Source organism: Phocoena sinus, chromosome 11 (genome assembly GCF_008692025.1).
Source record: "Phocoena sinus isolate mPhoSin1 chromosome 11, mPhoSin1.pri, whole genome shotgun sequence".
NCBI lineage: Eukaryota > Metazoa > Chordata > Mammalia > Artiodactyla > Phocoenidae > Phocoena > Phocoena sinus.
Window position 1 is genome coordinate 63,440,789 of NC_045773.1, and position 132,074 is coordinate 63,572,862.

At 47.5% G+C, this 132,074-nt stretch overlaps 10 protein-coding genes, 2 long non-coding RNA genes and 1 pseudogene across 40 annotated transcripts; 4 read left to right on the top strand and 9 right to left on the bottom strand.

Annotated features, from left to right (window-relative positions):
- Window positions 1-2,320: 2,320 nt before the first annotated feature.
- Window positions 2,321-23,251, bottom strand: VPS52 (VPS52 subunit of GARP complex). Of its 4 annotated transcripts, XM_032648705.1 has the most exons (20): window positions 22,926-23,251; window positions 22,003-22,087; window positions 21,793-21,845; window positions 21,537-21,612; window positions 21,279-21,346; window positions 20,831-21,006; window positions 20,301-20,451; window positions 19,918-20,018; window positions 19,674-19,806; window positions 19,470-19,527; window positions 18,969-19,102; window positions 18,370-18,525; window positions 17,793-17,911; window positions 17,392-17,515; window positions 17,006-17,101; window positions 16,788-16,895; window positions 16,496-16,561; window positions 3,573-3,684; window positions 3,237-3,355; window positions 2,321-3,033 (listed from the first exon to the last, which is right to left on the bottom strand). In XM_032648705.1, exons 1-20 carry the CDS (start codon window positions 23,013-23,015, stop codon window positions 2,887-2,889), a joined length of 2,172 nt encoding a protein of 723 aa, XP_032504596.1. In that variant the 5' UTR covers window positions 23,016-23,251; the 3' UTR covers window positions 2,321-2,886. The 4 variants fall into 4 exon arrangements, with proteins under 4 accessions (XP_032504596.1, XP_032504597.1, XP_032504599.1 ...); XM_032648707.1 differs by lacking the exons at window positions 2,321-3,033; window positions 3,237-3,355 and adding an exon at window positions 15,134-15,196 and having other exon boundaries at window positions 22,926-23,233; XM_032648706.1 differs by lacking the exons at window positions 18,969-19,102; window positions 19,470-19,527 and having other exon boundaries at window positions 22,926-23,246.
- A 77-nt stretch (window positions 23,252-23,328) lies between these two features.
- On the top strand, window positions 23,329-28,231 carry RPS18 (ribosomal protein S18). Its single transcript, XM_032648709.1, has 6 exons — window positions 23,329-23,435; window positions 23,905-24,003; window positions 27,519-27,605; window positions 27,694-27,795; window positions 27,903-27,994; window positions 28,115-28,231. The coding sequence occupies exons 1-6, from the start codon at window positions 23,433-23,435 to the stop codon at window positions 28,188-28,190; spliced, it is 459 nt and encodes a 152-aa protein (XP_032504600.1). The 5' UTR covers window positions 23,329-23,432; the 3' UTR covers window positions 28,191-28,231.
- Window positions 28,232-28,927: 696 nt separating this feature from the next.
- Window positions 28,928-30,638, top strand: B3GALT4 (beta-1,3-galactosyltransferase 4). The gene is made up of 2 exons (XM_032649983.1): window positions 28,928-28,995; window positions 29,175-30,638. Exon 2 carries the CDS (start codon window positions 29,198-29,200, stop codon window positions 30,332-30,334), a length of 1,137 nt encoding a protein of 378 aa, XP_032505874.1. The 5' UTR covers window positions 28,928-28,995; window positions 29,175-29,197; the 3' UTR covers window positions 30,335-30,638.
- Window positions 30,639-30,907: 269 nt separating this feature from the next.
- WDR46 (WD repeat domain 46) lies at window positions 30,908-37,897 on the bottom strand. 2 transcript variants are annotated; one of them, XM_032649985.1, is made up of 15 exons: window positions 37,735-37,897; window positions 37,423-37,635; window positions 37,234-37,314; window positions 36,978-37,090; window positions 36,766-36,853; window positions 36,582-36,643; window positions 36,256-36,360; window positions 36,000-36,150; window positions 35,739-35,874; window positions 35,303-35,402; window positions 31,996-32,309; window positions 31,755-31,849; window positions 31,518-31,613; window positions 31,277-31,390; window positions 30,908-31,189 (listed from the first exon to the last, which is right to left on the bottom strand). In XM_032649985.1, the coding sequence occupies exons 1-15, from the start codon at window positions 37,801-37,803 to the stop codon at window positions 31,091-31,093; spliced, it is 1,836 nt and encodes a 611-aa protein (XP_032505876.1). In that variant the 5' UTR covers window positions 37,804-37,897; the 3' UTR covers window positions 30,908-31,090. The 2 variants fall into 2 exon arrangements, with proteins under 2 accessions (XP_032505876.1, XP_032505875.1); XM_032649984.1 differs by having other exon boundaries at window positions 30,908-31,390.
- Window positions 37,898-38,205: 308 nt separating this feature from the next.
- Window positions 38,206-39,547, top strand: PFDN6 (prefoldin subunit 6). The gene is made up of 5 exons (XM_032649927.1): window positions 38,206-38,248; window positions 38,462-38,540; window positions 38,810-38,880; window positions 38,962-39,086; window positions 39,334-39,547. Exons 2-5 carry the CDS (start codon window positions 38,477-38,479, stop codon window positions 39,461-39,463), a joined length of 390 nt encoding a protein of 129 aa, XP_032505818.1. The 5' UTR covers window positions 38,206-38,248; window positions 38,462-38,476; the 3' UTR covers window positions 39,464-39,547.
- Window positions 39,548-39,809: 262 nt separating this feature from the next.
- Window positions 39,810-47,760, bottom strand: RGL2 (ral guanine nucleotide dissociation stimulator like 2). 8 transcript variants are annotated; one of them, XM_032649900.1, is made up of 18 exons: window positions 47,602-47,760; window positions 47,168-47,376; window positions 45,817-45,900; window positions 45,383-45,561; window positions 45,202-45,252; window positions 44,815-45,112; window positions 44,293-44,544; window positions 44,107-44,210; window positions 43,929-44,013; window positions 43,781-43,849; window positions 43,540-43,614; window positions 42,935-42,967; window positions 42,693-42,814; window positions 42,501-42,596; window positions 42,307-42,418; window positions 41,908-42,198; window positions 41,158-41,272; window positions 39,810-41,049 (listed from the first exon to the last, which is right to left on the bottom strand). In XM_032649900.1, the coding sequence occupies exons 2-18, from the start codon at window positions 47,333-47,335 to the stop codon at window positions 40,838-40,840; spliced, it is 2,346 nt and encodes a 781-aa protein (XP_032505791.1). In that variant the 5' UTR covers window positions 47,336-47,376; window positions 47,602-47,760; the 3' UTR covers window positions 39,810-40,837. The 8 variants fall into 8 exon arrangements, with proteins under 8 accessions (XP_032505791.1, XP_032505790.1, XP_032505798.1 ...); XM_032649903.1 differs by having other exon boundaries at window positions 40,880-41,049; window positions 41,121-41,272; XM_032649899.1 differs by having other exon boundaries at window positions 39,810-41,272.
- Window positions 47,761-48,464: 704 nt separating this feature from the next.
- TAPBP (TAP binding protein) lies at window positions 48,465-58,975 on the bottom strand. Of its 11 annotated transcripts, XM_032649926.1 has the most exons (9): window positions 58,714-58,791; window positions 58,411-58,581; window positions 57,917-58,177; window positions 55,519-55,609; window positions 51,353-51,751; window positions 50,608-50,949; window positions 50,428-50,517; window positions 50,257-50,294; window positions 48,465-49,571 (listed from the first exon to the last, which is right to left on the bottom strand). In XM_032649926.1, exons 3-9 carry the CDS (start codon window positions 58,025-58,027, stop codon window positions 49,560-49,562), a joined length of 1,083 nt encoding a protein of 360 aa, XP_032505817.1. In that variant the 5' UTR covers window positions 58,028-58,177; window positions 58,411-58,581; window positions 58,714-58,791; the 3' UTR covers window positions 48,465-49,559. The 11 variants fall into 11 exon arrangements, 8 of the variants coding, with proteins under 8 accessions (XP_032505817.1, XP_032505813.1, XP_032505816.1 ...); XR_004352313.1 differs by lacking the exon at window positions 55,519-55,609 and having other exon boundaries at window positions 50,422-50,517; window positions 50,627-50,949; window positions 58,714-58,975; XM_032649922.1 differs by lacking the exon at window positions 55,519-55,609 and having other exon boundaries at window positions 50,422-50,517; window positions 58,714-58,975.
- Window positions 58,976-59,117: 142 nt separating this feature from the next.
- ZBTB22 (zinc finger and BTB domain containing 22) lies at window positions 59,118-62,987 on the bottom strand. Of its 2 annotated transcripts, none has more exons than XM_032649916.1 (2): window positions 62,593-62,987; window positions 59,118-61,706 (listed from the first exon to the last, which is right to left on the bottom strand). In XM_032649916.1, exons 1-2 carry the CDS (start codon window positions 62,655-62,657, stop codon window positions 59,726-59,728), a joined length of 2,046 nt encoding a protein of 681 aa, XP_032505807.1. In that variant the 5' UTR covers window positions 62,658-62,987; the 3' UTR covers window positions 59,118-59,725. The 2 variants fall into 2 exon arrangements, with proteins under 2 accessions (XP_032505807.1, XP_032505808.1); XM_032649917.1 differs by lacking the exon at window positions 62,593-62,987 and adding an exon at window positions 62,369-62,453.
- A 126-nt stretch (window positions 62,988-63,113) lies between these two features.
- On the bottom strand, window positions 63,114-67,887 carry DAXX (death domain associated protein). Of its 7 annotated transcripts, none has more exons than XM_032649910.1 (8): window positions 67,401-67,880; window positions 66,246-66,501; window positions 65,260-66,091; window positions 64,920-65,134; window positions 64,532-64,760; window positions 63,895-64,369; window positions 63,525-63,735; window positions 63,114-63,359 (listed from the first exon to the last, which is right to left on the bottom strand). In XM_032649910.1, the coding sequence occupies exons 2-8, from the start codon at window positions 66,450-66,452 to the stop codon at window positions 63,300-63,302; spliced, it is 2,229 nt and encodes a 742-aa protein (XP_032505801.1). In that variant the 5' UTR covers window positions 66,453-66,501; window positions 67,401-67,880; the 3' UTR covers window positions 63,114-63,299. The 7 variants fall into 7 exon arrangements, with proteins under 7 accessions (XP_032505801.1, XP_032505803.1, XP_032505800.1 ...); XM_032649912.1 differs by having other exon boundaries at window positions 64,580-64,760; window positions 66,246-66,504; XM_032649909.1 differs by having other exon boundaries at window positions 66,246-66,504; window positions 67,401-67,504.
- Window positions 67,888-69,202: 1,315 nt separating this feature from the next.
- On the bottom strand, window positions 69,203-70,498 carry SMIM40 (small integral membrane protein 40). The gene is made up of 2 exons (XM_032649897.1): window positions 69,960-70,498; window positions 69,203-69,325 (listed from the first exon to the last, which is right to left on the bottom strand). Exon 1 carries the CDS (start codon window positions 70,239-70,241, stop codon window positions 69,999-70,001), a length of 243 nt encoding a protein of 80 aa, XP_032505788.1. The 5' UTR covers window positions 70,242-70,498; the 3' UTR covers window positions 69,203-69,325; window positions 69,960-69,998.
- A 15,278-nt stretch (window positions 70,499-85,776) lies between these two features.
- Window positions 85,777-87,552, bottom strand: LOC116762658. Its single transcript, XR_004352309.1, has 3 exons — window positions 87,212-87,552; window positions 86,437-86,542; window positions 85,777-86,322 (listed from the first exon to the last, which is right to left on the bottom strand). It is a non-coding gene; the product is annotated as an uncharacterized LOC116762658 (long non-coding RNA).
- Window positions 87,343-90,643, top strand: LOC116762656 (annotated as a pseudogene).
- Window positions 87,800-93,624, bottom strand: LOC116762659. Its single transcript, XR_004352310.1, has 3 exons — window positions 92,451-93,624; window positions 90,354-90,447; window positions 87,800-87,925 (listed from the first exon to the last, which is right to left on the bottom strand). It is a non-coding gene; the product is annotated as an uncharacterized LOC116762659 (long non-coding RNA).
- Window positions 93,625-132,074: the final 38,450 nt, after the last annotated feature.

The following is a 132,074-nucleotide window of genomic DNA, read 5'->3' on the forward strand; positions in this document are numbered from 1 at the left end:
TAACTCAGGACAAGCTGAGGGCACAGAGGTGTAAAAATAGAGGGAAATGATATTTCTTTAAAGGACAGAGATCCCTTAGCATTGGGGCGCTATTACAATCCATAAGGACACCTCCAAGTCCTTCCTATATGACACTAGGTAAAGACAGGGACCGATGTACCAGATACAGACACGAGTCTTACAGGTTAGCAAAGGGAAGGAGGATATTGACACAGTCCCGTCCTAAGGAGTGATCCCTGATGCTTCTGGGTCTGTGAGGCCAGTGTGTCTGTCATCAGCAAAAGGAAAAAAGTGAAGAAGCTTGAGGGGCGGTGATGTTAGCCAGAAGTTATGAGTTTCAGCCCGGGGATCACAAGGACCCATCTAAGCCACAGGACTGAATGTTGTCAGACTGAAGGAAACGTCCCTCAGTTGCTTCAGCTTGAAGGGAGCATGAAGGGGGCGCTTCAGCAGTCGGCCAAGTTTGAGCGGATGAAGAACTCCATCCCCTGGTCGATGCTGCCCCCTGGAGGTCTATATAGGTATCGCGGCTCCCTTTCACGCGATTCTGTCGCCTTTTCATGCCCTCCTGAGACCGTTGGGTCAGAGGGCTCCTGTGGATTCCTGGAGCAGTTCAGTGTCCCCGAAAACTGTGTGCTCCAATGTAACTTTAATGCCTCCAGGCTCCAGAATATGAGCCTCCTCATATTCCAGCAATGCTCCTCAGTGAGGCCTGCAAGAAACCGTGCTTATCAGTCCAGCGTATATACTTGGGTTCAGGGATGGACAGGAGAAGGGAAGGGCAGAACTTCGAAAACCAAGATGCCAGCATGCACAGCCCTTTTCCCATCGGAGTATTAGTTGACTTTCGATGAAGACACCTGTCTCGGGAATCTCCCTCGTGGGATATCCAGAGAACCCCTTCTCAGAAACCGCTCTGTCAAAGCAGCTTATGTCTCCCTAGTCCCAAGTCCCAAATCCTGGGCCCTTCTGGGGGCAGGAATCAGGTCAAATGTGAGAATATCTGGATTCCCCTGGTGGTGGTGGGGTTGGGGGGTAGTAACGGGACAGGAAGGTGGAGGCGCCCAGCGGTGAGCTCGCGGTCCCCCAGAGCCCAGCACACCACCGCCCAGCACTGGGCAGGCCTCAGGGAATGTCTGGGGCGAAGAGTCAGGCAGGGTAAACCTGGAAGGACGCCGAGTGGAGGGGGAAAGTGGTGGTGACACCGGGTGAGGTCAGTTAAGGACACTGTCCTGGTTCTGCCCTGGAGGCGTCTGAGACAGTCAGAAGCCGCCCTCAGTCCCCACCATCTCTGCACCCTCCCCGGCTCTTCAGTCCTTGAGACTGAAGCTCAGAGATATGGGTCCCAAAGCCAATCAGAGCGCTGCTCTCAGAGATGGGGCGGAACCCCAAAACGGCGGGAGCCGGAGAAAGCGGCTCCAGCGATCCTGCCACCCCACTCCCCCACCCCCCCTACCCCCACCCCCACCCCCCCCCGGCGGCAGCCAACGGCAGAGCCCGCCGTTAGAAACCGGTCCAGCTCTGCCTGGCTATGCGCGGTCCTCGCTTTCAGCCACCCGCGCTCAGGCCACACGCGGGACCCCTTTGTACTCTTATTCTCTCTGCCTCCGCGGGCGGGCTGGGCCTGCATCCAGACTGCCGAAGCGGGGCCTGGGAGGGAATGATTAGGCCATAGGGGCGGAGGAAGCGTCGCCAAATTACCATTTTCCCCTGACTGCCCAGGCCTTCCCCCTTAGGACTTAAGGCGCCCCCATGTCTCCCCAGTCTAGAGTCTCAGTTCAAACGAGGTGTACAGGCAGCGGCAGCAGGCAGGCGCCGAGTCATAGAAATGGATGAGATGGTCACATTGCAAACCTGGCCTACTAATGCCCCAGTGGTGTGGGTACCGCAGCCCTCTAGCAAGTGGCTGTGACAACCACATCAGAGGAGCTAGGGAGCTGACACTGAAGGAGAGGAGGCAATCCCAGGGTCAGCCTGAGGAGGCAGGAGGCAAAGAGAGCTGGTGTTGGTGTCAGGGAGCCAAGGCAGACCTTGGACAGTGCCCAAGGTGGCACAGCCCTTGATGCATCTGCCATCTTAACCAGGGCCATTTCCTCCACCAGGCTGGTTACTCATGAAACAGTCTCCACCCTAAAAGCACTACAGCCACTCTTTTGGCCTGAGGTAGCTAGGGGTGAGAGGTAACCATGTACCCCTACTTTCTGGACACCCACCAGAAGGGATGTAGGCCCAGGAGGTAGTCAGAGAGCAAAGATGACCCTGGAGCAGAGATGGGGCTACTTGAAGGCCCCAGGAGGAAGGAGAAAAGAAATGGGAAAAGAGTGTTATGTTAAATATTTATTGTTTTCTGCAGACTGACCTTGGTGTAACTCTCAAGCCAGGAGGGGACTGGTTAGTGTTCAAGTTGCTGAGATCTTAGGTCAAAAAGCTACAGAAAAGAACTCAGTTTAAGGGAAAAAAAAAAAAAATCAACCATTATGAGGCAGTCTCCCCTTGCCACACCAATTCGAAGAGTCGAGGCTTCACACCTCATAACATGGTGACAAGAGCTCAGTGAACCAGAAGGTTTTACTGGGAGAAGAAAAAAGCCCTGGGGGTGGGGCAGTGGAGGGAAAGAGGAATGACAAAACTGGAAAAATAATAAAGGTCATTTTGGAAGCCCAGGAGGAAGTGGTCCTGAGAAACCTGAAGACATGGGAGATTCTGAAAGCCAAAGGGATTCAGCTTATCCTGATGAGGAGGGTCCTGGGAATGAAGGAAGGGTGAGACATGTCAAGGACCTGGGAGGCAAGGGAAGAACTGGAAGGGGGCCCCCAGGTGAAGAAGGGTATGGGATGGGGCACAGAAGTCCATGGAGAGGGCTGGCGGCTCCCAGGGTCCGGCGCATCAGAAGTTGGGCTTGTGCTTCTTGAGCTCCACCATGAGGTGGTGGATGTTGATGAGCTCGGCCCGGGCAGGCAGGGCTCGGAGCTGCGGCTGAGACAACACCCGGTGGAAGCGATGATAGAGCTGGATCAGCTGGGTCAGCGCTCCCTGCTCAGAGAAAGTCACAGAGATGAGAGTTGGGGTGGTGCTAAGGATGATGATAGGAGTCAGGTTAGGGCTTATCCAGAACTTTGGGCACAGCTAGTAGTTGAAGATCAAGGGTCATTTGTATGATTCTGAGCCCAGAGAAAAGAGGGGGGGAAATCAGTGATGGGGTGGGGTGGGAGCGGGGACTGGGAACTGCAGGTCACCTGGATGATACTGGTTCCATTTTTGAAGTTGGTGAAACTCCGCATTACATCCTGACTCAGAGACTCCACTGATGATTTCCAGGAACTACCAAAGCCACGGATTAGCTGAGTAACCCGGGCTGAGAGTAGGAGGAAAGAGATCACAGCTAAGTGATATTTGATCCCTCTACGTCTTCCCCAAGGCATAGCCATCCTCACCATGCAAGCCCTGTTTCCTAGTGTTCTCCCAACCCACTCTTTCCTGCTCGACACCCTCCCCATGTAATCTGCATCCTTGAATTTTTCTTTTCCATTCACCTTTCCACTAACCCCATCACAAGCACCCCATTCTCAGACCTTCTTCCCCTCGAAGTCGTTCAGCTTGTCCACGCTCAATCAAAGCCTCAGCTTCCTTCACAAATGCCACCAGACCCCCAAAGGGGGGAGACAGCAATTCTTCAATGAATTCCTGTAGAAACATACACACGTACAGAGTTGAGTTTACTGGTGTTGGCAGATTTTCCCCAATTCTGGCACATGCCCAACTTGGTCCTTAGAAAACTCCCATAACAGAACAGCTAAACTCTGCAAAGGTCATATACTTTAAGACACTGCCAGACTCACAAGAAGTAGGGGAAATCTCCAAGGATTACCCTCCTCAAAAAAAAATTTTTTTTTAATTACATTTGAAAAAAATTGAGCTGGGAGCAGAGGGCTGGAACCAGAGAAGTGGACAACTGGGAGAGACAGGGCTACCAGAAGGCGAGTGGCCATGGCAACTCTGCTATCGGGAAGCTGAGCCTGACGCTAGCCTTGAGTGGGGATGCTGAGCCTGGTCTCTCACAAGAGCCTCAAAGAGGTGCCAATGTAGACCCAGGTGGACGGCATCTTTCAGCTATTGCAAAAGGAGAGGTAAATCTTCTCTGAAATCTCCTCGATCCCAATTTAGGCCCCTATGACTGCTTAAGACCAAGAAAAGAACTCAAAGATCACCAGTCACAGAAGAAAGCAAGCTACCACGAGAGTCAGCACAGACAATAAGCAATGGACTTAGACCTCCAAAGACTGCCAATGTTAGAACTGTCAGATACAGAGCAGCTGTACATTCTATAAAAACTGTTCAAAGAAGTTAAAGGTACAGACACAAACATGACCAATTAACAAGATTAGGAATGGAAGGACTTGAAACAAAATGGAATTTTAAAGAAATGATTTAAAAATTTTTAAAAAGTTAACTGGCTAAATCGCAGATTAGAAATACCTGGAAGCATGATAGAGCAAATTGGAATTTATAATTAAAGAACTGACTCAGAAGGCAGCCCAGACAGATAAGGAGATGGAAATTTTTGAGACACTGATAAGTACAGAAATCTAATGGTCTAGGCAGTGATCATTGATGCTACTGGCAAAAAGAGAGCCAAGACGACATTATGTGCCCCTGATAGAAGTACACACCACTACCTCTCAAATAGCCTTGTAAGAAAAATCTAATTGGAACCTGATCAAATCTTTCCATCGAATTACACATTTATGGGGAAAAAAGAACAGTTTAGGCATGCCACGGAATGCAGTCAGCAAAATCCAGACTGTACATCATTCTACATGACAAATGACTCCATTTCTTCCACAAATAAATTGCAGAGCGGGGCAGGGGGGTAAGATGGAAGGGAAATCTGTAGATTAAAAAGAGACATGTGAAAAAAAAGAGAGACATGTATGGACGCATGTGGATCCTGACTTGAACCACTGTTTATGAGATAACTGGGGATACCCGAATACTGGCTATTTTGAGAGTGTTTTTTTTGGCTGCACCACACGGCTGATCTCAGTTCCTCGACCAGGGATTGACCCTGGGCCACTGTAGTGAAAGCGCCAAATCCTAACTACTAGACCACCAGGGAACTCCCTGAAAGTGATAATTTTTTTTAAGTGTGATAAAGTATTGTGTTTTTTAAAACACATCCTGATACAGATGAAGTGATAGGGATGTATAGGATTTAATTCAGGGACTTCCTTGGTAGTACAGTGGGTAAGAATCTGCCTGCCAATGCAGGGGACATGGGTTCGATCCCTGGTCTGGGAAGATTCCACAGGCCGTGAAGCAACTAAGCGCGTGTGCCACAACTACTGAGCCTGAGCGCCACAACTACTGAAGCCCGTGTGCCTAGAGCCCATGCTTAGCAACAAGAGAAGCCATCACAATGAGAAGCCCACATACCACAATGAAGAGTAGCCCCGCTCACCACAATTAGAAAAAGCCCACGCGCAGCAACAAAGACCCAATGCAGACAAAAAAAAAAACTTTTTAAATTCAAAATCACTGTGGGTAGCGGGGACAGGTGGGAGAAGGATGAACAGTGAGTGTTGATACAGATGAAACAAAACTGTCTGTGAGTTGTTATTGGTTGAAGATCTGTGATGGCCCCTGGGAGTTCACCATGCTATCCTCTATATAGCATGTACATTTGAAATTTCCCAAAACACAGAGTTAAAATGAAAAAACAAACAAGTAAAAAACAATGCAAGGGAGGAATTAAAATAGGAAAAGAAAAAAGAAAAAAAAACAAAAAACCCAACCCAAATAGTAAGATCTGGTAAGGTGAAAATGAAACTTTTATTCCATTTAAAAATAAACTACTTCCACTTAAAAATCTTTTGTGGAATCTAATATGGTACAAATGAACTTGTCTACAAAACAGAAATAGAGTAGAAGCAAGAAGAACTACAATCCTGCAGCAGGTGGAACAAAGACCACATTCACAGAAAGACAAACAAGATGAAAAGGCACAGGGCTATGTACCAGATGAAGGAACAAGATAAAACCCCAGAAAAACAACTAAATGAAGTGGAGATAGGCAACCTTCCAGAAAAAGGATTCAGAATAATGATAGTGAAGATGATCCAGGACCTCGGAAAAGAATGGAGGCAAAAATCGAGAAGATGCAAGAAATGTTTAACAAAGACATAGAAAAATAAAGGAACAAACAGAGATGAACAATACAATAACTGAAACGAAAAATACACTAGAAGGAATCAATACCAGAATAACTGATGCAGAAGAAGGGATAAGTGACCTGGAAGACAGAATGGTGGAATTCACTGCTGTGGAACAGAATAAAGAAAAAAGAATGAAAAGAAATGAAGACAGCCTAAGAGACATCAGGGACAAAATTAAACGCAACAACATTCACATTATAGGGGTCCCAGAAGGAGAAGAGAGACAGAAAGGACCAGGGAAAATATTTGAAGAGATTATAGTCGAAAACTTCCCTAACATGGGAAAGGAAATAGCCACCCAAGTCCAGGAAGTGCAGAGAGTCCCATACAGGATAAACCCAAGGAGAAACACGCCGACACACATAATAATCAAATAGGCAAAAATTAAAGACAAAGAAAAATTATTGAAAGCAGCAAGGGAAAAATGGCAAATATCATATAATGGAACTCCCATAAGGTTAACAGCTGATTTCTCAGCAGAAACTCTACAAGCCAGAAGGGAGTGGCATGACATACTTAAAGTGATGAAAGGGAAGAACCGACAACCAAGATTACTCCACCCAGCAAGGATCTCATTCAGATTCGATGGAGAAATCAAAAGCTTTACAGACAAGCAAAAGCTAAGAGAATTCAGCACCACCAAACCAGCTCTAAAACAAATGCTAAAGGAACTTCTCTAAGTGGGAAACACAAAAAAAGAAAAGGACCTACAAAAACAAACCCAAAACAATTAAGAAAATGGTAATAGGAACATACATATTGATAATTACCTTAAACATGAATGGATTAAATGCTCCAACCAAAAGATATAGGCTTGCTGAATGGATACAAAAACAAGACCCATATATACGCTGCCTACAAGAGACCCACTTCAGACCTAGGGACACATACAGACTGAGAGTGAGGGGATGGAAAAAGATATTCCATGCCAATGGAAATCAAAAGAAAGCTGGAGTAGCAACACTCATATCAGATAAAATAGACTTTAAAGATTGTTACAAGAGACAAGGAAGGACACTACATAATGATCAAGGGATCAATCCAAGAAGAAGATATAACAATTATAAATATATATGCACCCAACATAGGAGCACCTCAATACATAAGGCAACTAACTGCTAACAGCTATAAAAAAAGGAAATCAACAGTAACACAACAATAGCGGGGGACTTTAACACCTCACTTACACCAATGGACAGATCATCCAAACAGAAAATTAATAAGGAAACACAAGCTTTAAATGACACAACAGACCAGATAGATTTAATTGATATTTATAGGACATTCCATCCAAAAACAGCAGATTACACTTTCTTTTCAAGTGCGCACAGAACATTCTCCAGGATAGATCACATCTTGGGTCACAAATCAAGCCTCAGTAAATTTAAGAAAACTGAAATCATATCAAGCATCTTTTCTGACCACAACGCTATGAGATTAGAAATCAATTACAGGGGAAAAAAACGTAAAAAGCACAAACACATGGAGGCTAAACAATACGTTACTAAATAACCAAGAGATCATTGAAGAAATCAAAGAGGAAATCAAAAAATACCTAGAGACAAATGACAATGAAAACACGATGATCCAAAACCTATGGGATGCAGCAAAAGCAGTTCTAAGAGGGAAGTTTATAGCAATACAATCCTACCTCAAGAAACAACAAACATCTCAAATAAACAATCTAACCTTACACCTAAAGGAACTAGAGAAAGAAGAACAAACAAAACCCAAAGATAGTAGAAGGAAAGAAATCATAAAGATCAGAAACAAATGAAATAGAAACAAAGAAAATAATCGAAAGATCAAGAAAACTAAAAGCTGGTTCTTTGAGAAGATAAAATTGATAAACCATTAGCCAGACTCATCAAGAAAATGAGGGAGAAGACTCAAATCAATAAAATTAGAAATGAAAAAGGAGAAGTTACAACAGACACCACAGAAATACAAAGCATCCTAAGAGACTACTACAATCAACTCTATGCCAGTAAAATGGACAACCTGGAAGAAATGGACAAATTCTTAGAAAGGTATAAGCTTCCATAACTGAACCAGGAAGAAATAGAAAATATGAACAGACCAATCACAAGTAATGACATTGAAACTGTGATTAAAAATCTTCCAACAAACAAAAGTCCAGGACCAGGTGGCTTCACAGGTGAATTCTATCAAACATTTAGAGAAGAGTTAACACCCATCCTTCTCAAACTCTTCCAAAAAATTGCACAGGAAGGAACACTCCCAAATTCATTCTATAAGGCCACCATCACCCTAATACCAAAACCAGACAAAGATACTACAAAAAAAGAAAATTACAGGCCAACATCACTCATGAATATAGATGCAAAAACCCGCAAAAAATACTAGCAAATAGAATCCAACAACACATTAAAAGGATCATACACCATGATCAAGTGGGATTTATCCCAGGGATGCAAGGATTCTTCAATATATGCAAATCAATCAATGTGATAAACCATATTAACAAACTGAAGAAGAAAAACCACATGATCATCTCAATAGATGCAGAAAAAGCTTTTGACAAAATTCAACACCAATTTATAATAAAAACTCTCTAGAAAGTGGGCATAGAGGGAACCTACCTCAACATAATAAAGGCCATATATGACAAACCCACAGCAAACATCATTCTCAATGGTGAAAAACTGAAAGCATTTCCTCTAAGATCAGGAACAAGACAAGGATGTCCACTCTCACCACTATTATTCAACATAGTTTTGGAAGTCCTAGCCATGGTAATCAGAGAAGAAAAAGAAATAAAAGGAATACAAACTGGAAAAGAAGTAAAACTGTCACTGTTTGCAGATGACATCATACTATACATAGAGAATCCTAAAGATGCCACCAGAAAACTACTAGAGCTAATCAATGAATTTGGTAAAGTTGCAGGATGCAAAATTAATGCACAGAAATTGTTTGCATTCCTATACACTAATGATGAAAAATCTGAAAGAGAAATTAAGGAAACACTCCCATTTACCATTGTAACAAAAAGAATAAAATACCTAGGAATAAACCTACCTAGGGAGACAAAAGACCTGTATGCAGAAAACTATAAGACACTGATGAAAGAAATTAAAGACATACAAACAGATGGAGAGATATACCATGTTCTCGGATTGGAAGAATCAATATTGTGAAAATGTCTATACTACCCAAAGCAATCTACAGATTCAATGCAATCAAGATCAAATTACCAATGGCATTTTTTACAGAACTAGAACAAAAAATCTTAAAATTTGTTTGGAGACACAAAAGACCCCGAATAGCCAAAGCAGTCTTGAGGGAAAAAAACAGAGCTGGAGGAATCAGACTGCCTGACTTCAGACTATACTACAAAGCTACAGTAATCAAGACAATATGGTACTGGCACAAAAACAGAAATATAGATAAATAACAGGATAGAAAGCCAGAGATAAACCCATGTACCTATGGTCAACTAATCTATGACAAAGGAGGCAAGGATATACAGTGGAGAAAAGACAGCCGCTTCAATAAGTGGTGTTGGGAAAACTGAACAGCTACATGTAAAAGAATGAAATCAGAACACTCCCTAACACCATACACAAAAATAAACTCAAAATGATTAAAGACCTAAATGTAAGGCCAGACACTATAAAACTCTTAGAGGAAAACATAGGCAGAACACTCTATGACATAAATCACAGCAAGATCCTTTTTGACCCACCTCCTAGAGAAATGGAAATAAAAACAAAAATAAACAAATGGGACCTAATGAAACTTCAAAGCTTTTGCACAGCAAAGGAAACCATAAACAAGACAAAAAGACAACCCTCAGAATGGGAGAAAATATTTGCAAATGAAGCAACTGACAAAGGATTAATCTCCAAAATTTACAAGCAGCTCATGCAGCTCAATATCAAAAAAACAAACAACCCAATCCAAAAATGGGCAGAAGACCTAAATAGACATTTCTCCAAAGAAGATACACAGAATGCCAACAAACACATGAAAGAATGCTCAACATCATTAATCATTAGAGTAATGAAAATCAAAATCAAAACAATGAGATATCATCTCACACCAGTCAGAATGGCCATCATCAAAAAATCTACAAACAGTAAATGCTGCAGAGGGTGTGCAGCAAAGGGAACCCTCTTGCACTGTTGGTGGGAATGTAAATTGATACAACCACTATGGAGAACAGTATGGAGGTTCCTTAAAAAACTAAAACTAGAACTACCATATGACCCAGCAATCCCACTACTGGGCATATACCCTGAGCAAACCATAATTCAAAAAGAATCGTACCACAACGTTCACTGCAGCTTTGTTTACAATAGCCAGGACATGGAAGCAACCTAAGTGTCCATCGACAGATGAATGGATAAAGAAACTGTGGCACATATATACAATGGAATATTACTCAGCCATAAAAAGAAACGAAATAGAGTTATTTGTAGTGAGGTGGATGGACCTAGAGTCTGTTATACAGAGTGAAGTAAGTCAGAAAGAAAAACAAATACCGTATGCTAACACATATATATGGAATCTAAAAAAAAAAAAAAAAGGTCACGAAGAACCTAGGGGCAGGATGGGAATAAAGACACAGACCTACAAGAGAATGGACTTGAGGACACAGGGATGGGGAAGGGTAAGCTGGGACAAAGTGAGAAAGTGGCATGGACATATATACACTACCAAATGTAAAACCGATAGCTAGTGGGAAGCAGCAGCATAGCACAGGGAGATCAGCTCAGTGCTTTGTGACCACCTAGAGGGGTGGGTTAGGGAGGATGGGAGGGAGGGAGATGCAAGAGGGAAGAGATATGGGGATATAGGTATATGTATAGCTGATTCACTTTGTTATAAAGCAGAAACTAACACACCATTGTAAAGCAATTATACTCCATTAAAGATGTTAAAAAAAAACTGCAGTGAAAAACTGATAAACTTATGAATTTCAAAACCTCTCTCTCAACTACTGATAAGTAGACCAAAAAAAATCAGTAAAGATATAGGTGATGTGAACATCAGAATTAAAGAGCTTGATTTCCACACCTGACAATCAAAGAATACACAATCTTCTCAAACATACATGGGGGACTTTCCTGGTGGTCCAGTGGCTAAGACTCTGTGCTCCCAATGCATGGGCCCTGGGTTCGACCCCTGGTCAGGGAACTAGATCCCACATGCCGCAACTAAGAATCGGTACGGCCAAATAAATTTTTAAAAATTAAAAAATTTATAAAAACATTGGACATTTACAAAAGTTGATCGTGTCCTAGGCCAAAGCAAATATAAATAAATTTCAAAAAATTTTCAAATTTCAAATATTCAGTACCAAAAGGCCACATTCTCCATCCACAATGCAATTAAGTTAGACGTTAATAACAAAAAGATAAAAAACTACTTTTGGAAATTTAAAAACACTCCTCTAAAAAATCTCATGGATTGAAGAAGAAATGACTGAAATATAAAAATTCTTAGAACTGAATAATAAAAATGCTACATATTCAAACCTACAGAACTCAATAAAAGGAGTACTTAGAGGGAATTTCATAGTATTTTTTTTTAAATGGCAGTGCCACAGTTTTTTTTTTAATTAATTTATTTTTGGCTGTGTTGGGTCTTCATTGCTGTGCGCGGGCTTTCTCTAGTTGCGGCGAGCAGGGGCTGCTCTTCGTTGCGATGCGTGGGCTTCTAATTGCGGTGGCTTCTCTTGTTGCGGGGCACAGGATGTAGGGCACAGAAGTTGTGGCGCGGGGGCTTAGTTGCTCCGCGGCATGTGGGATCTTCCCGGACCAGGGCTCGAACCCATGTCCCCTGCATTGGCAGGCGGACTCTTAACCATTGTGCCACCAGGGAAGCCCAGGAATTTCATAGTTTTAAATCTTCCTGGATGTGTGTGCTGGCAAGTTCTAAGATACTTCCAAGGAAGAGATCATTTCAATCTCAAACTCTTTCAGAATAAAAAGAATGAAGAAATACTTCCTTCCCACCTTCCTCTACAAATCCAGTATGACTTTGGTACCAAAACCACACAAGTACAAGTACAAGAAAAGAACATCACAGGCCAATCTCACTTCTGCACAGAGAAGCAAAAATTCCATATGAATTAGACCAAATCCAGAATGGTTTAACATTCTAAAATCTACAAATGTAATATACCACACAGTAGATTTTTTTTTAATTGAAGTATAGTTGATTTACAACATTGTGATACTTTCAGGTGTATAGCAAAGTGATTCAGATATAGATATATATATGGATAGATATATACATTCTTTTTCATATTCTTGTCCATTATAGGTTATTACAAGATACTGAATATAGTTCCCTGTGCTATACAGTAGGTCCTTGCTGTTTATTTTATATATAGTTGTGTGTATCTTAATCCCAAAGTCCTAATTTATCCCACCCATGACATAATAGATTTTTTAAAACTTAAATATATGATTACCTCAATGTATGCAGAAAAAGCACACATTCTTGATTAAAAGTTCAATACCCATTCATGATTTTTTAAAAATTAATAACTTTTGGCATACTAGGGATCGAAAGGAATTTTCTTCACCTGATAAAGGATATCTATAAAAAACCTACAACAACAGTACTCTTAATGCGGAAATGATGAAAGCACTCCTTTTAAAATTAGGAAGAGATAAGCATTCTCACTATCACCACTTCTATTCAACCATTCAGCTTTGTACTGGAGGTACTAGCCAATGCAGTAAGAGAATAAAGACATAGAGAAATTAAATACACAGGGATCAGAAAAGAAGAAATAAAACTGTCACAATTCAGAGATGATGAACGCCTACAAAGAAACATACACACATCTCCAAAAATATTATTAGAAATAATTTAGGGGACTTCCCTGCTGGCGAAGTGGTTAAGAATCCGCCTGCCAACGTAGGGAACACGGGTTTGATCCCTCGTCCAGTAAGATCCCACATGCCGCAGAGTAACTAAGCCCATGAGCCACAACTATGGAGCCCGAGTGCCACAACTACTGAAGCCCGCGCGACTAGAGACCATGCTCCACAACAAGAGAAGCCAACGCAGTGAGAAGCCTGCGCGCCGCAATGAAGAGTAGCCCCTGATTGCCGCAACCAGAGAAAGACACGAAAGCCTCCACGCAGCGATGTAGACCCAGCACAGCCAAATATAAATAAATAAGTTAAAAAAATAAAAATAAAGTTAAAATGATACTTAAAAAAAAGAATTTTGGAAGGTGGCTGGCTATATATATAATCCATGTACAAAAATCAACAGCATTTCTACACACCACTTCAAACAAGTAAATTTCTTTTTTAAAACACAATATTTAAGGAACAACAGTTTATTTAAAGGACAAATCCTAAAAGAATAAAGTCCAAACAGAGAGAAAAAAAATGTAGTTATTATTTCTAGTAATTCCTAGTATTATTCTTAGTAATTATCCCTAAATAAATGTAGATTTACTTCTAGTAGGAAAAACTATGATTAAAAACTCTTAGCGCAAGAGTGATTAAAAGGAATTTTCTTAACCTGATAAAGGGCATCTACAAAAAAACCTACATCTACATTACTCTTAATGAGAAAATGATAAAAGCATTTCTTTTAAACTCAGGAACAGGATATTATTCAACTATTAAACTGTCATAGAGGTCCTGGCCAGAAGAGTAAAAGATCAAAGACATAAGAAATTAAAGGTAAAGAATTGGGAAGGATTTATGTATTCCTAGTAGGACTAAAGCTACATATTACACCTACCTAGGAGCAATTCTAACAAAAGGTTTGCAATATCTTTGTGCTGAAGACTATAAAAGGTTATCAAAAGACAATAAAGAATATATTTAAAAATGTAGAGAGGGGCCATGTTCCTGGATGGGAAGTTTCAATATCAAAAAGTATCAATTCTTCTAAACTGATCAATGCAACTACATTCAAAATCATTAATGAGCTTTTCTGAAAACTTATAAGCTGATCATAAAATTTACATGAAAAATCAAAAGGCCAATAATACTCAAGATAATGATGAAAAAGAAGGTAGGAGAGGGAAGTCCCTGGCAGTCCAGTGGTTAGGACTCCGCATTTCCATTGCAGGGGCATGGGTTCAATCCCTGGTTGCAGAACTAAGATCCCACAAGCTGCATGGTGCCACCAAAAACAAAACAAAACAAACAAAAAAGAAGGTAGGAGAATTTGTCCTAAAAGCATGATAATTAAAACTGTTTTGCAGGTAGACAAATTGATCAGTGGAATAGACTAGAGGCAAGAGGCACATGTTTGTGGAGTTTTGCTGTGTGACAGAGACAGGACTACAGATCAAATGGGGAAAGAAAGGGACTTCCTATAAATGGTTCTAGGCCAATCATTTTTCCAAACAGAAAATAGTTTCCTACCTCACATCATACACAAAAATCAATTCTAGGTAAATTTAGGGCTTAAAAGTAAAAAGCAAAATTCTACAATATTAAGAAGAAAATGAAGTATAATATTTTTCTGGCTTTGGGGTAATTAGGGATTCCTTAAACAAGACACAAAAATAAGGATCATTAAATTCATCAAGTTACAATTAGAAATTTCTGTTCATCATAAGACAACATAGAAAAAGTACAAAGGGGAATTCCCTGGCAGTCCAGAGGTTAGGACTCTGCACTTTCACTGCAGAGGGCCTGGGTTTGATCCCTGGTCAGAGAACTAAGATCCCACAAGGCTCGCAGAGTGGGCAAAAAAATTTCTTTAAATAAAATTAAATAAAAAAAAAAAAGTTAAAAGATAAAACACCTCCTGAAAGGTATCTGCAACCTATACAATCAACAAAAGATTAGTAGGTAAATGTATTAAGAACTCTTATAAATCAATAAGAAAAACACAAACAGCCCAAGTTTTAAAAGGTCAAATGCTGACAGACATTTTACAGAAAAGAAAAATTTGTATGGTTACTTAACATTTGAAATGATGCTCAATCTCATTAGTCATCAAGAAAATGCAAATCAAGCTCCCAGTGACACCTACCAGAAAGGCAAAGATAGTCTGATCTATCATATGTTGGAGAAAATATGACTCATTGAAAATTCTTATACATTTCAGGTAAGGAATAAACTGGTCCCATCACTTAGGAAAACAATTTGGCATTGTCTCATAAAGTTGAATACTAGCGTTCTCTAGATGCAGCAAGCCTACTCCTACCTCCAAGAGAGATTCTTTTTTTTTTTTTTGCGATATGTGGGCCTCTCACTGTTGTGGCCTCTCCCGCTGTGGAGCACAGGCTCCGGACGCGCAGGCTCAGCAGCCATGACTCACGGGCCCAGCCGCTCCGCGGCATGTGGGATCTTCCCAGACCAGGGCACGAACCCGTGTCCCCTGCATCGGCAGGCGGACTCTCAACCACTGCACCACCAGGGAAGCCCCAAGAGAGATTCTTGATAAAACTTTTGATATATCTATGTGTGCTAAAAGATATAATTGTTCATAAAACAATGCTCACAGGAGCAAGAAACTGGAAATAATCCAAATGTCCTCTGTTATATTCACACAATGTAACATTATATTGGTGAAAAAGAACGAGCTACAGCCATATGTCATAACAGGACAATACTAGAAAAATTATGCATGAAATAATCCTGTGATTCTTGCTTTTATGGCACTCAAACCCAAAACCAAATAGTTAGTTTTTGCATGCCTATAGCTCTTTATTTATTTATTTATTTTTTGGCCACACCATGCGGTATGTGGAATCTTAGTTCCCTAACCAGGGATCAAACCCATGCCCCCTGCAGTGGAAGCACAGAGTCCTAACCACTGGACCACCAGGGAAGTCCCTATGGCTGTATTTTTAAAAGCCAGGGCATGATAAAGACAACATTTAGGTCAAGAGGTGCCTCTATGTGAGACGCAGGGTGATGAGGTGGGGTTTATTGCCAAGGTGTGTGGTAGGTATATCATTAAAAAAGTACAAAAGAAGGGCTTCCCTGGTGGCGCAGTGGTTGAGAGTCCACCTGCCGATGCAGGGGACACAGGTTTATGCTGCGGAGCGGCTAGGCCCGTGAGCCATAGCCGCTGAGCCTGCACGTCCAGAGCCTGTGCTCTGCAACGGGAGGGGCCACAACAGTGAGAGGCCCACGTAGCTAACGGCCCCTACACACACACACACACACACACACACACACACACACACACTGTCTCTCTCTCTCTCTCCCTCTCTCTCTCTTTCTCTCTCTCTCCCTCTCTCCCTCCCTCTCTCTCTCTCTCTCTCTCTCTGAACTAAACAGCACATGGGACTATCCGTTTCCTCTTCCCCATACCCCTACCTGTGTCCGAGCATTGAGCAGCTGTTGGAAACTTTCAACCTCTTTGCTGTCATCCGCAGCCCGCTCCTAAGGGAAGACAGATGGAAATCTCAAGTTTGGGGAGAAGCTGCCCTTCACGTCAGAATATCCCCTTCTCCCCACATTTACTGTACATAGCCAGACGCTGTGCCAGTCTGCAAGAATAAAATACCAAACAAAGCCAGAATGATCTTTGCCCTCGTGGAGGTAACGGAGCAGTGGGGGGAACCCAAATTCTCCAGGGAGGGAGACAAGGAGAAAGGGCTTCAGGTACCATCAGCACCCCGAGCATCATGTCGTAGTTGTTGATCAGAAACACAAGCTGCTCCTTCCTTGAGGAGAACTCGGCTGCCACTCGGAGGACAAAATTCTCCACCTCCACCTGAAAAAATGAGAGGAGGAGGTGACAGGAGCAGGCAAGGGCCCCCACCTCACACTCCAGCCCCCTGCAGCAGCGCTGTGGCTCGGAAACCTCTCCCAGCCGCCCCTCACCTGTAGCTGGCCTAGCAGCTGCATCGTCCGTTCATTGGGAATCGTCTGATTGATGCTGACAAGAGCCGAGGAGAACTCTGCATAGCGGCGTGTGATCTGGGAGAAAGAAGGTAGGAAGAAAAATCAAGCCAACCCCCTGGCCCAACCCATGAAACCCCCAACTCCCTTGAAGCTGGCCAACCGGTCTCTGGGTGACTCCCACCTCCAATCCCTCCCACCACAGTGCCCAACCCACCCTGAGTCTGACCACACTCCCAGACTGCCCCTCACGCAGCGTGGCTAGCTGTCCAGCCAGGCCCATGGACACAACCATGAACCTGGGTGACCCCTGCAGCGAGGCTTCGAGCCCTGCCTTTGAACGGCCCGTTACCCCTGCCCGCCCTCACGTAGTGAGGCCGAGTGTCCAGCCCCCCGAGGCGCTGAGGGTCAGTGCTGCGGACACTCTGGACGTTCATCTCCAGGATCAGTTCAAACCGTGGCCACAGCAAGGTAAGCACTTGTTCCCAGTACCTGTGGGCTTGATCAGAATCAGAGATCTGGCAAGGAACATCAGGGGTGGGGGCCAGGGGGAGGGTGTGTGTGCAGGAACCCTGATCGACAGGTGATAGCTGGTGGAGGCTGGAGTGGGTGTGAAAGGTGCGTCTGGAAGCAGCAGTACTGCCTCTAGACAGACAAATGGGAACAGGGTCAATGGTTCAGGTCAGGAGGAGCCCACGGGTCAGGGCAGGCTGGTGCAAGACCAAAGGTTTCAAGGCCAGTGGGACATCAAGGACCAGAACTCAGCGACCTGTCCAGGGCAGGAACATCCCTCTTGGCTGCAATGTTGCGGAATCGGAGGACAATATGGATACAGAGAAAAACAGCAATGGCGTCATAGCAGTCAGTGAGGTAAGACTCCAGGTGTTTCTGTGATTTAGGAACAGGCAGGGGATTGGAAGAGAGCATCTGTTACTTTGCTTTTCCCAGTGGCCACGGACAGATGCTTGTGCTCCCCTGGGGACGTGGCACTGGGGAGGGGATCTAAATGGGAAATGCTCCCTCCTTCCCTGCCCACTGGCCACTCGGGTGGTCCTGCAGCCTTGCTCCCCAGATCTAAGATCACAAGCCCATCATAGCAGAATTCAGGGCTGAGCACCAAGGTTTAGGGGCCCCTGAGTTTTCAGGTGCTGTCACCTGTGTGTCCCCAGGAGCCTCTGGGACCCCAAGCTTTGATGGTTTCATGGGGAATCACACAGCAAGGACGTGGCTCATGCATTTTAGAATGAAGGGATCCTGGTTTCAGTAACCCCAGGGCTGTGACCTCACTGTGGTGCTGACAAGAACTGGGGACAGAGTTTTAAGAGCCCGGGAGCGAGGGAGCCTACCAGGGTCATGTTGAGCGTGCGGCCCATGACTGCGTGGAAGAGATCGTGTGCAGCCGAGCCAGACACAACAAAGAATTCACAGATGAAAAGGTATTCACGGCAGGAGTTGTCGAGGAGGGCGTAGTGCTGGCTGCGGAAGAGGGCCTCGAAAGGATACTAGGATGGAAGGGGTAAGAAAAGAGACAGACGGGATGGACCCCAGTACCAGCAGTCCATGGACACAGCTGGGAAATCAGCAAACCTGGGTAATGGGAGCTCAGGAGACCCTCCCCATCTACCCCTAGTCCAGGCTGTGAGAGAGCATCCTGAACGGGTACTGGAGAGGTAGGGGGAGGGGGGGCACGAGAAGACGCCGCCTCCACCTGCTGTTGCTGCTCCCATATCCCCCTTCACACCTGCCTCATGACACATCACCCACCTCTCCCCTCTCTACACCCTAAGTCAACGGTCCCAACCCTCTTATCACAGAACACTGGGGTGACTGGAGAAGGGGACTCCCACGGGCCTGCAGTGGGGGAAGCTTTGCCCTGAGGTCTGTACTCGGAGTTCTCCCGCCCCCCACCCCCACCCCGTCGGCTAAGGCTTGCTCCTCCTCCTACCCTCTGTTCTCCCCGCTGGGCGGTGTGGGGCACAAGGATGGGAGCTTCCAGTTCAGTGGGGGAGATGACAGAGCCCCGGGTCCCCAGGGTGAAGATGGTGTTCCTGCTGCGGAGGGATGGCTTTGAGAAGAATCGTGGCGAGTCAGAGTCAAGGAAAACAGTCACATCACAACTGTGATGGAAGGTCAAAGACTCAGGACCTCCAGGGGCCCCCAGCAGCCAGACACAGCCCCAGGGTCCCTCTTTCCCAGTTCTGGGGCCCCACTTCACCTCACATCGGTGAATGTGCCCTAAGGAGCCTCTACAACACCTAACATCATATGCAAAACTCTGTGTCAAGATGATTTGTGCATTTTTCTGGGGAGGGAGGCCACAGCCTTGATCACATTCTCAAAGGTTTTGGTCCCACAGAAAAAGGTAAGCAGCAGTGCCTTGGAGGCTGGAGCCCGAAGCCCCCTCACTCTCCAGACCCAGCATGAGGGCCCCTCAGCTCCAGGATATCTTTCTTGGCTGTATCTTCTACACCCATTAGATCATCCTTCTCAGCGACCTCCTCATACTAGAGAAAAGAGCAGAGGGAACTGGGAACCATCGCTTCCCAAAGTGCAAGAAAAAACTGTCTTTTTATCCTGTCCCCCATTGCCCCGTAGCTGCCCCTCCCCGCAGCCCAGGGGCCCAGGACTGCCTCTCCCTCCGTGGCCTCACCTGCACCTTCATGAGCCGCCCCAGGTAAGAGCGGTAGTAGGACAGGTAGATCTTGCTCAGTGTCTCCACGTACTCGTCCCTGATCTCCTTTGCGGTGGCCCGTTCGTTGCCCAGCAGGAACTGATAGAAAAACCTGGAGATGCCAGGGACCAGTCAGTCTCCCTGACGGCCCAAGATGCCCAGCATCACGCTGGGCTGCTCAAGGGCTCCGAGGCCACCCCCAGCCCTTCGCTTGGGCGACAACCTGTACTTCAGCAGGGCTGTCTGGGGGATCTGATAGTTGGTCATTGGTTTTCTGAAGGAATAGATCTTCTGAAGGATGAACTCTCGGATCTTCGTCACTGCCTAGACGTGGGGGACCAAACACAGGGCATGAAGCTGCAACCTCACTGTTTGGAAATTACTGAGGGAAGGAACAAATGTTGGATATGGAAGAAGGAAGAGTAGAGAATATCTCTTTGATATTTCTTAAGACTTTCAGGGGAACCCAGAGATGTGCTCTGCTAGGTAAAGGCAAGGTGAAGCTCTTGGGCACAGGCTACAATGAGCTTTGCCAGGGCAATTCAGGGTGGACTTCTCAGGGAGGCTGGTTTGAGTAGTCTCTAGGGTATCCACCCCCCTCCCCACCTTGATCCGGAGCCGGTCGAGCACGCCTCGGACGTCTGCACAGGCCGCTGTGCCCCTAGCCTCCTGCTCTCGGACTGCAGCTGCCTTGGCATCCAGCTCCTGCAGCTGCTCCAGGAACCGGGGCTCTGTGACTGGTGCCTCCAGAATTGCCCTGGGGAGCAAGGAGGGGTGGGATGGGGGAGGAGGGAGACCCAGACACCCCTAGACTCTAAACCATACCCCTGGCATCCAGCCTCTGTCTCCTCTCCCTTCTTACACTGCATCATAGAGTCAGGACACACAAAGTTTTCTGTTCCTAGAGACACACACCTCCACCACCCACATAAGCCTTGGACCCCCTTCTCTACGCCCAACCCTGGATGATTCCTAATCTTTGATGCCTAAAGCCTGCATCAAGGTTAGGAAGAGCTGTCAACCCACTCATCAGTTTCTGGAAGTGACGTGATGGAGACCCATGTGGTAAGTAGGGTAGGTCGCTCCAGCCCATCTACTTGGTACAGACATTATGCCCCTTCAAACTGATGACTCACGTGACCAGAGCAGAGGGCACCACCAGACCATCGACAAGCTCCCCGAGTTTCCCCCGGACAGCCTGGCGGTTTCGAAGCCGAATGTTCATGGCTCCTGACTGTTCCTGCAGTGTCCGGATCTCAGAGCTGATGGAGCTGAGATCACTCTGAAAAGCTCCCAGCATCTGCTCCATGCGCTGGGGGAAGGTGGAAGGGTTGGTAGGGGACGAGGGGGCCACCCAAGTTTCTTGGTAAAATCTCCAGTATCTATCAGTCCGAGGGTAGTGGATGATAAGGGAAGAGGTACCTGAAAGGTCACTGGCAAATAACACCAGTCATAGCGGCAACAACAAAAATGGCTGCTGAGGTCACCCTGAAAGTGACTCTAACTGTCCCCGCCGGAGGCTGATGATGTAAAGAAAGGTCCCAGAGACCATGATCTGGGCTCAGGATTATGAGGGTTACTAACCTCAAGGACAGCATCACAGGCTGTGATCTGGTTGTGCAGAGATGCTATGTTTTCACTCTCTTGGATATCTGACTCACAAAAAGTCAAGGGGCCTCACTGTGGAAATGGAGATCCTCAGACCCGCAGGACCCCTCCAATTTCTCCCTGAGATGACATAAACCTCAGAGAGAAGATGGCAGCCCCAGCTGGGCTGTCAGCACCATCCCCCCCAAAATGCCCATTTTAATAACACCACCCTTTTTCTCTGCTGGAGGATACAATCCCGAATGGATTTCTGCTCAATCTGCTGTAGCTCCAGCTCAACCTGCTTTGAATAGTGACGGAGATCCACACCCTGGGAGGACAGAAACATGACAGGTCAGGAGGGAGTCAGTGAAGGGATGCTGGAACAGAGTCAACGAAGGACTAGAGAGTAAGATACCAAGGTGGTATTAGAAGAGCAAGAGATTGTTTTCTTCTTTTCTCTGAGGGGAGGGTAAGTGGAGGGACAGATTAGTATAGTGGAAAACCTCACCGTTTTAAGAGCTTCCTTTACTAACTCATCCTCCAGATTCGCCTGAATGTGAACTGCAAATAGAAGTTCATCATAAGGGTCCATCCAGCTCCTCCACAGCTCCATCCCCACATTGAATATCCGCACACTAACCCCTGCCCTAGTACTTCCAGCCCCCATGCCTCTCAGGTTATAGGAACTGCATCCCCCCACCCCCGTGCCATCACTTACCATCCACTTCATCCAGGATGAATTCATCAGAGGTGATGTCCAACTCTCCAAGCTGCAATGGCTCCTGAAGACCCGGACCACCCTCCTGGAGAGGGACAGGTTAATGGGAAAGCAAGGGGGAGAACAAAATACAATGGGATAATCACCAACCCTTCAAGTGGGGGAGAAGGACTTTCACTGGGGAGCCATAGGTAAATACTAAGTCCAAAAATTCCAAAAGCCTCATATTGTCTCAGTCTTACTGATTGGGGCTGATGGGCAGGGAATATGACCAGCAGACAGGCAACCCAGAAAGGGCGGAGGTGACCAAATGAGGAAAATTAGGAGATGCAGAGGACAGAGCAGAACCTGCAGTTGAATTTAAGATCTCTAGACTCCTGCTATCTTAGGTGTTCTATCACCATCCCTCTCGGGAGCCCCAGCCTTTCTAGAAATGCCAACTAACCTATAGTGTTTACCTACATGCCAGGTGCCATCTTATTTGTATTCATTTGCCTAATCCTAACCGACAACCTATACAGGTCTTATTTTCTTCACCTCATAGGTGTGGAAAGTGATGGCACAGAGGGACTAGTTAACTTGCCCAAAGACACACAGTGCAAGTGGCAGAAATGGAATTAGAACCCAAGCAATCTAACTCCAGAGGCCATGTTCCTAGCCGTTACTCTACACTGCTTCTCTATTCTGCCCAAACATCTGGAGATTAACTGAAATTGTGGCCCCAGAACCTGAGTCTCGGCCATTCTGGTCCCCGCTCAGGTTCAGGTCCGATTGCAGGAAGGTGTATGGAGAGCCAAACCGGGTAGCATCACCGGTAGCAGCCGAGCTCCCAACCTTGTGCCTAAACCCAGCCTAAACCTTTGAGAATGTGACGTGAGGAGATCGGACGAGACTCTGGAGGAGAAACAGCCCTGCGTTCTCACCAGCGGGCCCTCTTCCTCCTCCATATCTGAGGCTCCGGCCCGCAACACCAGCTCCCGGGCGGCTGCAGCCATGGTCGCAGCGGCGGCCATTCCGCGCAGCCTCACTTCCGGCAGCTGTCAGGCGAGTCTGTTCCCCGGAGTGGAACTACAAGTCCTGGAGTGTCTTGCACTGCGCGAAATCGCTCCCAGATATTTGAGTTAAATTGTTTGCCTCCAGCCTTTCCCTTTCAGCTCTAACCGCTTCACCCAAGTGCAAATGGGAATCGGAAGTCTTAAGCACGATCTCAATCCGGAACCCTCGTTGCTCTCACACCCAAGAACTTTACGAACACGTAAAGAAAAACCGCACCGGAAGTCTTGGCTCCCAATTCAGACTCTTGCACAGTTTCCGGAAACTCCTCATCAAGATCGCTCCGCCCCTTCCGACGGGTCGTGATATAGTGCTGGTACGTCACTTCTGCTCTCTCTTCCACTGGAGGCCTACACGCCGCCGCTGGGGCCGCCGCCATGGTAAGACTGGAATCGGGACGGGGATCTGGCGACATCGGAACCGGGGCAAGGAAGGTCTGCTGTCAGGGGGCCGAAAATGTCCTACTCTGGGGGCCTGCAACTTTCTGTGTGGAGCCTTGGATCGCACCCCTGGAAAAGGACGACTAAAGACAGCCAGTTCTGGGGAGTGGGGCCGGAGGAAGTCATTCCGCGGGCGCTGGAAAGGCTTGGGCGTGAGTGGGGCCCTCCGGCTTCCGCCACTCAGAGTGTACTTTGGGAACGGGCAGGAGACGTGCTTCCTTCCGGAGGTTGCGTTTTTCCAAGCCTGAACACTTGATGCTCCTGCTGTCTGCAGGACTGAGGAGTTTGTTGTGTCGTGAAAACCTGACGGGGGCTTCTTGCTCTCTGTGTGACAAGCTTAACGCTCGTGTTTGAGGTTACAGTTTAATAGTAGTTCACGGTGTCTAATTTCTCCCCGAATCTCTGTCAGTCTCTAGTAATCCCCGAGAAGTTCCAGCACATTTTGCGAGTACTCAACACCAACATCGATGGGCGGCGGAAAATTGCCTTTGCCATCACTGCAATTAAGGTAAAGTAGGGTAAGGACTACTTGGGTTGTAAGTGAAACTTGGGTTGTTAACAATTGAGCTTTCGTTAAGGCAAGGTGGAGGAAGTCCCAACCAGATCACCACATCTGCTGGGTAAAAAAAGAATAGTTAAGAGTGCAACTAGTCCCCTTATCCCCGTAACAATAGTTGCCCCAAAAGGTAAGTGATAAAAGCCAAAGAACAGTCTCAGGTCAACCCAATGTATTTCACCTAGGGGATGGGGAATGGGTTTGGTTGTCTACCTGAATTCACTAAAAACTTCCTGGACTATCAGCCATCAATCAGCTTGTAAGGTCCGTGCTAGATTTGGTTTCTGCCACTCTCCCCCAGTGCATCATAACAGCAACTCTTCCTGGGAAATGTGTATATCCTAGGAATTGGGTTATTGTACATTTTGAAGGGTGAGTAGAAAAGCTGAGAGATTCTAAGTTGGGAGATGGGAGGTGTCACTATGTCATGACAGGACACCATTATAAGTATTTTATAGATAGGTTGTTAATTTAAAACAGTATATCATAAGCTTTTCTTTGTAAGATCCATCGCATTTACTTTTTCATTCTGTAATTCAAGGAGCACAGCTTTCATACTTAAATGGTACATATGAAGATTGCTTCCTTCTGTTCTGTGAAATTAGTAAGGCAGTGTGGAATACAGTACAGGCTTACCTCGTTTTATCGTGCTTAGCAATAACGTGTTTTTTGTGGCAGCCCTGTCTCAAGGAAGTCAGTTTTCAATAGCATTTGCTCACTTGGTGTCTCTGTCACATTTTGGTAATTCTTGCAAGATTTCAAACGTTTTCATTACTGTGTTTGTTAATGGTGATCTGTGATCAGCGGCCTTTGGTGTTACTATTGCAAAAATATTTAGACTTGATGAAGACTCGGGTGATGGTTACCACTTTATAGTAATAAAGTATCTTTTAACTAAGTTATGTATGGGGTTTTTTGAGACATAAATTTATTGCTCCCTTAATAGATTACATAACTTTTACATGCGTTGGGAAACCAAAATATAATGTGTAGCTCCCTTTATTGCAATATTCACTGTTTGGCATGGTCTGGAACTGAGCCCACTATCTGTGAGGTTGCCTGTTGCCTTTTAAAGGCTGTAGGTGAGATAGTGAAAATAAAAGATGAGCATGGTTAGTAGGATACTTCTGTTAAACCCTTCCTCTGCCTCTTTGAAATTAATTAGTTTGTTATCTGTTACCCTAAGTGTGTGTCAACCTCTGTAGTCAGCTTAAAACAGTTTAACCAAAGCAGTTTCCGATACTTAATGAGTATTTTGATAAATCTTTTTATTAACTTGATGCCCTACTTATCACTGGGAAAGATTAGATATAGACAGGTACTAGGGCCGTTGCTACTTGTGTGGAAAGTCAGCCTTTGCTGACTCTTCCTCTGGTGAGACAACCGAAGCTTGCAGGTGGCCTTTTTGGGGGGTGGGGAGTTTTTAGCTATTACATATAGTGCTATTACATATGTTCTAGTACATGTACATATACATTCTTAAAGAACATCCATCTACATTTCTGGTAGGTATATAATATGTTTAGCTTTAGTAAATACTGCTAAACAGTTTTCCAAAGTGGTCGTATCAATTTACACTTTCTACCAGAAGTGTATGGGAGCCCTGTTGCTCCACCACCTTTGCAGGTGGTCTTTTGTTAATGATCTGGAATGTAGGGTGGGGTAATACTTAGAAACTGGAAGAAAGTTGCCGGGGGAGGTTGAGTATAAGGAGGGGTTCCTCAAGAAAATGTAGTTAGAGGAGCAAGGTTAATTGGCCAGGGAAAGGTGAAGTATTGAAGTTGGCACAAGCAGAAGAGGGTATTTGCTGAGAGGTAATACACACCTGCAAGGTTATTCTGTGCCATGATCCCTTTGTTTTGTTTCCATTTGTCCACTTTTGCTATGAATATTTCTTAAGGCTGGTTGTTCTGCTCTTTCTCTAAATCAGGATGATAACTGTTGTCTGTGGATTGTTTGGAAACATGGAGGGGGTTGGAATTGGTCACAATGACTGGGTTTCAGAGACTAGTATGAAGTTAGTATCAACTCTTCTGTTATATGGTCTAGGCCCTTGAGCTACAAAGATGAGAAAGTGATGATTTCCTGTAGTGTACTCTTCTGGATGGAGAGAATAAGGGTGGTCTGCTTGGGGCAGAGTAAAGGGAATCTGTGGGTCTAACTTAGGAGGTTGGCAAGCCGGTATCTAAATAGGGCTTTCAAAAATCTTAGCTTGACAGCAACTTTTTAAAAAACTTGTTTATGGAAAGTTTTAAACACTTAAAAATAGAAGGAGGGGCTTCCCTGGTGGCGCAGTGGTTGAGAGTCCGCCTGCCGATGCAGGGGACACGGGTTCGTGCCCCCGGTCCGGGAAGATCCCACATGCCGCGGAATGGCTGGGCCCGTGAGCCATGGCCGCTGAGCCTGCGCGTCTGGAGCCTGTGCTCTGCAACGGGAGAGGCCACGATAGTGAGAGGACTGCGTACCGCAAAAAAAAAAAAAAAAAAAAAAAAAGGAAGAGAAAGTTTGAGAGAGACTTAAGATCCTAGTCTCTTCCAGATCAATCTGGTAATTTGACTTCCTGGTCACTTTCTTACAGAAAGGAAGTGCCATCTATTTCAGTTTCCTGGGGCCCTTGTAACACAGACTTGTTAGCTTCAAACAACAGAAACTTAATCTCTCAGTTCTGGATGCCAAACATCCTTGGTTTCTTTGTGTTACAGCTGCATCACTCTAGTGTCTCGCCTCTTATCACATGCCTTCTTCCCTCTGTGTCTGTGTCCTCTTCTTTGATAAGAACACCAGTCATTGGATTTAATCCAGTATGACCTCATTTTAACAAACTATATTTCAAAATAAAGTAACATTTTGAGGTTCCGGATGGACGTATATTTGGTGGGACACTATTCAACCCAGCACACAGTCCTTCACTATCCAAGTCAATTTGGCTTGTGAATTCAGGTGGCAAGGAGTACCAGTGGTGGTGGTGATATGATGTCACTGATTTAAGTGTTTATTTTGATCGTGCAGTGACCTGCCCAAAGGATCATGGCCTGTCACCCTTAGACATCGTGAGCAACTGACACTCCTACCCCTTAATGAACCTTACTAATTCACAATACCCTAATCTTGCTGCCTTGGTGCTACATCAGCTCTGAGGGACATCAGCTTCATTCTCCACGATGCAGAAATGAGGAGGTGCCGTTCTTGGATGCTGCTGTATTGTCTTAGCAGCATTTACAACTATGTCCGTATGCTGGGCAAGTGGGGAAAAAAGATTCTGCTTTCAAGGGGTATATGCCCCAAGTTCTCTGGTCCAGCCCTGCCTCTGAACAAAACTTTTTCTCTTTTAATGATTAGGCTTTGTATCTGGAAGAGTATAAGGCATTAGGTTATTTTAGGACCTACCTTTCTGTGCTTTTTGAATCATGGGTCTATAAAGGAAACCCAAAAAATCAGACTCATCCGACTCTGAAACCTTTCCTCAGGGTGTGGGGCGAAGATATGCTCATGTGGTGTTGAGGAAAGCAGACATCGACCTCACCAAGAGGGCAGGAGAGCTCACTGAGGATGAGGTGAGGACAAGGAAGGGGGGCTGGGGGTTGGGCCTATGGGGAGGGGGCGGGGAGACCATCTGGACCTGACCCTTGTCCTGCCTGCCAGGTGGAACGTGTGATCACCATTATGCAGAATCCACGCCAATACAAGATCCCAGACTGGTTCTTAAACAGACAGAAGGACGTGAAGGATGGAAAATACAGCCAGGTGTGTATTAAGATGGGGGAGATTAGAGAAAAGCAGTGTGTCCAGTTAGAATTGGTCATAGGCCAGGGGGTAGAACAAGCATACCTCACCGTCTCCTTTGTATCCAGGTCCTGGCCAACGGTCTGGACAACAAGCTCCGTGAAGACCTGGAGCGACTGAAGAAGATTAGGGCCCACCGAGGGCTCCGCCACTTCTGGGGGTGAGTGGGGCGGGGGGTTCATCTCTGCCTGTCCCTAGACTCCCAGGGAATTCTCACGCTCTTTTTCCAGACGTTTTGTATGGTGTAAGACCTGTAACCCTTCTCTTTTCTCACCTGCAGACTTCGTGTACGAGGCCAGCACACCAAGACCACAGGCCGCCGTGGCCGCACCGTGGGTGTGTCCAAGAAGAAATAAATTTGTGGGCGTTGTCTGTTAATAAATAGTTTATACAGTTATGGCTTCCTTCTTTATGGTTCTTTGCATTTTTCTGGAGACGCTAATAGGGAACATGTTCTCACACTGGGCCCTGTTGGTCATTTTCCCTCCTGCCTGATTTCCCCACTCAGTTGCCCAGACAGTGTCCTTGGTCTTGTTTAAAGCTATGCTGTTGCCACTCCCCACTGCGGGAAGCAACATTTTACTTAGTGGTGCCCTGCTCTCCAGGTGGGTGGGAGACGGGGCAACCAAGACGCTCATCCTCGAGGAGGAGCCCTCACGATTTTCAAGACTAGGCTCCCTATTGTTGGCTTGCAGGGTGTTGAGGCTTGTGTAGGTAGTTGAGCCTAGCCGGTTGCCGCTTAGGTGAGTATTTCCAGGTCTTTACCACCCTAGGTTTCTGAGAGTTGGGGGGAGATGCTGATTTTGGTGACCCGGAAGAGCTGAGCGGCAGCGTGGGGGGGGCGGGGCGCATTGTTGCCAGGGAGCCGCTGCCGTTCCGGCTGCACAGCGTTCGCCCGCTGTGCCCGAGGCCCGCGCGTCCAATTCCATTCTTGCCCAGTTTCGGGGAAGACCGTATTTGTACACCATGCTCCCTCCCCTCTGCATTCTGCTTGCCGCCCGGCTGCGAAGCTTCTGACGGGGTTGCCGGGGACGCGCACGCCACGCCACGCCCTCCCAGCGAGAGGGGCGGGACTAGGCCGCTTCCGCGGACGGGGGAGGTGACTGTTGAAGCGGAAACCCGCCGGCCATGGAGGCAGGCCTCGGCGGCCGAGCCGACAAGGTAACCTCCCCTCAGCTGCAGCCATGGGCCCCGCCGTGCCGCCTCCCGCGCCGGCACCTTAGGGCGCTGGTACAGGCCGTGCCCTCCGCCCGCCCCAGCCCTGGCGTGGCCGGTTAGGGACCGAAGTGTCCTAGAGCTGCACTCTCCGCCCTCTAACCGCGTTCCATCTTTCCCTCCAGGTCCCCTCCGACTGCGCCGCACCATGCGCCTCAGCCTCTTCCGGCGCCTTCTCCTGGCCGCCCTGCTGCTCGTGATTGTCTGGACGCTCTTTGGGCCCTCGGGCATAGGGGAGGAGCTGCTGAGCCTCTCGCTAGCCTCCCTGCTCCCAGGCCCGGCCTCGCCCGGGCCGCCCCTGACCCTGCCCCGCCTCCTGATCCCCAACGAGGAGGCGTGCGGCGGTCCCGGCCCCCCGCCCTTCCTGCTAATCCTGGTGTGCACGGCCCCGGATAACCTGAACCAGAGAAACGCCATTCGGGCCTCGTGGGGCCGGCTGCGCGAGGCCCGAGGGCTCAGGGTGCAGACTGTCTTTCTGCTGGGAGAGCCCAGCTGGGGCTCGCGCGGGAACGACCTGGCGCGGGAGTCAGCGGCCCAGGGGGACATAATGCAGGCGGCTTTCCAGGATTCCTACCGCAACCTCACTCTCAAGACCCTCAGCGGGCTGAACTGGGCCAACAAACACTGCCCCGTGGCCCGCTACATCCTCAAGACCGACGATGATGTGTTCGTCAATGTCCCCGAACTGGTATCAGAGCTGGTCCGGCGAGGAGGCCGCTGGGAGCAATGGGAAAGGGGCATGGGGTCCCCGAGAAAGGCGAAAGTTGGAGATGAAAAGTGGGAAGGAGGCCGCACCTTGGCAAGCCAGCCTGTGCCTCTCTTGTACCTGGGCCGTGTGCATTGGCGGGTGCACCCCTCTCGGACACCAGGGGGCAAGCACCAGATATCAGAGAAACAGTGGCCTCCAACCTGGGGCCCCTTTCCCCCCTACGCCTCAGGCACGGGGTATGTGCTATCGGCTTCTGCTGTGCAGCTCATACTGAAGGTAGCCAGCCGGGCACCCCTTCTGCCACTGGAGGATGTCTTTGTGGGGTTAAGTGCCCGACGAGGAGGCCTCGCCCCTACCCACTGTGTCAAGCTGGCTGGTGCCACCCACTACCCCCTGGATCGGTGCTGCTATGGAAAATTCCTGCTGACATCCCACAAGCTGGACCCCTGGGAGATGCAGGAAGCCTGGAAGCTGGTGGGTGGCTCTGACGGGGAAAGAACTGTACCCTTCTGCTCCCGGCTTCAGGGAGTCCTCGGCATCCTCCGATGCCGGGTAATAGCCTGGCTTCACAGCTGAGAGGGCGTGAGCGCCCAAGAGAGGGGTGAGGAGCTGAGAGTCCGCCCGCCCGCACCCTCACCACCTTCTCTCTCCCGGGCCCAAGGCAGGGGCTCTAGCTGGCTGCAACTGATTGGTTGCCGTACACCAGATGCTCAGTCTGTCACTGAAGACTGAGGGATACAGGATACACCTAGGGGGCTGCCTGGCCTGCCAGCCCCAAACATGGTCATCAGGAAGAGCCGCACATGCTGGGTTGTTCTCTCCAGCCACGGCAGGGGAGGGGCACAAGCCCCTCAATAAACTTGTCTCTTTTCCTCTTCGAGTACAGTGTGGTCCTCACCAGGAGTCTCAGATCACAAACCTGGGGAACTTGAAGGCTACCAGAGCCTGCTGGATGGAAAGGACATCTCCAGGGATGTGGGAGAGAGAGGACAGCCTCTCCCTGGAGGAAGGCCCTAGAGAGCCAGACTAAAGCCACAGCGACCACAAGATAGGGGTGAGGGTAGAAGCAAGACACCACGACCTCTCGCGTCTGAGAGCAGCCCCAGGCCGGACGTGGGAAGGGAACAGGTCCACGGGATGATCCAGACATGTTATCCAAAAACCCACCTTCCTGTTTAATACCAAGCCCTCTCCCACAACACCCAGGAGTCAGCTTTCCACCCCCTGTGGGGGAGGGGGCTCACTGCTCCCTCCTCATTCCAGGGAACAGGTCATTCCCCACAGGTGCTCTTGGGGAGAGAATGTCGTTCCCAGGAACCCCTGGAGCCTGGCTCAGCGCACAAATCTGTCCAGGGCAGATGGCCGGGCCCCCATGGGCTTGGCCTTCTCTTGCTTCTGCGGCTGCTGCTCCAAGCTCTGCCGGACTTTGTCCTGGGGTGGGGAGAAAGGGGCGAGATGAGAAGTGGCAGGAGGGCATAGCCCACAGGCCACCCGGCCCATCCCCCAGCGCTCACTTACCCTGTGTTCCTCATCCATGACCTTCCTCTTCCTCTTCACCAGACTTGCTGTGGAGCTGCGGCCCTTCTGCTTTGGCTTTGGCTGGAAGGGAGGCTTGGTGTCGGGATTGTAGCCCTGAGGGAGGGGACAGAAGTGAAACCTGAAACAGACTTCCAAGGCAGGGAACTGCACTTCTGAGGACATGGTGAGGACAGGATGTGAGGGTGAGGAAGGCCCGGGCCCTCCGGGGCCTGCTCCATACCAGCCTCTCTAGCCGTTCCTTCTCTTCCTGCTCCAGAGAGATGACATCAACCTCTGCCAGGGCTCTTGGGTCCAGACAGATGAGCTCTGCAGGTACCTGGGTGTGTCACAGATGGACAGGAACGCGTAAGGAGCCACAGGAGGGTGACACCAAAGAGGGCCGGAAACCAGAGATGCCGCTGAAGCCCACTCTTCCCCAAGACCCCCGGGCCCAAACCACACGCAGACACTTCCTCACCTTCTCCAGCAGGGCCTTCACCTCCCACTCCTGGCGCTGCTTCCGGCTCCTGTATGGGTTACTCTCCAGGCCGTCGAAGTTGGGCTCAGCAGCCCCTGGAGGGAGGAGGGAACACAGAACTGTAAACAGGAACCTGCTCCAGCCTAAGCAAGCCCCTGGCCCCCAGCTGTCTCAGGGTCAGGCCCACTCCAGCTTCCACCCTGAGGTCATCCACTTAAGAGCCCCAGCCCTGCCCACTCACCAGGGACCAGCATGCTGGTGATGCCCCCGCTGTGCCCCACTCCCAGCACATCTTCAAAGGGGCAGAACTGAAGGCCATGCACGTGGCCTAAGAGCCGGTGGGTGAGGTAGGGCTGCTCCAGGGACGGGGGGCTGGCCTTGCCCTGTCCTGCCCATATGTTGACCACATCGCCCGTTCCTGCAGCCAGCAGTCCCCGCTGGGAGAAGGCCAGGTGCCCCGCTCCCTGGGGCAGGGTCCGAGCGCTCAGAGGCTGGAACGTCCCTCGCAAGTCAAAGATCTTCAGCTGGTGGTCCAGGCCAGAGGTGGCCATGTGCCTGGGGGCAAGGGCGGCTGATTAATCCATAGTATGAGCTTACTGGGCAGGCCTGTGGCCAAGTCCAGGCATCAGGTCTGGTTGAGGAGAAGAAGACCAATAGTGACAGTAATCACTACCATCACACCACACACTCCACGCACCTCTTCTCAGTGAGGCGGCTGTACTATTTCCATTTCCCTTTTACAGAGAAGAAACTGAAGCTAGCTCAGAGAAAGGAAATCAGGGGGAGTGGTAGAGCTAGAATTCAAGTCAGACCTGTGTCTTTAGCGTCTGTGCTCTTACCCACTCACGACATGTGAATGAAAAGGAGGACACACACGACAATCTACACCCAGGTGTGAGGTCCCACCACATAGACAGGCAGCCCATCGGTAAGCAGTGGGAAGGGCTCACAGCAGTGGTCAGGGAGGGCTTCGTGGGACTTGAGCCATTCTAGGTAATTCTCAAGAAAGCACAAAAAAACAGAGATGCATGTATAAGCAGGTACAAATGAATTAACATCAGAGCATGGAGACAGGGAGATGGAAGCAGGGGTTTGTTTTCCAGGCTGGTGGGAAATATGGCCAGGAAGGCCAGGAGGGGACAAATTGCAGGGGCTCCTGAAGGTCAGACGGGAGATAGTTCCCAAAGCTGCTCTCCGGCAATGACAGGCCACAAGATGGAGACTGCATGGACCTGAAAAAACCTCCTTAGGAAGCAAGGAAGTGATGCACTAGAGGGCTCTGCCCCGCCCCCTTCCCTTGAAGGAGGGTGGGCAAGGTGGGTGACCAAATCCTCTCAAGGAAGCATGTACCATGCAAGTCATTTACTTGCAGAGGTTGGAGTTTCTATTGATGTTCAAGTTGCTCCTCAGGGAGGCTGAAGGGGGACCAGCCAGGCCAGGGGATGTATGTTTGCCAGAAGCCAAAGACCCTCCTCTTAGCCTTGGCTGTGAACCCAGGAGGAAGACACTAAGGAGTTCCTACTTGAGCAGAGACTTGGCCTGTGATGGGGCCGAAAAGAGGCCCAGCTGGCTACTTGTCCTGACAAGACAATCAGGGCCCAGCTCCACCTGCGGGAGAGGCCATCAGCACAAACCAGGACTTATGGAGGGCTCCTGGGACACAGGGTCACACCCTTCACTGAGCCAACAACTGAGGAGCACACGCTGGCTCCTGCCCCAAACACACCCAGCTCTGGGATCCCCTGTGCAAATGCCCACCCAGTGGCCAGATGGGTATCCAAGGCCACACTACCACGCTACTGAACTTGCAAGAAACACTTCAGCTTTGCGAGTCCAATCCAATCCTAATGCAAGCTGCCAGAAAGCCAGCTGAGGACGACAGTCAGCCTCATCTCTGGAGCCCCTGTGGCTGGTCTGAGGCACCCCTGAGGAGGACCAGAGCTAAGCCGGGGTGGGCCCAAGACCAAGGACCAGAGCCGTCTGGTGTCAGGCTGTTGACCAAACCTCCGTGAAGGAACTGATGGAGCCCTGAGCACAGGAGTAGCTGACCCAGGCAGCCTGGGGAAGGCCAAGTCCAGCTCAGGTCCAATGGCCCACAGAAGGCAGAAAACCTCAGGACAGGCCCCCTGACAGTCCTAGCACCAGACTGGCACAGACATGGAGTAAACAGGGCAGAAGCAAACCACTTGTCCACAGAGACGCAACTATGGGGGGCCCAGGAGGCGTGAGCATCTGGCAGGCTTTCATAAGTTGGTAGCCACTGGGCTTTTCTTCTTCCTGATTTTCTATCAAACAACTTAAAAGTAAGGTTATGGAGTTAATACTTAATGTAGAAGATTCCTGAACAATGGTGTAAAAGGAGGAAAGCCATGTGGGAAAGAGTATTCTGACATCAATACCCAGGACACACAAGAAGGAGGAAGAACTGGAGGCTAGAAACTGTGAGACACTGAGAATGGCGAGAAACAGACCTTGGAGGGACCCTAGAGGGGAAAAGCAGTCAGGACTTCACAGCAGTCGTGAGGCGGAAATTCAAAGCAGACCTGCCACCCCCAACCCTTCACATCACCAGCCAGACCTAAAGAGGACAATCGTCTTTGACAAAGATGATGAAATACAGCGCTCCCTACCCACCAGGCACCATGATCAACTCTATAGGCCTTAACTCGCGTTCATGCCTACAACAGTTTTCTAAGCTAAGCCCCCAGGCTTGGCAAACTATGGCCCATGAGCCAACAAAGCCAGCGCACCACCTATTTCTGTATAGCCCACAAGCTGTAAAGAATGGTTTTTACATTTTTAAGTGGTTGGGAAAAAAAATCAAAAGAAATATATTTTGAAACATGAAAATTATTTGAAAACTCCAATGTCAGCATCTACAAATAAAGATTTATTGGGACACAGTCACACTCATTCAGTTACTTATTCTGTGGCTGCTTTTTGTGCTACAACAGCACGGTACTGTGGTCAAGACTGACACCACGTAAAGCATCTCACTTGAGAGCATTTCAAGTACCAAAATCTCTACACAGATCGCCATCTGTAGATAAACATTTGCAATTGGGTTGGATGATGTGCGACACTAACTTTCAACCTCAATTAAACCAAATGTTATTCTCAAAAACAGGAATCCAGTTCTCATGAGTAGACCTGTATTACAAAAATATTGTGTTCAATTATTTTTCTAAGTTCATTGCTTAAAAACTTGCAATCCTGTGGTTCCTCTTGTTATTTAAGGACCTACATAAATCACTCAGATATGCCCCAATGCCAACAAGCCTAAAATACTTACTATCAGGCTCTTTACAGAAAAAGTCTTCTGGCCCTTGAGCGAGACACTCATATCCCCAGTCTCAGGATGAGGACAATGAGTGGTACACCGAGGTCACCTAACATGCTCGCTGACATAGCTGGTCAGGAATAACACCAGGATTTAAACCCAAGCAGCTTGGCTGCAGCGTCTGTGCCCCTCCTCTCCTTTCTGCCGAGCTGTGACACACACACTGCCCCTCACCCCCCAGCACCTCAGGCCCAAACAAGTGACTTACGTGCCTGTAGAATCTACTGCCACAGCCCGGACCCCACCACGGTGACAGAGAATCTTTGCCAGTGGCTCCTTCATGGCTGGGCTCCATAAAGACACAGTCCCTAGGCATCAGAGGAGAACTTTAGTTACTAAAAGGGTGCTGAGGTGATTAAACCTGGGAAAGATGGGGGCTCAAGGCCAAGGAGTAACAAGAGAGGGAAGCAGAGGAGCAACCTGAAGGGACCCGTTAAAAGCAAATATAGAAAAAAAGCAGGGGCATTCCCTGGTGGTCCAGTGGTTAATACTCAGAGTTTTCAATGCCAAGGGCCCAGGTTCGATCCCTGGTCGGAGAACTAAGATCCCTCAAGCTGAAAAAAAAAAAAAAAAAAAGAAAAGAAAAGACAAGACATGAAAAGTAGGACAGGATGGTCAGGGTCAAAGTTCACCCAGGGACCGACCATTGCTGTGTCCCAGATGGATGACGGCATTGTAAGGGTTCTGAGTCATGATGTTGAGCCGTCCAGCCCGAGCATTCAGAGCTGCCACAATCTTTCCCACTGACACGTCCAGGTAGGTCAGAAACCCTGTCTCTGACTAAGAGAGAGAGAGAGAAAATGAGTCCTGATTGCCCTCTGTCCTTCCTCTACTGGGGCCCCAGGGGAGGATGGTCAGTCTTCTCAGGGCCTGCCACCCGGTCCCTGTGCTCCGCAGCCACTCACAGCTGTGGCCAGGAGAAAGTGGAAAGGCAGGAACTCAAGCTGCGTGATGCGGTCACAGCGGCGGATGCAATGGAGCTCGATGCCCTGGTTGTCGTAAATGTGAAGCCAGCGGTTCTGGGCGACAGCAAGCAGTGCCTCCGAATGCAGAAACCTGGGAGGAGCAGAGTAACAGTACAACATGAAAGGGAGTCACTGGCTGTCATTCGATCAGGGATGGGCTGTCTCAGCCCCACCGCTGCTAACCGAGGCCACTGACCGGATGTCCCGCACTGCCTCCATGACGTTGATCTCGCACATGAGCTTCTTTGTCACCCAATCAAGGGCGGCCACATGACCCCGGCGCCCTCCGAAAGCCAAGTGTCTGTTGGAGTTGGAGGACAGGCAGGGTGTCAGTTCGGGGGGGCACCTGGGCTCAGACGTCTGCCCTACGCCAGCTCCTTCTCTCCAGGTGAGAGCAGAGATGCTGCCATACACGCGCACCCTCACATGCAAGCAAATCACAAGACCCTCCCCACATCAACAACCCAGACACACACTGGTATGGCTGAGATGAGTAAGACTGAAGTAACTGGAATTCCTTACCTCCCAGTTCGAGAGTAATTAAGCCTGTAGGGTCCAAACTGCCTCAAGTTCAAGTCAAAATGCTAGAAAAAAAAGAAAGAAAAGAAATAATTGGCTCCCTTTGGTAATTTTCTCTTCTAGTCCCCACTCCCATCTTACTCTGCATCCATCAACCCATTGGCCCTTTTTCCATCCTCAGGCTCACTTTGGCTGCACTTGCAACGTCCACAGCCTCCACGATGTCAGCCTGGCGTATCTTTGCTGTGTCCTCCCCATCCTCTCCTTCCAGAAACCTGCAAATGAGCATCAGGAATGAATTAAGGCTTCCTAATATGAAGTGGGTGTACCAACATAAAAATGAGAAATGAGAGCCCCATAAAGCAGGGGCTGGGGAGGCCCACATTAGGGTCCACTCACCCAGGTTCCTCAGCAAGCAGCAGCTCAGAACGAGCAGCTTTGACACTTATTTCCTCTTCTTGAGCTTCAGCCGCCTCAAGTCGGCTCCGGATTTTGGTCTCAGAACGTGGCAGCTACGACATCGTTGGTGGAGAAGGAGTGGGAGAAGAACCAAGGGATATGGGGGTCACAAGAGAGCCACCTGGCCCCGCCTCCATCCAACTCACCCAGTCACTCCCTGCCTGCAACCCCTCCCCACTCTCCGACTGGTCCTCACCTTTTTGGATTTGTCAATGCGACAGAACTTCTGAACCACCTCCACAGGGACGGGGGCGGGGCCTGTAAATGGGTCCTGGGCCTGGGGCAGGGAGGCGGCAATTAGGAAACAGGCTCAGGTTGACCCCAACCCTCGTACCCTCAAGCACAAGGCGACTTGCCTTGCCACCCTATCAGGTCCCAGGCTCACCCCAGACAAGCTCCGCTGAGGCCCTGGACTCCTCCGTTCCCGGGGTTTCTTCGGGACCTGGGGCTTCTTGGAGATCCGAGACTTCTTTGTGCTGTGAGTGTTCTTTGGCTTCTGGGGGCGGAGCTCTCGATTCCTCTTCCGTTTACGAGGTGGACCTGGAGAGGCTCCCGCAGCAGTCTGAGTGGTCTCTTCCTCCCAGTATCGCCGCGGTTTCTGCCAGCAGATCAGGATCCCCGATAGTGCGCTGCCCCTCGCCCCGCCCCTCCAACCCCGCAGCTAAAAACTTCCCTTCAACCCCAAGGAGGTCTCTACCTTCTTCTTGCCCTGAAGTTTGTCTTTCTTGGGCGGGACATTATTGCCCAGCTTGGGGACCGTCTCCATCTAGTCCACTCGAACCACGATACACGTGCAAACTCTTCTCAGCTGTCCCACAATCGGATGGAGAACTCCCGGAAGTTCTCCGACCCTCATCCAATCAGCGCCGCCCCAGGTCTGAAGTCTTCTAGGCGCCATCTTGACTGAGGGCGCGCTCGCCACTGAGGGCCTCCGCGGGCCTTGGCCCCGCACTCCCATGCAGCAGCTTATGCCCGAGTAATGAAAGAGAGGCTGTCCGGGGCCAGGACCCAAGCAACCGTGCAGTTTCTTTTTCCAGCTTGGTTTCCCCATCTTGCCTAAAACCTTCCAAATCCAGTCTTTTCAGCGGAAAGCCGCTCATTCAACATGTTAGAACTACATTTCCCGGCATGCACCAGACGAAACCTTCCGGCGCCGTCTTTTCCCGGCATTCGTTGTTTACTTCCGGGTTTACCAATACTGACGGGAGAACGTGAGTGGGTCAGGGATTCGGTTGAGGGGTTTGGGGTCCTGTTTCGCCCGCCACCCCCTGGGGCAGGGGTGAAGCAGATACTCCGGATCCGGAGAGACTGCGGTGTTCCGAGAGGCTGCCTGTCAGGAGGGCTGTCATTTCCGCAGGCCAGAAAAGGGAGCTCGGGTACCTTCCAGAGTGTGAGACCCAGCGGCCCCCTCCCGCTCCCCGCAGGCTTTCGTCCCCGCCATGGCTGAGCTAATCCAGAAGAAGCTACAGGGAGAAGTGGAGAAGTATCAACAGCTACAGAAGGGTAAGGGAGCAGGGTCGGTGTGGCCTCGCCCCAATTCCCTCAAAACCCAAAGCCATACCCAGACCATGTGTTCTGCACTGCCCCCACCCCACCCCCCTACTCCCGGCCCCAGCGTGCGGGTCCATCCCCACCTCTATACTCTTCCCATCCACTGACTCGCCGCCCCGTCCTTGGCCTACTTCCTCAACTGCATCTTTTTCTCATCAGGATTTTGGGGGTCGGGTGGCGCATGTGATGTCTCTAATAAAGTCTTTCCTCCCACCCACCAGACTTGAGTAAATCCATGTCAGGGAGGCAGAAACTAGAGGCACAACTAACAGAAAATAATATCGTGAAGGAGGTGAGAGACTGGGATTTGTGGGGTGAGGAGGGATCTGTCCTGGCAGTAATTCTGATCATGTATGTCCCACCCCTCCATCAGGAACTGGCCCTGCTGGATGGATCCAATGTGGTCTTTAAACTTCTGGGTCCCGTGCTGGTCAAACAGGAGCTGGGGGAAGCTCGGGCCACAGTGGGGAAAAGGCTGGACTACATCACGGCTGAGATGTGAGTCTTTATTCCAGCCCCCTGTGATGTACCTGACGCGTTGGGAAAAAGGTGTTGAGGAACCATCGTAGAGTCGCTCTCCAGAGTATCCCCCAATTGTCCAGTTCCTCCAGCCCTTCCCTTGTAACTCCTCTCCTCCATCCTCCCCTTAGATCTCAAGTTTTCCACCAATCTTCTTCTTGCCTTCAGCACCCTCAACAATAAGTCTCACTAACTTCTCCTTACTTGCTTTTTTGCCTTTCCTTAGTAAGCGATACGAATCCCAGCTCCGGGACCTAGAGCGGCAGTCAGAGCAACAGAGAGAGACCCTTGCTCAGCTGCAGCAGGAGTTCCAGCGGGCCCAGGCAGCAAAAGCAGGGGCTCCTGGGAAGGTCTGACCCTGTCCTGGGGGCGGGGGAGGGGAGGAAACGAGGCAGCTCTAGGGTCTATACTGTAGCTAATAAAATGTGAAAATACCTGGCTGTTTTCTGACCAGTTGCTTCTGTCATAATTGTCTCCATCCATTCTCCTGGTCCCTTCCATCTTATATGTTTATCACCTGCATTACTCTCTCAGGTCCAGATCCTGGAATTCCAGCACTGGAATCTCTGTGTGGCAGAGTAACCCTTCTCTCTTGAGACTAAAATCCGAAATGTCTCAAACCTAATTCTTGCCTGTATGTGGAACCCTTAACTCTTCCATATCTTGGTTGGAAACATGAAAAGGGCATTTACAACACAATAATTTCAGGGAAAGTGAGTTTATTGAAGAACTCACAATTCTCTAACCCCAGAATGAAACACGGTGACCCTCCTTTGCTATGATTTCTTGTCATCCTCACAATAGCCCTGGCATATTAGTTCTTTTTAGTCTCTTTCTTCCTAGAATTTGAGTGTAGCTTAAACTGATTTCAAGCCCCAGCACATAATGCATTGTAATATTGTAAGGTCTCCCAGTTTGTACATTGTCCGCAAAGTTGTTCTTCCATTTCTTTGTCCTAAAATTGTTTCTTACAAATTCAGAGTCAGGGGTGTTCTTCATGCTGATCGCTTTAATTGGGATGGCTAGTACTTGACATGGGTTTGTAGCAACTGAGGAGAAAAGCGTAAGAGCAAAGAAAGGGACCAGGGATGGCGAGGTTGCTGGGGAGGAACAAACCATTCTGAGGAGACCGTTTCCACCAAGTCCTTGCTTCCAGCTCTTCATGGATAGAGAACATTGGGCCCCTCTTTTTCCACGGTGTCTACCTTCAGCCAACTCCCCACCCCCACTCCAAGCAGCTAGTTCGTACACACTGCAAGGATGGGAGTAGAGTTCAGGTAGTGTTTTGGTTTATTAGTGTTGTCACAGTGACAGGAACCCCCAGACTAGGAAGAGGAACTCCTACTAGAACCTTTTCCTTACCATTCCCTTCCCCTGGGGCTCAGAGCCTCTAGGCTTTTCTTTTCCTCCTACTTCCAGGCCTTTCCTTGGCCCTTAGCATGTTAGGATGTGGCCAGGAATCAGAAACGGATCCTTTTCCCAGCACTAGCTGTGTGCTGCATTCATGGAAAGTGGGAAGCTATACACAGGTATCCGTCTTGGGTACCAAGATTACCAGTTCCCATAGGGCTGGATCTCGGCTGGCTGGTAAACCAGTGGCACTTCACTGCCCCAGGGTGGATGGCCATCCTTCTGGATTTTTTCCCAGTGTGGCAACTGCCACCATTCAGGATGGCTCCCCACGTCTGGCACGGCCACCGTGAGTTCTAGGAGCCAACAGGGCTTCGTCCTCAGAACAGTGCTCGGGCAATCTTCCTCCCTTTGGCCTTGATCCTGGGAAAAGAACCCCCTCCTCCCTCAGTTGGGGGAGTTCCCGAGGCAGAAGGGCCACTGGCGCGGCCCAGTGTAGCAGTGGAGGGCTGTCGCCGCTGCCGCAGGAGGAAATCGAGTGAAGCTCCATCCATAGCGTAGAAGACGTTAGCCGAGGGGGGGATGGTCAGCTCTGTAGGTTCAGAAAGGGTGTCAAACACAAACACAGTCATTCCCCGCACAACCCCCCGGATGTGGACGCACTCTCCTCCAGAGTCTGTCTGCCTTCCCAGCTTCTGACCTCGCTCCCCTGGGAGCAGCTGCACTAGCTCATACTCTGAAGCCACCGCAGAATCACGATTGTTTTTCTTAAGGACACGACTGATGACACTTGGAGCCTTGTCCTGGCTTGTCACCTGGCAGGACAGCAGACCAAAAGAGCAATCAGTTGGCCATGATGACCTGTGCTTTCCATTTTTCCAACCCTAGCCAGTAATCCCAACCAGAAAAGGTTACCCACACCCAAACTTTCAAGCGAAGCGGGAAACCCAACATGGTGGCTCCCTGTACTCCATCCGCCAGCCCACATAGTTGCTGGGCTGCTTCCTGTGGGGAAACTGCTATTGGTTCTGAAAATCTAATACAGCCACCCAAAGTTCAAGGTGCACCAGCTAACGCAAAGTAACCTTCAAAAGAAAACATGTTGCTAAAACCAAAGGTCAATTAAAAGTAAAAACAGGGCTTCCCTGGTGGCACAGTGGTTGACAGTCCACCTGCCGATGCAGGGGACACGGGTTCGTGCCCCGGGCCGGGAGGATCCCACATGCCGCGGAGCGGCTAGGCCCGTGAGCCATGGCCGCTGAGCCTGTGCGTCCGGAGCCTGTGCTCCGCAACGGGAGAGATCACAGCAGTGAGAGGCCCGTGTACCGCAAAAAAAAAAAAAAGTAAAAGCATCCTCCCATTTGGCTGTTGACATCTAAGACATCATCCATCTCTAGTCCCTCGGGGGGCACCATCCTTCACCCCACCTCCCAGCCCACAGCTCCCTCACCAAGATGCTCTTGTAGACACTGCCGTCTTCCCCCAGCTCCATCTGGACTCGGATGATGCGGCAATCAGAGGTCCCTGGCCCAGGCCCCCCTCCCCCATATCCAGCCCCCCTGGAGGCCCCTTCTGCACCCCCACTGAGCGGGGAGCCACAGGAGGCTGAGCGGCGGTGACCTCGAGAAGGCCTCGGGGAGGAAGCTGGGGGAGAGAGGTGGCTGGGGTCAGCGGGACTCTGCAGGGCTGGAGTGCTTTCCAGGGTGGAGTCCAGAGATGAGACAGACGGCCACTTCATGTGCTGGGGACAAACGACACAGGGAACTGGCACGAAGGCAGGGAGGTCAAGGAAGAAGGATTCACAAAGTCAGGGTCAGTGTTGAGGTCAGAGGTCAGGAGCGGAGCTCACCTGGGCCAGCCGTGTCAGCAGTGGAGCGGGGGTTGCAGGCACCTCCTCTGCCCCCACATTTGGCCAGTCCCAGGAGACAAGGGGTGTGGGACCTCCAACAGAACCCAGCACCCTGGAGTGGCAGGACATTGGGAAGGTCAGAGGGAGAAGGACAAGTCCCCAAGAGACCACCCTCCAACCACTGACTCCCTCACTCTGTCCACTGTGAGATGACAAGCGTTGGCCGAAGCACCCGCGGGGCAGGAGGGTCACTGCTACTGGATGGCTCCACCTCACAGGACACTTGATGGCTGGGGATGGGGGCAATGGGCAGAGGTCAGTGCATGACATACTGACCCCCACGCCCAGCCTGAGCCCTGGAGTCCCAGCCGCACCCAGCCAGTCACCTCTGGGCCTCTGTCAGTGGCCGGAGCCCCTGTAGCCACCGCTGGATATCGGGGTCAGGTCGGAGGTCATAGCCACGACATTTGTTCTGGAGCTGCCTCAGCTCAGAAAGGACAGCAAACTCCTAGGAAGGAGCCCACAGACTGCAGGTGCCAAAATTCAGGAACCCCTGACTCTGCCCTCCTCTCCCCTTCCTGGGATGTAGCTAGGGACAGCTAGCATCCAGCCCAAATGCTCCCCTCACCTTCCTCCGCTTGTCAAAATTGATGTATCCGTTCTGCAAGGATAAAGGGGATGGGGTGAGGGTCCCAACCCTGCCACAGAGAGAACATCCCCTCTCCCAAACACTCACTTCACTCGGCCTCTCTGACTCCTCTTGCCCTCGCCCTCCTCCCCCTCTCATCCATCATGCCCTAAGCCCCCTACCTTACCCTTTAAATAGAACATCATGGGTCAAAATTGTGTCCACTTTACAGTTGAGAAAATTAGAGCTCAGAAAAGATAAGGAACTTGCCCAAGATCCCAGTATTGGTTTATTTAGCAAACTATATATGCTTACATCTCAGGCATGTTCTGAGCACTCGCCAAACATTAATTCATTTAACTCTCATAATAAAAGGTTGATGTAGATACGTCACTAGTTTCCCATTTACAAATCACTAAGGCACAAGGAGGTTAAACAAACTTGCCGAAGTAACAGAGTCCTGGCAGTGCTTCTGCCTTGCAGCCCCTTCTGGAAGGAGGTCTGTCTGACCCTGAGGCCTACTCATTCCATTATCGCAATGCATACACACACACACACACACACACGCACACGCACGCACACACACACACACACACACCACTGACCTCCAGCTCATCCTTGGAGGCTGCGTCCAGCATCACAAGGTCCTTCAAGAAGGTGCCAAGGTATGGGACCACACCCTGAGATCAGAGGTAAGAGTCAGTCACCCCTGCCATTGATCCAAGGGCCCTCCATCTCTCCGCACTTTCCTATCCCATTGCCTCAGAGAACAAGCTGAATTCTCCTCACGCTGCGTGCCTCCTCTTCCATCCCTCAGACTGCTTCCACCCCCAACTAGTCACTCACCCCACCCCGGGAGCCAGACCTCGGGGACTTCTTGGAATTGGGCTCCAGAGAAGGCTGCAGCTTCACCTCCTGGTGGTGACAGAACAAGGAGACATGGGGGTGGGGGTGGGGGTGGGGGATGTCTGGGAATGCTGGGAACAGGCCTCACCTGCAGGAGGAGCTCCCGGCTCTGGGAATAATTATCCTCCTCGGAGAAAATCTGGCAGAGGCTGGAAAAGACTCTGAGGCTGTCCCTGGGGAGCAGGGGACAGTGGTCTTGAGGAGGGGCCTGGCTCAGTTGCCCCCCTCCCAGCCCTTACCCGACTCCAGTGCCCCATCCTCCCCACCTGGCTGCTTCCCCCCAGGCTGCCCGAAGCCTGTGGATGGGGCTGGATTGCAGGGCCGACACCACAGCATACACTGAAGAGAAGTTTCGGAGCAGACGGCACTCCTGTGGGGTTCACAAGAGGGGGCCGCAGCTGTGGGCCTCTTTCCACACCACAGTCCCCAGTAGGGCCGAGCCTCTCTCTTACCTCTGCCACACGGATCCACTTCTCCAGCAGTCGGGCCCTCTGAGGGGGACGGAGTGGCCGTATGGTCACCTCCCCAGGCCCCTCTCCGGTTGAGGTAGCCCCCAGGACAGAGCTGACCACTGCCCCTGCCACCTTGTTGAACTGTATGACAGTAGCCCGGACAGACGGGCAGAGATGGGAATGTCCTGGCCGGTCTCTGTGACCCCACAGGCCCCCCAGGCACTGAGAGGGGACCAGATTGAGAAATAGCTCCTGTGGGGCGGAGGTTAGAGGTTAAAGTTTGTAGTCAAGTGAGGTCAGCCTTCCAACATCGGGGGTGTGAGGATCTCAGGTGGCCAAGGAACCAGAGGGACACAGGGTTTGAAGGGCAACAATCAAGAGGAAAGGGGGCAAGGTCAAAACTGGGTGGGCGAAGGAGACTGGGAGCTGGATCAGGAAGGACTGGAAGCACGGTAAGGATCTGGAGTCAGGGACAGGTTAGTAGGGGGCAGGGGGCAGGGGGGTCAGAGGTCAAGGTCTCACCGCATCTAGCAGGGTCAGCTGTTCGGCCAAGTGGTCAGCGAGGAACACCAGGACATCCGTGGGGTCAGCAGGGGGATCGCCGGGGAGGGCCAGGGGCTTAGGAAGTTCGGGGGTCTGGGGGTCCACCCGGGACCGGAGGTTGCAGATGAGGTCAGCGCCGCCCCCCCCAACACCCTCCCCTGCTGCATACCCTGTCCGAAGCAAGAAGCTCTCAAGCCGGTCAATCTGACCCTTGACCTCAGAGCCAAAATCCTCAGGGTGAGAGGCCAGCCAGGTTGACAGTACAGAGATGGCTACCCTGGGAGAAGCGGAATCCGCCAGGGGTCAGATGTCAGGCTGCAGCCTGGGCGGAGGGAACTGTGAGGTTAAGAATCAGGGGTCACTCACCCTTTTGTCCTCTCTAGCTCATCAGTAGGATGAGATTCAAGGGCTTCCAGCCTGGGGAGTGGAAGAGATTCTATCTGTCCATTTTTTCCAAAATGCTAGTGGCTTTGACTATTTGGGCGGGATATTCCGGCTTTAGAAAGTCCAGACATGTAAATGACCCTTGGTCCCTTATGACCCTGACCTGTCAGCCATAAGCCCTAGCAGGGCAGGCGTGGAGGTGAAGGCCCGGTGAGTAGCCAGGAAGGCTGCCGTGAAGGTCACGTCAGTCCCTGATGTCCGGGCGTCCAGCAGGTGTCTGACCAGGGCCTCCAGAGTGCCAGCTCGGAGCCTCCGGGAGGAACGCGGGGGAGGCCTCGGGGCCTGGGGGAGACAGAGGGCCAGTCACTGACCCTTTTTTCAACTCTGCCCCTAGATATCTGGGGGAAATCCCAGACCTAGGAGATGATCCAGGCTCACTGTATTAAGATTCAGAGAGGGCAAAAGACTTGACCTAAGTCACACAGCAGAGTCCAGTCTGCAAACTTCCAACCTGGCACTCTGGCCAGAAAGTTGGCTGGAGGAAGGGGAACTGGGAGGTGGAGGGTCAGAGGTGTGAAGTCAAAGTTATGATCTCACCAAGGGATCAACAGGCCGATACTGGCGACTTGTGACAGTAAAGGTGGCACCATCCTCCTCCTCGTCCCAGACAGACACAGGGGCCTGGAGGAGCAAGGAAGGGAAGGTCAGACAGTTCCCCACCATACCCCACTGCCCAACCCTCAGCCCCAGGCCCTACTCCTCCCTCTGTACCCCTCACCTGTTGCGGCGGGGGACAGTACCAGCGAGTACGAGGGGTGGGGGGGACTGGTGACCCCAGGTCTCCCCCACTGGGGCCCAGACAGCCCCCCGCAAGCCGCCTCAGGGCCCAGTGGAGTCTAGGGGTTTGCCGTGGGGGGCTGGATGGAATGCAGGAACCCTGGTCCTGGAGACCGCTGTAGCCCCTTCCCCCCAGAGCTGAACCCCAGAACAGCGGAGAATCAAGGTGCAAAGGGTAGGAGACGGGAAGCGAGAGAGGCAGAAAGCTTGAGGCAGAGACCTTGAGAAGCTGAAACCTCAGTCACAGGCACAGCCGCACGCTCCGCCCTCCCCCGCAGGAACTGACCAAGCCCAAAGAGTTAGTCCTTCCCCTTAGCCCCCTTTCCCCGGGTCCCTCAGCCCTGGAGACCCCCCTCGAGGTGGCGGCTCTGATCCCAGTACAGGAAGAAGGGGAAGTGGGGATGATGAGGGGGAAAGACTGAGAGTGTCATGTGACCCAGCCCCTCCCCCAACCGATCCCGAAAAACCAGCCCTGCTAGTCACCCAGCCCTCACCCAGACTCAGGACCCAGGAGTCCAAAGCCTCGGGGCCTCAAATCCAACTTTTGGCGCCTCCCGAGGCCCCAGTCATACTCCTGGCCACCGCCATTAGTCCCGGAGAAAAGCAGGTGACCACTCGCCACTCAGCCCGGGATGGTCCCTCCAAGGTCCAAGAACCTTGGCTTCGCGCCTCTACCCAGAGCCCGGCAGGAGAGGGGGGAGGGGTCACGAAGTCAAAGGGTTCCCTCCCCAATCCCGGAATCAAAGGAGCGGGTTACTGTGGAAACAAACCCCTCCCCGCCAAACAAAAACAGGGGGGAAGACAGGGACCTAGACACCAAGCCCAGAGAGACGGGCACACTCGGGCACAGGCGGAGAGGGCCAGAGACCCGCAGGACAGCCAGCCAGACGCTCCTGGCAGGAACAGGGCAGGTTCCTGCGGGCAGGTCCTGAGTCACACTGCGGCACAGAACCACAGAAACGCCGGGACTCCCCGCAGCGGGGAGACAGGCAGACACCAGCGAGAGGCGCGGAAGTAGCTGAGGCAGGAAGAGATGAAGGGACACAGACACCAAAAGGTGGAGAGTCTTAGAAATATACACGCCCCCTACCTCCCACCTCCCGCGTCTCACCTCGTCGTCTTCCTCCTCCTCCTCCTCCTCCTCCTCCTCCTGCCCCCCGCCCACGCCCCGGCCACCTGGGCCCCCACCCCCTTCGGGGTCTCGACTCCGGAAGCTGCTCAGCACGACTCCCCCGGGGGGGCTCGTGTCCCAAAACAGCCGCAGGGGCCGCGGGAGCATGGCCGAGTGAAGGAATCAGCGGGGTCGGGCCATGGGGGCGCCTGGGGAGAGACAGGAGGGGTCAGGTGGAGAATCAGGTGGGCGCGGGGGATCCGGAGGGGAGGTAAGCGGGTGGGTTCTAGGTAACCGGCTAGGAGTCCTGCAGGGAGGATGGGCGGGGGGGGAAGGAGGGATACAGGGGTGGAATATGGGGGGCCTTGCATTTTGGGGATGAGGGGGTCACGAGTACGGGAACGGGCAGGGTCACAGGGTGCTCTGGCTCTGACCTGCTCAGGAGGGGTGGGGGCAGCGCGGGTCCCGGGCCGCTGTTCCCGTAGGTCTCCGGCCCCTGATCAAGTTCCCGGACCGAGTCCCTTCCCTGGCTTTTCCGCACCCCCTTGTACCCCACCCCCTCGCCAGACTCCCGGGCCCTCCCGCCCTTTCCGCTCCCCCCACGTCCGCCCGCTCCGCGAGCAGGAGCCAAAAAGGGAAGGAAGTGAGGACAGGAGCCAGGGCCGCGGACGAGAGGAGCGCTAGACACTCAGGGGCCGGGACCCAGGAGCCCGGGTCTCCAGCTCCGCTGTCCTCGGGCCCCCCGGACTCGGGGATCCTGGAACCCAAGTCGCCCCGCACTGAACTGACATAAAGATTTCAGTCTCCAGCCCCCGGGGAAGGGCAGGAGCCAAATTTGACATTCCTCTCCCCCAACACAACCACTAGGCTAAAACTCCCGGGGGAAGCGTTTTAGACGGGGACGGACACAGTTACTCCAGCCCGTGGGGTTCTACTCCCACCCCCACCCGCGCGTGTAGCGGGCCGAAATCCACTCCGGCTTTTCCTGAGAGCCCTGGGTTCCCGCCCCCTCGGAAGGGGGCGGAGCAGGAAGCCGCCACGTCCGGTTAGGGACTCGGCGCTCGGGGGTTTCCGACGCTAGGGCCTGGATCTCGGTTCACGTACGGTCACCCCTCTAGGGCCGGCTGCTTGAGGGAGTCCTGTCCGCCATTAGTGGCGCCCGACCCCAATCAGTTCCGAAGGGGGATTGGGTGCAGCCGAGGCATTTGAGAGGCGGGGTCGTTGGAAGGAACCACACGCGATTGGAAGTGTTCTTGCGCTTGCAAAGGGGATCCCTGGAGAAGAACTAAGGCACCCGTTGGAAGCACTGAACAAGTTTATTCACATACGATTAGACCCGCTCCCCGCGTCAGTCTGGCCGACCGTCCCGACCTTCGGAGGTGCCTAAGCCGAGCCGCTGCTTCCTTCCTCCAATAGTTATTTGATCCAACACCTGCTTTTGAACGCAAAAAGACTAACTTCTTATATTGAGCGCCCTCCAGCGGGCGCCAGGCCCTGTGCCGGCGCGGGGGATACACCAGGGGACGGATAGGCTCATCCTCGCCTTCGAGGAGACGACAGTCCGGGCAGGGAGACAAGCATTTAACAACGACTCGCACAATCACTTAAATACAACCGTGGTGAACCGCACAAGAGGGACACGCGGCGATCTGAGGGAATGACAAGGCTGACCTGGTCTGGAGCCCAGGAAGGGCGAGGGTGGACCAGGCAGAGGGAACAGCGCTCTGGGACCCAGGGAGGGTGGGAGGCTATTGAAGAAAAGGATCAGCCGTAGGTGTGATAAGCATTGAGAAGAGGGCCGGAGAGAGCACGAGGCGGGCTTGAAGAGGTAAGCAGTGGCTGGAGCGCAGGGATACACAAGCCAGGACAAGAAGAAAGGATTTTGCCTCTCGAGCACCCGTTTCTGTCCCAGAGGTCCCTGAGACTATTTCAGGGGGTATGCGAAGTTTGGGCTATTTTCATAACAATCCCAAACTGTTATCTGCCTTTTCATTCTCATTCTCTAAAAAACGTACAGTGTTTTCCTGAAGCTACATGACGTGTATTGACATCGTCCCCACAGCTAATGGAACGTGTGCTTGTGTCTTCCTGTGTATTAAATTGTTCTCAGTTTTAAGTTCTAGTACAATAAATATCTATAGTTTATAACCCACATAAGCAAAAGCTCTGCAGGGTCCTTGATAATTTTTAAGAGGTGCTGAGAACAAAAATTTTGAGAACTGCTGCTCTAGAGCCCTAAGAAGGTGAATGTCTTTTGTCTTTTCAGAAAGCAGCTGCTCACTGGAGAGAGACTGGAGGGTGCAGGAACCAAGGGTATACAATCTGGGGGAGTTACTACAGTGGCTCAGACCAGAGATGATGGTGGCTTCCCCAGGATGGTGGTGAGTTGGCCTCACTGTGTTTTCTGGAAGAGAAGTAAAAAGGAGGTGAGGAATTCGGGGCAGGGTGACGTGCTCATGGTCAATCCAGAGACAAATGAACATCATGGGCACAGAGGATGGCAGATGATAGAGGCTAACATTTTCTATGTTTTAAGCCTGGCACTGTGCCAAGTGCTTTTGCTCCTGCATCTTCCAGATGCCCTTTCTCTTTTAATCATTCCAAGAGCCCTCTGAGGCTCTGCTGGCCGGAAGGGTAGCCACCACCCACTTGTGTCTGTTGAGCATTTGAAATGTGGCTAGTCCAAATTCAGGTGTGCTGCCAGTTTAAAATAAACTCCTGTTTTTGAGGACCTAGAATGGAAAAAACACTATAATTTCTTATACTGATGACATGTTGCCACGATAACATTTTGGATATATTAGATATCTCTTTACCTTTTTAATGCAGTCCCTAGATTATATGTTTAAATTTACGTATGTGGTTTGCATTATAATTCTATTGGACAGCACTGCCTAATCAGTTTTTTCCCCCTACACCCAAGGAAACTGAGGTGTAGCATGTTTGAGATGGCAGGATTTAATGCAGGTCTGTGTGAATTCCAAGTCTGGGTTCTGCCCACCAAGCCAGCAGCCTCCCTCCTGGGTGAGGAGTTGGGCAGAGGGGATAAAATGAGAAGGGAAAAATAAAGGAAGGTAGAGTGTTGTTACCTTTTCCACTGAATCCTTGGAAGTTGCCAGGTAGGCAGCTGTGGAGAGAAATTTAGAAGGGATGGGATGGGGCAGTAGAAGGGCAGAGGGATGGGTGTCAGACTTCTTCTGGGAGGAGGAAGAGAATGTCTGCCAGTCAAGGGTCCCAGCCTGGGTGGGACTTACACTCACCGGCCCAGCCCAGCACGTTGACGAGCCCAAGGAGGAGAAAGGCAGACAGGAAGAGGCCTACGCCATCCTCCAGAGAGGGCCCAGAGAGACCTGGCAGGCAGAAGGGGCAAGAATGAGTCTGAAATTCCCAGGCACCTCTCCCCACACCCCTCCCCGTTTCTCCATATTTCAGGCTCTTACCAGCTACCTGCAGGGTTACCTCGGCTCTGCGCCCCAAGGCGGGCAGGCTGGGGTGGTGGACACGACAGACATAGCGTGTCCCATGCTGCCCGGTGGTGACCGGGGGCGGCTGCAGGTGTGCAGAGAGGCTCACGGAGCCATCTGAGTGATGGCTTAGGGCGGAGAGCCACCTCTGCCCCTCGGCCTTCTGAAAGCGACCCTCTTGGCCACCCCAGAGCTCCCACTCCACCTCCAGGCCCTCAGAGGGGTAGAAGTGGGACACGAGGCAGAGCAGCTCCGGGGGTGCCTCCCCGGGGGCAGCCCATATAAGAGGTGCTGGTGTCAGGGTCACCTTGGGGGGCTCTGGAGAGAGAGTAAGAAAGCAGCATGAGGGAATCAATCTACACTGTCCTCTCTCAGAGGCCCTCAGTGTGCCCTCTGGCTTCCCCAATACTGAGGGGTTTGAGTTTTCTCCTCCCAGGATGGGGAACCTGCCATCTCTCCATTGGTGTTTCACAGGAATCTCCATGCCAAAGCCCCCATTCTCAGGGACCCCTACTCCCTCAGATTTGGGAACCTTCATCCCAAAGCCGCTCAGATTCCCAGGGACCCTCTACCCATTGCCCCCCATGACTCTCAGGGACCCCCAATCTGTCTCCCTCTACTCACCCAGCACCCTTTTCTCCACCATCCTTCCCCCATCATGGTGTCCCCATAATCCCAGTGATCACCCTCTACCCACAGAGACCCCTGTCCCCTCACTCACTCTGTACGGCAAGCTCCAGGGTGGTCTGCCCTTGTAGGTAAGGCAGGTGTACAGTAGCCAGATAGGTGCCCTCCTGGAAGGGCTCCACTGCAGGCAGCCAGAAGGTCCCATTTCCGGTCCACGGCCCGAAGGGCTCATCGTCATCCCAACCAGCAAATGCCACCGCCCCCTCTCGGGCAGCTGGCATCGGCCCACTCAGCCCAGGGGTCGCAGCCAGCATCAGGTGCCCCTTACCCAGGTGCTGGCGTCGCCATTCCAGCCCAAAGGGAGGGGGACCTGGGGCCAGAGAGGTAGCAGCCTTGGGGGTGGGGGGTGTGTAGGCGAAGCTCAGGTCCAGCAGGGCATCTTGTCCCATTCGGATGCGAGGGGTGGGGGTGTGAGTGAGGACAGTCAGCACAGCTGGGGAAGATGAGGAGAGGAAGGTGGGGAGGGGGAGAGGAAGAAAGAGAATAAAATAGAGAAATGGAGTTACGGGGGGGACTCGACTCTAATTTACCCACCCCTCTGAGGACACCTCCCTTCTGACACTCACCATCTCCCAGCCCTCCCTGCAAATCCCCTTTGCCCTGGGACTGGGTGGGACCCAGTGAGACTCAGAGTGAGCAGAGAGGTCTCACGGTGAATAGAGGCAGTGAGTGGGTACAGCCCTTGAAGGCTGCTCGGAACACACAGCCCGTGCTGCACCAGCTCTGGGGTCAGCGGGATCTGAGTGTGCCCTGACACAACCTGAACCAGCCCACCAGCCTCCACGCCCACCTTTGAAGAGCCAGGCCCTTCTTGGTTTGCTGGTGAAGAAGTGATGATTCATGACTGTCAACCCTATGGTGCTATGCAGAGTATTTACTGACTCTGGAAGGTTCTGGCTCTAGACTAGACCTGAACACAGACATCTGTGATCTACTGAGGCAGTATATGCTGGTTGAGTGCCTGGAGCCTGGCTGCCCTGGTTAATCCCTACTCTGCAGCTATTTATATGGCCTTGGAACAGTTACTTTACTCTTCAGTTTCTGAATCTCCTAAATAGGGATAATAATGATGATAGTACCTATCCCATGAGGTTGTAGTGAAGGTTAAATCATTTAACACCTGCTACTCAGACGTATGCAGTTCCTGATTCTGGATAACAAAGACACCTATATATGAAAGCTGCTTAGAACAGTGCCTGGAACACAGTATGACTACAAAAGTGTTTGCTGTGTTTACAGCCAACCATCTGCCTGACAAATGTAACGTGCCCCAACTCAATAGCATCTCTAGAACATTTCCCCACTCGGCTCCAATGCCCATCTTACCTGCCTTGACCAATGATCACCACCAGCCCCCAGGTGCTAAAGGCAAGCATTTGGAGTCCCTAAGACTCCTTCTTCTAATTAATTCATTCAACTAATATTTATTGAGCACCTAAGATGTTCACGGTTGACGAGAGTGGTAAACAAGATAGGGAGCCCCTGCCCTCAAATTGCGTAGGAGACAGATTGCCAAATATAATGTGCTATGTGCTCTCCCCACCAGGCCCTAATTCTGTCTCCCAAATAGATCTTACATGTTTCCTACTCAAGTTCTTATCAATATACATTTGGACAATTACAACAGCCTCCTCTCCCTATCCTCTATCAGTATCTCTCTCCCTTTCATTTCATCCTCCACACTGAAACCAAATAGCGTGGCTACAAGTCTGATCTGGGCACTTGCCTGTTTAAAAACCCCAGCTACCTAGGAAGCCAGCAACTAAAGACACACGCTGGAGCTAGATGGCCCGGGTTCAATTCCTAGTCCTGCTTCTTACAAGTTGTGTGTCCCTGGGCAAATTACCTAACTGCTCTGTGTCTCATATATCTTCATCTGTGACATGGGAATAACATCAGTACCTAGTTCTTATGGTTGTTGAGAGGAATAAATAAGATTATGCCTATAAAGTGCTTAGAACAGGAGCCAGCATATAGAAAATGCTTAGCTCTTACTATTTTCGTTACTGTCATCATCATCATGATGGACTTGCTGGGTATCTTGGGAAAAGGACTTAATCTCTATTTTCCCCATTAGTCCAATGATCTAATCCTTGCCATCTTTTGTAGCAATCAAGTAAAATAACAGGCTTTTGGGAAAATGGCACACACACACACACACACACACACACACACACACAAACATACAAAACTCCTGATGGTTCACTATCATTTATAAACTCCAGCTTTTACAGTACTTGGTAATCCAGCCCCCAACCCATCTTTCCAGACTTCTCTTGCACCCTAAGAACCAGCCACATAGAATCCCTTTCTTGCGACCAGTAGAAACTCTAGTCACTGGGCTTTTCTTTGCTTTGGTTCCTTCAGTTTCTAATGTCCCTCCCCCATTTTCTCCAACATCTAACTACTTCATGTCCTTCAGATCTGTTCCACTGCCAGAAATGTCTGGGTCTTCCAGGTAGAAGTAATTTTTTTCTCTTGTGGTTTTTTTCTTTTTTTTTCTTTTGCGGTACGTGGGCCTCTCACTGCTGTGGCCTCTCCCGTTGCGGAGCACAGGCTCCGGATGCGCAGGCTCAGCGGCCATGGCTCACAGGCCTAGCCGCTCCGCGGCATGTGGGATCTTCCCGGACCGGGGCATAAACCCGTGTCCCCTGCATCGGCAGGCAGACTCTCAACCACTGCGCCACTAGGGAAGCCTCTTGTGGTTATTTTTATGTAATTTTTTTTTCTTTTTTCTTTTTTTGGCCATGCCACGGGGCTTACGGGATCGTAACTCCCCAACCAGAGATTGAACCCCAGGCCCTCGACAGTGAAAGAGCAGAGTCCTAACCACTAGACTGCCAGGGAATTCCCTATTTTTGTGTAATTTTTAATCCTAGCTTCTAAGGCCTATAAGGTTAAACTTCTCTGAACTTCATGGGATTGTTTTTGTTCAATAGAGTAAAAAAAAGTAAGCAATTTCATTTAGTTTATTAAAATCCAAAAATACAGTTTTGAATTGTAAGAATCAATCTGTAGGATTCATAAACAAAACCTAAAGGTTTTACAGTTCAACCTTAAGCTAACAGTGCTCTTTAATATGGGTTTATGAAGCAATTTTAGACCTGCATCCCACAACCTGGACTCTGTAAAAATACAAATGTAAACACAACAGGGCCAGAACCTGTTGGTAAGGAAATTTCTACCTGTTTTGCAGCTTGTATTATATAGGCTTATGCTTTTCTGTTAAAAAGTGAATGGTAAAAACTATTATAAAATATTACTGGGGCTTCCCTGGTGGCACAGTGGTTGAGAGTCCGCCTGCCGATGCAGGGGACATGGATTCTTGCCCCGGTCTGGGAAGATCCCACATGCCGAGGAGCGGCCAGGCCTGTGAGCCATGTCTGCTGAGCCTGCGTGTCTGGAGCCTGTGCTCCGCAATGGGAGAGGCCACAGCAGTGAGAGGCCCGCGTACTACAAATATATATGTATATATATATATATATATATATATATATATATATATATTACTGAAAAAATTTAAACCCAAATCTAATCAAGCCTCTAGCTCTAACTACCAATTTATAGGAAATATGGAGGGAAAAGGAACAAAGGAAATGACAGGATGAGGAAACAATTGGCCAAATATAGAATGTGGGAACTTCTACAGAACAAATGACAAATCAATAGCATTTAAAGGGGTGGGGCAATTACAAATAAAAGAGACTTAAGAGACAAAACTGGGACCTCCCTGGTGGCGCAGTGGTTAAGAATCCGCCTGTCAATTCAGGGGACAAGGGTTTGATCCCTGGTCCAGGAAGATCCCACATGCCGCAGAGCAACTAAGCCCATGTGCCACAACTACTGAACCTGCACTCTAGAGACCGTGAGCCACACTACTGAAGCCCGCGTGCCTAGAGCCCATGCTCCACAAGAGAAGCCACTGCAACGAGAAGCCCGCACACCGCAATGAAGAGTAGCCCCCACTCACTGCAACTAGAGAAAGCCTGCATGCAGCAACGAAGACCCAAGGCAACCAAAAATAAATAAATTTTTTAAAAAAGAGAGACAAAACTGTTATAGACTGAATGTCTGTGGTTCTCCCTCCCCCAACCCCCCCAATTCAAATGTTGAAGCCTTAACCCACAATGTGACTGTATTTGGAGATAGGGACTAGGAGGAGGTGATAAAGTTAATGAGGTCATAAAGGTAGGCCCTAACCTGATAGCGCTGGTGCCCTTATAAGAAGAGGAAGAAACACCGCAGCTCTCTCTCTCCCCTCCACGTGGGGACACAGCCAGAAGGCAGCCATCTGTAACCACAAGGGGAGAGTTCTCACCAGACAACAGCCCTGCTAGCACCTTGATCTTGGACTTGATCTTGGACTTCTAGCCTCCAAAACTGTGAGAAAATAAATTCCCGTTTTTTAAGCCCCCTGGTTTATGATATTTTGTTTTGGCAGCCCAAGCAGCTGCAACAACCAAATAGAATATATAGACCTCTTTTTTATCCTGACTGAAGCAAACAGACTGTAAAATAACATCATTGAGACAATCGGGAGAAATTTAATATGAGCCAGGAGTTAAATGATACTAAGGAATTATTGTTTGTTTTGTTAGGTATGATAATGCTATTGTGTGTGGGGGGGTTGTTAAAGTCCTTATATGACAGAGATGCTTACTGAAGTACTTATGAGTAAAATAATACGATGGGATATACTTAAAAATACTTCCAAAAAAGAATAGAAGTTTGGGGGAGGATAGGTAAAACAATTTGGTAAAATGTAATAACTATACAAGTAGATAATGGGTATATGGGGGGTTCATTTTACTGTTCTCTACTTTAGTGTGTCATTGAAACTTTCTATAACAATTTTAAAAGAATGATGAGAATTAAATACTATACACACAAGTATCTTACAAAAGTATATTTCTCAAGAAACATTTTAGAGTATTTGACAACTAATTTGGTAAGAAATAAAGTATAAATGCATACTAGCAAAATTACTGATGATCTGTGACCCTGGAAAGAGTTCATTTTTAACTTTACATTGAAACAACAACTTTCACATTCTTAAATCCCTAATCAAGTAGGAATGCTTGAAAAGGAGGGCTGAACACAGCAACTAGTTTTCACCCCTGGTGGTGGGTGAGATGCAATAATTTTCTCTCCTGGGCACACGCCCATGGCTCCCTATCTGCACTTCTTTTACAGTCCAAGTCACTTTCTGCTCTACAATTACCCAAGACAAATCTGATGGGAACCTTCCTGAGAGTAGACTCTACATCCGATCACCTTTGTGACCCTTAAAAGTACGCAAGGCCACCCAGAGGTTCTGATTTAATTCATCTGGAGTAAAGCTCAGATTTCAGTATAACCTCCAAAAGGATTCTTATTTGCAGCCTGGACTGAGAACTACTGGGCCCTAATTTATTCTTGGTGATAATAAATATTTAATCAGTGAATAAATTAACAAAGTGTCTCCCTTGATTTTTACAACAATGGGAAGGCAGATGGGAAATAACCATCCACATTTTACAGTTGGAAAAGCATATTCAGAGAGAAAAGGACATTCTCACCCCACCTTGTGAAGCCAACAGCCTGGGAAATATTCCTACCCACTAGAGAGAGCTACTGTCCCCACAAGGAGCAGTTTGCCTCTGCCTCTGCCCCTGCCCACGGCGAGGTCTGGGGACTAAGAATGGAGGTTTAGGCAGATGTGAGGGTTTCAGGGTGGGTGCTGAGCCCCGTGGGTGATTCTCTCTCAGTGATGAGGGTGGCAGGGAGAAGGTACTGGGGAAGGGAGGGTGTAGGGTTCGGCTGGGGTTGACCAGCCGGTCAGGCTGTATTGTTTCCATAAAATCGCACAAGACTGAAGGAAGCCGAGGACTCTGTTAATATCCTACCCACCCTCCCGAGAAGACCTCCGAGAAATCCCAAATCCCGGTCATATCTTCCCCATTCTTGCTTTATCGGCCCACTCCCTCCCTGCGCCCCAGCCCAGCAAGGTGCCCGACCCCTGGGCCTCAAACCGCGTCACACAATGCAGTAAGTGGCCCTTGCAGCGGGAACCATTAGATCTGCCGCTTCCCTTCCACGCACTCAAGCCCACCATTCGGTGACCACAGAGTCAGGGCATCATCACGCGCCATAGGGAAGGGTCTGTCAAGGGAGGTCGACGCGCTAGAGCTCAAGAGCCTGCGCTTTGCTGGTTGCCGCAGTGACGGATGTGGGCGCGGGTGGGGCGCGAAGGCTGTTTTTTTTAACTGGGTGAACCGCAAATGTGGGGGAGCCTAGCAAGATCTAGGAGGAAAGGTGCAAAAGTTCCTGTTTCTGAGACCCTCCCAACTCCGTCGCCTAGCGAGTTTCTTAAGGTCGGGTGTCAGGAACCCCCGCCTGGCTCCAAAGCCCCGCCCCAAACCGCACTTTTGTTTAAACTAGGCTGGGACTAGAAGAAGCGATAGAGACATCTTAACTTCAGCTGAACTGCCTCGATTTATAAATAAAGAAACTGAGACCCGACTAGGGAAATGACTCGCTCAAGTCCACATAGCGAGTTAACGGCTGATCTGGACCCTTAGAATCTTCCCGTTTATCTCTACTTCCCCTCGGTAGCTACCTGTTGCCACGGTGATGAGGGCAGGCTCCGGCTGAGGCTCGGACTGTGGTCGAAGGAGGCTGGAGAGGCTGAGGACCTGGCTGGACACGCTGACCATGAGCCACCTCCCATCCAGGGCCCGCGGGCAGCTCTGCTCCGGGGTCAAGCCGCTGACCCAGATCGCCGAGGCAGGAAGCGGGACGTAGTGGCTCATTTCGCAGCGTGGCGCGGGGGCGTCCCGCGGGTATCGCCTGAAGGCGCCTAGGAGGGTGCCCGCGGGGTCTGTGAGCACAGAGAGAGAAGTTGCTGCCGTAGAATCTCCGCCAGGAAAGGGGAGGGGAGGGCAGCGTCCAGGGAGTTTTAAAGGTACAGACTACCCGGTAGCGAGAGATTTAAAAGTGATCCAGTTTCATTTTACAGAGGGGGAAACTGAGGCCCGAGGTCACTGTGAGACCTAAAGAGCAGGGGGTTTCGGTGGAGGCGACAGAGTTGGGAGCGAGTCCAGCATGACTCACCATGCACTTTGAGGTAGCGCTCTGGGTCGAGGTCCGGCCGGGGGGGTGGGCTCTCCGAGCTCTGGCGCAGCAGCAGTGCAGAGGGTTTCTTGGACAACCGGCCCCCGCCCGCATCCTCCACGAACCAGCACTCTATCACTGCGGGTCCCGCCGAGACGACGGTCGCCGTGCCTGGGGGGTATGGGCGCGAGTGAGGGGACGGCCCCAACGTCAGGTGACCCGACCTCCTCCACCCCACCCCCAGACGTGGTGGCAGTCACCTCCCACCGCTTCCCTAGGCTAAGAGTCGCGGGGTTCGCTCACCCAGAGCCACAGCGAGGAGCAGGGACACAGGCTTCATGACGCCGCGATCTTCTCAGCTCCGAAGCCGCCTTTCCCCCTTTCACTTTCACTTTCCTCCAAAGGCCGGCAGGAGGGGCGGAGGAAATCTCCGCTCCGGTTAGGGGAAGGCTCGGGGGAGGCAGGTGCTTCCTCCGCCGGCTGGGCAGGGATCCCGGAACATCCTCTCCAGTTCTGATCTGGGGAACTCAGCCCCGCCCAGCCCTCCTGAACCACCCAGCACCACAGAGTCCGGGAGCCTTCCCACACCAGAGGCACCCCCTCCTGTCCGCCCCAACCCCGAATCCACTTCCCTGAGAACCCTTACTCCACCTTCCCCGACCTGGGCCAGGTCCCCAGCAAACACATAGGGGTTGTCGGGAAGGCAATTGAAATGACCAATAAATATTTTAATCACCGTTTAAAAAAAATAAGATTTAAAATAAAACCCTTGTACTCCTACGACTTACTACTTGTCTCCACTCCCCCACTCCCCAGTGAGAATGGAGTTGGGGGATCCCCAAGGTGGAGGAAGAGGGATTAGGGTAGAAATAAGGGGTACATCCTTTTGGGGGGCAGGGTATGTTCTAGGACAAGGGTGGGGCTCAAAGGCCTGGTCCCCACAACTACGCAAACACAGACTTCAGGTACAGACTACAACTACCTGACCCTCGACCCAGCGACTCCAGGATGCTCAACAAGTCCCCTCTCCCTCCCCCCCCCACCACCACTTGCACCCTACTCGGGAGCTGGGGCTTCAGTGTACCCATCTGAAGGGAAGGAAGGGCTGAGTTCCGGTGATACTTTAGGGAGGAGGGGCTGAGGAGTAGAAAGGGGTGGCCCATGGTGCGAGGCGGTTCCCTCTCCAGAATATATACAAGTCCATAGAGATAGGAAGACAGTAAGTGTGTTGGGAGATCACCTACGGGCCACAGCGCCCCTGGCTAGTGATCCCTAATCCCTCTTCCCGGAAAGCTACCCCCAGTAGCTCGCCTCTTCAGTTTGCTCCTCCGCCCCCACTGAAGCCCATCTCCACCTTGTGGACGCTGGGCGGGGACCAGACCCGTCGAGTGGACGGGGGCGTGGCCCCACTCGCCTCGTCGCCGCTGCCCCCGCCGCCGGGGGACTCTCTCTTGGGCTGCAAGGCTGGCCCGGTGGTCCCCCCGGGTCCGGGTCCGGCCCCGCCCCCGCCGCCTAGGCGGTGCCGGCGCTCACAATGTCCCCGATGGCGCATGAAACTGTCTCGCCACATGAACTTCTTGGCGCAGACGCCGCACTCGTAGGGCTTGAGGCCTGTGTGTGTCTTCATGTGCTCTGTCAGGTGATGCTTCATCTTGAACTTTTTGTTGCACACGGGGCAATCAAAGGGCCGCAGGTTGAGGTGCATGTTCACATGGCGATCTCGCATGCTCTTGTGGGAGAAGGCCTTTCCGCAGTGGCACAGAAAGATCTTATTTCCATCCCCACTGCCTGTCCCTCCAGGAGTCCCGCCGGTGCCACCCGGCATGCCCAGGGCCCCTGCCGATGTGCTCCCCAGGGTCACTGCCCCATGTTCAGCTTGGTTCCCTGGTGGCTGGCCTGGAGCCTGTGAGGAGGAGGAGGAGGATGAAGAGGATGGGAAGACTAGGATCTGGTTGCCTTGCATGTCCAGTGGAAGCAGGGGCCTCGAAGGATGGGAGGGAGCATAGGAGGAAGGGGTTGGTCCCCCTGAATCATCAAGCCCTGCCCCAGGACCCCCACCTTCATAGGGGCCAAAGTCATTGGAGGACTCACAGAAATTGACCTGCTCCTCTCCCTTGTCTGGAGGCTCAGACAGGGTCCGGACATCACTTATGCTAAGGGTAGCCTCAGATCCTCCCCCTGCTGGCACCCCAGAGCCACCCCCCAGCTCTTCATCTTCATCATCCTCACAGGTCAACACCAAGTCTTCCTCCTCCTCATCCTCTTCCAGGTCTGGGTCTTGGGGAACGAGGGGCGCTGGTGCTGGGCAGTTTCCACCCCGTTTCACATATACCCAGTGTTTCTGCGGCACAATGCTGGGGGGTGCATAGGTGGGCCGGCGGAGCCCAGCCCCAGGGACCACTGCACCCCTCCCATCCCCACCGTCATCACACAGCTCATCTGCCTCCAGCAGCAGCTTCCCAGAGGTAGCCCCCCCACTGCCAACCACAGGGGCGGGGAATACAGGGCCACCTCCTTGACGCTCCCTACTGCCCACTGCAGAAGCTGCAAAAGCCTCCTGGGAGGAAGATGAGAAATCAGTGGACTCCCGAGGGCTGAAATAGTTGCTGCTGCTGGGGGACTGATTCTCACTGGCCCGGCTGGAGGCATGGAAGCGTACAGATCCCACAGTGGCAGGGGCCACGGTGCCCCCACTCCCTGAGGTGACCCCAGCACCAGGGACAGTGACCGATGTGGCTGCAGCAGTGGTGATGGTGGTGGTGGTGGCTGAGGCCCGGCCCTCTCGGAGGAGTTCAGTGCACTTATCCACGATGTGCCACATTTGGAGCACAGACCCCACTGTGAGGAAGTTGACAATGTCAGCAGCGGCCATGCTGAGGCGACCAGTATAAGCTGAAGCCAAGACAGTCTCGAAGGCGCCTGGGTCCATGACGCTGGGCAGCGAGATGGAGGTCATGCCCTTGAGTAGGACCTGGTCGTGGAAGTAAGGGGAAGAGGCAGCCAGGACAGCACGATGAGCCCTGAACTCCCGTCCCTGCACTCGGATGGACACATCACAGAGCTGGCCCTGCAGCCGCTGCTGATTGAGAGACTCCAAGAGGGCACTGGTCACCTCGGGGAAGGACACGTGCACTACTGCCGCTGCAGGCAGGGGCAGTGGTGGTGGGGCCAGCGATAGAGGCAGGGGGAGTGCTGCCCCGCTGGGAGACAGGGGAGATGGCTCCATGGTGTGGAGGGAAGGGGTACCCCCCCAGCCACAGGAACAAGGGAAGGAGGAGGGCGGCCGGGGGGGGTCTCTGGAAAGAAAGAGAGAAGAATGATAACAACCCATAATGACACAGCCCTTTACAGTTTAAAAACATGTTCACACATTATCTGAGTAACTCCCCACAGTGACACTATAAGGTAGGTATTCCTTTCAACTCCATTTGACAGATGAGGAAACTGAGGCTCAGAAAGATTAAGAGATTATCCAAGATTACACCATTAAGTGGTAGCACCCACAAACGCAGGTGTCCTAACTCCAAATCCAGTGATCTTTCCTTGGACGTTACAGAAATAAGGTGCTCTTGGGGAGTGGGGTGGCTCCCCTCAGAAATTCCCATTTGCCTGAGAGCCTGACTTTCCAAAATTTACCTTTCTGGGGTTTTGTACCCTTTTCTTGGGAGGGAGGCAGGTTGGCTCTGGTGTTGAAAACCACCCCTCTCTCCACTTCCCTTTAGGCCGTGCCCCCCCACCCCACGGCTCTCTCGCGGGCCACGCACCTTGCCCCCAGTTATCCCTAACCCCGCCCATTTAGGGCCCGCCCACCTCAAGACCCGCCCATAGCTTTTGGGCTCCGCCCCTTATCTACCCCCGCCCACATCGGACCCCGCCCCCTTCTGCTCCGCCCCAAGCGCTACTTCGACCTCCTCTCCCACCCGGAAGGCGCCCCCCAACCCCGCGCGTCCCCGCTTACCGGGCCGCGCGCCCCCGGGCCCCCCCGCCCCTCACTCGGCGGCCAGAGCCGCAGCCTGGGCCCCTCCCGCCGCCATCTTGCGCCGACTCCCTCCGCCCTCCGCCTCCGCTCCGCCTCCCGCCCCTCAGGCTTTAAAGGCACAGGCGGGAACCCCGCCCGACCCGCTGGGCAATACTCGGCCGACTCGGCCACTTCTCCTTTAAAGAACAGCTGCTTCCTTCCACCTTAAGGGTACCAGGTCTCTTTCCGCCGCTGAGGACGCAGGACTCGGTTCGGCCGAAGCTCTCATTCCCCTTTAATTCGGTAAGCCTGCCTCTTCCCATTGGCGATGGGTCTAGGCCGTCGCTGCCTGGGCTCCGCCCCTGAGCTGTGGCCATTAGCGGGTTTGCGGGATCTAATCGCCCCGGTCTCCCAGCTTCTGACAGTCCCCCTGAAGCCCCGCCCCCTACCTCCGGGCCTGGATTGGCTAAATAACCTTGAGTCGGCCCGTGATTGGCCTTTTTACTGCTACCGCTCGAAGTGAGAAAGTAAAGCGCGTTCAGGAGGTAAAGCGCGTACATTTTTTCAGCGCCTGGCAGAGGGCAAGGAGAAGGCCTGAGGGCGAGAAAAACTCCGCGAGAGGCGTGCTGAAGGCAGCTGGAAAGGGCAGATCCAGGGCTATCCCGGGGGAACGGCTAACCCTGAGCCAGAGAACAGCTCGTGCCAATCACCAGCTGGTGAGAGCAGGACAAGGAAAAGACAGGGATACAATAAGAAAAGAACTTTATTGTTTATTAATGTTTCTGTGTAAAACTTAAGTTTTTTTTTTTTTTTTTAAAGAAACCACCAAAAGGCGATTAGTTCAGTCCATCCCTTCCTCAGTCATCTGCTTCCCACCGTCCTCCAAATACTATCCCCAAACATTTTGGAGGCAGGGAGGAGGGGGAGGCAGTTAATCAGAGTCTGAGAGCACGATGATCTCCTCTGGATCGCACTGTGTGGCCACACTCATCTGCGGGGGAGTGAGAGACAGAGAATCAGAGAGGTCTGGAACACAGCAGATGAGAAGCCAAGGGAAGGACTTATCAGAGAGAGGAGGTGATGAGTGCAGCAGACAGAATACCCCAAACTGAACAATGAAAGAGAATGAAGTCAGGAAACAGCCTCCCCCTCTTACCTTAAAAGTACCAGGTCTGGAGGGTTGTGATTGTGGGGTGTGGGACAACCGGGCTGGAAATGGGCTACAGAGGGAGCTGGTCACCAGGCCGTGGCTAGGAGAATCCACTCTCGTGGAGGAATCGGCAACTGGAGCCATGGAAGCCAAGGGGGAAGGCGGGCTGGGCAGAGTATGTGTCTTCTCATGCACTGCCCTTTGCCTTTCCACATAGCTAGAGACAGAAACATATGTGGGTGGAAGGGTATATGGAGACTGAGGATGGAGGGGGAGCTCCAGTTTCTCTCCGCAGACTCCGTTCCACAGTATTCCTCTCAGAAAGCCCCCGCAGTCCCTCCTTGGCTTCCCTCTTTCTCCTCCTTATTGCTGTTACCTCTTTCCTAATGGCCCGGCTTCTGTTTGCTTCTCCTTCCGAGATTTCTTGTGGGGAGGACTGGAATCTCCCCAGGTGTGAGGAGAGACGCCTCCGTTGAAGGAAGTGGAGGTGACCATGGCTGCTCCATTCTCCAAGACAGTGGTGAGGGGGTCTTCTGATTGCTTCCTGGAAGAGGAAACGTCCCTCTCCTCAGGGGAAGGAGTAGTATCCAGGGGCAAGGCTTCAATCTCTAGCTCAAAGAGCTGAGACATAGGGCTCTCTTCCTCCAGGGGCAACTCCTCGAGGTGCTCTCCACTGCTTTCAGCAACTACGCTGGAGGGGGCCGGGGGCTCTTCTGCCAGTGAAGATGGTGACACTGTGAGTCCTTTGTTTTGCTGCTCCCCCAACGACCCGCTGATCCCTTTGCAAGGTTCCAGGCTCTTTTCAGTGGAGATCTGTAGTGGGGACATGGGGCTCTTATCTCCATCCTTCCCTGGAAAAGAAGAAAAGAGGGGAGGGGTAGCAAAAGAACTAGGGGAAAGAAAACTGCTGAGAGGACACTAGGAGTAAGAGGAAGAAGGGAAGGATCTCAAACAGGGGGCTCATGCCCAACAGAGTAGAGGGAACCGACGAGAAGACTGTTTCCTTGACATACCTGCTTCCTCCTCCTCCTCCTCCTCCTCCTCTTCATCGTCCCCCTGACCTTCCTGCATCTGTTCCAGATCCTCCTCTTCTTCGGAATCTGTGGCCTCCTCGTCTTCCTCCTCCTCATCTTCCTCTCCCTCCTCTTCCTCCTCCTCCTCCTCCTCACTTTCCTCATCTTCATCATCGGTCTCAGCCTTGGAGGTGGTAGGGCACTCCTGGGATGCCATCCCACTAGGGCCCTGCAGGGGACAAAGGAGTTTCTCTAGGGAATCCCTTGCCCCAGAGGGGCTGCTTCTTGCATTCCTTCTGCACACGCCATGATCAGTCACCACGTACTCCCTCCTGGCCAGTGCAGTGGAAGGACAAGGTCTCTCTGAAGGGTGTATTCCCTTCCATACCTCACCAGAATCCAAGGAGGCTTTGGAGGGGTCTGCAGAGTGGGAAGAGGTGGCTTGGGGGAGCCGCGCTCTTCTCTTCTGTCTCTCGCCCTCCTCGCTCTTGTCTTGCATCATTGCATACTTGGAGATGACCTCATCCAGCCGGCTCATAGCCAAGCTCCGGTTCTCCCGCAGGCGCCGAGCCAGGGCAGGATCTGACAGTGCGGGATCAATGCCTATGTGGGAAGATATAAAGTCAGTGTACTCACCCAGAACCCTAGAAGAAGGGACTAGAGAGACACCCCCTCCACCACACACCTGATGAATGAGGGTTACCAAGGAGCATCTCACTAATGCCTACCTGGCCTATAGTCATCTGTGAGGTGACAGCCAAAGTTGTAGATGAGATCAAGGTGGCGACGCTCCTGTAACCTGATGCCCACATCTCGGAAGGCATCCTGAGCCATGAGCCGGAGCTGCTGTCGGGGGAGGCCAAGGCTGTGCCGAGCAGCTGCCTTCTCTACGGCCCGCAGTACGTCTCCATAGTCAGGGAAGGTATCAGGCCCTGGCTTGTTGATGAGCCGCTCAATGCGCCTGTTGACCTCTGGGTAGCGGGTACCACGGTAGGGGATGCGCTGCTCTATGACCCGGCCTGTCAGTGAAGAGCAGTCTTTCAGCTCACACAGCCGCCCAAAGAGGCGGATCAGCTTACGCTTCAACCTCGCCTCCTGCAGGTAAGTGGAGTCTGGGTCATCCAATTCTGAGAGATCCAACTCCTTTTCCTGCAGCCGCCGGATCTCTGCCACGTAGAGTGCCAGCAGCTGCTCCAAGCGCTGGATCTGCCGCCGGGAACCATGGGTCCTTGGGGCCTCAGAGGCAGTGGTCTCAGCACTTGTGGGGTCCAAGGAGGGGTCTGCGGGAGGGTTATTCCCAGAGGGCTCACTAGAGGTGGTGGCAGCAGGGGCCAGGTTCAGCTTCTTCTTGGCTGAGTGGGCCTTGAGAGCAGTGCAGAGCTCATTAATGTAGACATAGAGCTTAGCTGGCCGGCTCTGGGCCCGAGAGAGGACCCCAGAGAGGATGTTGCAGAACTCCGCCGAGGCCAAAAACAGAGAGTGGGCCCGCTGCTGCCGGTTACAGAGGAACGGGACCACCTCAGGGTGGTCCGCCGTCTGCGTCCTACACAGTTCAAGGAACTGGAAGGTTCAGGAGAAAAAGGGAGGGGGAAAGAGACAAGGGATGGGATTGAGAGAAAGAAGGTGAGGTGGGGTTAGTGGGGAAGAAAGGACAGGAGAGCCAGTCAGCCATCCCCCTCCCTGGAGTACAAGAATCTTCTCCCCTAAAGCTCACCTCTTTAAACAGCTTCTCATTCTCCAACTTGTAGCATTTCTTGCCGCCCGAACTACTGCTTCCTCCAGCCCCATGGGGCTGGGAGGAGCCAGGGGCTTCTGCCCTGGGTGAGGCCGGATTGGGGAGTGGGTGGGAGGGCCCTGGCAGAACAGCTGCTTCATCTTCGTCATCATCATCCAGCACGATGATGCTGTTAGCGGTGGCCATGGGGGATCAAATCCCCCGGAGGGAGGAAGTGTTGGGGATTTCGTAATTCCTGCTGGAAGGGGATGGGGCCTCAGACAGAGCCCCTCCAGCATAGCCCCATCCCTTCATCTCACACATTTTTCAGTCTTCTTGGGTTTCAAAACACCCAGCCATGCCCAACAGTGTCCTCACTGCCTATCTTCAGCAACCATTAGTACCATACGTTTTTTGGGCCCTTTACTATGGGAGCCCCAAACCATCTGAAAACCTTAAGTCCCACCCCCAGCTCCACCCCTCACGTCGATATCCGGTCTTTCAGTTGCATTTCCCCACTATTTCTCATAGTTGGCAAGTTGATTCTTCCTCTCAACCCCTGGACGACCTCTCACATTGCACTCCAGATTTCCTTGACATCCCCTCGAACAGATACCACACCCCCGCTGGCACCACCTCAGGTGTTTTCCCCTTTCGTTCTCACACACATCAAATCCACATCCTCACTCCATCCTGAAGGTTCACCCCAACTCCGAGACTCTCTGAGGCGAAGAAGGTTCCCTCCCAACAATCCATCCCCCTTTCTCCTACTTAAATTATCTCCATAGTCCACCCTCTGATGGCTCTCCTCAAACCGGGGCGTTAGGTTGGAGATATTTCACCTCAAGTCCCCCTCCCTCTCACCCCACCCTAATTTTCCCCATTCTCTTTCTGGGACCTGTAACCGATAGTGAGCCCCACACTGGGCTCTCCTGCTTCCACTCAGATTCCAGCCCTGAGTCCGGTCCTTCCCCTAGATGAGCTTCCCGCCAAGTACCCCTCCCCCAGTTCAGCCCCCGGCCGCCCCACTCCCCTTCAGGGATAGGAAGGAAGGTACCACAGCTTGCCCCTCAGACTCAGCGCCCGGAACCCCCCAGTACCTGTCCCTCGACATTCCCGCCCCCGCCTTCGCTCCCCGCACCGTCCGACCCCCACCTCAGAAACAGTCTCTCGAGAAGACCCTCGCCGCTGATCTCAGAACCTCGCATGGTTCCCTCCGTCTTCCTTCCCCCTCCCACCGCAGGCCCTACTCCGGACCGGAAGCCGCGGAGTTTCCGGCTACAGGCACCTAGGTGCGGCCATATTGTCGTACGGAATCCAGTCCCCCCCGCCCCCGGTGGCCGGAAGTGACGGTGGACCCGCCCCGCGAGGGCTTCTAATGCCGCCCACATAGTCTGCGGCTCCCTTCCCCCTGACCTGCAGGGGGCGGAATTGTCCCATCCGGGCGTCCCAAATGCCTGGAGGACGCCATTTTGCCGTACGGCACTGGCTACGCCCGGATTGGGGCGCGCCGCCAGTGGAGCTCTTTTCACCCGGTGCTTCTGCCACTCCGCCAATCAGAAACTTCCCGCATCCTGGCCCAACTGCCGGCGAGTCGCGTGCCGGGAGGACTGAGCCACCTGTCCAAGCAGGGGAGGGGGGAACGGAACAGGGCAGCTGAGGAATTGGCCCTCCAAGGCTGCACAAGGGTGCACGGAAGGGCGGGAATCTCTTAAGAGGGAAATAAAACTTTTTGCATCCACTGGGCTATTGACAAGCCTTCTGGCGCTGCTTTCCTACCTGCCAGGTACCAGTTTCCACGGCTTAATCGAATGCGCCTGTCATTCCTTTCTATGGGCTGTGCGCTCCCTTGTCGCTGTCCAGAAGCTATTTCTACATCCAGTTGCCTACATCTCCCAATCATAACACATGCATACAAATGAGCACAACACGCTGTACAAATGTGTTATTATTACTGCTATTGTTGTTGGTTTGCTTTTCAAGCTCCACCACAGAACTAATGACCAACCAAGTAGGTGGGACCTGGGTGGTTCTCCTTCCTTTTCTGGAGGGGATTCCCGAGGCGCAGGCGCTGATGACCAGGAGGCCGTGCTTTGTCCAGGGGCTCCAGGGCCTGAGGACGGGCGATGTGGGGAGGGGGTTCTGAGAAGAATCTGTGCCAATTGCCGCTGTGAGGGCTGTGAGACGAAATGAGGCTCGTAAAATACCTCGAGTCTCTCTCGTCCTCTTCCTCTGAGAGAGCTGATGAAAGAAGGAAGAGAGAAGAAACCGACTTTGACGCCCGCCCCCCCCCCCCCCCCCCCCCCCACCTAACCCAGCTTTAGGGAAGCTGGAGGGACTCGTGGAGGCAGAGCTGGGTCCAAAGGTGAGCTTCTGGGGAAACCGGAAATGTTAATACGGTTCCAACTGCTGAGTTTCCCACCTCCTGCATCCTTGCGAATTCCACAGATGGTGAGCATCTTGCCACTTTCTGGGACCACAGACCCTTACATCCCCAAGCCCTCAGAGTCCCAGAACCTCAAACTCTCCCTTCCATTAAAGAATCCCACACCACTTCTCTCCAGTCATCTAAGCCTATAGTCTTCAAATTGGGGGACATGAAGACTTGCCCAAGGGTACTCGGATTTGGGAGATATAAGGAACTTAATTTCCAGATTCTCAATTTTCCCAAAATTTGTTTTCCTCAGTAAATTCCTGCAGTAGAGCTTCTCCTTCTTCCTTTTCTCTTTTACAATAGACTTTCTCCCTCTTAAAAAAAAAAAAAAAAAAGGATACTGTAGTTCTCAATCATGAAATCTCCTCGGGATAATGTTACCTTGTTTTTTGTTTGTTTGCTTTTTGGTTTTGTTTGTTTGTGTTTGTTTGTGTTTTGACCACTGGACTGCCAGGGAATTCCCTTACCTTGTCTTAAATAAAGAGACATGTAACCTGTTTCTTCAAGGCACCATGAGCACCACCTCGTCTATCTCATTTAAAACGTACTTTTAGGTAGTTCCCTGGCAGTCCAGTGGTTAGGACTCTGTGTTGCCAAGCAGGGTGCCGGGGTTTGATCCCTGGTCAGGGAACTAAGATCCTGCAAGCTGAAACAGAAAAAAAATGTACCTTTAATATTAACAATTAGGAAAATGTGTACAATCTTTATGCTATTTAATCAGTTCTGCTCACATAATAATTGTAATGATAACCCAGAAGAAATTTTTCTAAAAAACTAGAGTCTTATGGTCACAAGAAAGAAAAATATTTTTCATCTCAATTAATATATATGTTTATGTAGGAAAGAGTGATAGATTGGTCAATAAAAGACTTTCAAGTATAAAAGCATAAAATTGTCTGTGGAGAAGTAGAATGGTAATAGAAGTTCTAGGAGAAAAGAGAATGATGGAAGAAGAAAAGGAAGGATTCCCAATTATATTTTTAAACGAGTGGTGGTGAATATCAAGTCACTCTGATATTTCAACTCCCCTGGACACACAAAAGATTGATTTAATTGTTTTATTTTAAAATGTGAATATTTTTTGTATGCCAGGAATTACATCCTTGAAACAATGTTAATGTATGATGAAAAGTTTTAGGTGCTTACTTAAAAATACTTGAGGAGTATAAACTTTTTCAAAATTAATTCCCGGAGTATAGGTGCAGAAATTTTAAGATAGCTGCTCTCAGCTCTCCAAGTGTCCCTCCAAAGCCCCCATCTCCCCCTTTCTCCCCTCTCACCTCTGTGGCAGGGAAAGAGGACGTTTATAGGAAAGGTGGTCACAGTTCCAGCTCCTCCTCCATCTGAGGTGTTCTCAGGAGCCAGTCCCCAAACTTTGCCCATGGTAACAGCCACAGCAGCTTATAAACAGCCTCCAGCGTCAGTAGTGTCAGGATGAGGACCAGGAAGATAAAGAAGGCCTTGTCTATGGCCTGCCGCAGGGGACCCCTGGGAGGAGAGGGCCTCCGGGCAAACGCCAGGAACACATCCTCCTCGTCCACATCACCCTCCTCCTCAGCCATCTTAACCCACTGTGTGACAGCTGGCTGGAGCACGGAGGCTGGGATGGAAGCCCTTACTCAGCCTGGCCAGGATTAAGGGGCGTGGTGTTGGCAAGCCCTGCACCTGCCGAGCTTGACCCTAATTCCCCCAACCAAGAGAAAGAAAGGAGAGGAGGGCCTCTGAGCCTTTGGAACAGTCAGTGCAATGTGAATGGTCTGGATTAAACAATTCCTAAAGTCTGTCCAGCTTTACCGTTTTATAATTCTGTGTTTCGGAAGCTGAAGGCCCAACAGAGACATGCCAGCTGGAGCTGACCAAGTCATTCTGGGCCTCTAAGCTTAAGGCTCAAGGTCTTGGGCCCCTACAGACAGAGTGAGCAAGTGGACCTAGTATGCTAGTCAAGCACCTAAGGCCCTTTTCAGCTTTACATTGGGTGGTTGGGGGGGTGGGGGTGGGACACGCCTAACCTAGGTGGGGGGAGGGGGGAGAGCGAGCATTGGTGGCTACAGTCCGCGCAGGCTCGTAGTTCTTCCCCAGGTCTGTGGGGCCCCGAGGTTGCGGCGCTGAAACCCTGCACTCTCGCTTCGTGACTTTGAAGACGATTATATCAATCATTGGACTGCAGGAGCCAGGGCGGAGGTTTATAAAAAGAGAAAGAACATGATTGGCCAGCGGTGCGAAGGAGAATGATTGGGACTTAACTATTGGGGCAATAATAAGGAAGAACGAGCTTGTGCGTGAGGGGCGTGGTCTGAGAGTTGCTGGTGGGAAATGTCCAAGAGGCTGTATCGTGGCACGGGTTGAAGGCCTTTTCTTGACCCTGTTCCCCAGGCACTGGCCTGAAAGTTCGTGAGGGAAATCGAAGTCCATATGGAGACCGGCCCACACCCGCCCCGTAGGCGGTGGTTGGGGGGTGGAGTGTGGACAGCGGAGGAAAGGGTCCATAGTGAACCTCATATCTGGAGCCTCTATGGTCTCTTACCTAAACTCCAGTTTGATCTTAAGAAGAAGACATTGTTTTCTTGGGAAGAACTTGTTTACCCCAAAATGGTACAAAGGATGTCACAGGTTTTTTGTTGTTGTTGTTTTTAAAATATTTATTTATTTATTTTGGCTGCGCTGGGTCGTAGTTGTGGCATGCTGACTTCGTTGAGGCATACATGTGGGATCTAGTTCCCGACCAGGGATCGTACAGTGCCCCCTGCATTGGGAGCGTGGAGTCTTACCCACTGGACCACCAGGGAAGTCACAGTTTTGTTTAGAGTCAACTCGTGTTATCGTTTGCTACCGCCACAGGAGGTCATTACAAGTCAAAAAAAAACTGGATCAGGGTCCAAACTAATCATTTATTAGTTGTGTTAATTAAACAAGGAGGCCATCAGACTGAGGTGGCTCTAATGTCATGGCGGCCTACTTAAGCAAGCCAAAATCTAAACCTGTAAATGCCTCAAGGTCACGTAATCAAGATGCCACGGGAGGGAATTCCCTGGCAGTCCAGTGGTTAGGACTCAGCACTTCCACTCCAGGTTCGATCCCTGTTTGGGGAACTGAGATCCTGCATGCTGGGAGGCACAGGCAACACAAAAACAAAATCAAAACATCAAAACAAAACAAAAAAACACTAAAGGACAACCAATCACACACAACCAACTAGGCTAAGCTATAGCCAATCAAATAATTTCCTTTCTCTGTTTCCACACTTTCTCCATTTAAGTTTTTCCTCTGGCTGAGGTCTGAGGAGCGCTCATAACCACTTCTGGTTTGGCGCGGCCCCATTTGAATGCATTTTTTGCTCAAACTTAAAATTTTAACATGCCTCAGTTTACCTTTAACAGTTGTATGATGGAGACCTTGGGCCAGTCAGCTGACCTTTCTTTAGTTTTTTTATAAAATTGAAAAAGTCTTGCCTCACAAAGTTGTCAGGAGGGACAAACGAAATAAGATTTTTTTTTTTTTGTAAATTATGAAGTGCTGTGTAAGCATAATGTATTAATTTCTGATACCCTCACTATGTCTCAGGCAAGTTTGCAATAAGGCCACCCAAACACCTTTATCATCTCCTTATAGTTCCTTCCCCATGGTAGGTTCAGCACTAAGATCTTGTGTAATACATAAACTCAGCACTTTATTGAATTTAAAAAATTTTTTGAAGTAATTTCAAACTTACAGAAAACACTTAAGAACAGTATCGGGAACTCTGGTATCCTTTTCACCCTGATTCCCCATTTGTCAGCCTTTGGTTATATTTGCTTATTTCTCTCAACCCCAATATAACCATCTATTATGGGTTGAATTGTGTCCCTTCAAAATTCAGATAGTGAAGCCCTAACTCCCAGTACATCAGACTATGACCTTATTTGGAAATAGGGTTGTTGCAGATATAATTGGTTAAAATAAAATGAGGTCATACTGCAGTAGGGTGGACCCTTAATCCAATATGACTGATGTCCTTATAAAAAGGGGAAATTTGGACACAGACATGTCCAGACCAGAACATCATGTCCAGACCAGCATACGTCAAGACCAGAATGTCATGTGAATGTGAAGGCAGAGATAGGGTTGATGTGTCTACAAGCCAAGGAACGCCAAAGATTGCCAGCAAACCACCAGAATCTAGGGGAGAGGCATGGAAGAGACTTCTGTCACAGCCCTCAGAGAGAACCAACCCTGCTGACTCTTTGATTTCTGGCTTCTAGCTTTCAGAACTGTAAGAAAATAAATTTCTACTGTTTAAGCCACCCCGTTTGTGGTACTTTGTTATGGCAGCCCTAGCAAACAAATACACCACCCTAATCAGGAAGTCAACACCACTGTCTAATTATAGGTACCATTCAGATTTCATCAGCTGTCCCACTAATGCCTCTGTCCTTTTTGGTCCAGGATCGCAAATCGCATTTGGTAGTCACATATCTGCAGACTCCTTCAATGTGGGCAGTTCTTCTGTCTTTCTCTTTCATGAATTAGTTTTAAAGAGTACAGGCTTTTCATTTCTGTACAATCTCTCCAACCTAAGTACATGTTGGGGCAAGAGAGAAATGATGCGGCCTTTGTGTATCACATCAGAAGTTGCTGGAGGCAAAACCATCTCACTCCTGATGCTGCCAAACCAGTCTGGCAGGTTCTCCACCTTAAAGTCCTAACTGTCCCTTTGTAATTCCTAAGTATCTGGCACATCACCAAATCTCCACCTACCTGCCTTAGCATCCCTTTATGACTCTCATCGGAATAAGCATGATGATGTTTATTTTTATTTTTAAAATTTATTTATTTATTTTTGGCTGCGTTGGATCTTCGTTGCTGTGCGCAGGCTTTCTCTAGTTGCGGTGAGCGGGGGCTACTCTTCGTTGTGGCTTCTCATTGTCGTGGCTTCTCTTGTTGTGGGGCACGGGCTCTAGGCGTGCAGGCTTCAGTAGTTGTGGCACATGGGCTCAGTAGCTGTGGCTTGTGGGCTCTAGAGCTCAGGCTCAGTAGTTGTGGCACACGGGCTTAGTTGCTCCGCGGCATGTGGGATCTTCCCGGGCCAGGGCTCGAACCCGTGTCCCTTGCATTGCCAGGCAGATTCTTAACTACTGTGCCACCAGGGAAGCCCGATGATGTTTATTAAATGGTGATTTTTTTTCTTTTTACTCCGTCATTTCTTCAGTTTTCAGTCAACAATCGACTATAAAAGAACATTTCTCTCTCCCTCATTTATTCATTTATTTATTTATATCATATGGACTCATGGATTCCAATTTTACTCAATAACTTGTAATCCATTACTACCATATTTACTTATATTGCCTGGACCCATGCATTTCTATTTTATTTAATTAATTGTAGTTAGTTACTATCATCATTAATTTCATGCACAAATTATCCCAAATTTGGGCAGCGCCAGACTCTGGGATCCGTGCCACCTGGCGCCCACCATTCCCACGGGAGAAGATGGGAAGCCCATGGGCTTGGTGGTGCAAGTGGAGTTCATAGGCTGCAGCCGCAGCAGCTGCAGCATCGGAGCTGGAGGCTGCCACAACCCCAAGGGCCCCCAGCTGGTGGGGGGCGGGGAGGGCTGTGAGGGCTTCCCTGATACTGGCTCGAACAACTCTACTTGTCGTCAGGCACCACGGAGGAGGAGCTCCTGCAAGCTGGACGAGCAGCTGGACATCCTGGCGCTGATGGAGGTGAAGATGAAGGAGATGAAGGGCAGCATCCTCACCTGTGTCTCACTGAGGCCAAGCTCCGTGAAGAACTCCTCGAGAGGGATCGGCTGCTGGCTATGGCTGTCATCCGCAAAAAGCACAGGATGTGAACGAGTCCCATTTCGGCCTTCGCAACTCCCAGACACCTAGCAGCTTAGTGGGGACCTTAGGCCGCCGCTGTTGAACTCCCTCATACTCCTGGGGCACTGGTTGAGAGTACTGAGGCTTAGGGCAGTTGGGCTCTTGCTGGTGACCTGGCACCCTCTCTTGTTTCCTCCTGAAGCAAGCTCCTGGAGTCTGGGATCTCAGACTCTGCACCGGTGACACCAGCAATTATGACTTTGTCTACCCCTCCCCACCTTCACCCCCACCCCCAAATTTACGTTGCAGGTTCTGGTGAAGCAGAGGCTTCAGAACCATTGAACTTGAAACTTATCCCCTACGGATGCAGGCAGGATGCCCAAGGACTATGGGTTTGGGAAGACGACACCTTGAGTTTGGCCAGTAATCAGAACTCTTCCACGTGTAGTGATAAGAGATCCAAGTAACATCAGTTCTACTTTCTGTGCTTTTCCTTCCCACGTGCAGCCTGTGCTTCTGATAGGGACTGGCAGATCTGTGCCTCTCCCTCCTAGGACCTCCCTCCCAGGAGGCCATCTACAAGGCAATCTATGGGATCTCGTGGAGATCCAGCTTGCCAGGGACTTAAGTCTATCCTGTTATGTTTGCTACAAATTCTATTTTCTGCACAATTAGTCAGATTAAAGTTTTCACTATGTTTGTTTGGCAAAATGAATTAAACAGAAAGTAAGGTTGAAAAAAATTATCCCAAATTTGGCAAATGAGAAAGTGCTCCAAGCTGGTTCCTGTGTCCTTTTGCAATGTCTACAACATTATTTGATTACTTTCTGGTACAAGAGGTAATTCAAGCTCAATTTGTACTTTTCCTGACTCAGCCCAGGAATCAACCATTTCTTCAAGAGCCTCTGGCTTCTTTTTTTTTTTTTTTAATAAATTTATTTATTTTATTTATGGCTGCGTTGGGTCTTCATTGCTGTCTGTGGGCTTTCTCTAGTTGCAGTGAGCGGGGGCTACTCTTCATTGCAGTGCGTGGGCTTCTCATTACGGTGGCTTCTCTTGTTGTGCAGCACAGGCTCTAGGCTTCAGTAGTTGTGGCTCGAGGGTTCTAGAGCGCAGACTCAGTAGTTGTGGCTCACGGGCTTAGTTGTTCCACGCATGTGGGATCTTCCCGGATCAGGGCTCAAACCAGTGTCCCCTGCATTGGCAGGCGGATTCTTAACCACTGTGCCACCAGGGAAGCCCTCTCTGGCTTCTTTTAACAAAGGGTAGTATTTGGAAACCAAGATCTGGGTGCCAGATATCTTCATTGCTACAATGATGCCATCGTTCCTAGGCCTTCTCAGCAAATAGAGCTAGGAAATATATGAATGTATATATGTATACACATACATACATACACACACACACACACACACACACACACACACACTGTTCCAGTTACTATAACCACCTAACATACCACCCCAAAACTTGGTGTAAAACAACCATTTTATTATGCTCATGGAATACTGTGTCAGAAAGGAAACAGTAAGGATGGCTTGTCTTTGCTCAGTGATGTCTGGGTCCTTATCTGGGGAGACTTGAAGGCTGAGAGTGACTTAACCACTGAGAGCTGGGATCATCTGGAGGCATCTTCTGTCACATTTCTGGCAGTTGATGGTAGCCGTCAGCTGGCTCTCTGCTGGGGATGTTGGCCAGAACACCTGCACTTGTCCTCTCCATGTAGCATGTAGCATGAGCTTTTTCACAGCATGGCAACCTTGAGATAGTTAAGATTCTTACATGGCACTCATGGCTCCAAGAGCATGTTGAAATGAGTAAGGCAGAAGCTGTATAATCTTTTCTGAGCTAGCCTCAGAAATCATGCAGTATGACTTCTGCTGCATTCTGTTGGTTATAAGGCAGTTACAAACATGTTTAGATTTAAGGGGAGGAGGTATGGACCTCATAACCCACTTCTTTTTTAAAATTACTTTATTGAAGTATAGTTGATTTACAAAGTTGTGTTAATTTCGTTATACATATATATATATATTCTTTTTCATATTCTTTTCCATTATGGTTTATCACAGGATATTGAATATCATCCCCTGTGCTCTACAGTAGGACCTTGTTGTTTATCCATTCTATATATAATAGTTTGCATCTGCTCATCCCAAACTCCCAATCCTCCCCTCCCCCATCCCCCCATCCTTGGCAACCACAAGTCTATTCTCTATGTCTGTGAGTCTATAAACCAACCTCTTGACAGAAGAAATGGAAAGAGTTCAAGACAAAGTAGTAGACGAGAAAGACAACAAGAGTACAGCCAGTCCTTTCAAAGAATTTTGCCATAAAGGGAAGGAAAGAAATGCAGCATAATGTAGAAAGAAATGTGGGATCAGAGGAAGGATATTTAAAATGGGCATATTTTGGTATTTTTATATGCTGATAGGAATGACAAAGTAGACAGGGACAGGGACCAGGGAGTGCAATTGTAGGAGTGATGCTCTTGACTGAGAAGGACTGGGATTCAGTGCACAAGTGGAGGGGGTGATCCTAGATAGACACATTTGTGATGCCTGGAGGGAGACAGAGTCTAAGGGCAGAAATGTAGCAGAAGGTGGGAAGTGGAAAAAGAAGTTCTTTTCTGTTGTCCCTGGTTTTCAGTGAACTAGGAAGTAATGTCATCAGCTGGGCATGAGGGAGTTGATTTGAGGAGAGAAAACAAGGTGCCCCAGGGCAAGAATAAAAATGGTGGCTCACATATCATAGGTCTAAACTTTTTAAAGTTAATCATCAAGCTAATAAACTGTTAGGTATGTTCTTTACTCTTACTTTACCAAGTTACTTTCATAACAACAAAAGAATGTGCGTAAAGCAACAGCTGGAAAAAATATCAAAATGACTACATTTAATTATTATCGCATGTATCTAGGTATTCTTTTGGTGGACCAGATATGGCTGGATGAGTAACAAAATAAAGATGTGCATTACTGGAGAAAGAATAGTCTCTTCAATAAATGATGCTGGGAAAACTGGACAGCCAACATGAAAAAAAAAAAAAAAAAAAAAAGAGAGAGAGAGAGAGAGACTAGACCACTACCTCACACCATTTACAAAAATCAACTCAAAATGGATTAAAGACTTGAATGTAAGACCTGAAACCATACAACTCCTGGAAAAAAACATACACAGTATGCTCTTTGACATCGATTGTAGCAATATCTTTCCGGATATGTCTCCACAGGCAAGGGAAACAAAAGCAAAAATAAACAAAGGAGACTATATCAAGTTAAAAAGCTTCTGCACAGCAAAGGAAACCATCAACAAAATGAAAGGACAACCTACCGAATGGGAGAAGATATTTACAAATCATTTATCTGATAAGGGCTTAAAATCTAAAATATATAAAGAACTCATACAACTCAAAAACTACTTGATTTTTTTACATGGGCAGAGGAGCCAAATAGACATTTTTCAAAAGAAGACACACTGATGGCCAATAGGCACATGAAAAAGATGTTCTACATCACTAATTATTAGGGAAATGCAAGTCAAAATCACAAGATATAATCTCATGCCTGTCAGAATGGCTATTATCAAAAAGGCAAGAAATAACAAGTGTTGATGAGGATGTGGAGGGAGAAAAGGAACTCTTGTACATTGTTGGTGGGAATGTAAACTGCTACAGCCACTGTGGAAAACAGTATGGAGATGCCTCAAAAAATTAAGAATAGAATTTCCATATGACCCAGCTATTCCACTTTTGGGTTTTATCCCCAAAATATGAAAACACTAATTAAAAGAAATATGCACCCTGTGTTTATTGCAGCATCATTTACAACAGCTACTCTATGGAAACAACCTAAGTGCCCACTGGCAGATGAAAGGATAAATAAAATGTGGTGTATGTATATTAAATGGAATACTATGCAGCCATAAAAAGATTAAATCTTGCCATTTGAGCCAATATGGACGGATCTTGAGGGTATTCCACTAAGTGAAATAAGTCAGATGGAGAAAGACAAATACTGTATGATTTCACTCATATGTGGGATTAAAAAAATAAATAAATGAATAAATAAATGAACAAACCAAACCAAACAAAAACAAACACGTAGATACAGAGAACAGAGCAGTGGCTACCAGAGGTGAAGGGATGAGGGGAGGGTGAAGAGGGTAAAGGTGGTCAACTTTATGGTGATGGATGGAAACAAAATTTTTGGTGGTGAGCACACTATAGTGTAAACATAAGTAGAAGTATAATGTTGTACACATGAAACTTATGTTATAAACCAATGTTACCTCAATTTAAAAGAGACATGCATTATTTACAAGTTAATAAATATATATTTCAAACCATTTATTTTTCTTATCTTCATTTTTGCAAAGTCACTAATTATGTTGTTATAACTGAGATTTTCATATAATCTATGTTCTATTAACAGTAATGGGCTAAAGAATTTAAAAGTTAAATGCAGGACTTCCCTGGTGGCACAGTGGATAAGAATCCGCCTGCCAATGCAGGGGACACGGGTTCAAGCCCGGGTCAGGGAAGATCCCACATGCCGTGGAGCAACTAAGCCCATGAGCCACAACTACTGAGCCCACGTGCCACAACTACTGAGCCCACGTACCACAACTACTGAAGCTCACATAACTAGAGCCCATGCTCTGCAACAAGAGAAGCCACCACAATGAGAAGCCTGCACACTGCAATGAAGAGTAGCTCCTGCTCGCCACAACTAGAGAAAGCCTGCACGCAACAACGAAGACCCAACGCAGCCAAAAATTAATTAGTTAATTAAAAATAAAATAAAACTTAAATGCAACTGACTTCAAACTTTACATAATTTGAATATATTTTCATGAAGACATATAATGAAGTTAATGTAAAATTAAAATTATTATCATGCTTTCAAATGTTATTTTTCTAATATTTAAATCATCTATTAAAATTGAAGTGTAAATTGCAAATTATACTGAATAAATATTAAAAGTTATTTATAGAAAGCTGCCATTTGAAGGGAGGACTTCCCTGGTGGTGCAGTGGTTAAGAATCTGCCTGCCAATGCAGGGGACACAGGTTTGAGCCCTGGTCCAGGGAGATCCCACATGCCACGGAGCAACTAAGCCCATGCGCCACAAGTACTGAGGCTGCACTCTAGAGTCCGTGAGCCACAACTACTGAGCCCGCATGCCACAACTACTGAAGCCTGCATGCCTAGAGCCCGTGCTCACAACAAGAGAAGCCACTGCAATGAGAAGCCTGCGCACCACAAGGAAGAGTAGCCCCCACTCGCTGCAACTAGAGAAAGCCCACGAACAGCAGCGAAGACCCAACACAGCCAAAAATAAAATAAAATTAATTAATTAATTAAAAAAAAGAAAGCTGCCAGTTGAAAATTTAACTTTTTGAAATTTTAATTAAACCCTATGAAATATTTTTATAAAAATAAAACTATTCAAGTATTAGATGCCTATTTAGTTGCCAGTGTAACTTCATGTGCCATATTTGTTATACATACATATGCATATATACAAATTGAAGAGTAATATTAATTGTTTAGTACAGGAACATGTTCCTCAGCCACTGTGGTCAACTGTGACCCTACTGGGAAAGGATACATCATTATGTAAGAAGGTACTACATTCATACTGACTGAGAGAAGGTTTGACAAGTTAATTGATTTGTCTTTTCTGTTACTTAATCACTATCACTGCTAGATTCTCCCTGCATCCCAAACAAGTGGCCATCTGCAGGGTCAGCAACAGCAAAACCTATGAATCTTCACAGCATTTGGTCACCATCACCTTTTGTTTCAATGATAAAGGACAAGAGGTAAGGAGACACATTTCCTTGCAACTTGAATAGTGTTAATTATAACAGCAGATGTTTAGACTTATGGTCATGCTGTGTCTAGTAGGCTGCCTTCTAAAATGGATCGCAGTGATCTCCACCTTCTGATGGTTATGCCCATATGTAATCCCCTCCCCTTGAGTGTGGACTGAATCTAGTGACTTGCTTCTTTTTCTAGTTGCAGCGAGCGGGGACTATTCTTTGTTGCGGTGCACAAGCTTCTCACTGTGGTGGCTCCTCTTGTGTTGCGGAGCACGGGCTCTAGGCGCATGGGCTTCAGGAGTTGTGGCCCACAGGCTCTAGTTGTGGCTTGCAGGCTCTAGAGCACAGCCTCAGTAGTTGTGGCACACAGGCTTAGTTGCTCCACAGCATGTGGGATGTTCCCAGACCAGGGCTTGAACCAGTGTCCCCTGCATTGGCAGGCAGATTCTTAACCACTGTGCCACCAGAGAAGTCCCCTAGTGACTTGCTTCTATTGAATAGAATTTGGCAAAGAGTAACAGGATGTCAATTCTGAGATTAAAAGTCATGACTTTTTTCTTGTAGGCACTCTATTGCTGGCTTTGAAGAAGCAAGCTGCCACTTTGGAGCGGCCCACATGGCAAGAAACTGAGGGTGGCTTCTGGGAAATAGCCAAAAAGAGACTGATAACTTCAGTCCAACAACCTTAAAGGAACTGCATCCTGCCAGTGATCCATGGAGCAAGATTAGAATCAAGTCTTTCCCCAACTGAGCCTTCAGATGAGACCACTGGCAACACCCTGATTGCAGCTTCATGGGAGACCCTGAAGCAGAGGATCCAGCTAAGCTTCTCCCAGGTTTCTGACTGACAGAAATCATGAAATAATGTGTGTTGTTTTGAGCTACTAGTTTGGGGGTAATTTTATATAACAAGAGATAATTAATACACTGTGCCAGAATTAAGTGTCAGATCCTTAGTAACAGAGATATCCCTGTGTCCCTTCGAAATTGTTTGTGTGTGTTGACATGAGGTGTCCTCTTAAATGTGGGCTCAAGGCAGAGTCCCTTCTTGCCTGGGTGTACTAATAGTACCAGGACTAGTTCATTAGTCTTCAATTTTTTTTGCTTGCATGTTCCCTAAAAACATTTTGGAAAACTATGTGACCTCCTGCATGCCTTTTACTTCATATCTAATTTCTTTCTTTCTTTCTTTGTAAATTTAAATAACTACAAACAGTGTAAAAATTTTAGTATCTTATAAATACCAACATTTAAAAATAAGACTGTTTATATTACTGTTTTAAATGTAACCAATAGAACCTAAATGCCATAGCTTTTTTTTTTTTTGGCTGTGCCGTGAGGCATGTGGGATCTTAGTTCCCCAACCAGAGATTGAACCCGTGCCCCCTGCAGTGGAAGAGCAGAATCTCAACCACTGGACCTCCAGTGAAGTCCCAATGCCATAGCTTTTTGATATTCAACATCATCCTTTTGAAAAACATATGAATAGGGACTTCTCAGGTGGTCTAGTGGTTGAGACTTCACCTTCCAATGCAAGGTTACAGGTTCAATTCCTGATTAGAGAGCTAGGATCTCACATGCCTCAGGCCAAAAAAACAAAAAACATAAAACAGAAGCAATACTGTAAAAAATTCAATAAAGACTTTAAAAAAAATGGATGGTCCACATCCCAAAAAAAAATCTTAAAAAAAACCCAGGTAGAACATATGAATAAACTCTTCTTCAACAGCTGGACATTTTACATTATTTACTTTTTCCTTGAATTCATATTTCATTCACTTCCACTACATAATTTTTTCTTAATGTATTTTATATGTGAAAGTCTTGTATTGATCTTTCTATATTTCTCTGTAACAAAATATATTTTTTAAAATTAGTTCTTTTTAATTTCTTTTAACCATAATACTCTAAATGTGTAAACTTTTCTTTTGGATTGAACTATTAGCAACAAAGCAAATTGATCAAAATCACGTAAATATATTATGCATTTTGATAGCTATCAATAAACATATAAAATTTTATTCACAATGCGTCTTTTAATGGGTTTTTAGCTAGTTCTGTATTAAGGAAGAACAAATCTGACTCCATATTAGATCTGTTCCTTTTACTTTTTTCTTTTATTTTAAAATTTTTATTTATTTATTTATTTTTGGCTGCAGTGGGTCTCTTGCTGCGCACAGGCTTTCTCTAATTGTGGTGAGCGGTGGCTTCTCTTGTTGCGGAGCACGAGCTGTAGGCGCGTGGGCTTCAGTCGTTGCAGCATGCAGACTCAGTAGTTGCGGCTCTTGGGCTCTAGAGCACAGGCTCAGTAGTTGTGGTGCATGGGCTTAGTTGCTCCACAGAATGTGGGATCTTCCAGAACCAGGGTTCGAACCTGTGTACCCTGCATTGGCAAGCGGCTTCTTAACCAGTGCGCCACCAGGTAAGTCCTCCTTTTACTTTAATCTTTATGCTCTGTTGCCTGTGCTTAGTCATGCTGGCTCTGCACCTTTTGTAAAAGAATGTTGCCTATAGCTTCAAGTATACAGGATAGCCTGACCTTGACCTGACCTGAACACAGAATAATATTTGTCTTGTTGGAGGTTTAGAGGAACATCGTGACCTGTGAACTGACCTACGTGGAGAGCTGCAAGAACAAACGATCCCACACCAAGAAGTTTGCAACAACTAACCACGCCACTCCCTCATCTTGCCTTTAAAAGGGCTTTGCTGGACTTCCCTGGCGGTCCAGTGGTAAAGATTCCACACTTGCTTCCACTATATGGGGCACAGGTTCAATACCTGGTCGGTGAACAAAGACCCCGCAAGCCCTACAGTGTGGCCAAAAAAAAAAAAAAAAGAAAAGAAAAAGAAAAAGGCTTTGCTTGAAAGCCTTTGGGGAGTTTGGGCTTTTTAAGGCATGAGCCACCTGTCTCTTTGCCTGGCCCTGCAATAAACCTTTCTCTGCTCCAGACTCTGACAACAACAACGTTCTGGTATTGTTTGGCCTCACTGTGCCTCAGGGGGCTTGCTTTAGGTAACAGTTCATGTATCATTGAAACGTAAGAACAGCATAGCTGGAATGAGACAACCTTCCCTAACAATTCTCTATTTTTCTTTTCATCAGAATAAAAGCTGAGAGTTCTTGTTCACATAAATAAGTAAATGGGAATGGAAATACTTTTATTATAGCAATGACACTCACTTCTTTGAACTCCTTCTGAATTATATGCCAAAAATCACATAAGCCATCATAAATGTATTTTAATGATATTCAAGCTGAAAACTCAATTAGATTCTCTATTAATTTTGTTGAAAGCAACGAATTGAAAACCACCTGACTTGCTAAAGGATTCATTACTCAATTATTAGAGTCATTTACTTTCAAAAACAATATTTCAAATATTTCAAATTAGGCTTCCCTGGTGGCCCAGTGGTTGAGAGTCCGCCTGCCGATGCAGGGGACATGGGTTCGTGCCCCGGTCCGGGAAGACCCCACATGCCGCGGAGCGGCTGGGCCCATGAGCCATGGCCGCTGGGCCTGCGCGTCCGGAGCCCGTGCTCCACAACGGGAGAGGCCACAACAGTGAGAGGCCCGCATACCGCAAAAAAAAAAAAAATTTCAAATTGTACTTTAGTTTAGCAACTCAGATGTTTTTATATTTCCCCATCTTGGGAGAATGGCAAATGGGCAACGGCAAAAGAGGAGGAGAGAAATGAAAATATGCACAAAAGTTCACAGGTAAATCAGTTTTAGGAAAAGGATATACAGAAATAGAGAATGTGAAAATGGATACATTCATAACTGGCCATGTCCTCCTGTCCCTTGTAGGACTTTGTGTATTCCTTGGAGTCTGCACACTCCAGGGTGAAGACCACTGGACTAGGGACATGTAGTATGATTGTCAGCCAGCACAAGGTGTACTTGAGACTTAACCAAAAATTCAAAATGAGACCAGTCAGCATGGTACGTGTTTTCCTCTCCCTCCAGATATGTTCAGCCACGTGCATGCAATGGCAGAGTTGGCAGAGAATTAGGACTTTGCCAAGAGTGCTGGGAAAGGATGAAGGAGCAAAGGAGTCAAGGCTGTACGCAAGGTAACGTCAGGATTATTGGTGAAGTCCAGACAGGAAGATGAGTCCTAAAATTTCCAGTTCTTAAGGATGAACTCTCCCAGGGTAGCAAAATGAGAAAAGAAGGGGGTTCAAGCTTTGGACAGCTCCAATATTTAATGTCAGTGGGGCAGGAAGTAGATGGGCTCCAGGCTAGGCATTTACAACAGGCCTCCTGTTTGCATTTCCTGAAACAGGAGATAGGTGGGCTCCAGGATAGATATTTACAACCAGCCTCCTGTTTGCACTTCGAAATAGGAATAACAACAGAAACACTGTTGGGTGGGTATACTTTAAGATAACAGTCTTGGCAGGAACAGAGAGGGGCTAAACCCTGTTTGAGTAAAAGATCAAGAGGTCCTGTATTTCCCATCTTTGGGGCAAAGGAGACACTGTACATGCACAGAAAGGCTCCTTGGGGGTCAAAAAGGAGGGGTCACCACCCCAGAATAGGTGATGCCAAGGGCCCCCATAGGCCTCTGGGCTGGAATCCATCTTGGAAAAAAGTTGTGCATGCAAGTTGGGGAGGGTCCTAGGACAAGTCAGGTGTGGAAAAGAAACCGGATAATTGGCCAAAGGTAAACAAAGACTGGGAAGAGCCACGCTGTATAAATGATTTAACCGACTCTTTACTCCTCCTCATTAGGGAGAACGCCCACACCCTTTCTCTCTGGGTGTGTTACCTCTGCCTTGCTTCTGTCTTAACTAAACTGTTTCTCTGTGTGCTCTCCCACTTGTTGTGCTGTGTCTCTAATAATAAACTTCATACCTGTTTTTACAGTTTTTGTCTCCCTGAGAAATGCATTTTTCAGTGGAGGCAAGAGCCACAGAAAATTTACTTCTAGTCTCCAGCCCTTGCTGGTCTAGTGGCTAGGATTCCTGGTTTTCACCCAGGCTACCCAGGTTCAATTCCTCGGCAGGGAACTAAGATCTTGCTTCAACCCACCACTCACTGCTGCTGCGTCTCCAAGATCATCAGGATAAAGAAGGCAATGGAGGTCAAGAGTGATCACAGAGGTGGATATTAGAAAGTGTTGGGTCTTGGAGACCAAGGAAAGTGTCCCAAGAAAGTGGAAGTCCACTTATCTGGTGCTGGGGAAATCAAGTAAGAGGAGGTCTGGAAATTTATTGTATTTAGTTACACCCAAGTCATTGGGGGATTTAGGAGAGTAAGAGGCAGAAGCCCAACTGGAGTGGGTTGTGAAAAATGAGTGGGTGGTGGGGGATGGGAAAAGCCAATACTAACAATTCTTATTTGGAGGAGGACAATAGGATTATTCTTTATCCCTTTTATTGGTTTTCATTATAATGCTTACTGCAGTTTATTATATATATATATATATATATATATATATATATATATATATATACACACACATATTGTCTTCTCTTCTTTATCTGTGGGTCTCCTTTCTTAAAACTGGAATCATAGGCTTCCCTGGTGGCGCAATGGTTGAGAGTCCGCCTGCCGATGCAGGGGACACGGGTTCGTGCCCCGGTCTGGGAAGATCCCACATGCCGCGGAGCGGCTGGGCCCGTGAGTCATGGCCGCTGAGCCTGCGCATCCGGAGCCTGTGCTCCGCAACGGGAGAGGCCACAACAGTGAGAGGCCCGCGTACCGCAAAAAAACCCAAAAAACAAAAAGAAACTGGAATCAAAGCTCTATGAGGCTGGCAACCAACACTGTCTTGTCCAGTCTGTGCAGTATACTGGACACTGGAAATATTTTTGAATCAATTGATGAAAAAACCAATGCTAAACAAAAGGTTTACAGAAGTAGTCCATCCCCAAACAAAGATATATCTTGATCCAAGGACAAATTTGTGCTTCATTTCTTTGAACTTGAAAGAAATTTTAAGCTCTTTTGGTTAAATCTTGAGAATTGGACATTCAAGTTCCTCTCACCTCATGCCGCAAACCTCCCTGAAATGGGATAAGAAAGGCACAAAGAGAACAGGGGAAGAGACAATATCAGACAGGAGAAGACAACATCTTAATTGGAAAGCTGGTGGAGCTGAGAGAAGAGTGATTACTGACCTTGTCAATCCGAAAAAGCAAAACCTAAGGGTGAGCGCAGGAGCTGTGGGCAACAAGAAGCAATTCCTGAGGCAGAACTTCGGGAAGATGTAGGAATTTCACAGCTCTAGTTTCCCGTGAAAGCAGAGGTGCAAGGAGAGGATGGATTAAAAGTTTTTGAAGAAGCTGAGATACCTGCAGTTAATTCCCCCCACAGTTGGTAACCAGGCAACTCCCAGGCCAGCCCATCACGCTGAGAGAAGACTGGGGAAAGGCCAAACCAGACAGATTCTGGCCTTGGGGACACCGAGTCCAAATGAGCAGAGAGCAGGCTCCATACTGAACACAGGGGCCTTTAGTGAAGACCTATATCCCAAGCAGTGAACCACCAGCCCCCTTTCCCCATTTGGTTCCCAGAAGACTGACAATCCACTCTCACCCCCCAGGAGGCAACTGACTCCTTCAAGAAAAAATACCCACAGGTATTGACGTTTGAATGTGATTCAAAAAATTTGCCATTCTGCGTGCAGGAAAGTGCGGAGTCCTAACCACTGGCCTGCCAGGGAATTTCCATGCTTCAAAAATTTAAAAGTCTGGATTCCCACTCAATTATCTGAAGGCCACTAGTTCCCACCTAGGTTCCAGAGTGGCCCACCAGCTTGTGGGTGTCTTGCTTTTAAATAGGAGTGCTCAGGTCAGGACTGTATACTGTATTTGAGGGAGACTTTGGACATGAACAAAAAATCAAAATAAAAAGTTAAAAAGAGGCCGGTGGGCGGCGCCGGCGAGAGCTCACCCGTCGCAAGATGGCGGCAGGCATGTGGGCCGCAGACTCCGGGCCGGTTCACATCCGGGCGGCCCGCGGTGGCGGCCGGCCCGTGGTCTCTCCTCGTGGTCACTCCCTCCGCCTCTCCCGCCTTGCCCGGGATGGATCTGCCCGTGGGCCTGGGCACGGCGGAGCCCAGCAACGTCCAGGTCTTCCTGACCAAGTTGTGGACCTTCGTGAGCAACCAAGACACGGACATTCTGGAGCCCGAGCTGGAGCAGCGTCCACGTGCTCAACCGGGGCCCGTCTGCCAAGGAGGTGCCACCTAAGTCCTCCAAGCACAGCAGCACGGCCAGCTTCGTGGGGCAGCTCAACATGTGTGGCTTCCGGAAGGTGGTCCGCATTGAGCAGGGCAGCCTGGTCAAGCCAGAGGGGGACGACACCGAGTTCCAGCACCCGTGCTTCCTGCGCGGCCAGGAGCAGCCCCTGGTCAAGAGGAAAGTGACCAGCGTGTCCACTCTGCGGAGCGAGGACATAAAGATTCCCCAGGACAGGGTCACCAAGCTGCTGACCGACGTGCAGCAGATGAGGGGGAAGCAGGAGAGCATGGATTCCAAACTGCTGACCGTGAAGCAAGAGAACAAGGCCCTGTGGCGGAAGGTGGCTGGCCTGCAGCGGAAGCACGCCCAAGTCGTCAACAAGCTCATCCAGTTTCTCATCTCGCTGGTGCAGTGGAACTAGATCCTGGGGGTGAAGAGAAAGATCCCCCTGATGCTGTACGACAGCTATTCCATGCCCAGTACTCCCTGGAGCACATCCACGGCCCGGGCCCCTACTCGGCTCCGGCATGGCCTACAGCGGCCGCAGCTTCTGTTCCCCAGATGCTGTTGCCGGCTCGGGACCCTTCATCTCTGACATCACTGAGCTACCCCAGTAGCCCCTTGGCCTCTCCAGGCAGGAGCATAGACGACTAGAGGCCCCTGTCCAGTAGGACCCTGGTTCGAGTCAAGGAGGAGCCCCCCCAGCCCACCTCGAAGCCCCCGGGCAGAGGATGCTGGTCCCGGGCACCCGTCCACCATGGTGGATACGCCCCTGTCCCCAACCACCCTCATTGACTCCATCCTGTGGGAGAGCCTGCGCCGGCTGCCTCGGCCACACCCTTCACAGACGCGGAGGCGGAAGGGGGTGACCCCTCTCGCCCCTGCCCGCCTCGGCCCCACACCCCATCCCTCCCAGAAGTGCCTCAGCATAGCCCGCCTGGACAATTTGACTCGCGCTCCACAGATGTCTGGGGTCGCCCGCTTCTTCCCCTGCCCCTCCTTCTCTCTGCGTGTTTGAGTCCAGCCAGGGGACCGAGCTCAGGGACCACTTGGACGCCATGGACTCCAACCTGGGCGACCTGCAGACCAAGCCGACTAGCCACGGCTTCAGCGTGGACACCAGTGCCCTGCCGGACCTGTTCAGCCCCTCGGTGACATTGCCCAACGGGAGTCTGCCTGACCTTGACAGCAGCCTGGCCTGCGAGACCCCCAGGCCTCGCGAGGCAGAGAGCAGCAGCCCTGACTTGGGGAAGCAGCTCCTGCTGGACCCGGGCTCCGTGGACGTGCGGGGCAGCGGTCTGCCGGTGCTCTTTTTTTTTTTTTTTTTTTTTTTTTTTTTGCAGTACGCGGGCCTCTCACTGTTGTGGCCTCTCCCCATGCGGAGCACAGGCTCTGGACGCGCAGGCTCAGCGGCCATGGCTCACGGGCCCAGCCGCTCTGCGGCATGGGGGATCTTCCTGGACCTCGCAGGAGGACGACCATGCCGATGACCCCACCATCTCCCTGCTGATGGGCTCTGAGCCCCCCAAAGCCAGGGACCCCACAGTCTCCTAGAGGCCCAGGTCTGGGCATGGCCCCCCAGACCAAGGGTCCGGCCCCGTGTGCCAAGGCTTGCTTGGGGCTTTATAGCCACACTTGGACTGACTAGTACACGGGTGTTCATAGAACTATATTTTGGATTTTTACATGAGAAACCCCCTTTCCCCTTCCATAGAGATATACAGATACATACGAGAACGGACGGGTGGATGGACAGACGGACAAGACAGGCAGAGATCTAAGAACAACGGGCTTTGCCTGTGTCAAAAAACAAACAACAACAAAATACAGAGCAAACAGAGGCAGAGAGAAGAGGGAATGTCACATCTATAATAAACTTCCTCATAGATAAGCTAGAGTATCTCTGAAAGAAGAACAGGATGCTGTGAAACATGAGCAAGGAGGTGCTGTAAGATGATCAACAGTATATGAGAAATAAAACCTTAAGGCCCATTTTAAGGTCCAGACTTTTCTTCTTATGAGGGAAAGAAGCTACTGGTATTTAAAAAACAACAGTTGGCATTATTATCCTTAGCTCAACCAACCAAAAATGGTATGTATCTTCTTTTTCTGTCTTGAAAATGAAGGGAGTCTCTAAAGAAAGAAATGTATCTTACTCTGAGAAATTACTGTTTGTTCTGGTTATTTAGGAATTGTATTGGTTTGACACTGCAATTAATTTACAAAGGAATTCTTCCTATTGAATAGATAACATACTGCAAAATCCCAAAGGGAGAAAAGTGCATCGCTTGTTTTCTCATGTCCTGCAGCCACCCAGTTCACCTCTCAGGAGCCAAACTCTTTCACTGGTTTCTCCTGCATCTTTCCAGATAGAGGCAATTTACTGTGAAGCCAACTATGCTTCTGCATCAGCGTCCTTTGCTTGCTTAGGCCCCTCCCCAGGCCTTATACCGAATTTTGTATTTGTACTTTTTGTATTCTTTTTCTTAGAAAGGGCCACCAGAATTGTACAAGTTTCAGAGCCCCTCAAACCTGAATCTGCTAGCTTCCAGAGACAGTGTCTTCATATACAAGCATGTATTTGCATATATTCTATAAAAATACGTAAACAGTAGTATATCATATTCATTGTTCTCTGCCTTGCTTTTTTACACTTCATATCTTGAAATCAGTATTTACAAGAGTTGCCTCCTTTTTTAACCATTGTGTTACATTCTATTGTAGGGATAATGGTACTTTTATGTAAACATTCATCTATTGATGAATAATTGAGTTATTTCCACTATTCTACCAATACACATGGTGCTGCAATGAATAACCTTGTATGTAATTCACAGTCAGAGTGACCATACCTGCAGGTGTCTGGGGTAGTCCTTACTTGTAACAGTGCTCCCTTAGATTCTCAAAAATGTCCAGTGTAGATGTATATTCTTTGAAGGAGAATCACTAGATTAAAGAATATGTAAATATTTAACTTCAGTAGGTATTATAAAATTGCTGTCTGCAGAGGTTGCACCGGTGCACCCTCCCATCAACGTGTGGACAGTACTAATTTCGTTCCCTGGCCCCTGCCAAATGAGAGTGTTATCAAACTTCTATATCTGTATCTATATGATGGGCAAGAAATAGTGTGTCATTGTTTTTTTTTTTTTTTTTTTTGCGGTACGCGGGCCTCTCACTGTTGTGGCCTCTCCGGTTGCGGAGCACAGGCTCCGGACGCGCAGCCCCAGCGGCCATGGCTCATGGGCCCAGCCGCTCCGCGGCATGTGGGATCTTCCCGGACCGGGGCACGAACCCATGTCCCCTGCATCGGCAGGCAGACTCTCAACCACTGCGCCACCAGGGAAGCCCCTATCATTGTTATTTTAATTTACTTCTAAAAGTTAGTGAAATTAAGTGTATTTCTATTTCAGTCAAGTGGTTGAAAATCTATTTGAATTTCCCTTCCTATAAATAATCTATGTCTTTGCTCATTTTCTATTGGTTGTCAATATTTTTCTTATTGATTTGAAAGAGATTTTTATATGTTGGGGAGTGCTGCCTGTTATTTAGAAATAACTTCGGGAAAGTAAAGGCTGGAGGTAAATATACACATACTTTATTTTAAACCATGCTTTTCAAACTGGTTTACACACATCCCAGGAAATACTTGTCAGTGTGGCAGGGAACAGAGTAGATGGTGTTTAATAGCATCAGCTCTGGAGCCAGACTGCCGTGTTCATGTTCCAGTTCTGCCTCTTGCTAACTAAGTAACTTTGGACAAATCTTTTAAATTTCATTGACTCAATTAACTATCCATAAAGTAGATAATAATCTCTACTTCACAAAGTTGGAGTTAAAGAGCCTATGCCAAGAAAAGATAGTTAGCTTGGAAAACCAAAATAAACAATAATTCTGGTTCTGTTATTTGGCTTTTTAAAAAGAATCATAAGGGGCTTCCCTGGTGGCGCAGTGGTTGAGAATCTGCCTGCTAATGCAGGGGACACAGGTTCGAGCCCTGGTCTGGGAAGATCCCACATGCCGCGGAGCAACTAGGCCTGTGAGCCACAACTACTCAGCCTGAGCGTCTGGAGCCTGTACTCCGCAACGAGAGAGGCCACGACAGTGAGAGGCCTGCACACCGCGATGAAGAGTGGCCCCCACTTGCCACAACTAGAGAAAGCCTTTGCACAGAAACGAAGACCCAACACAGCCAAAAATAATAAATTAATTAATTAAAGTACCCTTAATTTAAAAACAAAAATCATAAGGACACACACAAAATTAAGGCAAAGTGATAAGAGTATGCCATGCAAATTTTGAACAAGAATCCAACTGGCACAGATAACTTCTTAACAGACTGTATCAGTTAGCTAATTGCTGTTTTTATTTATTTATTTTTAGTTTTAATTAATTAATTTATTTATGGCTGCGTTGGGTCTTCGTTGCTGCGGGCTTTCTCCAGTTGCGGCGAGCAGGGGCTACTCTTCGTTGCGGTGCGGGCTTCTCATTGCAGTGACTTCTCTTGTTGCAGAGCACGGGCTCTAGAGCACAGGCTCAGTAGTTGTGGAGCACGGGCTTAGTTGCTCCGCGGCATGTGGGATCTTCCAGGACTAGGGATCGAACCCGTGTCCCCTGCATTGGCAGGCGGGTTCCTAACCAGTGCACCACCAGGGAAGCCCCAGTTTCTTGATGGTGTTTTTTGGCCCTGCTGCATGGCTTGTGGGATCCTAGCTCCCCGACCAGGGATCGTACCCGGGCCCACATCAGTGAAAGTGCTGAGTCTTAACAACTGGACCACCAGGGAATTCCCTGAGCACACTCCTCTTTGTTAGATAGGATGCTGCCCAATTCATGAATCATTGAATAAAGCCAATTAGATCTTCAAATTCTCTCTGTTCAGTTTGTTTTCTAACACTGTGTATCTCACTATCCCAATATTTTGTGTCTTAACCATTTAACTAACTCACCCTTCTGTGGGTTGGCAGCATGGGCTGGGCTCCTGTATGGATTTCTTGTAATCTCAGCAAAGCTCACTCATATGTTTGTGATCAGCAGCTGGTCAGTTGGACAGCTCTGCTTCTGAAGGTTGCCTGGGTGTTGCTGCAGTGATAAGAGGTGCCTGGGCCACAGGTCTTGTCATCCAGAAGACTAGCCTGAGGTTGTTGGCTGGCGGGGTTTCGGGATTGAGAGCAGAAGTGTACAGGGCTTTCTGAGGCCTTGGCTGGCACAAGGTTGCTTCCACCTGGTTTTATTGACCTAAGCCAGTCACAAGGCCAATCCAGATTCCAGCAGTGCGGCAACAAGCTCCACCTTTTGATGGAGTAGCTGCCGATGTTAGACCCAAACGGTCTCCGAGGGATTCCAACTCGCCCAAGAACCGCCAAGAGTCGAGAGCCGTTGCAACACGGAAGAGGTTTATTAGGAGCCGATGCACCGGGGTTCCCTGAACCTCACGCAGGAGGCCGATGGGGAACCCCTAAAAGCGGAATCACATACTTTTTATAGGTTTATTCACTCATAGGGCGGGTATATTTCATAATGATTGGGTAAATGGGGTGACCTTTAAGCTTATTGGCTTATGCATTCTTGCCTCAGCTGTACTTGTTTGTTCATCAGTTTGCGGTTAGGGCATGTCCTGTATTTCAAGCCTATTTCTCGGAACTATTATTTCTTGAGCCCCCTTTTTCTCGGAACTGTTTTTGCCCAAAGGGATATTTCAGTATCTTACTCACCAGCTGGAAAGTCCAGAAAGGTTTGGATATTGATAGGGAAATAGGGGTGTGGATATAGTTGGGGCCCTTCATTCCCCTCTTTTATTTTTTTGTAACTAATTTCAATCATGGAATTTCAGTTTCTTTCTGCGAGTTTTGGTATTGTTGTCTTAGCATTAACACTTGTACCGAACTGACATGCTGTCTAATAAAGGCTATCAAGCGATTCAAAATGCATGGTCCAAAAGTTAAGAGCAACAACAGAATAATAAGGGGTCCTAACAAGCTGGAAACCAAAGTAGTAAGCCTCTTGTCACCGGGGTATTGTCCTTCTGGTGCCCGGGGCAATGAATGATGCTGACTTTAGTGGGGAGCATGAGGGCAGCTAGCAGGGCCACTATTTCTTCCTTGTTTTTAATTTCTTTGCCCGCCGAGGTGAGTAACCCTCTTTGTTGGTAGATGGTCCCATGAATGCGGGCGGTAGCAAATGCGTACCTACTGTCTGTATAGATGTTTACCTTTTTGTTTTCTGCTAGTTCCAATGCCTTGGTCATGGCGATTAGTTCAGCCCGCTGGGCCGATGTCCCTTGCGGTAATGCGGCTGCCCAGATGACTTTTTTCCCGTCTACTACGGCTGCTCCCGCCCGACACTTACCTTCTTCTAGGAAACTGCTTCCATCAGTAAACCAGGTAACGTCGGCATTGGGGAGGGACTGATCCATCAAGTCTGGTCTACTACCGTGTGCTGCAGCCAGTACTTCTTGACAATCATGGATGACGGTAGTGCTTTCCAAGTCGGGGTCGGGTAGCAAGGTGGCCGGGTTGAGTCCTGTGGCTGAGGTAAACTTAATACGATCTGAGTTTAACAGCAGGGCTTGGTAATGAGTCATCCTGGCATTTGTTAGCCATCTGTCGGGTGGCTGGCGAATCACACTTTCTAATGCATGGGGGGCTGTTATCGTTAAGTTCTGCCCCAAAGTCAGTTTGTCAGCATCTTTGACCAAAGCGGCCACCGCGGCGATTATTTTTAAACAGGCGGGCCATCCTGCTGCCACAGGATCCAATTTCTTTGATAGGTATGCAACCGGGCGATTCCAGGGGCCCAGTTTCTGAGTTAGTACTCCCTTTGCGATGCCTTTATTCTCGGCCACGTACAGATGAAAAGGCTTAGTAACATCTGGTAGCCCCAGAGCCGGGGCTGATAGTAGGGCTCGTTTAATTCGGTCAAAAGCCCGTTGTTCTTTATCACCCCAAGCAAAAGGGATGCCATTTTTGGTCAGGGGATATAAAGGGGCTGCTAATTCAGCAAACCCCGGAATCCATAGCCTACAAAATCCGGCCGTCCCCCAAAATTCCCTAACTTGTTTGGGACTCTTGGGGGCCGGTATCCGGGCAACGGTGTCTTTCCTGCTTTCCGAAAGCCATCTCTGTCCTCCTTTTAACAAGTACCCCAGGTAACTAACCTGTTGTTGACATATTTGTGCTTTCTTTGCTGAAGCCTGATATCCCAATGTTCCCAGTTCCGTTAACAGCCTCTCAGTTCCCTTGATGCAGTCCTCTTGGGTTTCAGCAGCTAAAAGAATATCATCAACATATTGAAGTAGAGTTACCTGGGGATTGGATTCTCTATAAGATGCCAAATCCTGGTGGAGAGCCTCGTCAAAAATGGTGGGGGAGTTCTTGAATCCTTGTGGCAGGTGAGTCCAAGTCAGCTGGCCTGACATCCCCGAGGCTGGATCCTTCCACTCGAAAGCAAAGTAGGGCTGACTGAGAGAGGAGAGTCTCAGGCAAAAAAAAGCATCTTTAAGATCCAAAACAGTGTACCAAGTGTGCTGAGGTGGAAGAGTACTTAAATGATTATAGGGGTTGGGTACCGTGGGGTGGAGGTCCATTACCCGCTTATTTACCTCCCGTAGATCTTGTACCGGTCGGTAATTATTAGTTCCTGGCTTTTTAACTGGCAAAAGAGGGGTATTCCATGCAGATTGGCACCTTACCAGGATCCCTAATTCCAGCAACCTTTGTATTTGAGGACGGATGCCATCTCGGGCTTCTTTACTCATGGGGTACTGGCGGACCGTCACCGGGGTGGCGGTTGCTTTGAGTTCTACCACCACGGGGGGCCGATATTTTGCCATTCCCATACCGGCAGTTTCTGCCCAAGCCTGTGGAAACCTGGTCATCCAATCCTGCATGTCAACTTGTGGAGGCGAGGGTGCTTCATATATCCTATGTTCATCTTCCAGCTTCATGGTCAAAATTTGAAGTATTCTCCCTTGGTTGTCAGTTATGGTGGGCCCTTCTGGTTGAAAGTGGATTTGGGCCCCCACCTTAGAGAGTAAGTCTCTGCCTAGTAGAGGGTATGGGCACTCAGGTATGACCAAGAATGAGTGGGTTACTTGTCCCACCCCAAGGTCTACTGTCCTTCGTGTGGTCCATGAGTACTGCTTATTTCCTGTAGCCCCCTGGACCCATGACCTTTTAGACCCATGACCTTTTAGTTGAAAGGGGGCCTTTTGAGTGGAGGAGGACTGAGTGCTGAGCTCCGGTGTCCACCAAGAACTGGACGGGTTCCCCCTCCACTTTAAGAGTTACCCTGGGCTCGGGGAGAGGGTTCGAGCCCTGACTTCCCTAATCTTCCTCTTCCAGGGTAAAAATTTTTTCTCTGATTGGCTTTCCCCCGTTTTTCTTTTTAGGGCATTCTCTTGCCCAATGACCTTTTTCTTTACAATAAGCACATTGATCCTTGCCTAATGGTAGCCTTCTGTTCATTGCCCATCCTTCCTGTCTATTTCTGTCTCTAATATTTTCTCCTCTGACTACAGTGGCCAATATCTTACTCAAATTTTTCTCTTGCCGCCTGTCCCGCCTTAATTCACGGGCCTCCTGTTCCTTCTGCTTTCTTTCTTCCTTTTCTTCTTCCGTTTCCCTCTTATTATATACTTTATCTGCCTCTTTTACTAAATCTTGGAGGGAAAAACTTTGCAGGCCATCCAGCCTTTGTAGTTTTTTTCTAATATCTGGGGCCGTCTGGTCAATAAAGGCCATTGCTATGGTGGCCTTATGTTCCTCAGAAGTTGGATCATAAGGAGTGAATCGTCTAAAAGCCTCCATTAAGCGTTCTAGGAACACGGTTGGCGATTCCTGGGGCCCCTGAATTACTTCTCTTACCTTAGCCAAATTCGTGGGGCGCCTGGCCGCTCCATGGAGACCCGCCACCAGAGCCTGGCGATACATTTTTAGGCGCTCCTTACCTTCTGGGGTATTAAAGTCCCAATTCGGCCTGACGAGTGGAAAACCGGCATCAATCTCGTTAGGCAACTGAGTAGGTTGTCCATTGGCGCCTAACACATTCTTTCTAGCCTCCAGGAGAACCCGTTGCCTCTCCTCAGTTGTGAGGAGAGTCTGGAGGAGCTGTTGACAATCATCCCAGGTGGGTTGGTGGGAGAAGACAAGAGACTCTATTAGAGCAGTAAGAGCCTGTGGATTTTCAGAGAAAGTAGGGTTATGCATCTTCCAGTTATAAAGATCTGCAGAGGAAAAGGGCCAGTATTGAAGGGGCCTATTCCCGTGGTCATCGCAGGGGCCATATTCTCTAAGGGGTAAAGCGGTAGAGTCCGGGGAAACAGCCCTCCGGCTTCTGGTGCCCGCCGAGGGACCCCCCCTTTCTGCCATAACAGGTGGCCCTACTGGTGCGGAGGGTTGTGGAGCTGGGGGATTGGGAGGCGGTACGGGGTTTAGGGCTGGAGGGTAAGGTGGTGGGGGATCGAAAAGAAGCAGATCGGACTGCAAGTCTGGATATATCGCCTTTGGTGGGTCCGGGGCTGCAAATGGCTTTTCGGCGTCTGGGGCTTTTTTTAGGGCCAGTACTTCCGACCGTGCTGGAGCGCATGCAGACGTGCCTGTTGAGGAAACAAAGGGCCGGACCCACGGAGGCGGGGAGAGAACCAAATCTTCCCAGACCAGGATATATGGTGTCTGGTCTGGGTGTCCGTGGGGTCCTGCGTTAAAGACCCTAGACTTGACTAGCCTGACCTTATCTAACAAAAAAGATCCCTCGGGTGGCCACCCTGTCTGAAATGTAGGCCACTCAGACGTACACAGCGTTTGCCATTTTCCTCTCCTTACTTCTACTGAAAGGTTGTGGGCCCTAGCCCTAACTTCGGTCCAGTGGCTTAGGGTGAGAGAAAGAGGAGTCGTCATAGTTTGTCCCATTGTCGTCCGTCGAAAGAAAAATAATAGTACAGAAAAACAATAAACTTTCAGAAGACACACATTGATACTGCCGCCGCAAGCTTAAAACGGAAACCAACTCAAATTCAGATGGCAGCTTGTATAACCTGCCAGAACCAGATGAAGGGGAGACAAGATTTGTTTCTCCTTCCAGATGGACCACCAGGGCGTCCCCCGGGGTCCGTGGACACCAGCTATCGGCACGTCTGCCTAGCCAGGAGTCCAATACAGATTTCACAGCAAACCGATTCACACGGCTTCTTCCTAACGGCGGCTAGCAAAGAACGGGCGACAAACAAACAGACAATTAGGCTCAAGCCTACCTGATACCTCCGACTCCCGATGTTCTTGTGACCCGGGGGCGAGTTGGGGATCCCGGACGAGCCCCCAGATGTTAGACCCAAACGGTCTCCGAGGGATTCCAACTCGCCCAAGAACCGCCAAGAGTCGAGAGCCGTTGCAACACTGAAGAGGTTTATTAGGAGCCGATGCACCGGGGTTCCCTGAACCTCACGCAGGAGGCCGATGGGGAACCCCTAAAAGCGGAATCACATACTTTTTATAGGTTTATTCATTCATAGGGCGGGTATATTTCATAATGATTGGGTAAATGGGGTGACCTTTAAGCTTATTGGCTTATGCATTCTTGCCTCAGCTGTACTTGTTTGTTCATCAGTTTGCGGTTAGGGCATGTCCTGTATTTCAAGCCTATTTCTCGGAACTATTATTTCTTGAGCCCCCTTTTTCTCGGAACTGTTTTTGCCCAAAGGGATATTTCAGTATCTTACTCACCAGCTGGAAAGTCCAGAAAGGTTTGGATATTGATAGGGAAATAGGGGTGTGGATATAGTTGGGGCCCTTCACCAAGAGCACATTGCAAAGAGCTCAGATAACAGGAAGTGGGGAGAATTGCAGCCAATTCCACGCCTAGATAAATTTGAAGTTTGGGATACAGAGTGCAGGTGAGAGATAGCCAGCAGTTAGGGGGCTATACAAACCCACAAACGTCCCACAGAGCAAAAGTCAATCTGAACATCTGTCACAGCCAGAGGAAACCAAAACCACTTCTGGTCTGTGCTGGTTGAGTAAAGCATTTCCTCCCCTGTATCTGGCACTGATGGGTATGGTGGGATGCTGCGGGAGTCTGGAAAGAAATTCACAAATAAGAATCCGGCCACACTGTCTTTGTTCCCCAGCACAACTTTCCAAGTCAAGCCAGTGATAGCTGGCCGAGGGAAGAAACTTAATTTAAAATGAAGTGTGGAGGACTTTTTATAGAGAGATTGAGCAGATTCGCTCTGTGATCTTCCTGAGTATTGTTCAAAGGCAGAGGAAAAGCTAGCTCCACAGGGCAGGTTACCAGGGACAATGGGGAAAAAGGACAAAGCTATTATCTGATTACAACCTACAAGCCCACAGACTCAATGTACTGTTACAGAGATAAAAAAATTATAGATTGTAGTAAGTGATATAAAGGAAATAAACAGCGTGAGAGAGAATTAGAGCTATAGAGAGAGGGGAGGCATTGGGTTTCTTGATAGAGTGGCCTGGAAATGACTCCCTGGGGCGACTTGAAGTCGGAGAATGAACTGTCCCAGTGTTTCAGGCAGAGGGACTGGCTAGTGTCAAGTCGCAAGACAGGGAAGACCTTGGCATGTTCTCGGGCAATGACTTGCTTTTTCTTTTTTAACTACAATTTATGGGATAAAAAACATTTTATTACTGCAATCCACAACACATGCATCCAAAACAAAAATTTCATGAAATTCTCCTTCTACATAAAGTGCTAAAATGCACTCTTGTATTTTCTTTTACTTCAGGTTCATTGAGACATAATTTACATACAGTAAAATCCACCCTTGTTAGGTGTACAGTTCCATGTGTTTTGACAAATGTATTCAGTCGCAGACATCACCACAATCAAGATATAGGACATTTCCGTCCACCTCAAAATTCCCTCAGGCTCCTTTGTAGTCAGTCGCCTCCCCCAACATGAAGCCACTAGCAAGCGCTGATCTGATTTCTGCTCCTACAGATTTTAAAAATAGTTTTTCTTAGTATCTGTCTATAGGTTTATTGATTTTAATGATCTTTTCAAATAATCTGCTTTTGGTATCATTGATTTTTCTCTATTCTTCTGTTCTCAATTTCATTGATTTGTGCTCTAATCTTCCTTATTTCTTACTTATTCACTTTTTTTTTTTTTTTTTTTGCGGTACGCGGGCCTCTCACTGCTGTGGCCCCTCCCGTCGCGGAGCACAGGCTCCGGACGCGCAGGCTCAGCGGCCATGGCTCACGGGCCCAGCCGCTCCGCGGCATGTGGGATATTCCCGAACCGGGGCATGTACCCGTGTCCCCTGCATCGGCAGGCGGACTCTCAACCACTGAGCCACCAGGGAAGCCCCCTTACTTATTCACTTTGAATTTAATTTGCTCTTCTTTTTTCTGGCTTCTTAAGATGGAACATAGATTAATAATTTGAAACTTTTTTTGTTTTCTAGTTTAATGTTTAAATTTCCATTTAGGCACCACTTTGGCTGTTTCCCACAAATTTTGATATGTTATTTTTCCATTTTTATTCAATTCAAAATATTTTCTAGTTTCCCTTGTGACTTCCTCTTTGACCCATGGGTAATTTAGAAGTGTATTGTTTAACCTGCAAATATTTGGGAGATTTTCCAGATATCATTCTAATTTAATTCAGTTGTGGTCAGAGAACATACTTTTTATGATTTCAGTTATTTAAAATTTGTTGAGTCTTGTTTTATGGTCCAGACTATTATCTATCTTGATGAACGCTCCATGTGCCCTTGGAAAGAATGTTGTTCTTCTGTTGTTGGGTGGAATGTTCTATAAATGTCAATTAGGTCAAATCTGTTGATAGTGTGTTCAGATCTTTTTACCTTTGCTGATTTTCTGTCTACTTGTTTCATCAATTACTGAGACAGGAGTATTGAAGCCTCCAGCTATAACTGTGGATTTATCTATTTTGACTTTCAGTTCTATAAGTTTTGCTATATGTATTTTGGAGCTGTGTTCAATGCATGAACATTTAGGACTATTATGTCTTCTTCATGAATTTTTGTTTGTTTTTGAGATTTTTTTTTTTTTTTTTTTTTTTTGCGGTACGCGGGCCTCTCACTGTTGCGGAGCACAGGCTCCGGACGCGCAGGCTCAGCCGCTCCGCGGCATGTGGGATCTTCCCAGACCGGGGCACGAACCCGTGTCCCCTGCATCGGCAGGCAGATGCTCAACCACTGCGCCACCAGGGAAGCCCTGTTTTTGAGATTTTTTAAACTTTTTTTTTATTGGAGTATAATTGCTTTACAATGTTGTGTTAGTTTGTGCTGTACAATTAAGTGAATCAGCTATATGTATACATATATCCCCTCCTGCTTGGACTTGCCTCCCATCCCCCAGTCCTGCCCATCTAGGTTATCCCAGAGCGCCGAGCTGAGCTCCCTGTGCTATTCCACAGGTTCCCCCTAGCTATCTATTTTACACATGGTAGTATATTTGTGTCAAACCTAATTTCCCAATTCATCCCACCTTCCACTTCTGCCCCTGTGTCCATAAGTCTGTTCTCTACATCTGCGTCTCTACTCTTGCCCTGGAAATAGGTTCATCTGTACTATTTTTCTAGATTCCACATGAATGCATTAATATACGATATTTGTTTTTCTCTTTCTGACTTACTTCACTCTGTATGACAGACTCTAGGTCCATCCACATCTCTACAAATTACCCAATTTTGTTACTTTTTATGGCTGCATAATATTCCATTATGTATATGTACATCTTCTTTATCCATTCATCTGTTGATAGACATTTAGGTTGTTTCCATGACCTGGCTATCGTAAATAGTGCTGCAGTGAACATTGGGGTACGTGTGTCTTTTTGAATTATGGTTTTCTCAGAGTATATGCCCAGCAGTGGGATTGCTGGGTCATATAGTAGTTCTATTTTTAGTTTTTTAAGGGAACCTCCATACTGTTCTCCACAGTGGCTGTATCAATTTTACAGTCCTACCAACAGTGTAAGAGGGTTTCCTTTTCTCTGGGATGCTTGGTACAATTTAAATTTTCTTAAATTTTCTGAGGCTTGATTTGTGACCCAAGATGGATCTATCTTGGAGAATGTTTTGTGTGCACTTGAGAAGAAAGTGTATTCTGCTGCTTTCAGGTGGAATGTCCTATAAATATCAATTAAATCTATCTGGTCTGTTGTGTCATTTAAAGCTTGTGTTTCCTTATTTATTTTCTGCCTGGATGATCTGTCCATCGGTGTAAATGGGGTGTTAAATCCCCCACTATTACTGTGTTACTGTGTATTTCCCCTTTTATGGATGTTACCATTTGCCTTATGTACTGAGGTGCTCCTATGTTGGGTGCATAAATATTCATAATTATGATACCTTCTTCTTGGGTTGATCCCTTGGTCATTATGTAGTGTCCTTCCTTATCTCTTGTAACAGTCTTTAAAGTCTACTTTATCTAATATGAGTATTGCTACTCCAGCTTTCTTTTGATTTCCATTTGCATGGAATATCTTTTTCCATCCCCTCATTTTCAGTCTGTATGTGTCGCTAGGTCTGAAGTGGGTCTCTTGTAGACAGCATATATACGGGTCTTGTTTTTGTATCCATTCAGCCAGCTTGCGTCTTTTGTTTGGAGCATTTAATCCATTTACATTCAAGGTAATTATTGATATGTATATTCCTACTACCATTTTCTTAACTGTTTTGGGTTTGTTTTTGTGGGTCTTTTTCCTGTCTTGTGTTTTCCACCTAGAGAAGTTCCTCTAGCATTTATTGTAAGGCTGGTTTGGTGGTGCTGAATTCTCCTAGCTTTTGCTTGTCTGTAAAGCTTTTGATTTCTCCGGTGAATCTGAATGAGATCCTTGCTGGGTAGAGTAATCTTGGTTGTAAGTTTTTCCCTTTCATCACTTTAAATATGTCCTGCCACTCCACTCTGCCTGCAGAGTTTCTGCTGAAAAATCAGCTGATAACCTTATGGGGATTCCCTTGCATGTTATTTTTGCTTTTCCCTTGCTGCTTTTGATATTTTTTTCTTTGAATTTAATTTCTGTTAATTTGATTAATATGTGTCTTGGTGTGTTTCTCCTAGGGTTTATCCTATATGGGACTCTAGCTTCCTGGACTTGGGTGGCTATTTCCTTTCCCACATTAGGGGAGTTTTCAACTATAATCTCTTCAGATATTTTTTCAGACCCTTTCTCTTTCTCTTCTTCTGGGACCCCTATAATTCGAATGTTTGTGCATTTAATATTGTCCCAGAGGTCTCCGAGACTGTCCTCAATTCTTTTTATTCTTTTTTCTTTATTCTGCTCTTCAGCAGTTATTTCCACCATTCTATCTTTGAGGTCACTTATTTGTTCTGCCTCAGTTACTCTGCTATTGATTCCTTCTAGAGTATTTTTAATTTCAGTTATTGTGTTGTTCATCACTGTTCTTTAGTTCTTCTAGGTCTTTGTTAAACACTTCTTGTATTTTCTCGATCCATGCCTCCATTCTATTTCTGAGATTTTGGATCATCTTTACTATCATTACTCAGAATTCTTTTTCAGGTAGGTTGCCTATTTCCTCATCATTTATTTGGTCTTGTAGGTTTTTACCTTGCTCCTTCTTCTGTAACATATTTTTTAGTGGTCTCATTTTTTTGATGGGTGGGGCTGTATTCCTGTCTTACTGGTTGTTTGGCCTGAGGCATCCAGGACTGGAGTTTGCAGGCAGTTAGGTAGAACCGGGTCTTGGTGCCGAGGTGAGGACCTCCGGGAGACCTCACTCCAGTTAATATTCCCTGGGGTCTGAGGTTCTTTGTTAGTCCAGCAGTCTGGACTCAGTGCTCCCACCACAGGAGCTCAAGCCTGACCTCCCAGCCTGGGAGCCAAGATCCTGCAAGCTGTGAGGCACAGCAGAAAAAAAAAAAAAGGCAGAACAATAACAAAGAATAAAAAATTTTTTTAAATTAGAAAATTAAGGACTTCCCTGGTGGTGCAGTGGTTAAGAATCCACCTGCCAATGCAGGGGACACGGGTTCGATCCTGGTCTGGGAAGATCCCACATGCTGTGGAGCAGCTAAGCCCGTGCGCCACAACTACTGAGCCTGCGCTCTAGAGCCTGCGAGCCACAACTACTGAGCCCGCATGCCACAACACTGAAGCCCACGTGCTGCAGCTACTGAAGTCTGCGTGCCTAGAGCCCGTGCTCCACAACAAGAGAAGCCACCGCAAGGAGAAGCCCGCGCACCGCAATGAAGAGTAGCCCCCGATCGCTGCAATTAGAGAAAGCCCACATGCTGCAACGAAGACCCAACGCAGCCAACAAATAAATAAATAAAATTTTTAAAAAGACTTTAAAAAAAGAGTAAACTGCTGATCCCTACTTTTATCTCCTCTCCTGTTTAGAGGTCCCAACCTTATTTCACTTAGCTATTTATTTTGCTATTAATTTCATACTTTTATTATTTTTTAATCAAAGTTATTCATTCATATAGTCTAAAGATTCAAATAGTTGGGAAAAAACATACCTTCTCCCACCCATCTGCCCATTTCTCCAGTCCAACAGAGCCCATTTTTTAAAAACTTTATTTATTTATTTATTGAATTATAATTGACATATAATATCAGTTTCAGGCATACAACATAGTGATTTGATGTTTTTATACATTATGAAATGATCTCCATGGTAAGTCTAGTTCTCATCTCTCACTATACGGAGTTAGTACATTATAGCTCATTTTGCTCAGATGGATATTCACCATTAACCTATTATGACTGCACAAACATTACTCACTGAATAAACTCTCATTTTCCCTTGACCTAATAATTACCTTTTTGCTTATTGTTTCTATGTTCTCACCATTAATTCAACCCCCACATATCTTCCAGTATGTATTTCTTCTCAATTTGTTCAAACACATCAAGTAGTCTATCACACCTTCTGAATGAAATTCCCTCTCGAAGCCTCTGATCAGCTCCAGTGGGAAGTGGCTGCCCTCCAGTCCTGCTGAACAGCTCTGGTGTTTGGGGTCTCCCTTCACTGTCCCCTAGGAATTTTCCTCCTCCCTTGTGTTTGACCTCCTGGTTCATACATATCAAGCCTTCTTCTTTTTTGTTTATCTCCTAGTTGTGGTGGAGCACATCCTGTAAAAGTTTCCAGAGCAAAGGTGCACAAGAAGTAAATGCTCTGAGACTTTGTATGTCTGGAAATGTACTTATCCTATTCATACACTGATTAGTAGTTTGGTTTGGTACTGAATCTTAGATTGGAAAAAATTTTCCTAAGAAATTTGAAGGCATTGCTCCACTGTGTTCTTGCTTTCAACGGGTGGCATTCTTGCTCTTGATTCTTTGTATAAAATCTTTTTTAGGGGACTTCCCTGGAGGTCCAGTGGTTGAGACTCTGTGCTTCCACTGCAGGGGGCGCAGGTTTGATCCCTGCTTGGGAAACTAGGATCCCTCATGCCACGTGGTACAGCCAAACCAAACCAAACAAAACCTGTTTTATCTTCCTTTAGGAGTTGTTAGGATCTTCTCTTTTTCCTCACTGGTGAAATTTCAAAATGATATAACTCTGGAACGGGCATATTTTTGTTTAATGTGCTGGGCCCTGTCATTCTAGAAACTCATCTGCCAGTCCTGGGAAATTTCTTAAATTATTTCTTTGGTTATATCCTTCCAGCTGTTTTCCTTCTTTATATAACTCCCAGAATCAGATACTGGACCTCTTGGACTGATTCTATAAATTTTTTAATCCTTTTTTCCCCTCATTTTTCACATTGTTTTCCTTTTGCTCTATTTTCTGGGCGATTTCACCAACATTATCTTTCAAGTCTCTCTGTTTTTCACTTCTATCATATTTTTTTCTCATTTTCAAGAGTTCTGTTTTGTTCTCTGAATATTATTTTTTATAGTATTCTGTTATTGTTTCATGAATGTAATTTCTTTTCTTAACTCTCTTGAAGATTAATAATAGATATTTTGGCAAGTTTTCTTCCTCCTTTCTAGTCTCTGTTTCCTATGAGGTATTTTCTTATTTTGATCTCTATATTTCCAGTTAGAGAATTTTCTTAAATTTCTGATGATCCTTGGCTGTCTGCCTATATTTAAGGATGGTGGGACTTCCCTGGTGGCGCAGTGGTTAAGAATCCTCCTGCCAATGCAGGGGACACAGGTTCGATCCCTGGTCTGGGAAGATCCCACATGCTGCGGAGCAACTAAGCCTGGGTGCACTAGGAGCCTGTGCCCCTAGAATCCGTGTTCTGCAACAAGAGAAGCCACCGCCTGCAGCAACTAGAGAAAGCCCATGTGCAGCAATGAAGACACAGTGCAGCCAAAAGTAAATAATTTTTTTTTAAATGGTGCACCAAAAAGCTGATTAGAAGATCTGTTCACTTTGCATGGGGCTTTTCAACTTTAACCTGATAATCCTAGTTTGGGTTCTCCCAAAAGAGAACCGAAAGCCATGTATTCAAGTGGAAGTACTTGGTGGAAACATAAGTAGGGGAGTAGGAAAGTGAGACAGGGAAGAGAAAACAGCTGTAAAGCTAACTATGATTGAGGCTTAATGCTATGGAGTAACTTTGGGAAAATGGTATAAAACACACACCTCAGAATTATTGCATACAAGGGCAAGAGACCCGGAGTATTTATACATAAAATTCCGACAGTCATTGGTTGAGAGCTGCTCCTGTGGAGGAAGGTATTAATTCCCTAGAACCTCTGGCCTCTGCCTTGTACCTGGGCAAGGTCACCTTACCTGGCTTTGGAGAGAGATTCCAGGCAAAGAGGCTCAGATTTTGGCAGCTGGAAGTCAACAGGAGTACAGTGAAGTGGGATTGCCCAGAGGATACGAGTGGAGGCAGTGATGTCTGCTGTAGTGACCTAGCTGGGCTGTTACTTGGGAACTTCCATCTGTATTTTTAGGTCTTTTCTTTTGTCCTTGTCACATTTTCTGGACAATCTCTTTTCTGGAGGGTTGCAGTCTGGTTGTCAGGGTCTGTGAGCTAAGTGGGGGGAAAGGTGGGGAATCTCAACTTTCATTGGGAAACTCTAAATCTTCACTTAATCCTCCTATTTCAGGATGACACCCTTGCTCTCTGATGTCCTCCAGTCTAGAGACTCTCTAATTAGTACTGTTGACCTAAATAAATAGACTGCCAGATATTTCTCCAGCAAAGATAGGCTTATTAGGGATAAGCAGAGAGTTGCAGTTCGGGATCTGCAGTCTGGTGAGGCACTTGCAAGTCCCTACACGGCAAGGGAGGGAGAATTCTTTTACAGAGAGGAAAAGGAAGTTGGGAGGGCTATAGCAAACAAAGAATCCATGGCTTTCCACTGGCGGAGTCCTTGCCAGGAAAGGAGTCTTTCTTCTTCCTATTGGTCTCTGCTGTTGTCGCAGGGTGTGAGAGCTCCCCCTGCTGGTCTCATGACTGTATTTAATTGAGGTTTCTATTTATTGATACTACTTTTTTTACATTTCTCCCTTTTGATCAAGATCATTCTCTGAAAGCATTGCAGATCCAGAGACAGGTTTTCTAGTTTCAACGGCTTTTTGTCCCTCAGTATCAGGAAGGATCTTTCTTGGGTGTAGTGTCTTATGTCAGAGAGAAAATGCACAGATTGAAAACCTATCAAGGTCACATTTGAGCAACAAGAAGGGGCAGGAGGGAGAAGTCTCATGTACCTTTTATCTAAAGTCCATATGTTATCAAGATCATAGACACTGGATACCATCTGAAGTTTTTTTTAATATAAATCTATTTTATTTATTTATTTATTTATTTATTTTTGGCTACATTGGGTCTTCATTGCTGCACACAGGCTTCCTCTAGTTGCGGTGAGCAGGGGCTACTCTTCGTTGAGGTGCACGGGCTTCTCATTGTGGTGGCTTTTCTTGTTGCAGAGCACAGGCTCCAGGCATGCAGGCTTCAGTAGTTGTGTCACGTGGGCTCAGTAGTTGTGGCTCGCGGGCTCTAGAGTGCAGGCTCAGCAGTTGTGGAGCACGGGCCTAGTTGCTCCACGGCATGTGGGATCTTCCCGGACCAGGGTTCGAACCCGTGTCCCCTGCATTGGCAGGCAGATTCTTTTTTTTTTTTTTTTTTTTTGCAGTATGCGGGTCTCTCACTGTTGTGGCCTCTCCCATTGCGGAGCACAGGCTCCGGACGCGCAGGCTCAGCGGTCATGGCTCACGGGTCCAGCCGCTCCGTGGCATGTGGGGTCTTCCCGGACTGGGACAGAAACCCGCGTCCCCTGCATCGGCAGGCGGACTCTCAACCACTGCGCCACCAGGGAAGCCCAGGCAGGCGGATTCTTAAGCATCACGCCACCAGGGAAGTCCTGAAGTTGTTTTTTTTGGTTGTTTTTTTTTTTAATATTTACTTATTTATTTGTTTGGCCATGCCGGGCCTTAGTTGCAACACGTGGGATCTTTTAGTTGCGGCATGTGGGACCTTTAGATGCAGCATGTGAACTCTTAGTTGTGGCATGTTGAATCTAGTTCCCTGACCAGGGATCGAACCCGGGCCCTCTGCATTGGGAGCGTGGAGTCTTAGCCACTGGACCACCAGGGAAGTCCCTATCTGAAGTATTATGTCATCAAAAAGGTTTGGGGAAAATTTTTCAACAGGCCTGGCCTGGATATCTCGGGAAAGCTGTCTCATCAGATGTCATCTGCTTCAATTCTGGGAATCTTTACTTTCAGGTCACCAAATGATGTGCAGCTACAGTCAGGGTTCAGTACTTTCTTTAGGTGTGTCAGGTAAATCCAAGAGTCTATTCCTTGGAGTTTGGCAGCACGAGGGTTGGTAGAAGTACCCGATAAAAGCCTTTCCAGAGAGGCTGAAGAGAGTCCTTCTGGAGGTTTCTTTTCCAAGAGATGATGTCTTCAGGTTGCAAGGTGTGATGCTTAAGGTCTTCCTCTCCTGAGTATGCACTGTGGAAAGATTGCTCTACCAAAGCACGGTTATTTTTCATAGAAGCAATTAGGCCTTTGCAATATTGGGGTGTCTCTCCTTTTATCAGTTGTGAGTCAAAAGAAGCGGAAGCCAAGTGCATTGGGCATCCTGTGACTATCTCAAAGGGTGAGTGTTTATGAGTTCCAAAAGGGGTGGATCTGAGACTTAAAAGGACCCATGGCAATGCTTTTGGAGGGTCTCTCCAAGGTAATTGAAGGACCTCTACAAATTTTGCCAGTTAAGTCTTAGTGATGCCATTAGTGCATTCAACTAAACCAGAGGATTGAGAGTAGTAAGCACAGTGAAAGCATTGTAAAACTGGCCGAACAGTGCAGACTTGTTGAGGTATCTGGACAATATAGTGGGTTCCTTGATCACTAATGAAGTTTGAGAGGAGTTTCCCCAGTAGGGATAACCTTTTCCAAATGGATTTTAGCCACAATAGAGGCAGTAGCTCATCTGCAAGGGAAGGCTTTGGTCCAGAGTGAAAACATACAGACCATGACTAAAACATATATCCATTAGATGGAGGAAGTTGTTTGAAATCCATTTGCCAGATCCTGAATGGTCCCTTAGGCAGTTTAAGTGTAGGAGAAGTATGAATAGGCTTCCCTGGGTTATACTTCTGACAAGTGGGACAAGTGAAGTGGGCAGTTTTTGTGGCCTTGTTAATGCTTCCTTCCCAATATGGATTCATGAATGCTATCATTTTGTCAGTAGCCCAGTGGGTTAATCCATGTACAGTGGTGAGGAGTGGGAATTTTAGAGTCAAAGCAACAACGTTGAATTCCTAATCTTATTTTTCCTTTTCTGAGGTCAATTGGTTGTGCTTCTCTAGCCAGTTTTTCTAAGTTATCATTTGGGAGAAATATCCCTTTGGACTGTGACAGAAGTTTGGCTGCTGGCAGTCCCTTTAAGGGCAACACTTCTTGTGGAAGTATCAGCAAGGTGACTTCCCTTAGCTTCCAGAGAGTCAAGTTCAGAATGCCCCAGAATTTTACCAATTGTTAAAGTGGCAGGTAAAAGTATTGCACCTAATAATTTCTGAACATAGGAGCCATTTTAAATTTTATTTCCACTGGAAGTAAGGAAGCCACAGTGCTTCCACAACATTCCAAAATCATGAACTACTCTGAAAACGTATCTACTACCAGTATAAATATTGGCAGTTTTGTCCTTGGCTGAAGTACAAGCCCATGTAAAAGCATATCATTCAGCCTGTTGGCCGCAGGTAAAGATGCTGCCTCAACATCAAAAGGAGTCGTAGTAGCATACCCAGCACAATATTTACTGTTGTCACCTTTTAAATTAGAACCATCAGTAAACCATAAGAAATCAGAATTACCCGGAGGAATTTCCTCAAGATCATCAAGAGGAATCACAAGGTGGTCCATCAGCGTTAAGCAGTTGTGAGGGATTTCATTGGTGAAAAGGGGAGAAGAGTAGCAGGGTTAAGATTACTAGAACATAAATGAGTTACATGAGACCATTTAACAAAAGCACTTCATAGGAGGTGAGGCATCTGGCTGAGAAATGTTCAGTGTCATGAGAATTCAGGGGTGCTTCTACTGCATGAGGTACAAATGGCTAAAGGGGATCCACAACAATTTTCTCAGTGACTTCAACCTAAAGGGCAGTGACCATAATGGCTCTAAGGCAAGGGGCATGATGGGTCGATGGTGATCCCCGTATTTTTGGGTGAATACCCCAAGGACATTCCCTTAGTTTTCATGTACAAAAAGGAAAAAGGGAATCTGATAATTGGGATGCCTAACGGTGTGTGGGTTCCTTACACTCTCCTTTAAAGCCTTAAATCTAAGTCCTCCGGTTCTTCCCATAAAATTGGGTTGGGGTTGTTATTGTTGAGTAAAACATACTGAGGTTTGGCCGTAAGAGAGAAATTTGGAATCCAATTTTGGCAATAACCAATTATCCAGAGAAAACCTCACAGTTGGCACTTAGTTTTGGGTTTTGGGAAACTTAGGATACCATGAAGTCTAACTGGATCTAGGTGTAGCCCTTGTTCTGATAGCAGATGCCCGGATATCAAATCCAGGTTTGGACAAACTGCATTTTCTCTTTGGCAACCTCATGTCCCTTTAAGGCTGAAAGCTTTAGCAAACTGGATGCTGTCTCCCTGGGAGGAGCCTCGAGAAAGAGAGCAAAGAAGCAAACCATCTACGTATTGCAGCAAAGTAGAACCTCTAGGGAACTTTCTGTCATCCAGATAAGCCTTCAGGATTTGTGATAAATAAGAAGGACTCTCAGTGAAACCCTGAGGCATTACTGTCCAGGTGAATTGTTTTTCTTCCCAAGTGAAGGCAAAAAGACACTGGCTAGTTCATCAGGAATGCATTGCATAAACCAATTATAGTAAAGAATTTACTTCCAGTGGGAATGGATGTTAGTGAGATATGAGGGTTAGAAAGCAAAACGTCCTTGAGTGATTTTGAGAACTGTGGGCATTGAAGCAGAATAGAAGAGGAAGAGCATTGGCAGATGCTTCAAGGTGGCCACAGCTGATGTTTATGAACACATGTAAGGCCTCTTGTGGGCTCATCTAGAAATACCAGGAGAGGGAATTGTTTGCAGGACTGGCCGATGCAGGTTAAGACCTGTGGTGGTCTGTGACATAGGTGATCCCCAATGGATACCTCCCAATATTCACAACCTCGTGTAGTCCCCTCTCCTTGAATCTATGCTGGCCCTGTGACCTGATTTAATAGAGCACAGTGGGCGTGACTATGTGCCAGTGAGCCTAAGCCTTCAGAAATCTGATAGTTTCTATTTTTCCTCTCTGGGAACTCTGAATCTCCAGGTAAGAAGTCTGTCTACCCTGTTGGAGTGACTGCACAGAGAGGCCACGCGGAGAGGGAGAGACCCTGAGATTTCATGACAAGGCACTGAGAACTGAGGCCTCAGAAGTGTAACCACAGTTGAGCAGTTCTAGTCATCCCCTGGCCACTGGGAGCCCTCTGAGCTGAGGCTCTAGACACATGAGTGAAGACATCCTCATGGATCTTCCAGCCCCAGTGGACACTACAGGGTTCAGAGGCGAGCTGTGACCTGCCAGAATTCCTGACCCACTGAATTGTGAGAAACAATAAAATGGTTACTGTTTTAAGACACCATGTTTTGGGGCAGTTTGTTATATATCAACAGATAACCAAAACTGAACCAGAAGAGGAACTTTGAGTTCTCAGTGTTTGAGGGACTTCCTCTACAGACCAAGAAGGTCTGACAACATTTAGACTGTACTTGAAAAGAGCCAAACATACAAGGCAACTAAAAGCATATGCTGGTCTGGAAGAAAACATACCTTTTAGAATTTTAAAAAATCTTTAAGAAGAATGAACCATGGGTATTGTTTTCTTCACCCACGGTTATATGCTTCAAAAGCCTAAGTTTAAAGAGAAGAATAGGAAATGCTCTCAAAAGTACCTCCAGACAGGGTGACTTTTGGACCCATCCTAGTATGAGCTCCTTCTAACACATGGCAAGGGAGCTGGGGCCTCCCTCTCCACTTGTGATTTTTTTTTTGCAGCAGCAGCAGCAGCTTAAATCCGATCCCTTTAGTTTAAAACAAGATTAGGTATACTTACTTTTATGCTTGTTTTAAAAATAAACTTCTACAAGGAAGAAAATACTCACCTATTTTTTTTTTTAATTTATTTATTTGGTCACACTGGGTGTTAGTTTTGGCAGGCAGGCTCCTTAGTTGTGGCATGTGAACTCTTAGTTGCGGCATGCATATGGGATCTAGTTCCCTGACCAGGGATCGAACCTGGGCCCCCTGCATTAGGAGCATGGAGCCTTATCCACTGTGCCAACAGGGAAGTCCTGAAAATACTCATCTTTATAGAGTCCTCCCCATGTAGTGCCAGCACATTCTCTCAAGAGGCACCTTAACATAGGGAAAGGATGGTGAGGTTAGTAGTCACAGTGGATAGGGTTTGAATCCCACCTATTTCATGTTTTAGCTGTGAGGTTTTGGAGAAGTTATTCAACCTCTTTCAGGCTGTGCTCCCTCACCATTAAAAAGTAAGAATGATAATACCTACTGAAACCAAGCAGGACCCTGCAGAGCCTTCCTGGGGATAGACCTTCCCCCCACCACCCACTGTGTCCCCTGCCTCTTGTTTGTAAAAAATAGCCTTAGCCTCCTAGGCCTTCCCCAAGTTTTAAAGAGCAAATTTCATCAGAGAAGTAAAAAGAAATGCAGAAACAAAGGAAAACAGTCAAGCAAGACAAAGTGATAATACTTTAGCCATAAAACAAACTCAAGGACATTTAGTTCCTCGTCAGGGGCTACAGATCATATCCTGAGCCATATCCTTGAGTTGTTTTGCAGATACTAAAACCCCCACCAGGTGGAAGATGTTAACTGTATTCTGACCACCAGCACAGAGACGGTTGGAAGATCCCACATGCCGAGGAGCAACTAAGCCCGTGCGCCACAACTACTGAGCCTGTGCTCTAGAGCCCATGAGCCACAACTACTGAAGCCCGCACACCTAGAGCCCGTGCTCCACAACAAGAGAAGCCACGGCAATGAGAAGACCACATACCACAACGAAGAGTAGCCCACGCGCACCGCCACTAGAGAAAGCCCACGCGCAGCAACAAAGACCCAGTGCAGCCAAAAATAAATAAATAAAATAAATACATTTATTTAAAAAAAGAAGCAGTTTTAAAAGAATAAAGAGTTCATTTTTCTCAACACTGTCACACATTTGATACATTCACACACATACATATGCACGAGGACTAGACTTTGGAGAAGGGAAGTCAGGTAGAAACAGGGAGCTGGAATGAGTGATGTATGGAGAAACTATACATGTGCTTTTCTCTTTGCCCTTAGCAACTGAATGACCTCCTTATTTGGTAGTGGCATCAATCTGCTCGTGAGAAGATTAGGATTGTTTCAGAAGGAATATAAAGAGAAGAAAAGAGCTAATATGCATCTATTGAAACTCAGAATAGGATTGTTCAGAAAGACAATAGGCTTGAAATTGGACTCAGAGAGAAATCATTTTCTTTATTCATTTAGCTCCCATTTAGCATAATCAAGATCCAGATCTAGATCCAAGTTTCTACCAAAGGAAGAGTTAATTTTATCTCTCATCTCTGATTGCCTCATCTGTCCATAATGACAATCATAACATCTACCTCAAAGGATTGCTTCCAAAAGGAATTCCTGTCCTCTGAAGTGGTGGCTAGAGCCGGGAAACCAAGGATATGGTATAAAAGAGAAGCCTGCCCCTTCTTGTCTTGGGGACTGAAGAAGAAAGCCGGAGGTGACAATGTGATAGACATCAAAGAGGCTTACCTTGGAAACGGGGAAATGACTTCAAAAACAGCTAGAAAATAGAAGAAATCACTGAAGTTGGTACAAACTTGTGTCCAATATAGATATATGGGCAAACCAGGGTGAACGAGAGGGAGAGAGGGTCTAGTTTTCACTTTTAGTTCTTCCCTAGGTGGGTATTGAGCTGAGAGCCATGGGCGTGGTGTGGAAGGAAGGTGGTGAATGGACAACAGAGGTGTGCAGTTTGGACAGCTTGGGTCGGGGCTAGATTGGGGACATGGTAGACATTAAGGAGGTCCACTGGGCTCTCCAGAGCCACAGGGAGGTTGAGTCAGCCAGGGAGTACCAGTGAGATCAGACCCAGCCATGAGAGACCCTTGAGATACTCTAAGTGCTGACATTAGCTAAAGAACAACAGGGTGAACATGACCAAGTACATATTGACCCATACACCAGAGGAGCCAAAGGACGCAGTGAGATCATGAGGACCCTGATTCTCCTCCTACACCTGTCCCCCAGAAGAGAATTTAAGCCTCTTCTCTCTCTTCATGCACTCCCAACAGCTACTTGGCAAGAAGCCTGGGAGGAGGGAAGACTTCTGAGAAATCTGAGATTCTCAGCATTTTTACCTAGAGAGACTAAGAAGTATCTGAACAGCATGTTTATTCTATGGCATTGTACTGAAACAGCTCCAGCTTTTACTGCTACCCAGTAGATGAGGGTTGTAAGAAAGGCCACACTGCTTATAGATAAACTTTATTTCCTCACACCTCTGAGTTTTGGTGTAAGATAATTGATCCTGATAAAGAGCTTAGACATTGGTAGGGCCCCCAAAATGTCCTGCAATAGTTAGTTTTTGCTGCGTAAACAAACATCTCCAAGATATCAATGGCTTACCATAACAACGATTATTTTTATGTTCATAGTGCTGGAAGTTGGCTGTGGTTTGGCTGATCCAAGTTGGGCTTGATCAGGATGGATAAGGTTCCAGGCTTCTGGTTATGTTTAGTTCTGGTCCAGGGTCTTTATTCTGGGGCCCAAGCTGAAGGGACAATAGAGGTCTGGATTTTACTTTTCTCTTGTCACATCACAGGAGTGTAAGAGGCCAAGTCAAATTACAAAAACACATCTGTCTATATCATGTCTTCTCACATCCTGTTGGCCCAAGCAAGTCATGCAGCAAAGGACAGGGATGTATACTTAAATTGTAAGGGAGCAAATAACTGAGAATAATAATCCAAATCACCACAAGGCCATTGTCCCCTCCCCACCCCCCAAGAAGTAATACTCCCAAATTGATCTGGGAAATCCAGGGACAAAGTTTCCCATGTGCCAAGAGAATCATGGAGTATCACAGGGGTCCCAAAAGCCAGCACACCAAGGGTGATGGAGCAGGATGAGGAGAGCCTAGGTCTTGTTGGATGATATATGTGAGTGGCTTTACCAGCTGCCTACCTCCAGAGCTTTTTGCAAAATGAAACAATTTAATGTCTTCATTATTAGCTGAGTTTTCTGTTGCTTACACCTGAATGCATCCTGACTGAGACAAAACTCTTATTAGCCCTATTTTTCCATGAGGTCCAGAGAAGTAAGTGCTAGAGGTTGGATTTGAACGCAGGACTTGTCTCCAATGCACATGCTTTTACCTAGTATGATATCCTGCCTTCCAAATCTTGTGTGAGGCCTTCAAGTCTACTCTACAGATCAATTTCTGAGTCACATGGAAATAGCTCTCTAGGTAGATACCAGAGACTGACCCAACCATGGTCTCCCATACAGGAGGTGTTCAGGCAGGGTTAATTGGATGAATGAACAAACGGTCTAGGAGCAGGGCCTAATGAGCCTTGTGGCAAGTCTAAAGGTCCATTTGCCAGTGTACTCAGTTATTGAAGCTCAAGGGGCTAACGGATGCTAGTCAAAGTCACATGAGACAGATAAGCTAGGATACCCGGCTATCATGTCTCTCCACTGACTGAATTTCTTGTACCTCTGTACAAGGCACTTATGGTACTGAGGTGCAGGTGTAGAATAAACATAATAGTTACTGAGCATGAGTCAGTGGGGTCAGGACATGGTGAGGGAGGTTTCTCTAGTGGCCCGCAGAAACCATTGAGCTATCTCTGCCTTGAGTAGACTTGGGGATTTTTTAAAATTTTATTTTAGATTTTTTTTTAATAGAGGTAAGTTTCATGTGTACAACATTATATTTCTACTTCTGTTTACACTAAAGTGTGTTCACCACCATGGACTTGGGAATTTAAAAAATATAACCTAATTTCTGAGGTTTGGATATAATTTGGTCATACAGTACAAAAATATTAAAAAAAAAGAAACTTAAAAAATGTATTTTTTATTGAAGTATAGTTGATTTACAATGTTGTGTTAGTTTCAGGTATACAGCAAAGTGATTCAGTTACATATTTTTCAGATTCTTTTCCCATATAGGTTATTACAAAATATTGAGTATAGTTCCCTGTGCTATATAATAGGACTTTGCTGCTTATCTATTTTATATATAGTAGTATTATATGTTACTCCCAAATTCCTAATTTATCCCTTCCCCCCACCTTTCCCCTTTGGTAACCATAAGTTTGTTTTCTTTGTCTGTGAGTGTTTCTGTTTTGTAAATAAGTTCATTTGTATCTTTTTTTTTTAGATTCCACATATAAGTGATATCATATGATATTTGTCTTTGTCTGACTTACTTCATTTGGTATGATAATCTTTAGGTCCACCCACATTGCTGCAAATGGCATTATTTCATCCTTTTTTACGGCTGAGTAGCATTCCACTGTGTATATGTACCACATCTTCTTTATCCATTCATCTGTTGATGGACATTTAGATTGTTTCCACGTCTTGCCTATTGTAAATAGTGCTGCTATGAACACTGTGGTGCATGTATCTTTTCTAATTATGGTATTCCCTGGACATATGCCCAGGAGTGGGATTGCAGAATCATTTTTAGTTTTTTAAGGAGCCTCCATACTGTTCTCCGTAGTGGCTGTACCAATTTACATTCCCACCAACAGTGTAGGAGGGTTCCGTCTTCTCCACACACTCTCCAGCATTTATTATTTGTAGACTTTTTGATGATGGCCATTCTGACTGGTATGAGGTGATACCTCACTGTAGTTTTGATCTGTATTTTTCTAATAATTAGCAATGTTGAGCATCTTTTCAAATGGCTTTTGGTCATCTGTATGTCTTCTTTGGAGAAATGTCTCTTTAGATCATCTGCCCATTTTTTATTGGGTTAAAAAAAACAAGAAACTTTAACTGGTATTTCGGGGGACTCTGCCTGCAGTAATAAGAGAAATCTAACCCTGTCCAAGCCCCTCCCTCTGTCTGTGAGAGAATCTTGAGGAATCTCTGCTGTCTTCCCCATGATCCTGCATAGCACTTGGCTCTCAGGTGGCATAATGACCCTCCCAGAACATCTAAGTGTCCAGAGCCATCTTTGGTGGAACCCTGGGGTTCTAGCAGGCCTCCAATAATGGTGGGGTCCCTGGTGCTGCCATGTCTCTGCCCCCCATCGCTGTCTTTTCATACTGAGCTTCTGCACAGAAGGACCTGGATGGTGCCTCCACCTCCTTCCATATTTCTCTGCTCCCACAGCTGGGGCTGCAGTCTTTCTTGGTTCTTATCTTCTCCCTTGTTCTAAAGCAGAAGGTCTTCACAGGCAGCTCAAATTTTTCCATATACAGGGATAACTTGATTCATGTCCCATTTTGCAGCTGTTTCCTTCACTCATTCATTTAATCAAACAGTCAACATACATTTATTGATGGGTAATGTTGTGCCATCCATGTGCCAAACACTGGAGTAGTGGTGAACAAAAATGAGGTTGCAGGGAATTCCCTGGCAGTTCAGTTAGGACTCCGCACTGTCACTGCCAAGGGCTTGGGTTCAATCCCTGGTCAGGGAGCTAAGATCCCATAAGCCATGTGGTGCGGCCAAAAAAAAAAAAAAAAAATGAAGTTGCAGCTTGTGGTCCAGCTGAGAATACCAACATTCAGTGAGACATTACAGTGAAATGTGAAGAGAGTTATGATAGAGGAAATAAAGTGTGCTATGAGAGGCGTGGAACACAGACATCTAACCTAGTGTGGGAGGCAGCAAAGAGCTTTCTAAGGACGTGAAGTTCACAATGAGAACCGAAGGGTGAGTAGGAGTGAACCCAGTAAAAGAGTGGGAGGCTGAGGGGCTCACTGTTGTTTTTTTTTTTAAAGATTTTATAAGCATGGCTTTTTATTTATTTATTTATTTATTTTGGGGTGGGTTGGGTCTTCGTTTCTGTGCGAGGGTTTTCTCTAGTTGCGGCGAGCGGGGGCCACTCTTCATCGCGGTGCGCGGGCCTCTCACTGTCACTGTCACAGCTTCTCTTGTTGCAGAGCACAGGCTCCAGACGCGCAGGCTCAGTAGTTGTGGCTTACATATCTAGCTGCTCAGCGGCATGTGGGATCTTCCCGGACTAGGGCTCGAACCCGTGTCCCCTGCATTGGCAGGCAGATTCTCAACCACTGCGCCACCAGGGAAGCCCGGGCTCACTGTTTTGTACAAGTTGTTTCTGATGGTAGAAGAACACTTCATCAGATTACTATTACCTGCATACAGAGTTACAACCAACATTAACAACAACAACATACACCTTTCCAGAGAAGAGATAAAAGAGTGTATACTTTAAAACTATTTGGGGGAATTCCCCTGTGGTCCAGTGGTTAGGACTCAGCGCTTTCACTGCAAAGGGCCTGGGTTCAATCCCTGGTTGGGGAACTGAGATTGCACAAGCTGTGCGGTGCAGCCAAAAAAAATAAAATAAAATAAACTATTTCATGAAACTCACTGACAAACATAGTAGGAAAAATCCTAAACAAAAGTTTTGCAAATCAAACCAAGCAGTGTTTGTTTGTGTGTGTGTGTGTGTGTGTGTGTGTGTGTGTGTGTGTATTATCAATACTAACTTGACAATTAAAAAAAACCATAAACAATGATTATGTTGTTTATAAGGATTTGATTATCTACACAGAAAACCCAACACATGGACTTCCCTGGTGGCACACTGGTTAAGAATCTGCCTGCCGGTGCAGGGGACACGGGTTCAAGCCCTGGTCCGGGAAGATCCCGCGTGCGGCGGAGCAACTAAGTCCCTGCGCCACAACTACTGAGCCTGTGCTCTAGAGTCCGCAAGCCACAACTACTGAAACCCACGCACCCTAGAGCCCATGCTCCGCAGCAAAAGAAGCCACCGCAGTGAGAAGCCAGCGTACTGCAATGAAGGGCACCCCCGCACTCACCGCAACTAGAGGAAGCCCGCGCGCAGCAATGAAGACCCAACGCAGCCAAAAATAAATAAATAAAAAAAATAAAACCCAACAAATAAATATATAAATAAATAAAAGAAAACCCAACACATTATTAGAATTTATAGGGAGGCTTAGAAACATTACTGAATAGAGATTAATAAGTAAAACAATTAGTTTCCTTTATAGCAGTAGCAGATAGAAAGAAAACATAATTTAATTAAAGCCCTTTACAATACAACAAACATTTTAAGATAAGCAGGAATAAATCAAAAAATTTTCAAGAAATTTCTGAGAAAAATCACCGTATTTTACTGAAGACCTAAATAAATAGACATACGTATTAATGGATAAAAAGACATAATATAACAATGACGTCAACTCTTCCCAAATTAATTGATAAATCTAAAGCAATTCTAATAAAAATTCTCAGTAATATTTTTTCTGGACTTCATGAGCTGATTCCAATATTTATATGGATGAACAAAGGGCCAAGAATAACCAAGAAAACAAGTTTGAGGGTTTGCCTTACCATATATTCCCTTGACCCCAACCTCTAATCTGATCTATATGTATGGATTTGCCTGTTCTGTATATACTATATAAAAGTAATGATACAACATGTGACCATTTGTGTCTGGCTTCTTACACTTACCATAATGTTTTTGAGGTTCATCAAAGTTGTAGCACATATCAGTATTACATTCCTTTTTATGACTGAATAATAGTCCATTCTATGTATAAATCACAATTTGTTTATCCACTTAACCAGCTGATGGACATTTGGGCTTTTTCCACCTTTTGGCTATCATTAAACGATGCTGCTGTAAACATTCTTGTATGAGTTTCTGTGTGGACATATGTTTTCATTCTCTTGGGTATATGCCTAGGAGTAGAATTGCTGGGTTATTCAAAGATAAAAAAGTTGGACACTAGTTAATATGGTAAGGACAGATTGTAGTCAGTAGTATACTAATGCATTAGGGTAAAGAGTCCACCATGAACAGAACTCAACTTGGATTTGTACAGAGGTAACTGGGCATTTTAAAAGGAGAATGAGGGAATAGAGAGGGGGGTGAGTGGGAGCTCAGTAGAGTCAGGGAAGTGAAAAATTACAAAAAGCAGGAAGTGGGGGTTTTGTCCGTGTGAAATCCATTTGGGTTTGTTAACTGGTGCTTATCCAATTTAGACTCCTACCCTCCCAGAGAGGCCAGGAGACAAAGGCCCTATCTTCAGGTGTTGACTGCAACAAACAAAAAATTATTTTGGCAGCTTTGTGTTTTCTCAGGCAGACACTTTAAGGGGGGCAAAAGTCATCCTGGGGATGTGGCCTTGAGCTGTTAGAAATTACGTTCGTGTTTAAGTCTTTTTTTAAAAAATATTTATTTATGTGGTTGTGCTGGGTCTTATTTGTGGAAGGTGGGCTCCTTAGTTGCACCTCCAGGGCTCCTTAGTTGTGGCATGCATGTGGGATCTAGTTCCCTGACCAGGGATCGAGCCCAGGCCCCCTGCATTGGGAGCACAGAGTCTTATCCACTGCGCCACCAGGGAAGTCCTCTGTTTAAGTCTTTGCAGGCCAAAGTAGAAAAAGAGCTTAGAGGAACGTGGCTAGAGTTTGGTCAAGGAGAGAATATTTTTCAGTCAACCCTAGTTATCTTTGTGTACCTTTTGGAATACATGTGAATTATTGCTATTCCACAAATTAAATGAATAATAAAAAGAACATTATAGTAGTCATCATATATAGTCATATAACCAAGAAAGAATTACCACCTAGAATTTATGGAGAACTTCCACAAATCAGTATGAAAAAACAATCAACCCAAGAGAAAAATGAAGACAGTATGAAAGACAATTCGTCAAAGAAGAAACAGAAAATGCAATTTAAAATAACAGTGAGGGACTTCCCTGGTGGCCCAGTGGGTAAGACTCTGAGCTCCCAATGCAGGGGGAGCTGGATCCCGCATGCATGCTGCAACTAAGAGTTCACATGCCGCAACTAAGAGTCTGCACGCCACAACTAAGAAGTCCGCATGCTGCAACTAAAAAAGATCCTGCATGCCACAACAAAGACCCAGCGCAGCCTAAATAAATAAATATTTAAAATAAAATAACAATGAGATAACATTTGACATCAATCATATTGGCAAAGATAAGTCTGGTAATACCAAGTGTTGCTGAGGTTATGCAGAGATAGGGACCCTCTTACATTGTGTACGAGTGTAAACTGGAAAAACCACTGTGGAGACCATTTGGCAATATTTAGTAGAGTTGACAATATAATTCCACTTATAAACTAATATCCAAATTCTCCCATATTTGCATAAGGAGGCATAGAGAAATATGTTCATTGAAGCATTTTCTTATATAGCAATAATTTGGAAATAACTTCAATATATGTAAATAAAAGAATGGAAAAATTATTTGTGGTCTTTTTATATAATTGCATGTTACAGAGCTGTGCTCTCCAATATGGTAGCCATCAGCCGCATGTGCCTATTTAAACTTAAATTTAAATTAATTAAAAGTAATTCTAGGGGAATTCCCTGGCAGTCCATTGGTTAGGACTCGGTGCTTTTACCACCCCCCGGCTCGCGGCAACTAGAGAAAGCCCGCGCACAGCAACGAAGACCCAACGCAGCCAAAAATAAAGAAAGAAAGAAAAGAAAACCCAACACCCAAACCCAAAATTTATAGGGAAGCTTAGAAACATTATTGAATAGAGATTAATAAGTAAAACAATTAGTTTCCTTTATAGCAGTAGCAGATAGTAAGAAAACATAATTTAATAAAAAGCTCTTTACAATACAATAAACATTTTAAGATAACTAGGAATAAATCAAAAAAATGTTCAAGAAATTTCTGAGAAAAATTACCGTATTTTATTGAAGATGCTAAAGAAGACCTAAATAAATAGACATACGTGTTAACGGACAAAAAGACTTAATATAACAATGGTGTCAACTAAATTTTTTTTTAAAAAGATAAATATCAATCTGTGATTATGGTGTTAAAAGACATCTCATTATATATTTTTATTTTATTTTATTTTAAATTTATTTATTTTATTTATTTACTTTTGGCTGTGTTGGGTCTTCATTGCTGCGCGCGGGCTTTCTCTAGTTGGAGCGAGCGGGGGCTACTCTTCGTTGCAGTGCGCGGATTTCTCATGGCGGTGGCTTCTCTCGCTGTGGAGCATGGGCTCTAGGTGTGCGGGCTTCAGTAGTTGCAGCACGCGGGCTCAGTAGTTGTGGGTCATGGGCTCTACAGCACAGGCTCAGTAGTTGTGGCGCACGGGCTTAGTTACTCCGCGGCATGTGGGATCTTCCCGGACCAGTGATCGAACCCGTGTCCCCTGCATTGGCAGGCGGATTCTCAACCACCGTGCCACCAGGAAAGTCTCCAGGAGTTTGCACTTTAGACTTCAGCAATGAGAGGCAATGCTTCTTAATCCAGGGAGTGATGTGATGGTATTTGCACTTTTGAAAGATCACCCTGACTGCAAAATGGAGAAAGAGCAGGAATTAGGAGAGGATGGGAGAGGCAGTTGTATGCAGCTGTAGTAGTCCAAGTGAGAGGTGAGAGGTTGGAGATATGGAAGGATGCACAGCAGGTAGAATCTGCAGGACTCGGAGGTGGGTGAGATAGGAAGCTCGCAGTAATTGTGGAGGGAGAATGTTAGATTTCTGGCAAAAGTGGTCAGAGAATGGGAGACAGGCACAAAATGAGGAGCAGTTGCTGGGGAAGCTGTGTTTGGACATGTCGAGGCAGGGTTGCACCTACGGTGTGTGGGCAAAGTCTATAAACAAATTGATTGTAAAATATACTACAGGGCTTCCCTGGTGGCGCAGTGGTTGAGAATCTGCCTGCTAATGCAAGGGACATGGGTTCGAGCCCCGGTCTGGGAGGATTCCACATGCCGCGGAGCAACTAGGCCCGTGAGCCACAACTACTGAGCCTGAGCGTCAGGAGCCTGTGCTCCGCAACAAGAGAGGCCGCGATAGTAAGAGGCCCACGCACCACGATGAAGAGTGACCCCGCTTGCCACAACTAGAGATAACCCTCGCACAGAAACGAAGACCCAACAAGCAAAAATAAATTAATTAATTAACAAACTCCTACCCCCAACATCTTAAATATATATATATACTACAAAATACATTAAAAAAAATAAAAATAAAGGGCTTCCCTGGTGGCACAGTGGTTAAGAATCCGCCTGTCAATTCAGGGGACACAGGTTCAAGCCCTGGTCCGGGAAGATCCCACATGCTGCGGAGCAACTAAATCCGTGCACCACACTACTGAGCCTGCGCTCTAGAGCCTGCAAGCCACAACTACTGAGCCCACGTGCCACAACTACTGAAGCTCGCGTGCCTAGAGCCCATGCTCCGCAACAAGAGAAGCCACTGCAATGAGAAGCCCACGCGCAACAACGAAGGCCCACACAGCCAAAAATAAATAAATAAATAAATTTATAAAAAAACTACAAATACATAGCCCAAGTGAAGTATAGTGATATATTGGTGAAAATTTATATTAATGGGTAAAATATGTACTTACATATTTTTTAACTGTTTGATCTGTACGTATGAAGATTTTTGTGGTTTCCAGGCATCATCTCTTCCCATTCAGGTCCAGGAAACATTGTTCTTGTTCTTTATTGTTCAATGTACTGTCCCTGGATAATTTCATACCTCACGCCTTGAGGAAATAAAATGTCATGGCTCTTTGGAATATGTTTGTATTGGAACAACATAGATCTCTCGCCTTTGAGGTTCCCTCATACTTTTTACTTAATGCTGGTACATCATTACCTGGGATGCTGTGTCACGTATGAATCCTGGCTTCCGACAACTCTCTCAACGGTTGTTACGTAGCTTCACTGATTATGACCACAAACGCAAGACTTAGAGTACGCAGGAAAAAGTAAAGGATCATTTGTTTTCTGGTCATGTTAAACTGATAGTTTGGAATTTGTTAATCCACAATACATCAACCCGTTTTCATCCATATATTCTCTCTGCCTCTCCAGGACACAATCGCTGCCTTCCTGGAATGTGATGGTTTTCAAGGATGTGGCACCTCTGCCTTTTACACACAGCCACCAGCAGGGGGCAGCAAGAAGAGCAGTCTCATTTATATGAGGTCCGTCCATCCCTTTGAGCTGCATTACTAGAGACTAACCTCGGACGCCGCCACATCAGCTGATGAGAAGGGCCGGCCTGCTTGTGGAGCTGAGGTCTTGAAAGTCTGAGGAGGAGGTAGGCAGAGCCACGCCCAGGGGACAACCTGGAGTAAGGTGCAGACTGTAGAGCAAGTGGCTGACTATCCTGGGGGCCAATGGAGCCGGTGGAGCGGTGCCAACAGCCAGGGACACCACACGAGGTGAAGGACAACCTTTGACCACCTTGCACCTTTTCCAGCCTCATCTCCCCAGATTGTTCTGTGCTCCAGCCCTGTTCAGTTCTGCGCACTGAAGAGCCTGGCTCTGGCCTTCCGTGCCCAGTGATGCAGTAACTCACAGTGTTTGTACGTGCTGTGCTAAGTATGTCCACATTCGTGATCTCTTAGTTTTTTGTGATTGCCTATCTGCTCATCTGTTTGTACTCCTCACTGGCAAGAACTTCAGAAAAGTCAGGGACCATGTCTGTCCCATTCACTGCTATATTCCTAGCACCCAGCACAGTGTGGCATGTTGGAGGAGCCCCAGGCTCCATGCTACAACTGGCCCAGGATCAGAGGTTTTTACACTGAATTTGAGTCTTGCAAAACATGAAGCAAGTTGTTAACACTGATTTTCTTTAAGAACTCAGTTTTTCTGAGGAGCAGTGACCAAACAAAGGAAGATGATTCCCTAGACTTACTTTAAAGGGCGTATCTTGCCTGGACCTTTGACACTGCTTTTTGGAGTGGCTGTCTTCTGGATGCCTGTCCATGCAGATGAAGGGTATGGCAGTAGTGAGTGATGCCTCCTTGGCAACTGTTTCTGGAGACTGGAGGTGGAGGTCTTCATGTCTAAGGCAGGGATCTCGAGGCAGGAGAGTGTGTGCAGAGACTCCCTGGTTTATTCAATACCTTCCATTTCCCATTAAAGACATGGCAGTATGATTATAGAAAACCACATTTCTTTCTTCTAACCAAACTTCTAGCCCACTTAAATGACCACTTATTTCTAAGTCCAGATATGAACATTTCCAGCATGAGAACACTCTCCAGGACCTTCATTCATTACGGTTTGTCATAGTGGAATTTTGTGACACATGGTTAGAATAAGATTCCCGTGCAGCTTGAGATGAAGCACAGATGACACCTGGCTCTGAAGATGCCCTCGAGCCCAGTGCCACACAGCCGTTCTCAGCCACAGTCTTGCTTCCCCTCCTATTCTAGATCTGTGCCTTCACTGGATTTGGGTAGTTTGGGAGAGCAGGGAGAGGAAGGAAGAGATGGCAAAAGCAACCGCAGCCATCTGTTTTGGAGTTAATGTCAGGAGCTCTCTTATCTTTCTGAAAACTGGAAAGCCACTGGGGAAATTACCTATGGACTAAATATCTCTATTAGTCTTTGGGTAGAAAAATGCAAACAAATTTTCCAGCGTCCCCCGTCTGACTTTTGTGTCCTCAAAAACGTCAATTGATATCATTGGGAGAGGTATCGTCAGTCTCAAGGGAAGCTTTTTTAAAGTAATTTTTTCATATCTAGGTATGATAACCATGTACATGACATATGTAAACATGGTGAAAAGTTAGCTTTTTATTATTTTTCCCCACTCTTTTTTTCATGCATCCTTTTTTTTTTTTTTGCTAAATATAATTTTAGTTGTAGTGTATATACAAGATGGTGGTCTTTTTCACTTACCTTACATTATAAATGTTTTCCTTTGTGGAAGATCAAGATATAGTGATGTCTATAAAACTCTTAGAGGAAAACATAGGCAAAACACTCCATGACGTAAATCACAGCAAGATCCTTTTTGACCCACCTCCTAGAGAAATGGAAATAAAAACAAAAATAGACAAATGGGACCTAATGAAACTTCAAAGCTTTTGCACAGCAAAGGAAACCATAACAAGACGAAAAGACAACCCTCAGAATGGGAGAAAGTATTTGCAAACGAAGCAACTGACAATGGATTAATCTCCAAAATATACAAGCAGCTCACGCAGCTCAGTATCAAAAAAACAAACAACCCAATCCAAAAATGGGCAAAAGACCTAAATAGACATTTCTCCAAAGAAGATATACAGATTGCCAGTAAACACATGAAAGGATGCTCAACATCACTAATCATTAGAGAAATGCAAATCAAAACTACAATGAGGTATCGTCTCACACCAGTCAGAATGGCCATCATCAAAAAATCTAGAAACAGGGCTTCCCTGGTGGCGCAGTGGTTGAGAGTCCGCCTGCCAATGTAGGGGACACGGGTTCGTGCCCCGGTCCGGGAAGATCCCACATGCCGCGGAGCGGCTGGGCCCGTGAGCCATGGCCGCTGAGCCTGCGCGTCCGGAGCTTGTGCTCCGCAACGGGAGAGGCCACAGCAGTGAGACACCCACGTACCACAAAAAGAGTCATGTACCACAACTGTTCATTGCAGCTTTATTACAATAGCCAGGACATGGAAGCAATCTAAGTGTCCATTGACAGACGAATGGATCAAGAAGACGTGGAACATATAAATAATGGAATATTACTCAGCCATAAAAAGAAACGAAATTGAGTTATTTGTAAGGAGGTGGATGGACCTAGAGACTGTCATACAGAGTGAAGTAAGTCAGAACGAGAAAAACAAATACTGTATGCTAACACTATATATGGAATCTAAAAAAAAAAAAAAAAAAGGTTCTGAAGAACCTAAGGGCAGACAGGAATAAAGACGCAGACATAGAGAATGGACTTGAGGACACAGGGAGGGGGAAGTGTAGCTGGGACAAAGTGAAAGAGTGGCATGGCATGGACATATATACACCACCAAATGTAAAATAGATAGCTAGTGGGAAGCAGCCGCATAGCACAGGGAGATCAGCTCGGTGCTTTGTGTCCACCTAGAGGGGTGGAATAGGGAGGGTGGGAGGGAGACACAAGAGGGAGGAGATATGGGATGTATGTATATGTATAGCTGATTCACTTTGTTATACAGCAGAAACTAACACCACCATTGTAAAGCAATTATACTCCAATAAAGATATTAAAAAATATAGTGATGTGTGTTTTGAAAGCAAATGTGTTATGAGTATTTTTTTTTTAACTTATACAGCCCACAAGGAGAGCAACTCGACATTTGGAATCTAACTTGGCAAGATAAAACACAGATATGATTAATTATAACAAAATCAGCAAGTTCCTGGCTGGGTTAACAATGGGATAGACAATGGGTTATCAATATAAGGTCGCTATACAAATGTAACTTCATATAATAAATATAACCTTAGCTCGAAATGAACAAACATAATTTGCTATAACAAACATTCTGACAAATGCAATTTTCTGTAACATATAATTAGAGCTTTCAATTTTAGGTTATAATTTCTGGAGTTAGTAGCTTAACGCAGGGCTACCAGACTTTATCCCACTTTTTAAAATGGAATGGTAGTCACCTTTACTAGAGACAGAGCATAGATAAAAATCTTAAAAAACCTTCTTCCCCTTGCCAACTGTTGGTTGATTGTGACCTGGAGTCTGCCAGGATACTACTTACTCCCGTACCTGTACCAATCCTGCACTGAAAAACCTCATGTCAACAAGTTCTTTTCTTGCAATGCTTCCCATTAGATATCACCGTGACTTGTGTTACTGGTTTGAACCAAGATTGAATGAGTTACAGTCTTTTTAAATTTGTAAAAATGTTTATGCCACATCTGTTACTGTCGAGTCTTCAAAAACACAATTTTCAGTGACTACGTCATGTGCCACGTGCTCTCAAACGCCTTGCTTTCGTTGATCCATCTCGCTTTACAATCGTACACTGAACGATATGGCTCTGTGTTTCATGTCTGTCCTTTCATTTGACTAAGTTCTCTAAGGGCAGCGCGTGTCACTTTTTGGGTTTTTTATTTTTTATTGAAGTATGGTTGATTTACAATGTTGTGTTAGTCTCCAGTGTACAGCAAAGTGATTCAGTTTTATATATATATATATTTCTTCTATTTGGTTTATTACAGGATATTGAATATAGTCCCCTATGCTATACAGTGGGATCTTGTTGTTTATCTATTTTATATATGGTAGTGTGTATTTGTTAATCCCAAACTCCTAATTTATCCCTCCCCACCCCCTTTCCCCTTCAGTAACCATAAGTTTGTTTTCTATTGTCTATAAGTCTGTTTCTGTTTTGTAAATAAGTTCAATTTGTGTCACATTTAGATTCTACATATAAGTGATATCACGTGGTATTTGTCTTTCTCTTCTTACTTACTTCACTTAGTTTGATAATCTCTAGATCCATCCTTGATGCTGCACATGGCATTATTTCATTCTTTTTTATGGCTGAGTAGTATTCCATTGTGTGTGTGTGTGTGTATATATATATATATATATATATATATATATGCAATATATCTTCTTTATACATTCATCTGTCGACAGGCATTCAGGTTGCTTCCATGTCTTGGCTGTTGTAAACAGTGCTGCAATGAACACTGGGGTGCCTGTATCTTTTCAAATTAGAGTTTTCCCCAGATATATGTCCCGCAGTATGAATGCTGGATCTCATAGGGCTCTGTCAGTTTTAGCTCTGGGTTGAATCAACCAACAGCAGCCCACACAGAAGATGTGTTGTCCCTAGTGTGTGTATAGATTGAATTTGTATTATGCAATATAGTTTTATCATCTTCTATTTAAAAATTGTCCATTGGTGAAATATTTGGTTGTTTTTAGTATTTTGCTTTTGTAAATTTTTTTCTTGAAGTATAGTTGATTTACAATGTTGTGTTAGTTTTAGGTGTACAACAAAGTGATTCAGGTATATATATATATATATATATATATATATATATATGCTTTTGTAAATTTTTGTGCATATTTCCGATTATTTCCTTAAAGTAAACTCTTAAATTGGAATGCTACATTAAGAGGTTTTGGTACCATCAAGTTTCCCGAACTTGTTGGAAAGAAGTACCAATTTATACTCCCAGCAATAATGTATGGGATTATCGACTTGACAGGAAAACGTATTTCATTATTCTCATTTTTTTCATTCTATTTATCTTATTGTGTAATATATTCATATATTTGAAAATGCAAAAGTACTGCCCCCTGCCCAGGCACACTTTGAGTTGCCTGGTCATGATGTCATCTTGGTCTTCACTTCTTACTCAGCCTAGGAAATATGGGGGCTTTTTTCTCACCCCTAAAGCTTCTTTCCTTGGGGGATGGAAGGCTGATGGTGCACCTCAGGCCTAATGGTAGTCATGTTCTTCTGCCATGAGCTACTCAAATCTGGTGCCTGGAGAGATCTCCATAATGGTCACTTGTGGATTTGGGGCAAATGGTCTGGAGTAGGGCTCCTCCTCTGCTCACTGTGTTTCCAGAAGGTGAGTGTGTGAGGGTCCCTGGAGAGCCCCTCTGTGCCTTTTTCCCTAGAGCCTGCAGACAAGGACCAGGGGGTCACTGCAGCATTGGAATATTCCGGGATGAGCCGGAAGCCTTCCTCTCCAGAATAAATCACAAGGCCCACTCCTCCCCGGGACTGTCTATGGAAACGAGTGGGTCTCTCCCACACAGGAGTGGTATCTACCTATGCCTTGGTTGTGTTTTCAAATGGAACTCTGGGATACAGGGAGAACAACTTGGGGGAAATCAACCACCTCTGGCTGGGGACCTCAGCTCCTGTCCTGCACCCACATGTCTCCACCCCTGTGAAATGGAAGCTGCTTTTTCTCTTTACTTTTACTTATCTTGCTGCTCCCAGCTGAGATGAGAACTTCCTCTGGAAATATTTCTCCCACTCCTCACCTCTGAGCAAGGTGATCTGACTCTAGCACCTGTCTTCCTTCTGCCATATGGTAACATTTTATTATCTGTGTCCCCTTCACTCCCAAACTGGAAGCTCTGGGAGGAAAGAGATGTTTATCTCCTTCATCAGTGTAGCCCAAGAGCCTAGCACAATGCATGACAGAGTGGGCACTTAAGAAATGATGAATTGTACTTGAAAACTGAGTGACATTTTTATAACAATTTTGAGAAATACAATTCATTCTTTTAAAATGTACAATTCATTGGCTTTTAGTATATTCACAGAGCTGGTCAACCATCACCACTATCTAATTTTGGAACACTTTTTATCAATCCAAAAAGAAACCCGTACCCATTAGCCAATCACCATTCCTCCCTCCCCTGGTCCCTGGAACCATTAATTTACTTTCTGTCTCTATGGAGTTGCCTATTCTGGACATTTCAGATAAATGGAATCACACAATATGTGGCCTTTTGTGTCTGGCTTCTATCATTCAGCATAATGTTTTCAAGGTTCATCCATGTTGTAGCATGTATGAGTACTTTCTTTTTATGGTTGAATAATAGTCCATTTTATGGATATACTAAATTTTGTTTATCTAAAGAGTCTTTCACATTTTTTGGTTTGTTTCTCTGTTTGGTTTTTATCTTTGGAATTTCAACTGGGCAACAACATGTGTGGAAAAAGGGCTGCAAGGCAGTACAACAATACGAACAGTGGTTTCTGTGGCTAGCAGAATGATGGATTTGTTTTCCTCTAAATATTTTCATTTTTCTTTAAAAATTTTTTTTACTTAAGTATAGTTGATTTACAATGTTTTAATTACTGCTATACAGCAAAGTGATTCAGTTACACATATGTATACATTTTTTTATATATTCTTTTCCATTATGGTTTATCATAGGATATTGAATATATAGTTGCCTATGCTATACAGTAGGACCTTGTTGTTTAGCTATTTTATATATAGTAGTGTGTATATGTTACTCCCAAATTCCTGACTTATCCTTCCCCCCCGCCACCCCGACCTTTCCCCTTTGGTAATCATAAGGTAACTTTACTGCACACTTTGCCGTCTGTGGAGAGGCCTACAAAGGGCTGGGCAGGGAGAAGGGAATCCGCCAGAGAAACAAGGAAGAGAAGCAGTGGAAGAGGGGACACGGGGTTCAGGAATGTGATTTCCAAGGTAAGAAATCCTCCTCAGCTTGCAGGAGGGATCTCTGGCGAGGGGGAAAGGACCACCAAGGGCAGTCTCACTCATCCTGCTCCTGAGATAGGCAGATGAAAGAGACTCTAGCAGGACCAGGCATCATGGACTCTATCATCCCCCTTAGCCCAACACCAAGGCCTTGGAGAGAGCTGACATCTTTACAACATCAAGTCTTTCTCTGCAAGTACATAGTATATCTTTTCATTAATTTAGATTTTCTTGAACATCTTCCAATAAGTTTTATCATTTTCTCCACAAAGTGTTTACATTCCAGTTGTTAAATTTATTCCTAAGTAATCTGTATTTTTATTGCTATTGCAAATGGTATTTTTTAATTAAAATTTTTATTGCAGTATAACATAAAGTGCAAAAATCAAGTGCATAGCTTGACTTTTATATATGTATATAGTTATGTAACCAAATGGTACATTTTAAAAGTTACACTTTCTGACTGATGGTTGCTGATGATAGAAATGCAATAGATTTTATAATTGATTGTTTTTCTATATTGATTTCCCACCTAGCAACTTTACTAAACTCACTTATTAATTCCACCTGAATTTTCTTTTAGGGTTGCTACACATGCAAATACTGTATATTTCATCTGTAAATACTGAAATTCTTGTTTCTTTCCTACGTCTATATATTTGCTGTTGTTGTTTATTGGACTAGCTAAAACTTCCATTATTGTATTGACTAGGATTACTGAGAGCAGGTTTCCTTGCCTTGTCTCTCATCTTAAGAAGAAGGCTTTTGGGCTTCCCTGGTGGCGCAGTGGCTGAGAATCTGCCTGCCAGTGCAGGGGACACAGGTTCGAGCCCTGGTCCAGGAAGATCCCACATGCCACGGAGCAACTAAGCCCGTGTGCCACAACTACTGAGCCTGCACTCTAGAGCCGG

Bases quoted from the DNA above. Each gene is read 5' to 3' on its own strand.
- RPS18 (XM_032648709.1), top strand. The intron at 27,796-27,902 runs GTGTGTATTAAG...CTTTGTATCCAG, and splicing joins AGGATGGAAAATACAGCCAG to GTCCTGGCCAACGGTCTGGA. The intron at 27,995-28,114 runs GTGAGTGGGGCG...TCTCACCTGCAG, and splicing joins GGGCTCCGCCACTTCTGGGG to ACTTCGTGTACGAGGCCAGC.
- SMIM40 (XM_032649897.1), bottom strand. From the start codon at position 70,241: ATGGCTGAGGAGGAGGGTGATGTGGACGAGGAGGATGTGTTCCTGGCG.
- RGL2 (XM_032649899.1), bottom strand. From the start codon at position 47,335: ATGCTCCCGCGGCCCCTGCGGCTGTTTTGGGACACGAGCCCCCCCGGG. The intron at 45,562-45,816 runs GTGAGATCATAA...TGTCTCCCCCAG, and splicing joins ATCGGCCTGTTGATCCCTTG to GCCCCGAGGCCTCCCCCGCG. The intron at 45,113-45,201 runs GTGAGTGACCCC...CGCTTCTCCCAG, and splicing joins GAGCTAGAGAGGACAAAAGG to GGTAGCCATCTCTGTACTGT.
- WDR46 (XM_032649984.1), bottom strand. From the start codon at position 37,803: ATGGAGACGGTCCCCAAGCTGGGCAATAATGTCCCGCCCAAGAAAGAC. The intron at 37,636-37,734 runs GTAGAGACCTCC...ATCTGCTGGCAG, and splicing joins AACTTCAGGGCAAGAAGAAG to AAACCGCGGCGATACTGGGA. The intron at 35,875-35,999 runs GTGAGTGGCTGC...TCTCTCTCTTAG, and splicing joins ACTTTCTCCTGGCCACAGCT to TCAGAGACAGGGTTTCTGAC.
- TAPBP (XM_032649918.1), bottom strand. From the start codon at position 58,750: ATGAAGCCTGTGTCCCTGCTCCTCGCTGTGGCTCTGG. The intron at 58,178-58,410 runs GTGAGTCATGCT...CTGTGCTCACAG, and splicing joins GCGCTACCTCAAAGTGCATG to ACCCCGCGGGCACCCTCCTA. The intron at 50,518-50,607 runs GTAAGAGCCTGA...TCTGCCTGCCAG, and splicing joins GGTAACCCTGCAGGTAGCTG to GTCTCTCTGGGCCCTCTCTG.
- ZBTB22 (XM_032649916.1), bottom strand. From the start codon at position 62,657: ATGAGAGCTTCGGCCGAACCGAGTCCTGCGTCCTCAGCGGCGGAAAGA. The intron at 61,707-62,592 runs GTGGAAGGAAGC...CTTTCTTTCCAG, and splicing joins AGAGACCTGGTACCCTTAAG to AGACCCCCCCCGGCCGCCCT.
- PFDN6 (XM_032649927.1), top strand. From the start codon at position 38,477: ATGGCTGAGCTAATCCAGAAGAAGCTACAGGGAGAAGTGGAGAAGTAT. The intron at 38,881-38,961 runs GTGAGAGACTGG...CCCCTCCATCAG, and splicing joins AAAATAATATCGTGAAGGAG to GAACTGGCCCTGCTGGATGG. The intron at 39,087-39,333 runs GTGAGTCTTTAT...GCCTTTCCTTAG, and splicing joins GACTACATCACGGCTGAGAT to TAAGCGATACGAATCCCAGC.
- DAXX (XM_032649908.1), bottom strand. From the start codon at position 66,452: ATGGCCACCGCTAACAGCATCATCGTGCTGGATGATGATGACGAAGAT. The intron at 65,135-65,259 runs GTAGGCATTAGT...CTTCCCACATAG, and splicing joins CACAGATGACTATAGGCCAG to GCATTGATCCCGCACTGTCA. The intron at 64,370-64,531 runs GTATGTCAAGGA...CTTCTTTTCCAG, and splicing joins GGAGGAGGAGGAGGAAGCAG to GGAAGGATGGAGATAAGAGC.
- B3GALT4 (XM_032649983.1), top strand. From the start codon at position 29,198: ATGCGCCTCAGCCTCTTCCGGCGCCTTCTCCTGGCCGCCCTGCTGCTC.
- VPS52 (XM_032648705.1), bottom strand. From the start codon at position 23,015: ATGGCCGCCGCTGCGACCATGGCTGCAGCCGCCCGGGAGCTGGTGTTG. The intron at 21,613-21,792 runs GTGAGGTTTTCC...CTGTCCTCCCAG, and splicing joins TAAAGGAAGCTCTTAAAACG to GGTGTGGATCTCCGTCACTA. The intron at 19,807-19,917 runs GTTGTCGCCCAA...TGGCATCTCCAG, and splicing joins ACAGCCCTGCTGAAGTACAG to GTTTTTCTATCAGTTCCTGC.